Raw genomic sequence first — 121,896 nt, 5'->3', positions numbered from 1 at the left:
AAATTGTTAGAAACAGGTTAGATTTCCTTTGCAACCTAATTCACAAATTAAAACAAGAAAAGCCACATTTTTAAAACTGCTGAAAATCACATGGAATGCTGGAAGATAAGATAGCAAAAAGCAAAACAAGAATAATGCACAGCTAGGATGACTGTGCATAAAAATACAGTGGTATCTCGGGTTACATATGCTTCAGGTTACAGACTCTGCTAACCCAGAAATAGTACCATGGGTTAAGAACTTTGCTTCAGGATGAGAACAGAAATCGTGCTCCGGCGGCGCAGCAGCAGTAGGAAGCCCCATTAGCTAAAGTGGTGATCAGGTTAAGAACAGTTTCACGCTAAGAATGGACCTCTGGAACAAATTAAGTACTTAACCCACTGTACCACTGTACAGAGTCACCATTGTTGTTGACAATTTGGCCACAGTGTTACAAGACTGTTTCTCAACTCTGGGTTACTAACTTTAGAGGCTGATATTAAAACAGGTAAAATTATCCTTTGCATCTGGCCTCCCTGGTGGCAATCCTTTGGACTACTACTTCTCAGGAGGTATTAAAAGAACATGGTAAGCCCGATGTGCATGATTCAGTGTTTGCCTTTGCTATGCATGTATCACATGCATCCTTAGTATGTCAGGGACCTGTGGGCCCAGGAAGTACTCTGAAAAACTTTGTTTTTGAACGAGTCACTCCATTTTTGTCCTTGTTTCAAACTGCTTGCAAGTCCAGCCTGCTCCTGCGTGCTAGTTTTCTTCTTGTAGGGAGTTTTTAAAAAAACAACCAACACAAACTACATAAAGAGCAGTCTGTGGGAAGAACCATGTGGTAGGAACAGCCCTGATATCCTGAGGTGCAAATTATTATTACTCCCATTTGGTTGCAGTGTATATGTACTTTCAGGGTGGAGTTGCTCTTTGCCCCAGTGCAGGGAACTTGAGTTGAGAATGTAAACCATTAGCTAAAGTGGTGTCTCAGGTTAAGAACAGTTTCAGGTTAAGAATGGACCTCCGGAACGAATTAAGTACGTAACCAGAGGTACCACTGTACATATAATGTCTCTGTTTTCAGTTCAGAGTCCTTTCCACAGGTCAGTTACATTTGGTATGAGACACGACTTGGGGTTTCAATGAATATTGGGGATGAGAATCAAGAACTCCACTTTGAGCGCCTTGGATAAACGGTGGGCTATGAATGCATAAATAAAAAATATTGATTTCAGTGTAAGTGGAGGTAGGACTTTAGCTGAAGCACCTTTAGGCTGGAAACCTAAAGCCCCACTGTTATCCATATCCACTCAGCGTTATGTCCAGGGCTGGATTTAGGTTTGATGAGGCCCTAAGCTACTGCGGCGGGGTGCGCTCCCGCTGCTCGGTCCCAGCGCCTGCCAACCTAGCAGTTCGAAAGCACCTCCGGGTGCAAGTAGATAAATAGGGACCGCTTACCAGCGGGAAGGTAAACGGCGTTTCCGTGTGCGGCTCTGGCTCGCCAGAGCAGCGATGTCACGCTGGCCACGTGACCCGGAAGTGTCTCCGGACAGCGCTGGCCCCTGGCCTCTTAAGTGAGATGGGCGCACAACCCCAGAGTCTGTCAAGACTGGCCCGTACGGGCAGGGGTACCTTTACCTTTACCTTTAAGCTACTGAAGGTAATGGGGCCCTTTATATGTCCAGCTGTCCTTTGTCAACAACAAATTGTCCCTGTTTTTTGTGTTGAAGCTATATGGTAGTTTATAGACCTAATAGGTATCTAAAGCCATTTGCCACTGCTGCTGTATGTAGGCTTTATTTTATTTGTTTTTTTATCTTATATTTTGGAAATGTACATCCAGTTTTTCCCCCCCTTTAAATTTTTTTGGGGCCGACAAGAGAGTGTAGCCCTAAGCTATACATAGCTTGTTTAGCTTATGCGTGAATCCAACACTGGTATGTCCAGGCGCTTTCAAGTGGCCAAGTTCTGAGGCGGCTTCTATAACAGAATCGTCGCAGAATAACGAAGGGGGCGGAGTCGGTCGATCTTGGGATCAAGGGATGTGGGCGGAGACAGTCGGCCGACTCCGGGGAGGTTCCCTTTCTTCGGTGTCCATCACTTGCCTGCTGACTACACCAGGGAGAATGTCTGGGGAATTCACTAGGAGCTTAGGAAAAGGTGAGAGGGTTTGCTTCTTTCCCACAGCATTGCATGCTCTCTGCTTGCCTGTGCCTGTCCTTGTGGGGAGGATCGGGCCGCCTCTTTTCCTTGTGGCGCCTTTCCGACGCCCAGCAAATACAAATTTTAGTGATTTTCCTCCATATTACGGTCAGGGAAGAATTTCCCCCCTTCTCTCAGCCCGCTCGTTACCACCCCACCCGCTGATGTGTTTTAAAAATAAGAATTATAATGCAAAGCTGCGTTTATTTAACGCCACGTGATTTGCTGCGGCGCATACGTTCAGAGGCACGTATACGAAGAGAGGGCGGGGAGGATTTCCTGGGACTATTTATGAAATTATAACGTTTCAAAATGGACTCTTTCCTTGAAACTCTGTGTAAAGCAAATCTCCGAAGCAGCTCGCCACGAACTTCACTAAAAGCGACGTGCATTTTTAAAAATAAACGCTCTTCAAAGCAGTTTGCATGGCGGCGTGTCACTCCTCTAGTTTCCTCATTTAATTAAAAAAAACGACACACAACGGTCGTGAGCTCTCTCTCTCCTCTGAGCTACGTCTGATGTGATACGCGCGTTGCTGTTTGTGCACAGTCCTGCATGTGAAAAATAGGATTGGCGTTGATGACTTTAATGTGCCTCAGGTCACCTCCTCCCCCTGCACTCTGGACAATTTGCACTGATAATTGTATTGGTAACATGACTGTTTAATTTGCACACCTTTTAAAGGTCTGTTCAGATGTTGGTGTAGCTTCCTAAACTACTTGTCTAGCCGCTGCTGGTAATGAGCTAATTGAGCGTGCAGTGTAATATCAGAAGTGGATTTTGTAGTAAGTAGCTACTTTCCCAGTTGGCAAATTCTCCAGATGCATATTTTGCTAGACCCAGAAGAGTCTGTTGTGATCTTCCATGCTGTGTCCCTACACCAGACCCCAATTCATTCATGGGACACTTTTCAATTGGCACTGAAGGCAAGATGCTGATTAAATTGGTGAGGGCAGTGTTGTGCCACACACTTTTTCTCTTAATAAACCATGGATCTTTATGGGGTAGCTGCAGCTTGTTCTTGTAAGAAATACAACTGCAGAACAACTTGCACATTGTAGGAGTCCTTAAATGAGTTTTGATGATTTGTAGACCTGTTACTCCTATAAAGAAAGAGCACCCTGTTAAAATCACGAGTTGGGGTTGTAAGAGCTCATGAAACCTCAAAAAGCAGCACTCTTGTGTCCTAGAACATGATAATTTTCCCTGACTGGAAATAAATACATGTCCATCGGAAAATTTGGTAGATGCAAACAGTATTGAAAATGGGATGGCATATAACTGCCCTGATGCCATCATGGCCACAGATCATCCTGAGTGAGCTATAGTCTCTTTCCTATAGCCCAAGCCCGTGAAGTACGTCCATCCTTGGTTTGGGGAAGAGCATAAACTTAAGTGTCTTTCCCACACAACCTTCCTTCCTGGCTTGTGACTTTGTGTCTGCCTACATGCCCAAGTCTAGCAAGGAAGTTATGTGTGTGTTCCTTTGCTGCATACACAGAGAGAGATGGATGTGTTGAGACATGTTGGGACGTTCATTTTGTTTCTTCCTGGCCCTGCAGTCATGCATGAATAGCGGTGAATGGGCCCCATAAGTCCAAACCAGGTGGGGAAATGAGTACTGCAACGCTAAGCTTATGCTGCCAAATCTTTTGTTTTTGTTTTTTACAGCATATTCCTGCACATGTTTATTCAGTGATAAATCCCATTGAGTTCAATGGGGCTTACTCTCAGATAAGTGGATATAGGACTGCAGGCTTAAGATCCAAAAAGTGCAGAACAATTACAATGTACAAGCTGCTTACTTTGTTATTGCTATTCAGCTGAGTGCTGTGGAATTATTCTCAGATCGGTAGCTTGGCATCCTCAAACTCCTGTCGCCATTTACTTTCCTCTGCTAATTCATCTGAATTAAGATGTGAATCACCAGTGTGAAAAAAGCCTTTGGAATGACTGCAGGGTTATGAAAATGGAGCATATCAAATACCAGAGGAATTTATTTTTTGGAAGGCTCCCCTTTTTTCTCTCTGCTTCTTTGTTCTCTCTGCCCTAAGTCCTGGCCTGCTTATGGTTTCTGTTCAGAAAAGGCTATAATTTTGCTAGTTCTGACCAGAATGACCTGTGTAAGTCTCTTTGTATTCCAGGAAGTTCTGCTCCAGGGCCTGTGCCGGAGGGAGTGATCCGTCTTTACAGTATGCGCTACTGCCCTTTTGCACAGAGAACAAGGCTAGTCCTCAAAGCCAAAGGAATCAAGTAAGATCAGTCAATCAGTCATTTTACTTGTATGCCACCTTTCCAAAAACGAAAAACGTAACGAAAGTAGTTGTAAACAATAAACGAAACATCAAAAAGTACACAACCAAATAGAACAATTTCCACATAAATCATAAGATCAAAAATATACAGAAATTAACAGCAACGGCCACACCCAACAACTCCCCCAAACAATACTTCAGCCCCCAGATCAAATGAACCTTCTCTCTAATTTCACTTAGTCCTAATTTTATTGTAATATAATTGTTTTTAACCACCTTTGGGGCTGAAAACTGGCAGATGTTCACCGCATATCAAGCTTTATGGGAGTTGCCTTCCAATTGACACAGGGTGTAAATCTACACACCCATGCACTCCACCCAGAAAGTGTGTGCCACAGCATGAGGCAGTGGAATGTGGAGATTCCCATTTTGACCCCGTGATGTTTTTGCATCCAACAAGAGGAGGAGGTGGAGCTGCCGAAAGAACCCTTTCATGAGTGCTAGAATGGAGTCCATGGTCTGGAGCAGGCATCAGCTAACTTTTTCAGCAGGGGGCTGGTCCACTGTCCCTCAGACCTTGGGGGGGGGCGGACTATATTTTGAAGGGGAAAAAATGAACAAATTCCTATGCCCCACAAATAACCCAGAGATGCATTTTAAATAAAAGGACACATTCTACTCATGTAAAAACACGCTGCTTCCCGGACCATCCGTGGGCCGGATTTAGAAGGCGATTTGGGCTGGATCCAGCCTACAGGCCTTTGTTTGCCTACCCATGGTCTGGATCAAGCCCAGAGGCCAGTGGTTCCCCATTCGTCATCTACACCCCTTGCCTTCTAGTTCCTAATGGTTAGAGGGCTGGATCTGGAGTTCTGTAACCATGTAGCCTATATGAAACAGAACCTTAGGTGATTTCAATAACATAGCAGAAGTTGACTCTAACTGTAACAGGCAAGTTGGTAAAATAACCTTCCTGTGTTTTTCCATGTCATGCGTTTTAGTCATGAAATTGTCAATATCAACTTGAAAAACAAGCCAGACTGGTTTTTTGAGAAAAGCCCATTTGGATTGGTACCTGTGCTAGAGACCAGCAAGGGCCAGTTGATCTATGAGTCTCCAATCACTTGTGAGTATTTGGATGAAGCGTATCCAGAGAAGAAGCTGTATCCTGCAGATCCTTATGATAAAGCTTATCAGAAGATGCTCTTGGAACAGTTCTCCAAGGTGTGTACAGAGGAGTAACGGAGTAACGGGAAACTCATTTCAGTGGGTGGTATGAAAATAACACTTGATAAGGCATTGTTATGATTACAGGCAATCTGCTAGGCAGCACCACTGCCCTGTTTTAAACATGTGCCTGAAAGCAAAAAGTGAGATCTGCAAAGAAAACATTTGTGGAAGAAAGACAGTGGTTTTAAAGTTACTGGACAATGTGACCTAATGCTGGTGTTACTAGGAACTGGTTGCTACAAAGAGTTTTAGGGTGTTGACATGCCACTTATGGCATCCTGCACAGCTCCTGGTAAAAGATGACAGGACCATGCTGGTATAACTGAGAAAGTGGGATTTTGTAGACTAGGGACAAAGGAAACACTGGTGAATGTGGAAGATACAGACAGGGTAAGGTGGCTGCTATATTTTGTCCCAACATAGGACTAAAGTATAGAAGCAAAGCGGAACTGCTAATGTACTGTGTAGCTTTGCTTTTCCTTTGAGCTTACTTGGAATTCTACATTAAACCAGGGTAAGTCTGGATGCTGAGTAGAAGGGGTGTGTGTTGATATCTGGTTTGATCTTCTGGGTTGTTCCACATTCTCCTGCATTGAGAGATGCTTTCTGTGGGTTTATCTCCCTTGGTTTGTGTTTCCTCCTCTCCATCTTAAACCCATTCACTTCTATGACAACAAAATTAATTAGATTTTTTTTAATAAGGTGTCTGAGGAACACATCCAAGCTCCAACAATGGAAAGTTGCCCTGTGTTAACTAAAATGGACACGTTTCTCTCTGTAGTATGCACTTACCGTATTTTTCGCCCTATAGGACGCACCGTCCCATAAGGCGCACCTAGTTTTTTTGGGGGGAAATAAAGGGGAAAAAATTATTTCCCCCCCAGGCGCGGGGCTGGGGCGGGGGAGGCCCGCCCGAGCTTCCCCCGACCCCAGCCCCCAAACAGGCAGCTCTCTGCAAGCTGTGGGAGCCCAGCGCTGGCTCCCGCTGCTTGCTGAGAGGTCCACGAAGCCTGGACGCGCTGAGCTCAGCGCGCGCAGGCTTCAGCACGCAGGCAACTCTCCGCAAGCAGCGGGAGCGCTCCCGCTGCTTGCTGAGAGGTCCGTGAAGCCTGGACGCGCTGAGCTCAGTGCGCGCAGGCTTCAGGACGCAGGCAACTCTCCGCAAGCAGTGGGAGCGCTCCCGCTGCTTGCAGAGAGGTCCGCGAAGCCTGGAGAGCGAGAAGGGTCGGTGTGCACCAACCCCTCTCGCTCTCCAGGCTTCACCGAAAGCCTGCATTCGCCCCATAGGACGCACACACATTTCCCCTTCATTTTTGCAGGGGAAAAAGTGCGTCCTATAGGGCGAAAAATACGGTATATGTATGAAAGAGAAAGGTGTGAATCTCAATAAGTAACCAAATAGTTTAGAGGAGGAAAACAACTCGTTTAGGTATCTTTATAGCAGGGGTGGTGAGCTTGTGGCCCTCTTATTGGACTCTTAACACCCATCACATTGGCTGGAGCTGATAGGATTTGGAATCCAGTGACACCTGGAGGTCCACAGGTTCCTCATTCCTGCTTCATACTAATGGAAAGATGGTGTGGATGGATGTTCTACCAAGGTGAAAGGACTCCTCTACAGTTCAGAACAGTTGGCCAGCGGAAGCCATGCTGGGCTGCAACTTACACCCTCTTACTGACAGGGCTTTGAGGACGAGCTGTCTACTGCTGTAAATTTAGTCATGGTAGAATTACCTGTCGTTCTTAGCATGCATTTATGTTCCTTGAATTAAAATGCTAAGCACCTTTCTGCATCTTGGTAACATGGCAATCTCTGCTTTTGCTTAGCTAACTCCTCTGTGTCACAAGTATTTGCTGGCCATCAGGAGTGGAGACAATGCCTCTGCAGTGAAGAATGAGCTCCGAGAAAGGCTTCTGAAACTTGAAGAGGTGAGAGTTGGGGGTGGGGGGCATTGTTCCAAGGAAAGCTATACATTAACTTGATTGTGAAGGAGAGAGGTTCCCTGTTTCCTTTTTTTCCCCAATAGATTTTTATTAAGATTTTGAAGGTTACAAAGAGGAGGTTCCCCGTTTCCATTCCACACAAAAGGTCTCTTCGGTTTTCCAATTAAATTCAAGCATTATGTCCTTGGGCAACTCATCTACTCCGTTACTAGACTGAAGAGATCTGTTGAACCTGTGTTAGGGAACATATTGCTCTGTTCTCTGTATCTTATTTCCATAGCTGTACTTCATGCAATGAAAGTCTAATATTTTGATCCTCCGCATCCCACACAAGGGCTCATTGAAACTTGTGACTCTTCCACATAATTTAGTTTTGGGATTACGTACTCTGAGCAGACTCTAGTGCTGCCCACTAGAGGGAGCCATGTTCATATCTTTATTGATGGATTTGTTTCTGTCTGAGGAGGGATTTTCAAACAAAAAACCAAGAGTGTTTCCAGACAGAAAGCTCCTAGGGCTTTCCAGTGGTTGCAGTTTTGCTTTCTGCTGAATCTAGAATTGCAGCCAAGAAGTTCTTAAAATCCAGCTGCACAACCCACTTTGGTCTGTGATCTATTGTGCAGTCTACTCGGAACCAGTACAGGTTAAAATCTCCACACAGGTCTGCAACATAGGGGTAGAAGTTCTGAAACTACTGAGCTCTGTGTAACAAGGTCCTGTCTGTTATATATGCATCCCCTTTCCCCTTCCTCACTCTAGATTTCAGTTTCTGCAAGTTCTCTTGGTATACTGTGCTTTTTATGTAGGAATGTCATGTGTCTTTCCCTTTTAGATTCTAGTAAACCGCAAGACTAAGTATTTCGGTGGGAACACTGTTTCCATGATCGACTATCTGATCTGGCCTTGGTTTGAGCGTATGGAGCCCTACGAGTTATATGAGTAAGCCCTTTGAATCATTTGTACCTCTCACATTTGAGTACCATTCTCCAGCTACATTCCTTCCCTTGTCCCTTCGCCAATGGCCACCATTGATAGGGGAGAGCTGCTGCCATTTGTTCTGGTTCATCTGTAATCTGCAAGGCAATGGGTTGTCTGGCGGAAGTGAAGTGGGTGTGGAAGAGGAGGAGAATCATTCTTCTCACTTGAAAACGCACATTTGACTCACTTGAATATATGTTTCTGGAGTGATCCCTTCTGATCTATCTGGCAGATTCGGTTCTGTTCAATTTGAATTCGATCAAGACAATGGGTTTCTTTTCTCACTACAGATAATGGCCACACTTGGATGATCATTCCTCTAATAAGTCCAAGGTATGAACAGCCCTTTTGGCTGTATGCACAGCCCCTTTGTTGTTCCCCATGCAAGCAAAGTCTTCTGTTAACCACAGCTTCCCAGTTCAGGGAGGAAAGAAACTAAGAGCCTCAGAACAAGTTTGGATACTAAATGTACTTCAAACCATGGTTTAGAAACTTAACTTGTTCTAATGCTGTTAACTGTGGTTTCTCATTTTATCCAAACTAAGAAACTGTAGTTAACAGAAAATTACCTGGTTGTGTTTGCTGTTGCTGCAAAGGGAAAAGCGAAGAAGCTAAATGCTTGGTCAAAAGGCTTGCTCATCTCTTTCCTTGTTAAGCTGAGATGTGATATATTTGGATCCCGTGAGTAATAATACCTGCATGTTTCACAAGTCTGATGAAGCTTCTACCACAATCTGTCAGGCTCTAGTGGCAGCTTAATGGAGTTTTTGTTGTTGTTGCTTTATCTGATGCAGCCACTCCTGCACATATTTTTTTTAAAAAACACATTTTTAATGTAACCTAACAGTTTTGTGATTACTGTGGGAGGATTAAAATTCTCATTAGAAACATTGCTGAGGCTAAATGTTATCAAACTATGCCGCAAGGTGTCCAGAGGGTAATTAGAGGAGGATCAGACTCCTCTGATGATTTGCCTTTTCTCTGCTCTCCTTGAAGAGTCCAGGGTCAGGCTCGGTGCTCTGGGATTTCTGAGAAATTCCCTTTGTATTATACTTGTACAGCAAATCAGATAATAGGAGTTCAGGTTTTACTTTCTTTTCTTTGGCATAATGTCAGGTTTAGATCTGACTTCAAAGCCATCTAAGCTGCACGCAGTGTATAGGATTATCATCCTACGAAAGACATTTGTATACTTTTCCTTTAAAAAAATGGAATGATGAGTTGACTAGGGACAGGATAGGAACATAGGGAGCTGACTTATACTGAGTCAGGCAGCTGGTCCATCTTAGTATTTCCTACACTTACTGTCAGTGGCTCTCAAATGATTTCAGACTGGGGTCTGTCACAGCCCTACCTGGAGGTTACAGACGCTTCAGGTTACAGATGCTTCAGGTTAGACTCTGCTAACCCAGAAATAGTACCTCGGGTTAAGAACTTTGCTTCAGGTTGAGAACAGAAATTGTGCGGCGGCGGCAGCAGCGGGAGGCCCCATTATCTAAAGTGGTACCTCAGGTTAAGAACGGTTTCAGGTTAAGAATGGACCTCCAAAATGAATTAAGTTCTTAACCCGAGGTACCACTGTATTGGACCATCTGCATGCAGAGCATCATGCGCTACCGCAGAGCTATGGCCCTTCTACAGTTAAGCTTGTGGAGCCACCTTCAGGTAGCAGGCTTTTTCCATTTCTAGGTTGTAGACAGCAGCACTATACATCCCATACCAGTTTGGCTCTGTAGCACACAACTAGGAAGGAGATGTGGGTGTTGTTTTTTTCTGAGCCACTCTGGAGAAGACGACTATGAATAGCTTCTAGCTGTGCTGGCCAAATGGAACTTCCAGATGCTGGGAATAAAAAGGGGACCACTCCTTCCATACCCTGCTTGTGGGTATCCAGAATCCTCTGGCTGGCAAATGGAAGTAGAAACTTAATGTAGCATGGCTCTTGGTCCAGCAGTATAGTTCTTGCCATGGAAAGTGTGCTATTTCAGGCTGCATTGCCTGTGGGCTGATCTCTCGGCCAAATAGCCTGGAAAAACCCCTCTAATTCAAACTGTTGGAATCAGGAAGTGCTGAAATGACACACCTGATCTCCGAAACTAGAGCAGTGCAGCAGTGCCCCCTATCTATTTTGAAGCATTGCATCATTTCTAAGGAAGCCAAGCATAATGGATGTCAAAAACCTCTCTTCTTCCAACAGAGCTAAATGCAGACAGCTTAGCAGTTTGGAAGCTGCCTTATACAGAAGTAGACCAATGATGCATTGAGCTTAATATTGTATTCTACACTGTCTGGCAGCAGCTCTCTGGAGTTTCAGAAGTATGCCAGGGTTTGAATTTGGGACCTTCTGCATTCAAAACATGTGCTCCACCGGAGACCTTTTGCAGACAAACCACCATAGATGTAGGCTTCACAGTGTCTTTTTTTATTTTCTCTGCAGCTGTTTGGACCACACGCCAGAGCTAAAACACTGGGTTGAAGCCATGAAGCTGGATCCGGCTGTCAAGGCTACAGTAACCAACGCTCAGACATACAAAGGCTTCCTGGAGCTCTATCTGAAGAACAGCCATGAGGCCTGCGACTACGGGCTCTGAAAATTAGTGGAGGGAAGCCTTTTCAATAGTTGGAAAAGGAAGATGGAGCTACTGCCATCACATGCAGAGCTGCACTGTCCACTATTGGTTTGGTTTCTGTGTTTGATGTACAGTAGGGATATGGCTCTGCTGAAGTGACAGACCACCTGCAAAAAATAAGGCTTTCTTTTCCAAAAGGGTGATGTTCAGAATTTGTGACAGACCACCTGCAAAAAATAAGGCTTTCTTTTCCAAAAGGGTGATGTTCAGAATTTGCCTAACTTTGTTTGCCCACCAAAGTTGTAATGTCTTTTTCCTCAGGTAGACATGTGTATTGGCTCTGCTGCTGTTCTGAAATAAACACACTTTTAAAAATACAGGCGTTTCCTGTTAATTTTCCTTGCTGCTCCACAGGAGAGGCTATGTCGCTGGAGATGTTAGCGTGAAAGTAAAATATAATGCTGTGCATGCTAGGCTGAGTTTTGCTGTGCCTTTGAAAAGTTCAGGATGCACCCTAGGAAGCAAGCTGTGTTGCTGTTTTTATTTTAATTGTGGAAACAAAAAATTGATCATATAAAAAAATCCATACATTTCCCCCATACATAGGAAGCTGCTTATACAGTCAGACCACTGGTCCGTCAAGCTCAGAAGTCTACACAGATTGGCAATGACTTTCTAGATGGGTCTTTCCCAGCCCTGCCTGGAGATGTCAGGAACTGAACCTGGATCTTTTGGCATGCAAGGGATGTGCTCTACCACTGAGTGACAGCCCATCCTCTTTACTATTCAGATAACATGGCATAAGTATAGAATTTGGGCGAGCTGGCAACCTTATGCAAAGCAGCACTTGTACTTGCTAACTTAAATAGATGAGGGGTCTTGTATGAACAGCTTTACATCATGTAGGGATATTCAACCAGCCCTGAAGGCAGCCCTGTTTAGGGAAGCTTTGAATGTTTAAGAGACCATTGTATTTTAATATTTTGTTGGAAGCTGCCCAGAGTGGCTGGGGAAACCCAGACAGATGGGTGGGGTATTAATAATAATAATAATAATAATAATAATAATAATAATAATAAAAAAAAAATGTTACTTATTACTGCCTTTCCATCTGGCAGCGGTACAGCTCTTGGCTATTTTTCAGCTGTTCTACATCTGACAATTTTATGTCCACACTCTGCCCCAGTTACTTGCAATTTTCTATTTGCATGTAGAACCAGCCCACCTGGGCTTGAATCCAATTATTGAGTGAACAGAACAACTGCCAGTCATGTCAACAGAGCTTACCCTCTCTCTCCTCCTCTTCCCTGTGACCCAATCTGCTCTGGGGATTCTCCTGACCCTCTAGAGAAGATTTAGGGGCAGTGCAGTAGTTGTTCCACAAACACAATGGCTTAGATTCAACCTCTGTGCTGTACATTGCAGCTTGGTTCCATGGCTGGTTCTAGCTGCAAGTAGCCAACCAAAAACGTGTAACAATGCACAATTCTCAAGGCTGTTAGGGCAACAGCAGTGGGTGCTGCATCAGAAAAGGATATTATCCCAGAAGTCAAGTCTTCATGGATAAATACCACATGTGGGCAGCTGCTGTTGTCTTAGAAGTTTTTGGCAGTTCCACAGTAAACAGTAAATAATTAGAACAAGTGGTATATACTACTTTGTCATTTACCAGTTAGTGTCAGCCATTATCCTGGGTCCTTTACAAGAGGCAAGGAATGGCAATGGTAGAAGATGAAATAAAAGATTTTTTGAATGATTGTATGTTGTGTGGACTCTGCTTAAATTGGAATCGGCATAAAACATGCCCAATTGCAGATTTACTTACTGAACAACGCATGTTCTCTTATTCTTGGGAAGATAGTGAGCTATAGCCGAAAGGATGCAAAGTAAGAAAATGAGCAATTTCCCCTTTTTCTTTGGTTACACAATGCCTTTGCCACTGGTGGATTTCCATTAATAATACATAAAGCATAAATCTTATTCAGGTCACCTTGAGGATGAATGCATACATTACAGGCATACAGTGGAGGCTGCTTGCCTTTTCTTTTTCTTTTTTAATGATGGAATGGAAATATCACTTAACTCTTCCTGAGGCACCCCCAAGCACCTTTCCGTCAGGTTGACAGCTGCCATTTGAAATGACTTTAAACTAGTCTTTGCAGGTGGCAGCTGTCCTGTGTATTCAGCGTCAAAATCCAGTGCAGGCCGTACTGGATTCCTGCAGAGAGAGTCTCCCATTTCTGCCATGAGTTTCTCCTTCAACGGCAACCTAGGCATGTTCCAGAACATTCACAAGACTGGACATCCAGAAAGAAGAACACCCTATTAACTGGTCTGAGTAGCATACTGCTATGTACTGCTTTGTCAGAAATGTCTGACTGTTTTCCATGAGGCTTACCAAGCAAGAATGCACTCAGTCGAAATCTTAGTGTTACCCTTCCCCAAAATGTTTTTCCGCTCATGCAGAAGGTTTAGGAAGGTAAGTATAGTATGTATACTCAAATTGTTTTAACCAGTCTGGTTTGCTTGCTGAGTAAGACATTTTAAATACCTTGCGTTTTGTAGACTAAATGTAAATGTCTGTGTTTTTAAAGTCTTACTGAAGCATCAGTTTAATTAAACACCTCACGAGTGCTTGATAACGACCTAGATAAGGATAGCAACTCTTGTGGAAACGCATAACCCCAAAAAGTGTCATACTATAAACATTCAGATTTTGTGTTTCCTCAGAGAGCTTTGTTTCAAGACCAGCAAAACTGGAAATATTGCTGACTGAGAAAGAAGAAAGAGATTTTTCCACTTCAACCATGTAATTACTTAAAATAAAATAACTGAAGTCGCAATGGGTTGTTTAATAGGCCTATTAACTGGAGCCACTATTTTACAAGGAGTCAGTTATATGGCACGTTGACAAGAATGGAAGAAACATTAAAAATTTAAAAGTGCAGAAGCTGCCTAGAAAAAGAACGCTACAAGGAGGAAGGTATTGCAGTGACACCTTTTTATGGCTTCCCTGGACTTGTCATTTTTCAAAACCCATTTTCCAGACCTTTACTCTTTTTTAAAAAAAAAGGTAGAGAGGTTTTAACTGTTTCTTCCATCTTCCGCTTAAGTTTTTTACATTATATAAATGGTTTTTCTCAATCATTGATTTATGTCCTTATAGTGTGGGCCAAAAGGAGCACATTACACTTGGTTTGATATTTCAGCACTTCCACTAGGGACTGGAGTTGCTCAGCTTTCACTGTCCCTAAAGTCGGTCGGATAACAAATAAGCATTTGCACAGTCAGTGAAATAACCAGTGGGCTGATTTAAAAAGAAGTGTGTGGGCAGGGCTTTTTCCCCCCAGCCAGAACTTGTGTTCATGGTAAGTTCTGTCACCTCTTTTTCTAGAAAAATAGCACTGTGTGAGCAAGCTCTTTTCAGTAGGATGTCTGAAGCCTACCTGCTGAAATGCACTTTTTGGCCTATTATTATTATTATTATTATTATTATTATTAGCAGCCCCATCTGCACTACATATTTAAAACAGTGCCATTCCAAAAAATCATGGGAACTGTAGTTTGTCAAGGTAGTTGAGAGTTGTTAGGAGGCTCCTGTTCCCCTCATAGAGCTATAATTCCCCGAGTGGTTTAATGATCTTCCCAGGATAATCTTGAGAATTGTAGCTCCATGAAAGGAACTGGTGGAAGACAGTTTAATGAAAATACAGATGTCAGAAAGCTCTCTTTCCAGCTAGAATCATAAATGTGCATAAGAACTACATGTACATACTGGTAATGTATGCATCTATGGTTCCTTCCACCCAGAGACCCAGTTGCAAAGGCATTGGCTGGTCTATTAACAAAGCACAAATGGTATGTTGTTGTTTTCTGGGAGTGGGGCAGGGGCACAATTTGATCCCTATATTCTCCCTCCTAATAACTGATTAAATAGAGATTTGTGGTGGCAGGAACCATGTTCTCTGTGTGTCATTTGAGTGGACCTACACTGCTACATGGGCATGCAGGTAATGTACAGGAGAGCAGTGCTTTATTATGTAAGATGAAAATTCTGCCTATAATCATGTTTGAATCATAGAATCATAGAATAGAATCATAGAGTTGGAAGAGACCACAAGGGCCATCGAGTCCAACCCCCTGCCAAGCAGGAAACACCATCAGAGCACTCCTGACATATGGTTGTCAAGCCTCTGCTTAAAGACCTCCAAAGAAGGAGACTCCACCACACTCCTTGGCAGCAAATTCCACTGTCGAACAGCTCTTACTGTCAGGAAGTTCTTCCTAATGTTTAGGTGGAATCTTCTTTCTTGTAGTTTGGATCCATTGCTCCTTGTCCGCTTCTCTGGAGCAGCAGAAAACAACCTTTCTCCCTCCTCTATGTGACATCCTTTTATACATTTGGTTCTTCTATGAACCTATGTGGTGGTCGTACTTCTGTTTATTCAGCAATCAAGTTCTCCATTCAGGAGACCATTCCTAAAACAAAAACAACACCCCCCTCAGTACTGTTGGCATTTAACTATTGCTATTAGAACACAGCGTGTTCCGTCTAAGAAGCAGCAGCGTAGCAATGCAGCCTGGGCACTAGAGAATAGCAGCAGCAGCAGTAGTAAAGTCTTACTTCCTAAGTGATAACTGCCATTTCCAAAGCCCTTTTCCAGAAAAGAACAAAACCTGGCACATGTTCAGAATCACGGCAGATACAAATGCAAGGTGGAAAGCAGCAAAGGAAAAGCCAATGGCTCATCTAATCCAGCACCCTGTTTTCTCAGTGGCCAATCGGATGCCTGCGGAAAACCCACAAGGAAGACCCAAGGCCAAGAGCACTCTTGCCTCCTGTGGATTCCTGGTATTCAGAAGCATTGCTGTTTCCAAATATGGAGACAGAGCCCAGCCACTATAACTAGTAGCACCTTTGCCTTTCAAAAGGATCCTTTTTAAAAGAAAACCCATACCTGAATTTTTGTCCTTTCCCCCACATTACACCAAACAAATGGATAACAATCCAGGACGTCATCTTTGTAGAAGAACCTGAATTTCAGGAAATCTTAAAACATATGGTCATTATTTCATTTTGTTGAGAACAGCAGTTTATTGCTGTGGTCTGCCTGTGACACTTAACATGTAAAAATAAACCAGAGTGTGTGGCACCAAGGTAATGATCTGTTTAGGCCAGTGGTTAATCTAACAGTTCTGGAAAATATTCTTGCCAGTTAGGTCTGGTGCTATTGCAGAGAAGTACAAAAATGGAATTTTAGTGGTGTGTCAAGTCTTAAAAGTAATAGTAGCTGGAAATGTAGGCAAGGCATGCTCAAATACCCTGCATGATGCTTGCGTCACTGGATGGCTTTATGTAGGTATTACCATTGGTTCATAGATATGAATATATTTCACTGGAGGTGGACAGAAATTCTAGATCCTCTCCAGGGGCTCATGGTGTGAAAGTATGTAGAGGCTATCTAGATAGTTGCAGGAAGCTCTACTGAACTGGTATTTCTGCAACCTATTTCTGCATTTGCTTAATAGTTTAGGACAAAATAAAAGAATTCCCTTCACAGTGGATGATTGATCATTTGTGAAGTACAGGGCTGACCATCTATCACCAATTTTCAAACTATGTTTTCTCTTCTGCAAGGACTCCTTTTGCAGAACTGTCACCATCTCCATCTTCACATAAACAAACCACACAGACTCTACCAAATCCCAAGGTCTGTAATGTTGATATAGGAATAAATTAGATACCTCTTTTGCTTAAACTATTTACAACAATCTTTATACACAACAGTTTAAACGTTAGAAGCTGCATAAATATCAGCCAACAACATTGGGAAGAAAATGAGAGAAGTATCTCCATTCTACCAATCTTTGGAGTTATGTGAGCATATAAAGCAGTTTGCTCCCAATGGGGGAGATCTGTTCATATTGTAATTCTCAGAGATCTGGCTACAGGGGTTCTTTATGTAGTGAGGTCACTCGCCCATTGGGAACATGCATGGCATATTCATTTATTAAAGCTGCTGTGTTCTTTAGCATCTCATGAAACGTGTCCATAGTCTTTCTGTAAGCGTCTCGTTGCAATACAAAGTGGCGGAAAAGGTTTAGAGGTTCTGCCTTTTGGAACTCTATGGGGATACCCAGTTCCTCCGGCAGGTGCCTGTTCCCAATGAAAAAGTGGTAAAGCCTCTTTTCCTGCAAGCTTTTCTCTAAAAATCTGAGCATGTCTTGCAGCCTGGCTCGCAGCTGCGTAGAAGCCCAGTCTGCACAAGGAAGCGTCTGTAGTAAATGTAGCATCACTGTTTTCAAGTGGTAGTTTGTAAGGCTGCTTGCTCCTGTTAGACTGCACTGCTTTCCATGAAGGAAGGACAGAATCTGGAGGCAGCTGAGGTGGCAGGAGTTGGCAGGCAGAGTTTTGGAAATAAACTGGATGTATCTCTTCTCATATACTGCAAACGTGAGAAGCCAATGAATGCTGGAAGAGGGGCCCTCTGCCAGGCTACTGCATGGGAAATGGGAGATGAAATATACATCAGAATCAGCATATTGTACCACCGGGGTGAGGTTGAAAGTAATGGTCTTTCCAGATCGAAACTTGATTTTTAGAGCCCCAGGCGCATCCAGGACATTGAAAGTGAGGTTGAACTCATACTTGTGTGAAATTTTGTTCCATGCCTTAGTAAGTGCCAGCTGGAACCACGTCATAACCTGGTCAGAATCAAGGTATCGAGTGTCCTTGTAACAAAGGAGGTCCTCCATATGTTGGTTCTGCCTAGCTTGGTTCATTTTGCTGTGAAGAAGACACAGCAGGTCTTCCCCGAGCTTAGTCTTGTCGCAGATACATCCTGTTGAGTTCTCATCCGCCCGCAAGATCTTTATCATCCCATAACCCTGTTTGTCTGGGGAGACGGTTTCTTCCGAACACCAGCTTTCTAACTGGAAACAATATGGCTCCGGAGGGGTAAAAGGGACAATGAAGTCACAAGCTAAGGGCTTGTGAGCTCTCCAGTTCTCATACATGCTCCCGACTCCTATGGATTCTTCCACTTCCATGTCTGCATCTCGGTTACACACACTTCTCAGGGCTTCCAGCAAGTCATCTGCAAAGCCTTCCACAAGCTCTCGATTTCTGGCAATATCACCGGTCACAACCTGGAGGCATTTTTCATAGAAGTTGGCCAGTGTGGCATTGTCTGGCAGGACGACTCCCTTGAGCGCTTTCCCAAGGACACTAATTTCATCCTCCTCATTGGCATAATTCTGCCAAGTCCCTTCCTTGTAGTCCTGCCGCCAGAACTCAATCAGAAGGAAAACCACCATGGACAAAGCAGTCCAGAAATTCCAAGAGAGGGGATTGTGATTGTATTGCTCCTCTGTCTCTGCAGCCTTCACTGAAGGCTTTGTTAAGGTCTCCTGCATGGCAATCTCCTGCTCCAGTTTAAGCTGCTCCAGCCTCAGGTTCTCCTCCCGCTCTTTCATCTTCTGGATGACTTCCTGTGTGTTTTCAAGAACAGTGACATTTTCCTTTGGAAAGAGGAGCGGATGGTTGACGATAGCCGTGATAACCACCAGGCACACCCGGAAGATTCCCACTGGCATGGCAAAAACTTTCCTGTGAGGAAGAGGTAGAGAAACAGTCAGTTGTGTTTAGATCTGCACAAGCACACAAGGAAATTAGATGAATTCTCGGCTTAGTGGATAAAAACAAACAAACAGGAACACAAGAAATATCTGCGAACTTTCAGATACAGCGTTGTATTCAATGTGGTGATAGCGCTAAGATTCTGTCTGTGCAAAGATTTCTTCCCTGCCCGCCCCCTAACTCTGTGCTGGGGTTTCCGCCAACCCTCTGGAGCAGATTTGGGGATGGTGGGGGAAGGAGGGGGGGAATCTCAATTGATACAGCACTAATCCTTATTTATGTCACAATATTTATTTACTGCTTGATTGTAATAAAATCTCAAAGCACAAAACATTGCGAGAAGTAAGGTTACAGGGAACCAGACAGAAGGCCTTCTCAGTAGTGGCGCCCACCCTGTGGAACACCCTCCCTTCAGATGTGAAGGAAATAAGTAGCTATCCTATCTTTAAAAGACATCTGAAGGCAGCCCTATTCAGGGAAGTTTTTAATATTTAACGCTGTATTGTTTTTAATACTTGAATGGGAGCCGCCCAGAGTGGCTGGGGAAACTCAGCCAGATGGGCAGGGTATAAATAATAAATTATTATTATTATTATTATTATTATTATTATTATTATTATTATTGAATACTTCCCATAGAAAGTAGTTATATTTTCTTAAGAAGATATTGTTAAGGGCCAGTATACAGTAAGGCTGTGTTTTCAGGAGTATGTGGCAAAGAGAGAAATGAAATTGATTTCTTATTAGTGAAGGTTGGGTGTGTAACACATCTAATTACTTTATTATGAACACTTGTTTTGCCTGAATAATCTGTGTTCCCTTATGCACATGGCCTGTTGATCATGCCTCTAGAGGAGGCACCCCCAAACTCGGTCCTCCATATGTTTTGGGACTACAATTCCCATCACCCTGACCACTGGTCCTGTTAGCTAGGGATCATGGGAGTTGTAGTCCCAAAACATCTGGAGGGCTGAGTTTGGGGGTGCCTGCTCTAGAGTGCTGAGGTCCATAGGATGCTCTGTTCCTTGAAGTCAGACACTATCAGAAGCTGTCCCTGCAGCCACCATCATGGCGCCATAGTGATTCCTGGGATCCCATAAAAGACCTAGATACTGCTGTTGCAGGATTCTATTTAAGGAGGAGTTCTGTTCATGATGTAGCACATATCATGTCATCACTGTACGGCAATAGCACGGAGCCCAAAGTGTGTGGGGAGAGGGGATCTAAAGACCCAGCTCCATGGCAGGTATAGAAATTAGTCATGTGATGGAAGAAGTCACAGGTAAGTGGTGGCTGCCACATGCAGCCCACCCCAAATATACATCCTGCATAATGTGAACAGTGAGAGGAAGCAGGTGGTAATTCTGACTCCAAAAGGGATCCATTTAATATTTCCAGTGTGTTGATGTGCACCCATTCTGTTCCCACAGCTGCCAGTAGCCTATAATTATTCCCTTCTAGCCTGTAAATGAATGTGATTCAAAGATTTGCCCCTCTGCAGTATCCGAGCACACCAGCTTAACTAATAAGAACAATCCATGCCATGTCTACTCAGTAAGTCCTACTGAATTCAATGTAGCCTACAGGTAGATGGGGTTAGTTAGGATCCCAGCCTTTATCTTTTAGATGAAGTCTCTTTTGTTTTGCAAATTGATTTCCCATCTAGGTGTCCTTATATGTTTAGCAGCTGTGCACATCCCCCCCAAAAAACGAGAGTGAGACAAGGGTTTTGCACTTAAGGGAGACAGATGCAAAAAAATAATGAAGAATGTAGATGTAGATGCATACACAGATAAAAACTTTAGGAAAAATGTAATGAGAAAGGAGCGAGGATCAGGAAAGATTGTAGTTGCACTGTTGACATCACTGCAGGAACCCTTCTTCGCATATCCCTCTAAAGCAATGTTTCTCAGCTTTGGGTCCCCAGATGTTGTTGGACTACTACTCCCATCATCCATGACCACTGGTCCTGCTAGCTATGGATGACGGGGAGTTGTAGTCCAATAACAGCTGGGGACCCAAGGTTGAGAAAGGCCTAAAGCAGTCTTCCCCAACCTGGTGCCTATCTCACCCTATAAATCAATCAATATACAAGAATTTTTTTGCTACTTTAGCAATAAAGAAGATCAGTATTCCCACAACAGAGCACACCACAATCATGAGGAAAGAGAACATGGATGCTGTCCAGAGATTTTTAAGAGGATGGGTGTGAGAAGCCAGGTAAGGAGCCCCTCTGTCCAGTGACACATTTTCATCACTAGGTAGCATCAACTGGCTTGGTTTCACTGCGGGGCTAAGGCATAGCCACCCCTTTGTAATTCTAAGACTGGATCTTTCACTACCTTACCGGCTGCCACCTTGCCCTCAATCCTGGCAGTTAGTTACCATAGCAACCAGATTGGGTATGGCCGTAAAGCAAGGCCTTTCTTTATTTACAAGTGAATCACATACATATGACAGAGGAGTAAAAACCTTCCCAACTATAGGCTACTGCTGAAGCACCACATTCACTTTTGTCAGTTGAAAACATATCAATCTCATTGGCAATATCATCAACAACACTTCATTAATGGGGGCTTTTACACAATTAAACTGTTTGTCCATCTATCTAACATGGGCGTTGACCCTACCATGGTTGAGTATGCTTTTGATTTGTGGTAGTGGGGTGGTTAAAAACTATTACTGGAAGATGGATCAATAGTTTATTGCTGTTTCTCCCCGAGATGCTGGAGTCCGTATAGGTGATGCAGTGTAATGGTATATGCACTCCAGATTAAAAATAGGGTAGAGTGACCTTTTCAAAAGCAGAACCATCCATCTACTCTTACACGGCACAAGAGAATACATGAGATAAATGCTGCCCTTCCAATCTGTCTTGTCTACAGGCTGAGAAGAACAGTACTAGCTCAATCCCCACTGTAGTGACAATACAAATGCCATCGGATGGACAGAAGGACAATAGATTACAGCCATTTGAACACACAGGATCTTGACTTCTTTGTCAAAACTCACGATTAGCAAAACTGGATGTGCAAAGTAAGGGCAGGCGTACGAGTCCCTTGGCTCAACCTCATCTTAGCAAACATTTTAGGGTTGCTCCAGTCTTGCTGTGTAGGTAAGGACAGTGAACCATCTATCTTGTTATTTCTCTGCTTTCAATGATAGCATTAAAAAGAACACCCCTAGATCCATCACCAGAGCACACAGATATCAGCACAAATCCTGCAACTGGTTTGAGAAGAGCAAAGTGAAATGGTATTATTTCTTCCTGTCTCACCCTTTCCTAGGTGACATCCTCACATCCTTGTTACAAGTGCAGCACAATTAATTAATTTTTATCAGGTTGGATCTGCAGTAGCAGACGTTCACATGGTCGTCATTTGCTCATTATTAGAAAATTGTCATTTTCTCCAGCACACCACTCTCCAAAGGGAAAGCTAAACCTCATCAAACACAGACGCTCTAAAAGCAAGAACACAACCACAAAAACCACACAAAAATCTGCCAGATTTTTTTATTAAGTGCTGCTGGTGGACAACACCCAGCACAGTGTGGATTCAACCCACCACCCATGATTGATGATAGCCCTGGAGGGGGTAGATAAACCTGTTTCTGCAGTCCCTGATAGAGAAAAACCAGATTTACTAGCTACAAGACTGAATTCTGTTTGGTGAATAAGAAACTACAAAGGTGTAGTCACCAGCGTATGACATGATGCCTATTGAAAAAGAAGTATTCAGGCCTCTGCCTCGAGGATCTTGCAGCTTTTGATAATAATGGGGAAGAGTGATGGGAGTGCAGGAAGGGTAAAGAGAAATTGATCCGATGCAATTGCAGGTGTTTTAGACTTCATTATGGTAGTAGTGGGAATGAATTAAGCGGCCATGCTAAACTTTTCATGGAAGAGGTGGGCTTTGAGGAGAGATCTGAAGGAAGGGCACTATGCAGATGTTCTGAGAGGGAGGTTGCCAAAAAGGTGGCTTGAAAATGCAGGCAACTTTTGAGTGGATCCAAGTTGGGTAGAGGCCCAGGATTTTTATATGCCCCAAAGCCAAGCATTTAGAAACACTGGAAACACAAGGTGCTTCCTTCAGTTTCAAGAGAGTGGTGTGCAAGTTCTATTACGTACAATGGAATTTCATGAAAGTCCAACTTAAAGTCACTCCAAAAGAAGATACTGGGAGCACACTGAATCATTTGCCCAAGTACATGCACAGTACAGCTATCTGAAAGGAAACATATGGAGATCTGCACAGATCCACCTAATGCATTCCTAATTATTATTACAGTATAATTACAAGATAATGGTATAATCTTAGAAGGAGCATGGCTGTGACTGCCATGAAGGGACCCTAAACTTCTGGATTTGCCACCACACTATGGGTGGAAGAGTTGGAAGGAGTGACAATCAATGGGAAAGGGCTTATTGAGAGACAAGGGCAGAAAGATCAGGTGGGGGAAGCTGGCAGAGGATCATGAAAATGAGGACAAACAGTTTCTGCGATTCCAAGAGGGGCTTAGAAGCCAGCATAGGGGTGTTGCAAGGGGTATACGGTGAGAGAAGCAAAGGGTTATTGAGCATATAGAACCAGGTCTGCCCCAATATATTTAGTTGCCTGAAGCCAGGAAAAAAATCCCCCTCTGCTAAGACAAATACTTTAGAATGAGGGTAGCCAACCTGGTGCCCTCCAGTTGTTTTGGACGTCATCTCTAATCAGCCTCCAGTCAGCATAGCTAATGTCCACAGATGATGGACATTATAGTCCAAAACATCTAGAGGACATCAGGTTAGCTATCTCCCCTTTCAAAAGTCTTGATGCACCATTCAAACACCAAACACCTTCCTTCATATATTTCCTCGCTATACCCTGCTGCATAGCAGAAGCAGCCCTGCACAGAACGTATTTCCTACAAGGAATAGCCAAGAGTATTAGGGCTGCTTTGTTTAGAAGAGACAATGGGAGAGGACCATGAGTGGTCTAAAAACAAAAGTGTTTGTTATCTTAAACTCTTAGGTAATACTTCAATTAGAAGGCATCCATATAAAATTAAATATATCCTATTTAACTAAAATAAAGAGGAGGAAATAGTTATTTTCCAAACCCAAATACCACTGAGGTTGTTTAAAAATAAGCTACAAGGTGCCTTCATCCGTTTGCAAGAGATCTTCAGGAAGTGCCACAGAGTTCCTTTTTTGGCTCTGTATTTTTAGAGAACAGCTTGTATATTTTGAGATTCAAATATAGCATGGCGGGTTGCCAGCAACGGGGCTTTGGTCTTGAAACACTAACTACAGGCGCCTCTGACATGGAAGTGAGCAGGGAAGACGCTTGACAGCAACAAGATAAGAGGTGGTGCTCATTAGGGGCATGCCCTAGTCCCCTACTTGATCAAATGGGCATGGCTTCTTCTACAGTCAACTGGAGGCCACAGTTCATAACAAAAGGGTGATTTAAAATTGGTTCAGCAGGGCATAATACAGAGACAGAAGGGGGGGGGGACCAACAAGCAGATTTTATATGAAGTATGTGTGCATGACATCTATTTCTATGTATAAATGCTACATGGAAAACAGGCAACACCACCAACATGCTCCTTTCAAAGCAAGGGTGTGCAATCTAACAAGTTTTCTGGGAACCAGTGGGAAGAGATGCCACAAGCCAAGATCATAGCAAGACCTGCATGCCTTGAAGGTTTTTCCTTAAATGACCTGACATTTTGGTGAGAAGCAAGCTATGTTGGTTGATCTTAGTGCTCCAGCAGCATTCACCTCGGGGCTGAAAGGTGTGGCCGCGCTTCTTGCGTATGTGAGATTAGATGCATAACAACCATAATCCCGGCCCTGACAAACACACAAAGCTTTTATTAATATTTATACATGCTTTCCCACCCTAGCTGTGCACACCAGTTGGTTAGCAACATCAGATGGAACAAGGGCGTCACCAACACCACTTTGCATGTCTACTTCAATGGGTAGTGTAGAGGGAAGAAAGAAAAAAGAGCAGAGCAGCTCTGACATAAACCCTTCAGGGGGTGTTTACCTGGCTTCTGTTACCGAGTGATTAAACTGCTTCGCTTTCATTGTGTTGCCAATTATGAAAGAGGAAAATGCCTTCTGGACTTGTTTGAGCCCATAAAGATAGAAGCCAAGGTTCCCCAACTTCCCTTCTCCCAGATTTTCATTACCCCCACAAAGTTAGTAAAAAAAATATTAAAATGTATTTTTATTAAAGATTTCTTGGTTTACAAAAGTATGTGGAATGTCTCTTTTTTCAAATTACATTTTCTACAGATCAGTTTCATTTGTTGAGACATTAGTGTTACATTAGGAAGAAAAGGTGGAAAGAGGTGGAGGGGTGTGTGTGGCTAACCGGATCCAAAACAACCACCCACCCCACCACAACCAATCACAAATGAACAACCACACCCCAGGCCAACACCCAACCTCTCTCAGCACTGAAGGAACACAAGCAAATAGCAAAGAGAACCTGCACAAGCGACGCTGACACAAAACCCCTCACGTACATTAAGTAAAATAGAAACATCGCCACCCGACCACACCCACAAAGTTAGTGATGAACTCAATAGAGGCAACTCACTTTGGGAGGAGCAAGAGTTGCAGGAAACTCAAACATAGGGATAAGCTCCTTGAAAGAGGTTCTGAACACTCTTCTGTTTAGCACCAAAAATGCTATTTCCTTCTGTGACATTTCAATGCAGCAGATTCTTGTAGGAATGTGGCTCTGGTTGGGATGCTAAACAGGGTGAACGTTTATTTAATTTTTATTTTACTTACGAGAAACTGCAAACACTTCTGATCTGTGGACACTTTGGAGGTGAGGAGAAGGAGAAGGCTCATGCATGAAGCGTTAAATTATGGTTTAGCGTTACAAATGAATCAGGCCGATCTGTCTTGACAAACTGTATCTCACACACGTTTTAAAACCTCGTTAAAGGAATGGCTAAACAAGGAGAGTAAAACTTTATATATAGGCAGTTGTTTCAATTACACCTGCTGTCTCTTCAAAGCTCTTGCTATAATAATGGATCATCTATGAATTCTAGCGATACCCGCTATCATGAGACAGCTTATGTGATATGATGAAAGTTTTAAAAGATTAGGACACTCCACCTTTGAAAGATGATCAGCAAGGAAGATTGTTACACATAAGAGAGTAAAGGGTGCAGAGGCTACAGCAAAGGAAAAGCAATTTATATTTTTGTGGTCTCTAAGCATGCCTGCAACAATGGCATTCACTCTTGGTGGTGTTCAAATGCTGAGTTTAAAATTATTCAGCTAATGCTGTATGGTCTAATACAAGGTTTTACTTTAAAATCAAAGCAAAATGCCTGTGCGTACTACCAAAGGTTAACTATTTAGCTGATTCTGCCTTGAAGAGGGATTTGTGATAAGATTTTATCCCTGTATTAACTGATGATAGGGCGGGGGTGAAATGGGGAGGTCGTTTCATCACGCAAGCATAAACGCTTGTGCTGAGAGAACAATCTCCTTAGAATGATATTGAATTCCACCCACATCTTTTTAAAAGTAGCAAATATTACCTCAGTATTTCCTTGTACTCTCCTTTGTGTTTCTTACATATCCTAATTCTTAGTTTCTCTGGCCATGTTTTCTAGGGACTCAGCTATACAGTGGCAAATAAAATGTTTTAGGTGTGTTGTAAAGTACAATATACAAATGCGACACTAGATGGCGATGGTGAGCTATGGCAAATTCAATACATTTTCCCAAAACGTTTTTTAAAAAAGCATTTTCACAGCATTTTTGGTGTTCCACCAAGATTGTAGGCTATCTAGGATTGCCACTGCCACAGCATACATAGTGTTCCTATGTCTTTAACAGCAGGCCACTATGCAGAAATAAAGAAAAGGAAGCTTTTCGTATCACATTATTTATATGGCCAGGAACATCTTTGCCAATTTCATTTCTGATGTCAGCAACGGTGCCAGCGGGATTTTCAAAAATTAACTTCTATGGAGTATGATCTCAGAAGAGTCCACCACAGGAAGGTCCATCCTGGTTGCTTAGGAGAAAGGAAAAGCAAAATATGGAGATTCCAAAGAGTAGAAAAGAAGACAGAAGCCGGAAAACTGCACTCAAGAGGAGCGGAGAGCAACACCAGGGGTTCCTATCACCTGCAGTCTAAACAACTAATCAATCACAGTTCTGCCTTTATTTATTGGTTAAAAACACTAAAAGGCAGGCTCATCTCACAGAAATTTCTTAGAAGGGTAGATGCACATTTGGCTTCAAATGGAGTCTGTGGGTCCTGTTGGCTATGGGCCCAGTGCATCAGTACTTCCTCTACTAGCCTTTTGGGTGTCAGACTAGACCTGGGGATGAATCAGAAGAAAAATGTGAAATGCCCATTTCTGCCTCCCACTATGAACACTCTTTTTGATGGGTCCTGTGCTACCTATGCCAAAAATGGCAATAATGAGGTGATTGCCCTTCCCCATCAATGTGGCTTTTTAAGCTACCAATTAGGAATAGGTACACAGTAGATTGGACATCTCCAGATAGCTTTGTGGAGATTCAAAAGAAAACTTTAGTTTTGCCATGTATCTCAAAACACTGCCACTGATCACAAATACTAGGAACATCCTGCTTTTGCCAGAGAAGTCAGTCACATGGCCAGGACTGGCCACTCTTTCCAGCATACATGCTGATAACTTTTGAAAAGGACCTCCCTTTCAATTATTAAGGGTAAATAATTTTCATGGAAATCCTGACGTTTTCCTGTGTGATGTTCAAAGTGGCTCCTCCTTTACCAGAGCACAAATGCCTGGCAAGCCAAATGGAGACAAGGTCAAGTATTTGTTCCTTCAGAAAACAATAGGAGTGACATATTGTTTAACAGCCTAAGGACATTTCCTGTACAAGGCAAACAGAAGCAGTGTAGTATTCCTGAAGCGAGGATGATCCACTTTTTCTCCTGAAAAATAGCTGAACAAAATTGCACAACCAAAGTTATTCTCAACCAGTTTTATCTGAAACCTAGCATCCTGTTCTAAATTGTCTTTAAAAGTATGCTGTACTGAAGAAGATCTTAGCACCCAGCCAAATCTAATTCAGCACCTCTCGGTCGTGAGGTTTTACAGGCACAACTACCGTACATGCATCAAAAATTACATTCTTCTTTTTTCATTTATTGCTTGAGGACTGTGCTACAATATGATGAAAGTTGCTCTGGTTTCAACAAGAAGCTTAAAAGCAGCATCAGCAGCAGTTCATTTGATCACATTGCCTCATGACAATTGCTTTTAGGGACTCCCTAAAATAACAATGCCTATGAAAAGGTGCCAGGCGCAATAACAATCCTAGTCAATACAAGCACTACACATAGTTTTTGACATTCCTTCCTTCCACTGGCCAGATGTGTTCCTATCAGCAAGGGAACAATATGTAAGACCCAGGACCAGCAGATCTCACAAGATTCTCATACAACAATTTTTTTGTAGTATTTCAATAGGACTAAAAATCCCTATATATCCAATAGGAAAACTGGGCTGGGTTGCTTCTGCACACAAACAATGTACTGGGTTATTATTGTAAAATTATTGCCAGGCTTTAAGTGATTTTTCTCTTGGTCAATAAGGCAAATACCTTTATTCAAATCAGCTGCTTCTGGAACCAATCCAGTTGCTCTACTGAAATATTTGCCCAGTTACCTATTTGTCACATGAGTCATTCTTGCCACTTTTGTCATTTTTTGAAGGAAGAGAGGCAGTCCTACTCCATTTGTTTTATGGACTGAAACAAAGGTAGGGCTGAATGGGTACGCCTGTATGCCTGGATGTCCTGCTTCCAGCAGTAACTATGGTTTCCTTTATACAACCACTTGCCATTCTCCTTTCTCCTTTCAGCATTTATATCTATCTATCTATCTATCTATCTATCTATCTATCTATCTATCTATCTATCATCTATCTATCTATCTATCATCATCTATCTATCATCTCTATCTATCATCTATCCATCCATCCATCCATCCATCTATCTATATCTATCATCTATCTATCTATCATCTATATCTATCTAATCTATCATATCCCAACTTTCTTTCATCATGGAACTCAAGGCTGGACAGGTGTGTTTCCAGGGCAGTCTACCATCTAGGAATTGACCAGCCAGATCCAGACCTGATTTGCTTCAGCAAAGTAGCTGTATCATGTGCCCTCGGATCATGTCTTGGAACAGGAAGTTGTCAAAACAAAAGGAGGAAGTGGAGAAAACTTGGCAGAAAGTGGTGAGAATGTATGGTGACAAAATGCACTCCTGGACCAAAAGCTTCCCCACTTGGACACTCGCCAATTACTAAAAAAAGGACAAGAATTAGATCTAGGTATGAAAGTAAACAAGAGCTCAAATGTTTCCTCATCCTTCAGGCAACTTAAGAGAAGTCTTGTTTGTACCACTAGGGATATGCAGTCATTTACAGGCTGCGTGGTCAGAACATGGGCATTCACAGCAGCTTACAACATCTATCTCAAATCACAGATAAAAAGGGCTGAACGCTCAGGCATCTCTGTTCAATAGCAGCTCCAAAGCCAACAACATAACTGCTACAGACAGGGTTGCCATACGTCCAGACATACCCAGAATACTGTGGTCGAAGGCACCCCAAAAAAACCTTTGTATGTCCAGATTTTCACTTTTTGAAACATGGCAACCCTAAAATGATCCCTTTCCATTTATCAGATGATGAAAAAGATTTAATGCCAGGAATTCAATGGTTGATTAGGAATGTTAAGGAAAATCTCAGGGTGAAAAGATACTCAACAGCCCAGCTTACCCTGGAATTTTCCTTAACAGAAATAAACAGTGCCCATAAGAAACTCTAAAGCTATAAAGTGTGATATCATTTAAAGTGTGAAAAGATTAGCAGGCTGCATGACCATACCTTAATAACCTCATGTTTTCAACCATTTACAGCTGATTTGCTCAATTGTGTTGCTTCTAGTTTTATTTTACTTGGTCACTGGACAGTGTCAGAAGACACTGCTTTAAGCCTTTTAAAAGGTACTCCTTCTCTAGTCCTTTTGATTTATATCCAGGTAGAAGAATAAATTAAAGCTCTTGCTATAGATTTTGAAGATGAGACAGAATTTTTAGAAATGCATCAGAATGTCACCATATTTCCCTTTTTATGTCAAAGCCATTGAAGGGACGAAAAGCATACTCCAGAAACTGACCTCTTCAATTTAAATTGCCAAGGGTCTTGCCATAAATGAAAGACAGACGCCCACAAGTGACTGCAATGATGGGGAAGAGTTTGGGAAATAGTTCGTGTGAAATCAAGAGTTCACTTCTGATGGACATTTGCTTTTCCTTTCCTGTTTGTAAGAGATGAAGAAAGTGAAAGCCCCTTATGAACAATGAATTTGCCAGTAGTAAAGATGCTAAAATAAAACATGTACAGTGGTACTTCTGGTTAAGTACTTAATTCGTTCCGGAGGTCCGTTCTTAATCTGAAACTGTTCTTAACCTGAAGCACCACTTTAGCTAATGGGGCCTCCTACTGCTGCCGTGCCACCAAAGCACAATTTCTGTTCTCATCCTGAAGCAAAGTTCTTAACCTGAAGCACTATTTCTGGGTTAACGGAGTCTGTAACCTGAAGCCTATGTAACCTGAAGCATATGTAACCCGAGGTACCACTGTACTGTTAACACCACATGCAGTTTCCAGAAGGAGAGCTGAATTTCTGCATCACATACATTTAAACAGAAGCAGAGAATAAGGAGTACAAGAATAGACAGGTGTGGTGACTCACCAAAGCATTTCACCCACTTTCATCGCAAAGTGAAGAATGCCAATATAACTTTCTTGCTTTCTTTCTATAAAGATTTATATACCGCTGCATCATGAAAATATATCACAGCAGTCCACAACAATATAAAAACATAAAACCAAACAATTCCCTAATAAAAAGTTTAAAAGAAGTTAAAAGCAGTAAGAAATTATGGGAGCTGCAGTGCAACAACTGAAAAGGCACTGTGCAGAGGTGCACCTTGGGTGCCCCCATATTACCAGAAACTTTAGATCCGTCTATAATTTAAATTTAGGTAAATATCACTCACCCTCTTCTTTCTAGAAGCAGCAGAAAATATTAGAAGGGCCATGCCATGTGTCTCCATGGCAGATCCACCAAATACAAGGCAACTGGCCAACACATTACTCATCTGAGACACGTCTGTGGTGAGCAAAAATGGTTGCTTGGTTTGTAACCAGGAGGCAACAAAGATCTTCTTCTCCCATTAGAAGGCTAATTTGCAGCACCATGGAAATGATGCATCATGACTCTCACAGTGACACAGAGACTCTCTCCATGTCTATACCTTCTCTTTAGAAATGATAATACTGTTCCAGATGTCAAAAAGCAGAGTTGGACAGTTTTCCAGTTAAGAGAAGGGTGGATAAAAATCAATGACTTTAATTTAAAAAAAATCAAATTTTTAAAAATTTAAATTGGATTTTTAAAATAAAATGCTTTTGGAGGAAAAATCTTTCTAAATATAGTTTTCTATTTAAGTTACATTACAGTCCAAAGGCTATTCCTCAGGAAATAAGGATTTGTTTTAAGTTTTTCATGTGTGTTAAAACTCACGTCTAATTTTTTTTAAAACAACAACCGTTTAACCACATCAGTTAACAAACATGGATACATATGCTATAATGTTATTGTTTTAGTTAAATAAATTGTTTAAATTGTTATTAAGGAAATGATTATTTTTCTCCTATCAAAAAAGTACAGCAGAAAAGTGGCCCAAATATAAACAGTTAACTTATTAAACCTCACGATAATTTCATAATTATCTGTCTATGTATTTCTAATAGTATAACCAAATCAATAATTTTTGATACAACTGTAAAACTATTCTGACTTTTAGAAGACATCTGAAGGCAGCCCTGTTTAGAGAAGCTTTTAATGTTTAATAGACTATTGTATATTAATATTCTGTTGGAAGCTGCCCAGAGTGGCTGGGGAAACCCAGCCAGATGGGTGGGGTATAATTATTATTATTATTATTAAAAAAATGAACCTTCATCTGGTTGTAAATATTAAGATTATACCAGCAAGAATGAGTCTTACTGTTAAAAATGATTTAAATAAAGTCTTACTGACTAGTGATTTAAATTGTGATTTATATCAATTTGATTTAAATCAAATCCACCCTGGTTAAGAGTCTGAATCAAAGACCAGGAGCAGGGGGAGAACCCATCTGTAAGGATATATAACCCATCTGTAAGGACTATGGGTGGAATTCAACATAGCGCTAAGGAGCTCATGGCATATCTCCCTGCTCCCTTTCTGCCCCAAGTGCTCTTCTGGAGGTACTCCCAACCATCCTGATTTGGGGAGTGTGTGGAGAAAGGGAGGAAAGCCCCATTGCACTAGCAGGGCACTTTATGTTGGCTTTTGCTAGCACAACTTAGTTGAATTCAATGCCACACTTTAAAGGCAGGAGTGGATAACCTTTCTGGCTCCATGGGCCAGATGCTTATCAGGATTGGTATTAGGGGTCAAATCTGACAGGTGGGCATGGGCATCAACCTGCCAATCACATCTCACATGACTGAAGAAGAGGAGTCTGGATTTGATATCCCGCTTTATCACTACCCTAAGGAGTCTCAAAGCAGCTAATATTCTCCTTTCCCTTCCTCCCCCACAACAAGCACTCTGTGAGGTGAGTGGGGCTAAGAGACTTCAAAGAAGTGTGACTGGCCCAAGGTCACCCAGCAGCTGCATGCGGAGGAGCAGAGACGTGAACCCGGTTCCCCAGATTACAAGACTACCACTCTTAATCACTACACCACACTGGCTCTCAGGTGGTTCATCCCATCCACTTGTCAAAATCCCTTGTGGGGTTCCCAAGTGCCAGGCACTGCTGAGCCCACCTTAAGCTCCCAATTATTCCTGCCCTTATCTGCCCCAGATCTGACATAACGTAAAGTGTGAGGAGGATGAATGTGGCTCTCCCAAAACAGCCTCATGGGCCAAGTTTAGCCTGTGAGCCGGAGGCTCCACACCCCTCCTTTAAGGGCACTACCCATATCAAATTTAGAGGTCAGTCCCAAGCAAGAGGCAGAGCTAGAAGCCAGAGGAAGTCGCCAAAGGAAAGAAGCCCTGTTGTACACATTTATTTAATAAAACTTATTGCTTGGTACATTTGAGCTCCTCTTCACTGAACAGAGAACATCCAGGAAGCTGAGCTGCAACCTTTCACTGATTAATAGGTTGCATTATTTGATGAATGAGTGTCCCCAATTAATTGGGCGAAACATTTACAAAATCTCCCCGTGTTGCTTCATTGTAGTACAAGGGTTGGTAATAATTGCAGAGGGCAGGAAGGAGTCTTTCCCCTTTCACTCCCACACAGTATCAGATACCCACTTCTAAAATGCTGCCTTCTGTGATACATGCATACCTCATTTAAAAACAAAGAAAGCACTCCTTTTCCTCAATACTATAATTTTAATCACGTGCTAACTTGTGCAGATTTAATACATTTAATCAACAAATTAAATCAATGAAGATGTCTTTGATCAGGTGAAAGCCCTAGCAGGAAGTAATGTTATCTTACCCCTTTCATGAGGGTAGACATCTTGATAGCCAAACACTTCACATGATTAGAGCATCTGGCAGGCCTAAGGGTATTTTTGCCATCCAGATGCCCTCCAGCTGTTTTGAAGTACAGTTCCTGCCAGCCACAACCAATACATGCAGTAGGTGGCAGGAATGAACAAAGCTATATAATCATGTTCAAACCTATTCGCCTTTCAAAGCTACAATTCCCTTTAACAGTCAATCCTGTTTCCTAGGGAACTCTGGACATTGTAGCTTTTTAAGGGGAATTGGTGTTGCCTAACAACTCTCAGCACCCATAACACACTACACTTCCCAGAATTCCAGGGGGCATGGGGCAGCCATGACTGTTTAAAGTGGTATACTGTAATACAGTGGTACCTCGGGTTACAAACTGAATTTGTTCCAGAGGTCCGTTCTTAACCCGAAACCATTCTTAACCTGAGGTGCGCTTTCGCTAATGGGACCTTCTGCTGCCGCTGCACCGCCGCCGCACGATTTCCATTCTCATCCTGGGGCAAAGTTCACAACCCGAGGTAACTACTTCCAGGTTAGCAGAGTTTGTAACCCGAAGCGTTTGTAACCCGAGGTACCACTGTACAGGTTACATACACTTCAGGTTACAGACTTCGCTAACCTAGAAATATTACCTTGGGTTAAGAACTTTGCTTCAGGATGAGAACAAAAATCGTGCTCTGGCGGCAAAGCAGCAGCGGGAGGCCCCATTAGCTAAAGTGGTGCTTCAGGTTAAGAACAGTTTCAGGTTAAGAATGGACCTCCAGAGCGAATTAAGTATGTAACCAGAGGTACCACTGTATTGCTTTTAATGTATATTGCAGAAGGGGCCTAGATGAGCCATCTCTACATGTATGCAAATGTTTACATAAACTTGCAAAACAGCAGCAATCCACAACTCAAAATATTTTCTTTAAAACTGTCCATAGTGCTGAAAAAGTTGGTACAAACTGCACTAGACTACTGCCAATTGGACTGCAACATGTGCCTCAGAAAGGTGTCACACGGTTGACAGAAGTAGACATGGTTAACATGCATATTATTCAAAGTTTACACCAGTTCCACTAAGTTAATGTTGTGCAAGGTTTCAAATATGTGGTTCTTTTCCTCATGTATCTGTTGTTTGTTGCACATTGCTCCATTCTTTCCCATTTACCTCACATCCTGCTTCTCTGTGGGCCAGGGCTTTTGCTTATACAGCTGAGCTGGCACCTACTGCTTCTGGCAGCACGTGGGCCAGGGATCCTCATACACAGCTGCATCCCTGCCCATGCCACACCCAAATTGTGCCAGCTCCCAACCTAGAACTGGAATGTCTACCTTTCAGGAGCACTCCGCTATTAAAAACATAAATGGAAACTATGCAGCTGGGCATAAATTTTGTGACTTTATGGTCACACACACAGTTACAGGCAAGCATTTTGTTGCACGTACTGTATATAATACAGGCACACACCCCATCTTTTCTCAGAGTTTCTTCAGGTATATTTTTCAGTTCAGCAGTGAGTGGGTCAAGCCAAATATGCAAAATTTTGTGTAATATTTCATTGAGCCCCTTCTTTGCTTACCTTAGGGGCTAGTTTCCTCTAATTTCTGCTGCTAATGTTTCTATCAGGTGCTTCCATCAATAATCATAATGCTTTTGCAAGCACTAGTTGTGCTGCTGGCCAGCGGAAGAACTATGCTGAAAATTATATTTAAACCACCAGTAACCTTCCCCCACACCAGTGGCCAGGCAGATAATTTTGGGAAGCCCACAAGAACGGGCTAAATGCAACAGCACTCTTGCATTGTTGCTCCCTGGCAACTGGCATTGCATGGTATGCTGCCTCTGATCGCAGAGGCCACCCGTGACTAGTAGCTATTGAGACTTCATTCTCCAGTCCCTTCTAGTCAGAAGTAGCAATGTATTATCCAAAGCAGAAGAATTAAATGAGTCTGGTAGCCCATCCCTATGAATATTTACTCAGAAACAAGTGCTACTGAGCTGTGCGGCTCACTTCCAAATAAGTGTATGCAGGATTGCTGCCCAAGTCTTTCAAGTTATTAAATGCCCTCCCCAGGGAGGCTTACCTGCTGCTTTTTAAAACCATTTTCAGCACCAGGTGAAAACCATTCAATTCTCATAGGCTCTGTTACATCTGTACACTCTTAATCCTCCAAACTGTAGATCTACTTTGCTCTCTTAGTAACACAGTGCATCTTCTTATACTTTTTTTCCTTGATGTCACTGACATGTTTATGTTACTTGTTACTGTTTTATTGATTGTAATTGCATTGTAATGGTTTATTGTCATAAGTCAGCCAGAAGCCAGTTCTATTGGGCAGCTTATAATTACTGTAAATAAATTAGTTCCAAGCATTAGGTCCTTATAGTACCTACCTGATAAGAAGCTAGATTGGGTAAGAACAGTCCCTACTGCAGGTCTGATGGATAGAACAAAGTCAGTGTTATTTAACTCATACATCCTTTATTCTTTGTCCCGTGTTATCTGAAGAATGTTATATCATTTACTGCGTGATGGCAGCCCTTACTTTCTGAATAAGCAAATCAAAGGCTGCATGACTGGGAAGCCAAGAAACTAACAAGTCAATGACATGTTCAAGGCCTTGATCCTAAGCACACCCATGGGTGTATCTGCCCCCCCCCAATAAAAATCCATAGCAAACGGGGGGGGGAACCTTTTGTTTGGGGGGGGCACAGAACCGCAAACAAAAATCCTGGCTATGCCCATGAGCACATCTCTTTAATATTAAGTGAAGCAGAAGTCAGTAGGGTTTACTTTTAAGCAAATCCATTTAGTACAACCCAGGCGTGTGTGCAAAAAAAAAAAAAAAAAAGGATGCGCCAACATACAGCAGCAAGCTACAAAAACGAAGTTATTTTCGTGGGGGAAGTGCAGGGTTTGGGACAGAGACTATGTCTTTAAATGGTGCTTTTTCTCCCCTGCCCTGCTTGATGCGCCTCTTCCGCTCTCATTTCTCAAGAAACTAAGAAACATGCTGCCCTGCTCGCTCCAAGCCCAACTTCCTCTTGTTAAGGCCACATCGCGCATACCTCTCGCAGACCCTCGGAGCAGCAGCTCCGCCTTGCTCGCCCTTCTTCACGAGGAGGCGACCTCCGGGGGCTGCGCGCAGCAGAAGGGGAGGGCGGAAGCGGGCAAGGCGAGGGGGGAAGACTCGCACCCCCCGGTCGACGAAGATGGAGGTGCCTCCTCGACAAGCAACACGGGCTCAAACCTGGAACCGCGTTTTCAGACACAAAGACACACAACACACGCGCACCAAAGCAATAGATGGCATGGCCACCTTTTGGTGGCAGAATGTGCTAAAACTTCATACTTACAGCGTCCTGCAAACTTCTTGTATAACCCTAAACGGTTAACACGGATCTCTCTGCCCGCGTCCTTTCCTACGCCGGACTTTTTCACGCGGTTTTCATGCTGGATAAGTTTAGGCGGACAAAGGGCTCAGTCGGAGCTCCTTCCCGTTTCTCTCGGCATCCTCCACGCTCCTTCCTACGAAGCTGGCGTTACTACGACGATCACTTTCTAACTTGCTCATTTCCTGGCGGCCGCTGTTTTTCGTTCTGACAACCACCGCCCCCCCCCCCTCCCACGCGCACAACTTTGGGTCGAGTCCCGGGACGCCCTTAAGGTGGAAAGCAAGAGAAAACTTTAAAAAAAATAAAATCAGCGCTCTCAGCCTTTGGCGATCACAGCAGAAACTCGCGGAGGGGTGAAGAAATCGCGGACGCCCTTAAATTCTGCTTGTTGTGCAAGACGCGAGGAAAGGGGAAAAGCAACGACGCAACAACTTTCCGGAGTTTGCTCCTCGTGGCTTGCAATATATATGAAATACAGAGCGAGAACTGAAGCAACTCCCGTTGCTACCTCTATATAGGCTGTGTTTTCACACACCCTATTAAAAATTCAGAAACTCACTTTCTTTCTTTACTTTTTTGGTAAAATCGGCTTGCCAATCTCTATATTCGAGTCTGCCGGTGCCAAGAATTTGGACGTTATAAATGCAGGTTCAAATTACTACCTTGCAGCCTGCTCTTCCCTACCCTCCAGGGTGGTTGTGAGCTCCCAACACTTCAAGCTCCTTGGGAGGAGAGTGAAGAAACAAATGAGAAAAGCATTTTAAACAATTTAAAGTAGATATTAAATGTTAATATGCAACAGCGTTTGTTTGGCAGACGGTGCAGGAGGCTGGATTCAAGTGTCACGTGTGCCTGGAACTTGCTACCTGGCCTCCCTGTGGGCAGGTCATCCTTTCTCAGACTCCCCCCCCCCATCTGTGAAAGAAGACATAATAATGGACAAAAGAGATAAGGACCACACTTTGCATATGAACAGCCTGATCCTGCCTAAGGCAGGATCTCAAAGGGTTTAGGTGTGCTTCACTCTTCATAGGATTGGGCTTCTTAAGCTGTGATTGATGGCTACTTTGCCAAGATGGCTGCATTTCACCTCCACTCCCACAACTCTGAATGCCAGTTGCTGGGCTGCACAGGTTGGGCAGAGTGCTGTTGGTGTCATGTTCAGCTTGCAGGCTTCCTGGCTGGCCATGGTGAGAACAGGATGCTGGACTCTTATTCCTTATAAAGTGGTACCTCAGGTTAAGAACTTAATTCGTTCTGGAGGTCTGTTCTTAACCTGAAACTTCTTAACCTGAAACACCACTTTAGCTAATGGGGCCTCCTGCTGCCGCTGCGCAGCTGCTGCACAATTTCTGTTCTCATCCTGAAGCAAAATTCTTGACCCGAGGTACTATTTCTGGGTTAGCGGAGTCTGTAACCTGAAGCGTATGTAACCTGAAGCGTATGTAATCCGAGGTACCACTGTACATGCAGCAGGTGTAGATTGGTACCCATGTCATTTTATTTTAGATTTCAAGCCTGTGGGCTGATTGTATGTAAGCCACTCTGGGAGCTTTTTTGACTGAAGAGTGAGGTACAAATGCTCTAGATTAATAATAATAAGTTAGGCTTGAAATGAGCATTCTCTTAAAACCAATAGAATCGGTTGTAATGCATGTGTGTGGTTTTTTTCAGTTTGCAAAAAGAGGTTGCTCTAGCACCAGAGCACTTGTTCCATTGGCTTTGGTTGCCCTGATGTACAGGCTACAAGAAGGGTGGCATCTATACATCCGATTCTACATTCTACTACATTGGGGCTGGGGAATTAGAGAGAGGAGTTATACTTAACTTTCAAGGTTGCTAAAGATGCTTTGCTGCCAGGGCCGGATTTAGGTTTGATGAGGCCCTAAGCTACTGAAGGTAATGGGGCCCTTTATATGTCCAGCTGTCCTTTGTCAACAACAAATTGTTGCTGTTTTTTGTGTGTTGAATATATGCTATATGGTAATTTATGGACCTAATAGGTATCTAAAGCCATTTGCACATCACAAAATATGTATTTTATCAAAGTAATTGTTGAACTGAAATAAGTATATTAATAGTGAAATAAATACCAGTGATACTTTAGGGAGCAGGCTAGCTGGTGTGGCCCTAAGCTATAGCTTGTTTAGTTTATACATAAATCCAGCACTGTTTGCAGTCCACTTAGGAAGTTACGCGGCATAAGCTGATCTTGCATCAAATGTACTATTGGGAAGAATGGAGACTCCAGTTATCTGGACATGCCAGTTCTACTTGATGCACTCTGCCTAGTACAGTATACTCCTTGTACTACCAAACCAGTACGAAATGTTGAGAGTAGAACACACTGTTCATTTTGTATCACTGACTGACACATCAAAGAGAAGCATTTCTCCTACAGCTTGGCACAGTCATGTCCAGGGTAGAGAAGGAGATCCAACCAGAACTATATAGTCTCATAGAACCAAGCCAATCTGTTTTAATGCCTGTTGCTTTCCCCTCTGTTGCATTTGACTATTCTCACACACCTAACGGGGAGCATGATCTGTTGGAATATTAATATTGTTAACCTTTCCATCTAAAAGTCCTTCTAAAGGGCAGCACATTTGGGACATTTATTCTCAGATGGGGATTCCCCCCCTCCCAAATTTCATCCAGTCAGCATAATCATACCTTCAGTCCTGAACCCTTCTTGATGCTTCTTGTCCCCACTGGAAACCATGAAGGGCAAGCATGCAAACATTCACTTACACCTTAGGTGCACATAACTCAGCATTAGTTTAGACTGCTGATTAAGTGACTGGGTGGGACTACCCTTGAGAGAGATTATGCTAAAAGAATGGGATATAGATCGTGGCAAAACACGCCCCTCCCGCACATTCCCAGGGACTGGCTTGTGATGGTCCTTTTGATGGTGTTATGTTTTTTCAACAAGCATAATTCTGCTATATTCCCTTATAATTTTCAGCCCTCTAGCAGGTTTTACTCCTAGAAAGGTGATAATGTACATTTTACTTGAATACGCAGCCCTGGAAGGACCACAAAAAAAGTGTGTGTTGTTGTTTCTTCCCATACAGAAAGCCTGTTTGTACTTTGGCTTAATATGGATTTTATGCTGCTGGTGTGCCTATTAATTCCCCAGTGTCTAGGGCATGGGTAGGTAAACTAAGGCCCGGGGGCCAAATCCGGCCCAATCAACTTCTAAATCTGGCCTGCGGACGGTTTAGGAATCAGCATGTTTTTACATGAGTAGAATGTGTCCTTTTATTTAAAATGCATCTCTGGGTTATTTGTGGGGCATAGGAATGTGTACATTCTCCCCCCCCCAAAAAAAAACCCGCAGTCCACTCCCCCCCAAGGTCTGAGGGACAGTGAACCAGCCCCAGGGCCAAATTTAGATGAAGAGAGGCTCTAGGCTACTCCACTTGTGAGGCCCCCTCCTCCTCCCCCATCCTCACAACTAGAAAAAAATGGAAGAGTGTTGTACACAAAATTGAGTGAAGCCAAGGATGATGACGGGTATTTAAAATTCTGCAATTCACAATTTCTCCTTTAAAGGGCAGGCTGCAGGTGACTAGCGTAAGGTGTAAGTGAATGTTTGCATGCTTGCCCTTCATGGTTAAATTTAACCTTCATGGTTTCCAGTGGGGACAATGGGGATGGGCAGGCCGCAGGCAATTTACATATCTTTTCCATGTAATTTTTTTTAATTTTTTAATTTTGTTTTGACTATGGCAGACCAACACGGCTACCCATCTGTAACTTTTCCATGTGAGTTTGTGATCTCTTACGTCCCATGAAACCCCAGACAACCTTAAAATTGTTAATAAACCTATAGCCTGATAGTAATAGTTAAGATTGTTAAGATTCGGCAGACAACACACAACACGATCAGATCACAAGGTGAATATAATTGAAATGGAAAAGGAACAGAAAAAGCAATGATCAAGGAGATGGGGAATAATCATTACATAAAAAAGCTTTGGAATGAGTTTACTCTTTTAAAAAAATAGAATTTAGGCAAAAACTAAGCATCTCCTCTGTAACATTATGGTTGTATAGTGCCATCTAGTGCTTTTCTTCATTATAACAATGCATAAGCAAATGCTCTTTCCTGGGTAACCTGTCTTCCAATAGAGTTTATAGGTGAGGAGACAGTAGAGAGGTTTCATTGTATATGTATTAGAAACGGCCCCTGAAGCCCCTAAACAGTTTTCTGCTTCAATGCCACTGCAATCCAACTGAGACATTAAACTTTTGCCTTAACGTGATGATTACAAAACTGGTAAAACACATATATCCACCAAGTAATCACATAAACTGGTCTGAACTTTGTTGGCCACATCTGTGCTGTAAAATATTGCTAATATTTTTGATTGCTTACTTTGCATTGTTTATAACACATTGACATTGCATCGTCAGCTATTTCTCTCTTTTTAAAAATTGCTTTTCTGTTTAATCATATAATCAATGCATACTGTGTTACAGTCTGGCACAAGGTAATAAGAGAAAAATAACTTAAATATAACACATATGCATATTAGTAATAATCTTAACATAATTCATTCTTCTACTCTTATATGCCTTGACATCATCAGCTATTTCTCAAGAAGCCACAGCCTGCGTAGATCATTTGCTTTATGCCAGGTCACGTATCTTGGAATACTTCATGTTTGCAGTACTTTCATGTGCTTACAAACCTTGCTGGCACAAAGCAAAACATTCAGACACATATATGCACGCTGTGGTTTGTTGAGAAAGAGCAGAAGATACAGGGTCGAAAGCCATTGTCGTTTTTTATAACCGTTCTCAGTGGCTGTATCATTTCACACAGAGATAATTAATAGCACAGTAATATTATAGGAACAAAAGTAAGCCTTAATAATCTGCCTGCATGCTTGTTGCAGTGCCTTAGTCTGAAGAGGGAATCTTATTCTCTTTGGACTGGTGCAATTTAATTTTAGTGCAATAATAGAAGTGCCTACACTGATTCTCAGATATTTTCAGTTCCGGCTGAATGCTGGTTGCAATGCAGATAAGCCCTGTCACCAATATCAAATCAGCAGAGGCTGTTATGTTTATTTAAGTCAGAAGATGCAGATACATCTATCCAAGAGACAATATTGACAAACATCTGCAAATAAGGAGAGGACAGAAGAAGAGAGGGCAAAGAAAGAAAATAGGAAGAAATGGTTCTGATTAACAGACTAATCTGTTGAGTCATATGGATTTTAATGAAATTCACTTCAGTGAGTTCAGTTTCCCTGTGACTGGAATGGAAGCAAACAGTTCAGTGAAAGTGAGAGATTCTGAGATATATAAAAATAAACATAAGTTAAGATTCTGGTTATGCAGCTAATGTGTACGCAATAATCACTGGGTATGCAGCCATTTAATACATGTTAATTATAGCTTGATCCACAGTTATCCAGTTATACTTGGCTGCTTGTGTTTAAGCTGAGTTAAACTGAAATGAATTTGTTCCAGCACTGAGCTCTGGCAGAACCAGGTTCTCTGTTTACTCACTCAAATTAAGTCATGCCCCCCACCATTTATTCCAGTAGTTTCCATCACACCTTCACAATCAGCCTTTCCTGCCTGGAATAATCTTCCCTGCACCAGAGAAATCTCTTTCCATGCTCATCCAATCTTTCCCTTGCTCCAACGCTTAATTTGATCCAGGGTCAAGAAACAATGCCTCTGAAGATATGAAGTGTACATTTTTTCTTGCACATAGAGTCAAGGCCAACCCAATACATTTAGCTGCCTGAGGCAGAACAACAAATAGGGCCCTGCAACCTAGGCAGAGTGCATAGTCCTCAAGGCTGGTGAAGTTTTTTGGCACCCAAGACAAGAATATCCCACCAGTGCTTCTCCCTGGCAGAAAATATAGCAATAATATATAACTAAGAATTTGCAACCACTCTTCCTAATGACAGGGCACAGAGCAATTGCAAACAGTCCTTGTGCCTGTGGGATAATAGAGAAGGCCTCTAGAGGACACCATTTTCTGGCACAGCTGACTTTTGGGTCCTTAGTTTTTTAGAATTAAGCACAGAGGGCTCCCCCAAAGAATTCCTCTGTTAATGTGATACAATATCAGTCACATAACATAACTTTGTCCATGTTCCATTCCTCCATATACTCCATGTTGGAAGTCTGTGTGCAACTCAGCTTGCAGAGGGGTTTTGCATGGATTAAGACAGAAGAGTTAGGGTCATCCAGATTCTCATATTATTCATGTAATTTTAACCTCTTGATCCAACCTCTCTATCTCTTTGTTGTTAGACTGATATTCTTAGGTTGCATCTTGTTTTACAATCTTCTCTAGACCAGTTAGCTTAGAGCTAGACAATGTGCCATCCAAGTTATGCACTTCCTACAATAAATAACTTTATTTTTCTTACCTATAAGCATCTCTGCAACAAATAAGCCTCCTCTTTAACCATGATTCACTCGCCAAACATTGCTCACTCAGCAACCAAAAGGGTTTCAGTAGGTGACTGATCCAGCTAATCCCAATACTCCAGTTATTTTTATTTATTAGAGATGACAACCCTGGTTTTCTGGTAATTATCCTTAGTAAATCACTGTCCCTTTTTTGCTTTAGGGCAGGCTTTTTTCTTTTTATTAGCAACCATACACATGGAATTGTTTTTCTTCAGGTTTCAGCTTTTCCCCTCAGCCCACCCTAGGAATTAAATGTCAGGAGTTCTATTTGGGCATTTACTTCCCTTAACTGAGGGAGAATGAGGGTATGCTGGCAAACTCTACACCTTGTAGCATGTCACATTTCTCATCTTTACAGCCCTCCATGCATTGAATTTTGATCTCCATGATCTTTTGAAGTGGGGAGGGAGACTTCCATACATACGGATGCTTTCTACAAAATCTAGAGTTCTAGTTATGTGTTGTGAATAGGTTTGGATAGTGGATGCATCTAATCACAGTGCACACACATGTAAACGAACACATAAGGTACTGAGGAGTACACAGCCTGCCATTTCACAGGCTTGGCTAATTTGAAATGTTGGCAACATACTGCAAGAGGCTAGCTATCTTATTATAGCATAGAAGAACATTCAGAAATGCAAAATTGAGTGTTGGTGTCCCAGCTAGTGACGACTGGAGTTAGAATATGGGTGTTCCAACTATGCTAGAATGTTCCTATTGCTGCCAACTGGAATGTTGTTCCCTTTGCTATCAGTCGTTATGGACTGATTTGTTTGCACGGAGGTTAGACAATGACAACTATTTATTCAGCATTTATTCCGATCTGTTTGCAGGGAAGTTAGATGATGAGTCAAGCAAGTGTTATCCTGCACTTTCCAGTGCATTTTCCTGTCACTTTCCTTATAACAAAAAGTTTGATTTTGGGGGGAAGCAGGCTAGTTGAGCAAGACTTCTCAATCAATTAATTACCAAATTAATTCTGATGGACTCCCAATAGAAAATAGTGACAGTCTGGAGGAGGAGGTGCCTGCTGTATAAAAGCAGCTTGATATTGTGGTCATCACCCAACAACTGCATGTGTGAAACCACTATCTCAGATCAAACAGAGACATTCACATCACTTCAGTTTCACGAAACAGGATTTGTGGCTTGGAGCTTCCTTCCTCTCTCTGGCCCTCTTCTAACTGAGAGGTTCGGCTGAATTGATGCTTTACACCCATACTTTATATATAATCAATACTTTTTTTCTAAAAAAAATGTTTAGGGGTACTCTCATTTTCCTACCCATATTGAAATACTGCCCCTCAATGAACTTAGATTCACAAAATATTTAGGGGCATGTGTACCCCTGCGTTCCCCCAGAAAAAAGCACTTTATATAATGCTTTACATTGCCACTGGTTTAAAAACCGTTTCCCTCTTCATTGTTTTAGCTTGGATTCACAGGTGTGTGTTGAGTTGGGCTGTGTTTTTGTAGAGTGCAGTTCTAGTTTTATTGCACTGAGGTGGGCTTAGTCCTGAACGGCAGCACGGAAATATTCGAGAAAAAAAAAATCAAGGATTGGCAGTCATGAAGGAATGAGCAGCTTATGGGACCAAAGAAAGAGCCCATAGTAGTCACTTGCTGGGAGCTGGAAAACCCTGTTTCCCAGTGAGCTACTCAATGGGCAGCAGCAGCAGTAGCAGCAGCAGCAGCACTGAGCTGGATGTGCTGGCCTAATAATGGTCTGATTCAGCAGAAGGCGCCTTCCTGGGGTCCTGCGGGTTACGCCTGCCGCCTGCGCTACTCCGAGGCCCCTACAGACCCTCAGGGCCCTCTTCCCTCTTTGGGGCGCCCCCTTTCTCCTCAGCCCAGCCGCCTCCCGGCCGAACGCGGGGAGGGAGGGGGAGCAGTTGCTAGGAGACGAGAGCGGCGGCCCGTGTACACAGCGGCAACGCGGCAGCAAGGAGAAGGACAGGCCCTCTCGCCCGGCCTGTACGCGGGGTCCTCGCTCCCTTCTCACCTCGGGGCCTCTGCGCTTCTCCACCCGCTGCAAAAATGGCAGAGGTGAGCCCCTTCCTCACGGTGCAGCCTCTTCCGTATCTCCCCCCCTCCTCCGCCGCTCTAGGGCTCCCCCTCCCCTTTATTACCTTTCCTTAACAACACATTTTCCCCTATCCATCCATACCTAGGAATCGCCTCCTTTCTCCCCAAACGGAAACAAGGGTTACTAGGCGCCCTCTCAGGTATTTCCACGTCCCCCGCCCCAATACTGCGGAAGAAGTAGAAGACTATCTTCTTTCATTTGCCAGTCGCAGTAACATACATGATAGCGTGAGTTTTGCCAGTTTTCATAGATCTAAACTTTGCACGCTTGTACTTAGGCTCACGACAATGTCCTTTCTCACCTTATTTTATAAAGACATGTGGTGTCAAAAAACCCCTCATCCCATCCCCTTGAGTATGTACACACACCATACATTTCCTCGCCAGAACTCAAGGATGCGCTCTCACTACCTTGCCACCATTATTGTACGCAGAAGTAGTATGGGTTAAGAATGGTGAACAAGTGGGATTATAATCTGAGTTAGTGATGGAGTCAGGTAGAACTTTGTTCTGGGTTAATTGATCCAGAATAGTTTACATGTCTGATCATACACCTATTTTAAGCGTTTCGCTCTCCACACTTTCCCATGCCTTACCTCTTGCCCAGTTCTTCTTTGCTACCCATCATTGTGTCCTAGAATTCCTGTCCATGAATTTGTCTAATTTGTTTTACCCTGTTCCCTTCCTTTCCCAGAATGACTCTCTTAACTTGTTTCTCCCACGTCTGTATTCCATCCTGCCCTGTATTCTATCTCTGTCATCATTCTCCATTTCATTTTCTATTCCTTTTACTATCATTTCTTCTACTTATCACTTGATGACATCTGTCAGTGACTGGAGGAAAGTTTTTCTCCCTCCTCTCATAACACTAGAACTCACGGATGTCCAGTGAAGTTGGATGTTGGGAAATTCAGGACACCAAAAGAAAGTACTTTATGCAGCACATAGTTAAGCTATGGAGTTCCTTCTCCCAGGAGGCTGTGATGGCCACTGACATGGATGGCTTTAAAGGAGGATTAGACCAATTCATGGAGGATAATGCTATCAGTGGCACTAGCTATAATGGTTATGCCTTGCCTCCATGCTCAGAGACACTAATGCTTCTGAATGCCAGTTACTGGAAGCCACAGGAAGAGGGTAGTGGTGCTCTTGCGCTCAGGTCCTTTCTTGCTGATTTACCACAGACGTCTGCTGGCCACCATGAGAACACCATGGGCCAATTGGCCTAATCCAGCAGGGTTCTTCTTATGTTCAGTTTCCCTTTTTGTCCTCATAATGCCTTCTCTATGTATATTGGTGACTGTTCTTTAAACCTTGTTCACTGCTTTCCTGTCAACCATTTCCCCAGTGGGCCTGAGCAGACAAGAGTAACTCCAACAGACATGTGTAGTGCTGAACTTGAAATGGAGAGAAAAAACGTCAGGGGCACCAACTCTCTTTTGTACTGGTGGAACATGTGCTGATCCTATGGGTTGTCAGTTTAGTAAGAAATCAACATGTGGACTAATCTTTGTGTATTGTTGATGACCATAAAATAAAAAAGTACAGTAAAATAAAAATCCCGGAAAGCATTTAACACCACTAGTCATCCCAAGGTCCCCGCCTCTATTCCATTTTTGTAGCCCCCCCCCCAACACAAGGGCTGGATCTCTTTTCTGTCTCTTGTTTGTAGTTCCCTACCTGCTCACTTTCTCTTCCCCTCCTTATATCTTTCTTTTGCCCCTGCCTGCTTTTACTCCTTCCCTCATCCCACTACCTTCCTTCTCTCTCTGTCTCATAACAACTTTGCTAAGGCACTTGGGATGGAGTGAGAACTCAGTTTGTTGTCTATTGCTGGTTGGTTGATCTCATGTTTTAAAGGATGCTTTATGCTATTTTAGTCATTATGTATGTAAGATTATTTTAATGATTTGTCGATATTTTACTGTCAAAACTTCCTCCCTGGGGACAGTTGGTAAAGGGTGGGATAGAAAAACTCAAAATAAACAAATGACTCCTTTTTTGTTTCTCTTGTTTTGTATGTCTGTTATTATTTCAGTCCCCCTTTCTTTCATCTCTCAAGTCTTTATTTCTCCTCCCTTCACATTCTGCAAGGGTTTCTTTAAGAGAGGCCATTTTCTGCGTGTCTTCTAGTACAGTTGTCCTATGCACCTTGTAGCTAACAATCTTTTTGTCATTTCAGCTAGCCGTTGCCTTTTCCCTTAGTTTTATCCTTTATTAATTGAAATGTTCCCAGCCTGTGTTTCTTGATACTCTGGGCAAACGGGGGGCAATAAACCAAGCTTTATGGGCTGAATAACTGAGTTTGGCATGAACTCAGACAGGGAGAATAAAACAGAGGCAGCCTCACTGCTCCCCTTAGCCCACAAAACATCTTTACTTCCATTTGATTTCACACATATTTTTCTGTCAGCAAGTAGTTTATCATGAGTAGAGAATACTATTACATTTTAAGCATTGTGAATTGAAATAGTTTTATGGTGAGGTGCAATATTGTGTGCTATAGGCTCAGTGGCGGCATGGTGATACAATTGTGATATATTGGCTTCTATAGCTAAAATATATTAGTTGAAACAAATGGGATCCTGTTCTCCTCCCTCTACATCTTTCTCACTTCCTCCCAGTTGATCAGCGTTCCATGCTCACTGAGTATGCTCGGTTCTCATTGAACTGTTCTGGGGTTTCCCCCACCATTTTGGATTTTTCTTTGTGAGTTGGGGTGGACACACTTGTGCACAGTACTGGCTGGATTAAAATCTTGGATTTTTCTATTTCTGTAGGCAGTTCTCACTTCTTAGAAATTCAGTTGTTGGGGCTGTTTACAGTATTTTTACCTTTTAAATCAGTCAGTGTCATTGGACTCCTTCAGGCTCCCTTACAGATGGGGTTTCCTGTGTGGGATTTGTGTGCACCACAGCTTCCTCAAAAACCTCCCCACTAGTTACCTGTCAAGCCCCCCTGCCTGTCTCTTTTTTTAAAGAAACGAGGTTTTGTGTGCTCTTTTGTTTAGAAGGGATTGTCTTTTTAGGGATGTTTTAAAAAACTTTTTATTTGTTTTGAGATATGTATAGGTGTTTTGCTTTTTGCTTGTTTTCTTTCTTTCTTTTAAGAGTCTGAGAATCTTCAGATTTTTTTCTATGAAATGGGTATTATGTGGTGCCCACGACAGTTTCTTAAATTTCTTATATGGCCCTGAGCCCCAAAAGGTTGGGGATTCCTTATCTATTTGTTAAAATGTGATGTTTATTGATCTGTGTGATTTTATGTAAGAACAATTTAGGCTGCAGTATTATACTCAAATGGAGGTAAATTGTATTAAACTCAATGGGGCTTACTTACTTTTGAATTAAACTCAATGGGGCTTACTTACTTTTGAATACAAATAGTAATTTTTTTATTTCAGACCAACTTAGTTATTGAAAATGTAAACAACTCAAAATGACTTACTTCTGAATAAACATGCATAGGATTATACTGCAAATCAGCTTATTTTCGTCAGACCTGTGGTTTATCCAACTTAAATTCAGTATCTTGTTTCTAATAGTTGTTTCAGAGGAAGTGTACAGAAATGTAGGACAAACATTGTCAAACAAATGGCTTCCAGGCTGTGGCATTTAAACCATGCACTGTAACCTGCCAAGTCCTAGATATACTCTCTAACTTCCTGGGACTACAAATTATTGATAAGCCTAGCATTATTTTAAGGCCGAAATGGTGTTGATTCCCCCACCCCATCCCAAGTAACTGCTTAGTGAAGAATTGAAGAACAGCATACTTTGAAGTGACATCTTCAAGGAATATATGATCATGAAAACAAAGACAGCAGTTGTGATATAAACACTGGAATCTTTAAAAGTTGTGTTTTATAATTGGATACTTTGTGTAATGGTAAGTCTTTATAGATGGGCTGAAGTCATGTTTAAAAGACTCTGCTTGCCTAAAGGAATGTGCATTTAAAATAGGATGGAATGTAAGCTTCATGTGGTATGAGTTGCCATAATCACAGATGTTTTAATCAAAAGGAGGTACCTTGGAGCTATTATACCAATATCTTGGGATATGTCATTATCTTTATCAAGATGCCTTTGGTGACTGACTGATAGATTCTCTTTTTCCTTTCATCCAGGAAAAATATGACAAACCTGCAATAGAAGAAAATATCTTTGAAGCGTTGGAAAAAGACTTCCAAGAAGTCATCAATGAGCTTACAGGAGATCAAAGCCTTGAGAAATTTCGCGTGGAATATGAGAAGCTCCACACGGTGCTAAGAAAGTCCTATGAGAATGAAAAGCGTCTCATGGCAAAATGCAGGGAGCTGAATGCAGAGATTGTGGTGAATTCGGCTAAAGTGGCTACTGCCCTGAAACTCTCACAGGATGACCAGACAACAATAGCATCTCTGAAAAGGGTAAAGGAAGCAAAACATGACAAATGCATAACTGAGGCCATAGGAGGTCTTGAACCTGTAAAATGTTAGCACTTTCATGATCCTTAGTATGATGACTTAGTGTGAGTTATAGTTTGTAGTGGAAGTTGATGTCCCTTTACTGTTGATCTCAGCTCTTCTAATTCTGTTAATCATCTGTGGTGGAGAGGGAAGATCAGATTATGCAGAAAAACTCACGGCACCTATACTAAATATTTAATAATACATATTTAAACCATACATTCACATTCAGTTACATTGACTTTATTCTCATGTCACTTGAAACAGTTGTTAAACTAGAGTATAATGTAAATGTATATGTGTACTGTACGCATGCTGAAGTTGTGGGTCCTTGCTACTCCCCCTGTTCTTCTTCTGTAACATTCCTAGAAAAGTTTTTAATGAGGTCAGTGTTCACCATCAAACTGGCATTTTCGGAATGTAGGTCAAATGAACCCATGCAACGTTTGGCATGTGGTAAAGCTATTGTGTGATTGTTTCATCACATACATGCCTCCAGTTTTCAACAGTAGCCACATTTTCAGTGTAACAGCAAAAGTGCTGAAAGAGAATTTAAAATAATATGCAGGAAATGGACTACTGCGTATGTCAGACTGCTCAGAGCGACACAACCTACATTTACAATGTGCTAATTTCATAGTGTGAATTTGGTAAAAATATAATGTATTTATATATCTAATTTTAGGGGCTAGCATAAGATTAATTCTAGTTAGATCTAACAGGTTTTTGCAATCTTTTTGTTTTGTATCTTCAATCAGTCATACTTGAACTGCTTATTTTATTATCTTACCATATTAATACTTCTTTGTCCTTTTACCCTGATACAAAAAGGAACAACCTTGTGTTCCTCCATCTGAAATAAAACAAACAAACAAGAGGACACTTTCATAATGTTGTGTATAGTCATGCTCTAGCCAAAGTAAATGACAAAAACAAAAGCCCATTTGGGTATTAAGATGTCCTTCATCTGAGTGTACAGACTCCTTTGACTATGTCAATGAGAGCAGGAAGAGTATGGAGATGAGATGAGCAATTACATTATGCACCAAATTATCCAGTTGTGCCACTGTGGTCCTTTGGGAACTTTTGGGAATGTACAGTAAAGTTGCAGCTTAAGGCTAATTGATTGGACCATTTTTCACTTAGGCAGGTGAAATATGACACCTTTTACTTAGGCAGGTGACACTGATTTTAATGAAACTATTATGACAGTATTGTAAAAAATAACTGATATCATAGAACTGTAGAATCTATTTGATGGCTTGCTTTGGGGCTGCAGTGCTAAGAAAAAACATCAATGAAATTTTGTGGGGTTTTAATGGGATAAAGAGTGCCTGCCATGCTCTGGTCCATGGGGTCACGAAGAGTCGTACACGACTATACGAATAAACAACAACAATGGGATAAGGAATATTCCTGTAAAATATTATTTTCCCCTTCATCTGCTTTGTTGAACAAATTTGTTCCTTAAACAAATGTAAATGTTACATGGATATTAAATACTATTTTAAAACATGGAATTGCACCAGGATTAATTTTATGTCACCAACAAGTGGTTTTCCTTTAATACAAATAGTAGCTTTAGATGGGTTATTTCAGGACTAAAGCAGAGGAAAATCACACTGCCTGCTGTGAGCATGACAATTATCACCCCACTGCAGGGCTGTTATTTGCATTTTAAAGAAATGAATATTAAATATAAAGATGCATTTAAAACCAAATCTAGATTGGCCCTTAGATTCTAAACACAAAAATAGTTCGTCTGAGGCTAATTCTTCTGTTCTTAAACATATTGTTAGTTACGTTTATAATGCTTTATTGAACTGGACAGTAAGCTTAATATTATCACTTCAAAATCAAACAATATTTACATAATAATGAGATGTGGTATGAGAGCATAGAACATAGAAGAAATATGGTAGATGAAAACACATTTCAAAAGCTTTATGACAATCCTTTAGGGTGCTTGCCTTTTTACTCAAATTATCCTTCTGAGCTGTCCTAAAAAAGAAGAGAAGAAGCTAAGATGTGGTAGCAAGCAGCTTTCCTGACCCAAGAGCCACAGATATTAAGGGGATGACCTTCTTACTACCTGAACTCTCTCCATACTTTTATGATTTGATGGACTAGTATATGATGGTTAACAAAGAAAGGGAAAAAATCCCTGGCTATGTGCTGGAAATAATATCCCAAACAGTAGATTTTAAGTTCTATGACAAAACACATGGCTTCAGGTCATGGTTGAGTACCCTTCCTTTGACCCCCATTGTTTACAGGCTAGCTTAACCATAACTTGCTTTGCATTTTACTCATTCTCCCAAATATTCATATCACGTTTACTCATTTATGAGATCAGCAAAAAATATTAAAAAATATTAGCTAGCTTTCCCCTGAATTTCTTGTTTAAATCAAATAGAATAATAGAATCTTAAGAGTTGGAAGCTACCATAAGGGTCATCTAGTCCAACCCCCTGCAATACAGAAATCTCAGCTAAAGCATCCATGACAGATGGCCATCTAGCCTCTGCTGAAAAACCTCCAAGGAAGGAGAGCCCCCCACCTCTAGTGGGAGTCTGTTGCACTGCTGAACAGCTCTTACTGTCAGAAAGTTTCCCCCCGAATGTTTAGTTGTCATCTCCTTCTGGACTTTTAAAGAGGAAAGCTGGATTTTAAAATTATGATTATAGAAATGTTGGGCAAAATATGGATAAACTTGGCCACGGATTCCAGTGGACTTTAAGCAAGATTCATGCTGATGAAAAAAAATAACTTTGAAAATACAATATAATTAGGTTTAATGTTCCATATTAGTAAGTATGGATTGCTTAATTGAAAGTACTAATATTTACTGGCCAGGCAGAATTGGCTAATAGAACAGAACACAGATGAAGACCAAAGGTTGAAAGAAGGCTGAAAACTTTTATTCATTAACCTGGAGGAAAATTAATTAGCTAATTGTTCATTTTTAATTAAATATATGAAACTGTTTTCTTCAACCATCCACAGGAGATTGAAAAGGCCTGGAAAATGGTGGATGCAGCTTATGAGAAGGAGCAGAAAGCAAAGGAAACCATCCTGTCTCTTAAAGAGGAAATCGTGAACTTGACTAAATTAGTGGAGCAAGGATCTGGATTATCATTGGGTCAGGAGCATAAGTGAGTTACATCCGGAGAGGACTGGGAGAAATTGCCATTCATTGAGACTACATTTGATAAAGATAATGCAAATAATCTTGCAAAAACCTGCACATATTATCTTTTAGGTGGGAAAATATATTTCATGTGTGAAAAGCTGTGTGTTTGCACCCTCAGAATAGCTTGATAAATTTTATTCAAAAGCCACAGCAGTCTATCCCCTAACCAGGATGCCTTATGTGCCCCCTCCCACTGCCACTGTTTTTCTACCACTGATTTTAGCAGTGGTAAAAATAAAAGAAGCATGGCACTGGGGTGGGCAGAAAGGTTTAAACTCCTTGGCCAAGTCCAGTTCCCTGATGAGGATACAAATTGCCCCTTCCTGGTCTTCAGATCAATCATATGATGAGTGGGGGAGGGCAGTAATGGGGGGGGGCTGTGTGAAAAATGCCCCCCACATTTTTCCCAACACCTACCACTGGTATGTGGTCCCCAGAGTGTTTGCCAAAGGTGAATGTGGTCCTCAAGCCCAGAAGCACTTGCCACCCCTGATCTAGGATTTATGTTCTGGGGAATGTAAGGCCATGGGGGCATCTTCAATCTCTGCAGTGATTAGTGGTTTCTATCCTTGAAAAATGTTAAGAAATTGTCAGTGTGCAACAGTGTGATTGGTAGATGGGAAAGCAGTTGCCACAACCATTTGGTGTTGCTATATTAGCTTTAACTTGTACTGTTAATCTTGTGATGTTCGGTTTGCTGCTGGGAGCACCTGTGTAACAGTAGCATAGCAGTTGCCAGCATACTTGGAGCATAAGTTCAAGCTGCCTTCCACATGGGTTTTCAGTTGGAACCCAGTGTCTTTCATTGTTACTCAGTGTGTCTAACTTTTGCTGTTGATAATAACAATAACTGGCAGTCAGTGCACATGGCACCTTCCCTGTGGGTCCCTGCTTTGAAGAGCTTACAATCTAAATTTTAGCACTGCAGTATGTGGTTGTTTCATTTACATGTACAGTTAATAGTTAATGCAGGGCACAGAAACTAGAGAGCTTTGCCAAACGCTTCATGGAAAAGGTGGGAAGCAGGGGAGAAAGGGAAGTCTTCTTTGTTGGTCAGAAGGTCTTTGGAGGTGCTGAAGCCGGATGAGCAGATATCCTGGGCAGATTATGTTCTTGTCTGTACATCTCTTGGATCCTGGACATTTATGTGTCATGTAATGTCTCAGATTAGTTGAGACAGCCTATTCAAATCCAAAGGGAGACACCCAAAAAACAGCAAGGCAGGAGTAGAGGAGTGGGCATACAGTGAGCATGCTGCAGAGCATGACAGTTTAGAGTTCTGATCATTAGGTTGGAAGGAACTAAGTTTGAATCATGAATTCAGCTGAAGAATAAAAACTACTGGGTTGTGATTTTTGCTACTAAGTAGTAATAGGGTGTTTTTAGTAAATGTTCACAGACATGCAATTTAGTTGACAGGTTTTGTGAGCGAATAGAAGGGGAGTTTCATGTAAAGCAGTTATATCTTTACACTATCATTTCCCACAAAGCACCTTTTGCGGAGAACACGGAGAAGTTGACTTAGATCTTTTTTTTCTCCACAGCCTGCGGGAATTGCTAAAATTCAAGGAAGAAGTAACAAAGGAGCGAGACCAGCTTTTGTCAGAGGTTGTAAAGTTACGTGAAAATGTAACAAATATGTCAGATCAACAGCACGAAGCAGAAATGACAAAAACTGTGGCGGAACAAACCATTGCTGAGGTCTGTGTAAACCCTATTTGTTGTCACTTTTGTCTTTGTCTAGAAGGCTTTCAAAGCTTGCCAGTTTGTCTCTATTAACTGCTACCTGCTATTTTACTTCCTAAACCTTTTCCAGGTGGATTGGTGAGAAGTCATTTAATCTCTTTCATTGATCTCTGACATATCTTTTTCAGAACAGTTTTCCTTCTGTAGGAGACTTTATAAATACTGAGAAGACATGTTCCTACCCTGCTGAGTTTATAATCTAGATTAGATTGAGGGGAGACATCAGGGGAGACGGCAGAATGGCGGCAGGAGTAGGTTTTTAACTTTAGGTAGAGGGGGAGGGGAACAGCCTGAGAACCAGGGTTCCTTCTTCTGCTGGTTCCATCCCTTTTGCTTGCATTCCATCTGGCATCCCATCTGAGTTTTGTGATCATTTCTTTCTTGTACTTGTAAAACCCATATGGGTTTTTGGGGTAGATAGTGGGGTGTCCAGCGATCTCTAGACTTTCTTGCCCCTCACTCCTGAAACATTCCTTTCACTGTTCATCAGATCACTTCTTTGTCTTCCTTAAAGTCTCCCTAAAACATATTTTGTTTCACAAAACCATTCCTTAACCAACTGTGCTTCACCCTCACCTCCATTCTTCATGTGAAGCATTGACTTTATCTCATTAGCCCTACTTTGCCCAATACTGATTGTAAGTTCTCTGGCTGGGGTTCTGATCAATTTTACTGTGTAGCGACATGGGTAGCACTGTGGTCTAAACCATCTTGGACTTATCTATCATAAGGTCAGCAGTTTGAACCTGCACGACAGGGTGAGCTCCCATTGCTTTGTCCCAGCTCCTGCCAACCTAGCAGTTCAAAAGCGCAAGTAGATAAATAGGTACTGCTGTGGCAGGAAGGTAAACAGTGTTTCCATGCGCTCTGGCTTCCGTCACGGTGTCCCATTGCGCCATAAACAGTTTAGTTTTGCTGGCCACATAACCCAAAAAAGCTGTCTGCAGACAAATGCAGGCTCCCTCGGCCTGAAAGTGGAGATGAGCGTCACACCCCATAGTCAAATTCAACTAGACTTAACTGTCCAGTGGTCCTTTACCTTTTTACCTTTTATCTTTACCTTACTGTTCAGATGCTGTGTAAATTGTTTAAATAGCAAAAAGTAGAATGCCGAACTTATATGTGGGTAAAATATACACTTACTGATTCCCCGGATTAAAAGAAAAATATTTTTTTTGCCATTTCCTCCTCTATTGCTGTTTGCAGCTTAATCAGGAAATCCAATTGCGTCAGAATGAGGCTTCAAGGGAGGCCCGAAGAAAAGAAAAAATGGAGAGGGAACTAAAACAGCAGCAGATGGAATTAGACAGTAAATTGGCTGAAATGAAGGCAATGCAGCAGAATATGAATAGAAACAAGGAGGAACTCCTGAGAATTGAACAGCAGCTCAAGGAGCAAAAGGTAATGTAGGGTCTGACACTGAACTTCCTTAAAAACACACACACATAGACTCTTCAGATCAAGGTCAGATTTTCAGGACAAAATGAAAACACTTGGGGAAACTAAACACTTTCTTTTTCTTGGTCATATACAGCTAATATAGATTTTGACAAAAATCCCACCTGCTCCCTCACTTGCACTGAAGTAATTTGAGAATGCCTTCTAAGGATTTGTGGCAAAATAGGACAATAAAGCCACATGCACAAAATTACATCCTGGTCCCTTGGGTTTGTTAAAAGTATCTCTGAGTGTGAGCCTTTAGTTACATGACATGAGATAAATGAATGCATAACTGTGGGATCCTGTAACATGGGAAGCAAACATAGTTCCCTACTGTTGGACTCCATCTTTCAATCCAACAGCATCTGGACTGTACCCCCCGCCCCACTGTAAGATGACAGGGCACTTCCTGTTTCCTCTGAGGTCTGCCAAGGAACAAATATGAGAGAGCAGGAATCAGGAAGGATTCTAAAGATGGGACACATGTCTGGTTTGTAAAATTATCCAGCAGCACATATCACAGTTTTACATATGTGAGTCTAGCAATACCCTTTATGAGCCCATTGATAGTTCTTGAAATTATGGCCTTTCCTTTGTTGCTTTAAAAAAAAAAAGTTGCATTGAAAATGTGGCAGCTCCAGATAGCGACTAGTAGTTGCATTTATGTCTTATTAAATGGGCTACTGGCTTTCTACTGAATATTTCTATGAACTTGATTCAGATGTGTTTGAACCTTTTTAGTGGATACATTAAAATGAATATGCCATATTTTCTTGTATATAAATGAATTTTATCAGAAAACTCACCAGAATGTATTTAGCTTCTGTAGGTCTTCCAGAACTCACTTTGGAAATTTCAGTGTCTCAGGGTATATTCACACACAGTTGGTTTAAGCAGCATGGCATCTGTGGGGGAAAATCAGCTTATGCTGACTTATTATTATTTGACTTATTATTGTGTGAATGCTGCTTTTTTGTGCAAAGGGATAACCCACACCGCCACATTTGTGGTGTTGGGCCAGAAGCTGATTTTGGCTGAGAAGAGCATGTGTATGACTGTCTCGGTGTGGACTGATGCAGCTTGAGTAGCAGAAGCTGATGTTTTTCTGCAGTTGCCTCAAACTAATAAAACATAAGAATGGACTTTCACTTCTGCCTAAAACAGTGTTCATGCTCTGATGCCATGGCTCACCAGACTGTCATTTCATACTAGTATATTTCTTAACATAGAATTGTTGCTCATTTCCCTCTGAAATATTGAAGCCTGCAGATAAATAGGGAAGCATGGCAATAATATTTTCCTATCTGTCACTTGTGTTGTGAGGTTAGCTGTCAGAATGCTGGTAAAGATCTTTAGACAAAAGTTGCTGTCAGAGTGCAAAGTATTCATTTTTAAAAACCAAAATATCATTTCTTAGCATTTTTCTGGTCAGGCCTTAAAATGGTCTAGATTATTTTTTCACTCCATTTCCCCTGATGCTGCAAAGCCCTATGAGAAGCAATTTTAGTAAACAATAAAATAGGTTTGGTAATTGTAAAGCAGTTTCTTCCTGGAACAAAAGTCTTCCTGGAGTTGCTTGTGTCATGCAAATGTATAGTCCTTCCTTCCATTCCCTGAGTGTATTTGGGTAGACGTCTGTGACAGTTGTTCATTTAGATGAAGTTTTTAATAAAACCAAACACAGATTCAGTGTATATGCAGAACTGAAAAGAAATTTTTATTGTCTCTGTCAAATGCATTGGCCTTTTAAAATATGCATGTAGCCTTTTAAAATAGTGTGATGATCCATTTACATGTTATGAATGGTAATTGTGGGCCAGTCCTGGCATAGCTATTAGCAGCTGCAGAATGGAGCCAAGTTTGCTTTACTAACATGCTTCTCTGCTTCCAGAATGTATTGTGTGTATTGATTTTAATCAGTCTGTCAGATAGTGATGTCTTGCTACCCTTTTCTGTCCTTCCTATTGAGGTAACTGAATTTCACTGGAATATGCACTTCTATGGACTCAAGTAATTATGAGCATGTTGAACATATGAAGTTGCTTTATATTAAACTTTGGGGTCTATCTAGACTAGTATTGTGACAGGCACCCCTGAAGGTGCACTCTTCCATTGTCTCCCAAGACAGATGGATGCCAACTCATCTAGACCAATATTATGACAGGCAGTGGTGTATCATGGTCTTAGGGGTAGTCTTCACCAGCTTTACCAACGGCAATCCTTTGCCTTGAAATGCTTGAGATTGAGCCTGGGATCTACTGCAGTGATACAATATGTAGTCTACCATCTCATAATAGTCCCTGCTTCTTATTAATGTCTGCTAAGATTTATAATTTATTTTCATGATTGCTTATAAAAACCATTTGACTCTACTGCTCATTTGCAGTGATTACAGGAAGTATTGTACACTGCCAAATGTCAATAAGGCAGTAAAATATTTATCGGCTACCTGTGAGGGAGGCTTACAAAGATCCTACAAAAAAATTACACCCGCTGAGTTATTCTTTCAGAAGCTGCCATTCTCATTCCCAGCTGCTGAACATTTGTCATATTTCTCAAATAGGATACATTACTAATATGGTGGTAAATGGCATTTGATTTTTTAAAAAAGTCAAGGAATTCTGTTCTCCTTAGAATCCTTGTAGAAGCTGAGGGTGGTACTAGTATATTATAAATACATTTATGGCTTTGTGTCACAATTCCACAGATTCTGAATGAAAGAGCCACAAAAGAACTTGAACAGTGTACGGCAAGAAATCTCAAGCTCCAGCAAGAAAATGAACAGCATACTTTGGCCATTGATCAACTCATGCAGGAGAACCAGCAGAAAACCACAGAGCTGAGAGTAAGTTCAGTATGGCATCAGATTCTATCCCAGTTTCAAAACTGCATTGTACAAAATGGCTGCTTGGTAGGTGTGTGACTACTAGATTATATGTCTAGATGTTTGATCACTATGAGGCTTCCTTTGAAACACAAATAGCAGCTATGGAAAGACAATTCTTGTTGGGACAGAACATTCTCACCCCCAGTGAGAATTACATTACAAAACATGCACATGAATTGCACAGAGATCCAGGATTGCCCAAACTTTGGAAGTGGTGACATCATAATCTGCTCATACAATTTATTTTCTGCAAAAACCTTATTCTTCCTATTACTGTCTCTTTTCTATTCCAATTTGTTCCCCGACCATTTGTGTTTTTTACATTGTTTTTGTGGCATCTTAGAGATTCCTGCCTTTCCAAGATAGGGCAATCTCTCCTTGAGATGAAAGGCACCATATATACCTAAGATATTGCCATTGTTCATCTCTTTTGTCTAATCTCCAGTCAAGAACACATCTGCAGTTACAACATGGTTTCTGTTAAAGAAAAGGACAGAAAACCAATAGTTTATTGAGCTTTAGTAATGTACAACCTGTTCTTCTAAATAGAAGAAGTCATTTGCTGATGAAGTGTTTGCTTCCAAGGGGCCTGGTTGGTTAAAACAATGGAAGCAACTTCTAGAAGCATATAAAAATATTTATCTGGTGTAGTAAAAGGATTCCATTTCAGAGTTTCAGGCTATCAAGATTATATTCTGATCTATGTTCATGTTTATTAAAAAAGTCATTATCAAAAGCTATTATCACAGCCGATGATCTTCCTTTGGATATGAACAAAGAAACTTTTGGCACCTAAAAAGCTTAAAAAACAATTGTGGCACAAATTTCATCAGATACATGGTAGACTCAAGCCTACAAAAGCTTCTTTTGCACAGTTCTATGAGTGTCAACTTAGAAGTAAGCCTTATGAGTTTAATGGGTCTTACTTCCAGGTGCATAGGATTACACCCTAAAATGCCACAGAACCTTGTTGTTGGCATAAGTTACCAATATTCCAAACTCTTTTCAGGAGTGGGGCTACTGTTGGCTGATTAGCCAGAGCCCAGAAGAGGGAATATAATACTTTAAAATAGAGGTTGGCTTGCACCACTCTTTTTGCCTGTGTTAAGTAAGATCTGCTGAGTTGCCAGGTCATGTGACTGAACTAAAAGGTTAAGAATCAGCGTCTCTTGTTATGCTGTCCCACCCCATCCCTGCATACGTTTGCGTTCTGCAGGCTGAGTCCCAGCTGAGCCATGATCAGGGAGTTACACCAGCTGAACTAGGACAGCCCAAGATCTGCCTAGTCCAAACTCACTCATCCTGGTGAATCTTGGGTTTGGAGTGCACTGTTAGTTCTTCTGTCCAGCTGTCATTAGGCAAGTGATGACAAGCTGAGTACTTGGTACTAAAGCTCAAGAGTGCAGCGGAAGAAAAAGGATAGAGAGAAAAGAGGATGAAAAACAAAAGCTGTGCTCTGTAAAGCCTTCAGGGCTCTGAATATTTTCTTTTATTGCAAATGACAATGGCTATTATAAATTTTTTTTTACCCAACACATTGCAGTAGGAGCAAAAGTTGATATATACCTTACTAATTGTTGCCTCTCTATTCCTGTTCTTTTGCTTTCTGTAGGCGAGAGAAGATGAGGTGTCTCAGATGCGTCAAGAGATTTCAAAACTTTCTAAAGTGAGAGAGGTTATGCAGCGAAAATTACGTGCTGTAGAAGAGCAAAAGACTCATGCTGAATTCGAAAGGGATACCCTTAAAAATCAAATAAATGGGCTGGAGAGAGGTAGGAGTCAAACTTAATGCAGTGATATGGAAATTTGGTTGGGCAAAACATTTCCCCCCCAATATATGTCTTAGCTATACTTCAAGTCTTACAGAATAAGGCAAGCTCCTGAATTCCCATGATATGTCAACTGTGGGTTTATTATTGTTTTGTCGGTGGTGGCAGGTTGAGGGTATGACAGTGCGCTTCAGCATATCATAAAAAATAAATAAATCCTTGTTTATTTTTGTAATGTTTGAAGGAAGTATGGGAAAGCAAACATGCATCTGTGAAATGTGGGCAGTTGCAGTTCCCCTTGCAAGTATTTTCCATATGTTTTGTATCTCTGAGTCTTCTTTCCAACCATTTCAGAAAAGACCTGGTTGGCATGCTTGGGAAATCTGCTATTAACAGTTCCGTGCAGGTGCAGGAACTTGCAGTTTCCAATAGAAAATAGCAGAATGCAGAATTCCAAGAATTTTGATGCAGCAGGGCTGATAAATGTGCTTAGTGCTTGGCTAGGAATACAATGCAAGTTGTGGGAGCAGCTATGAATATGTAGTTATGGTCCACTTCTCTTGTCAGGAATCCACCAGAGGTTTATCTTTTGTGTCCTGAGATGAAAGAAGTCAATGGAATATTAAATACTTCATTGTATAAAGGCAAAGTTGAATCTTCATTCCCTCGGTTTTAGAAACCAAATGAGCTTTTCCAAGAGATAAACAGAGTGAAAAGAAGATAAAATCACAATATAAAAACACACAATACAGAATCAAAATAAAAAACAAAACCAACCCAATAACCCCCTAGTATTTGCCTAGTATTGTATCCTGTTGTGATACATGCTTTCATTATATAAATGAATAATTATTAAAGCAAACTTTTAATTCAGAAATAGTAATTTAAAAAATAAGAAATAGAAAGTGGGGGTTGTTGTGTATTAAATTCTTGCCATGGATTCACTTGATCTGATTAGACTTGCTTTGTGATCAAGAGTCTTCTACTTTGTATGGATTTTGAGTGTTGCCAGTGAATTAATGAATTATTATTTTTTCAGTTACTAGCTGTATGGATTAGTGTATTTCATCAGGGTTATGCTGTATTGCAAGGTTTTTACCCCACACCCTACAGCAAGCCCAACAAAATCAGACCTCCCCGCAGCTGCAGTAAGCCCTGGAAAGAAACCTCCCACTGGCATGTTCATTTAGGAGACCTTATTGCTGGAACTACTCCTGGGCCTCCATACACCTTAATTTGGCAGAGACATACTTAGAGGTTGGTTAGGTTGGCACCTGCCAAGGCCGCAGACTCGGGGGGTGGATTGACAACAATTGCACCTCTATGGGCACCTCAGCGGAACAATCCTGACATGGCATAGACTGATGCAGCAACCCTGCAGAGCCCCCTCCCCAGTCTGCAGTGGTACTGCCTGTAAGGACGCTGCTGCTTGGCCCGCTGTCCTAGCACGGCTGCTGCTCCTGCCCCCCCCCCGCTCCCTCTGTTTGTCCTTTCAGCTGATGTGGTGACAGTTGAGGCTTTTAATTCACCATAGCTGAGTCGCTTTCCCCTGTTTTTTCTCCTGCCTTGACCAATTTCCAGAGTGTGTGCCACTGCATGTTCACATCAGAGAGCAAGGGCCATTGACTTAAGCAGGGCTTACTTCTGAGTAAAGTGTGCACTGGGGCAAAACCTCCAAGTTAGTGCCTTTCTGCTGTCACCTTGTCAGAAGTAATGAATAATCATATTGACTTTTAGTTTTAAAGTAATACTGCGTTTAAAAAATAAAATCCCACAATGTTTTGTTTTGTTCAAGTTATGCAGTCTGACTCTGAACTCAAGGTTTATCAACTTTTCCTGTGTTTTAGAGTTGGAAGGTGCAAAAAAACAAGCTGAAATTGACAAAAAAGCTATAGATGAGCTGGTGAGAGAAAGGGACATATTGAACAAGGTGAGTGTGTACATCTGACTCTAGAAAATGCATCTCTCAGTCATTTGTATAAAACCAAATCCTAGTTGTGGTCATTAGTAGTCATTTGGTCAAGTATGAATATGCACACTGCTGCTGGAACATGCTTCCCCTTTCTTGGGCCCATCAATCTTCTATGAAAGGGCTGCATTTTTGGTGGCAGGGACTGGGAGAAATTCTCTTACTTTTGTGGGCGATGTGGAAATGTGGAAATAGAAATGAGGTGGCAGAGAGTTTTAGTCTTTCTTTTACTGGAAAAAAACTTTGCCGTTCCATCAGGTGACCTGATGGACAGCAGCAGCATCCTTCTCATTGAGAGTGGCCCAATGGGAAAAACACGGCAGGGGCATTATTGGTAAAACTAAAAATCAGTCTGACAGATATACATCTATTGATCATTAGCGATGACTGGATCAGCCTATTTCTGTTCCATTTCAGTTTTGCATGCACTCAGTCATACGTCTGTTTCCTTTTTGGTTTTGCGGATTGTGTTCTGATTCATGTAAGTCCAGGACTAGTTGGTTTGTGACATAATGCAGACTGAACAAATTTATCCTCCATCTCTATTGAAAAGAATTATTCTTGGATATAAATGTAACAAAGTGCTGCAGTTCTGTAGACAGTTTGTTTGGCGAAGTTTCACGGATGCCAGTTGTGCCCGGGATTGCAAACTTTGTCCACTATCTGTAGTAACATGCAAACTTTAAATGGAGTGTCTTGCATCTTGGGAACAAGCATTTTTAAAAAATGAAATACCAGGTATTAAGAGTACCACCTTGGGATATTTATGTACTTTTCTGGCAATGAGAGTCAAACTATGTTACATAGTCTCTCCACATTTCTTCTTTCATCAAAAGCAACTGTGGGAGGCTGCAGTGAGGGGTGAAGGAGGAGTCTTCTAGAAAAGGAGCTAGGAAGATTTTGAGCGGGAAAACAGCCAGAGGAGACATAATAAAGCAGTCTTCTCCCCCCACCCCAACTCCTCTGCTGTTATTTTCATTCTACTACTGCCTCCTATGGCTGCTTTTCATTAAATAAGAAAAAGTCAGGAAATTCCCATGTCATGTATCTCCCATGTAATGTCATGTTTGGACATTGAGTGCTTGGTATTATTAGGCTTTGTGAAATCACTCTTATACAATGTGTCCCCTAACCATCTTCACTGTTTGTTTGCAGAACTTGCTCAAGGCTGCTACCGTTACTCAAAAGCAGATGAACCTTGTTAAGCTCCATGAACAGTCAAAGAAGAACCTGGAAGAAGAAATTCAGAATTATAAGGATGAGGCTCAGAAACAGAGAAAGATAATCTTTCAGCTCGAAAAAGAGAGAGATCGCTATATCAATGAAGCCAGTGATCTCACACAGAAGGTACGAGAGAGTTGTTTGCAGACTTTTGCCTTTCAGAACTAACAAAATGTTCCTTTCAGTTCTTGACTTTCTATATGGATTTTGCCAAGGTCCTTTCAGTGGTCTTTAGGCTACAAGAATAAAGTTCCAGTGAGTTATACTTATTCCTCTGCATGTTCTTTACATCTTAAAAAGTCCACTTAAGCATACATTCTGGTATCTACAGTTAGTGTCCTAAAAACCCTCCTGTTGCTTCCAAACCAGCTGCTTATTGAGCAATCATGCTGATATATTCACACACAACTTGAGCAGAAATTATACAGCATTGTCTGTTTATTGAGTATTCATCCTGATATGTTTGTGTTGAAGTTTTATGATATTGCCAACTAGTGGTTATTATCCCATGCTTTCTAGTGCAATTTTACATCACCTTTCTTACCAAACATGTTGCTATTAAAAAGGTAATGGGATATTTGTGCTAGAAATTATTGTGTAACAATCAGGTTTTGTGCGAATAAACAATCCATCTGGAAGCCCCAAAATAATAGTAACTCTCAAAATCTTTAGTTCAGTATGTTGTTGTTGTTATTTAGTCATTTAGTCGTGACCGACTCTTCATGACCCCATGGATCAGAGCATGCCATGCACTCCTGTCTTCCACTGCCTCCCACAGTAAAACTATTAGTAAAACTATTTCAAATGGAACAAGTTACTTGAGTCATGGCACATTGTCCTAAGAAGACAGATATTTGTGGCAGTAAGTAAGCAGTCTGTTCCAATCCAGCGCCATGTATGTATGGCAGTTGAAAATCTGACCTTCAATGCAAAATCACTCTACTGAAGCTCATCAAGTGATACTTTGTGCATTCTTCCCAACATGCTATCTGTAAAGGAGATTATTACAGAGTTCTCAGGAAAAAAAGAAGAACTCAGCATTGTAAGGGAAATGTTTTCCTAATCTCAACTGACAACTCTTGAGTTATTCATAATAAAATATCCATTAATTCATCCAGTTCCAGTTTGAGAGTTATTGGAGAGGTGTTACTCCCACGCAACAATTTTATAAATTCTTATGAAAGCACAGTCAGCCTCAGAACCATGGATGCCAACTTGTAAAACATAGTAAAGTAGTTTATTATTGTACTTTTGTTCATCAACTCCCAAGATGCATGGTTACAATTCAGTGATCTGTTTTCTAATTTTGCTTCAGCCTATATAATCACTAAGCTAGGCTTCAGATTTGAAATACACATTATTGATTTTGAGCTCACTTTTATTGCTATTGGCAACTTGTTTTTAACAGGAAAAAGCAAAAGGTAGGAGTAGGAGTTAAATTATAAGCTGGGTCTCTGCTTTTGTTTTAAACTGTAAGCAGTTTTTAGGCATCTCTGCAGTCAGCAACAAATGCACTTGAGTACCATTGCCACTTCTGCAATAAAACTTTCTATATTTAGATGTACTTTATCTCCTGAGTTGGTTAGAGGTATCTGGTAATCAATTAATTAAGCATTCGCCCCAAAGCTTGCGCACTGATAACCCTACTATACACTAGCAAAGCTTGAATTCTTTCAGCATAGACAAATGTGCTGGTTGCAAGGTCTACTACTGAGTAGCTGTTCTGAACATTAATGTTAACTCTTCCTTTGAAGGTTCATGAACATAAATTTATGAATTTAAACAATAGGCCTCAATGCAAGGAAGCTAGGCAGGGTGGACAAATTCCAGCAATCTGTTTCATTACCATCTAATGTCAAGGTAATGAAGAAACCATTTCCAGAACCTCAAATATCTGAAATTTAAAATTTATCAGATTTCTCTGGCTTCTCCTTATGAGTTTTATTAGTGAAAATACATTTTTAAAATAGTCCCATGTCTCTCATTACTGCAAAGTTTGTACAGCTCTCCCCAGTCAGTTGGATAAATGAAGTGGAAACTACATAGCATATATGTAAATAATTATATGGGAGGGGGGATTTTGTACAAGAAAGCACAAAAAACCTCGGTACTTGGGATAGGTTTCTTCCAGTATCTTGCATGGCAGAGATGAACATGAATGCATATTTTCCAAGAGGAAGTTGTAGTAGTAAAATGTTTTTCCTGCCGGTTTCATATCTTACGAACTTCACTATTTGGAGGTTCTCTGCTCTCCTTGCTTACCGTATTTTTCGTCCAATAGGGCGCACCGGCCCATAGGACGCACCTCATTTTTTGGGGGGGGAAATGAAAAAAAAAAAAATCCCCCCCAGCCGCGGCTGCTGCTCCAAGCCTTGCGTACACCCGCCGGAAGCACGGGGAGCCCTCCGGAGGGCTCTCCCGCCAGGCGCGCGAGGCTTGTGGACACCCGCCCCAAGCACAGGGTGCCCTCTGGAGGGCTCCCCGTGCTTCGGGCTGTAGGCTGCTGCCCACAAGCCTTGTGAGCCCGCGGGAACTCCCATCGGGCTTGCAAGGCTTGCGGATAGCTTCCTGAAGCCTGGAGAGCGAGAGGGGTCGGTGCGCACCGATGCCTCTCGCTCTCCAGGCTTCAGCGAAAGCCTTCATTCACCCCATAGGACGCACACACATTTCCCCTTCATTTTTGGAGGGGGGAAAGTGCGTCCTATGGGGCGAAAAATACGGTAATTTGAGAGCCCATATGTGCCCTGCTCTTTAAGAAGGCAATTTTCCTTCTTCCCTATCAATATAGTATAGTATAAAAAATATATGCTGGAGAGGTATTAAGATTTAAGTGTTTGTGACACCTTCAATTTCTTCATGGCAAACTGTCCAGTGCATTCCAGATGATCTGCTTCCACTCATTATCTCCATGTTTTCTCCTCCAAATGCTTGTTTTCCTTAAGAAAGGTGAATTGTGATATGATTAGGCAAATAATTTTGGCCGCTTTTATCCTTGCAAAGAGGTATGGAGTACAATGGGATATCTGGATTGACTGTTATGATAAATGAGAATGACAAGAGCCCATAGTAGCTCAGATACTGAGGATTCTCATGCGCACCTGAAGTTATAACACAGAGCTGTCCAAGATTATTAAATTCCACTGACTGTATAAAGAGTATTCATTGGCTAAAATGATCCATGTAGACACCTTTTTTTAAAAAAACCTATACTTTGCTCTCCTCTATTTGAAACTAATTGCAGCTCCTTAAGACAACCATTTCACACTTTGGCAGAGGGCAAGATTCATTACTAAGGTGATGTATTGATTCCTAGGCTAGTTTTCAGCAACAAATTTGAAATCTGTCATTAGACAGTTCAAACAACCTCGTCACTACAAATGAGAGAAAGACAGCAATGTTGCATTCTTCATAACATGCGGTTTCATTTCATATAAACTATATGCACATGTGTATATACATATACACAGAGGTTGCAGGATGCGGTTGGTGCTGTGGTCTAAACCACTGAGCCTCTTGGGCTTGCCCATCAGAAGGTCAGTGGTTCGAATCCACATGATGGGGTGAGCTCCTGTTGTTCTGTCCAAGCTCCTGCCAACCTGGCAGTTTGAAAGCACGCCAGTGCAAGTATATAAATAGGTACTGCTGCAGCAGGAAGGTAAAGAGCTGGCCACATGACCCGGAAAGCTGTCTGTGGACAAATGCCGGCTCCCTCGGCCTGAAAGCGAGTTGAGCACAGCAACCCCATAGTCGCCTTTGACTGGACTTAACCATCCAGGGCTCCTTTACCTTTACCTTACCTTTACACAGAGGTTGCAATCCTCTACCCATTTACCTAGGAGCATATCCCTCTGAATGCAATGCAACTTAATTACAAGAGGATTTGTATAAGATTACACTGCAAAAATCTTTTAAATAATTGCAGAGTGGACTTGACCTCTTCCCAGCTGCTTTTATTCCTGTTGGGGGAAAGATCTTGGGAGATCCTGTTGGGGAAAAGCTGAGTAGAGACAATTTTCAGTGGGAAAATGGTGTGTGGGGAAAGGTTATGATCCTGCTTTCCCATGCTAGTCTCCTCCTTCAGATTGCAGCTGCATTCTTTTACAACACAATAAAGTCTGTAAATATAATCCAGACCTTAGCCCAAATCTGTCTGGTTGAACAGAAATCTTTGTATTTGCAGTTAAGTCTGTATATAGTGCACTGCTAGTCGTCATAGAAGGATGGTTTAATGATATTTATTTTATGCTTTCTCTGACAGGTCCTCCATCACATGGAAGATATCAAAGTGCGGGAAATGCAGATCTTTGACTATAAAAAGCAGATAGCAGAGTCTGAAACAAAATTAAAACAGCAACAGAACCTCTATGAAGCTGTGAGATCAGACAGAAACCTCTACAGTAAAAATTTGATCGAAGCCCAGGTACTAAAAAGCAGTTCTCTTACTAAGTTTGTTTCCCATTTTAGTTGAGCCATGCAGTGGTGGCTGGTAACATTTTGACATGGGAGGGCTGCAATTTTCAGATTGACAGAAATGACTCTGTAAATTAAAGACAGTATAAAATGTGTGTGGGACGGAAAAAGTGTGTGGCTTTGAGTTTTTGAGGATTATTATTATTTTTAATGGCTTGATATTTTCAGTAGGAGGGCTGTGGTCCCATAGCCCAGCCTCCACTTGAGCCACCCATTCTCAGTTAATATCTAGAAGATATAACAATGTTGGCATGATTGTTTTCATATCTTTGTCCCTCCTGTGGGAAAAGTTATATTACAAACCTCAGCCACATTGACCTGACTGTTTATGCAAACAATCATGACTCTAGAACAGAGCTTTCCAAACTGTGTGTTGCAACACATTAACGTGTCAGCTGCACTGTGTAGGTGTGTCACGTGAATGCTCCCCACGCTCCTCCCGGGGCTAGAAAGGGGTTAGTTTAACCTCTAGTTTGCTACTAAAACTCAATTACTGTGCTGCGAAAGGATGCATGTCTAAAAAGTGTGTCACCAACATGAAAAGTTTGGAAAGCTCTGCTCTAGAACATAGAGTCTAGGTGGCTGCAGGGGGACCCCATCCACGATACTATCTTCATATGTATGTCTTTGAAAGATGAAGAGATGTCAGGGGTCAAATTAGGAAAGCAACAAGTCTCTGGTGGTTCTGGATTACAGGAGAGCTTTCCATATCAGATGTCCTCCAAAGATGATCTAGAAATTTGTACCCAATGGAGAAGGGAACCATTTTTCAGATGGCCTAGCTCAAGAACATTACAAATAAATGCTCTTGAATGATATGATTATCTGAATATAGTATTGTTTTAAAGTAGATGCCTTGAAAGTGTCTGCCAAGGGGCATCCAAAGCTCCAGGGGACTAAAGGAGAGTCAAACAAGACTGTATCAGATTGATAGCTCAACCATCAATTTCCTTTTGTCTTCAGCTTTGTGTGAAGAATCAATAGACATGTATAAACCAATATTAAGCAACAAATTATTTTCTATAGTAGGGAAAAGCTGTCATTGCAGCATGAAGGAAAAAGATACAGATTTTTTTCTGAGGGAAAGTTAGCCCATCAAATTATTAAGGAAGTAGCTACAAAGGTGGCCTAGTAAGGAGAACATAATTTAAATTTGACTAGGGAATTTCTTGCACAGGCTTGTACCTGGCTAGGAATATAGCCCTTGCCCAAATGGAAGTGGGTAATTATGGCATCTATAAGGTGTTAATTTATTTCAAAAGAGTGGGGAGCAAGAGGATTCAGTTAGCATGAATTGCAAAATTCAGGAGTAGGAGAAAACATCTGTAGCTGAACATAACTTTTATAGTATAGTCAAGCTATGCTATAGCAATAAGACCATCATTCATAGTTCAGTAACAAGCCAGCCAGCCGTGAAAACAAAGATGGTCTTATCTGAAAAACTATGCAGAATTGTCATCTCTCTTGGGATATAAGCTTAATTGGTGCAAGCTTGTTTGAGAAAGCAAACCTCTTGGTAGGCATTTTCAGATTATTTAATAAGGAAAATTCCCCCATTGCCCAACCCTGTTCACACTGCTTCTGATCTCCAGGGTATCATAAGCTCAGACACAGTAAAGCCATTTGATAAAGGAGTTGTTGGCTGAATTTCAGTACTTGCTAGGATGGTTTCACATTTTTGGATCCTTCTGGTTTTGGGAATTGTTGCTTGTTAATTTAAACGAATGTAACCTCAAGCTTTGCAAAATTCATGGGAGCTTTTCCAATTTCATTACCATAGTAGTAGATTTGGAAACATATGTGCATACCAACTTTTAAAATAGCTGGCTTTCTTCATGAAGATTTGTAACATATCTAGGATTATACTCAGCTTTCTCCTGTTCTCTTTACATGAGTGATGATGTGTATATCACATGATAAGCTCTAGTTTCAAAGGATGTGTGTGTTTGTGTGTGTGATATTTCTTCTGTTGCATTTACCTAAGTGAGAACCAGAGTTCTTATTTTGTCATTGTATTATACCTTTATATCAGACAGGAGCCTGAGACCTTGCTCCTGCTTCTTGATATTTTTCTGGCTTTTGATGGCATTGTTCATGGTATCCTCCTGGACTGGCTCTGGGGTGGAGTATGGCTATGCTGAAAAAAAAATGTGGATTTTATATCTATCACTGCTTTAGAGCCATTGGTACCTGCATATAGTAAGCCCTCAATTCTGTCATGTTAGGATGAAATCAATGAAATGAGAAAGAAGCTGAAGATTATGACACACCAGGTAGACCAGCTGAAAGAAGAGATCTCTGCTAAAGAGGCAGCTCTTGTGAAAATGCACCTGGACCACCAGCGGATAGAAAAAGAGAAAGAGGCCTTAAAGGTAAGGAACTTCCATTAGGAAAAGTGTCCCAGTATTGATCAGAGGTAAAGGAATTGGTTTTAAGTTGTTGAATTGGCAGAAATGTACCTGTTTACCTTCTTGAATAGACTTTTTTATTGTCTATATAAAAGACATATTTTTTCTGTCAATAGCTGTTGAAGAGCAGTATTAAAATATATTTCGTCTTGTGTGGCTCTTCAGAGTGGACCAAGGGCAGGAGCTGCTGCACTAGTGCTGTTGTGGAACATTTATGGTTTTAGTAATGGTAGGAGTGCATTCTGCAGTCATTGCCAGTGAAAGCAGGGAGAGCTGGAAGTCTCCCATTCCATTGCCCAGAAGAGGCCCTGCCACTTGGCATATGTTGGTGTACTGCTCATTCTGCTGTGCTCCATCCATCAGCCTGAGCTGATAAAAGTGGTATCCGATTTGGTGTTGTGGATTCCTGGGGATTTCAGCATCCATGTTAAAGCTGCCAGATCCAGGTGCCTCAGGACTTAATGGCTGCAATGGCTGCAGTGGGGCTGTCCCAAAACGTCACCAAACTCAACATAGAACACACTTGATCAAGGAGCTGGATCGTGATCTGAAAGGGGTTGGTGGGATTTAACGTCTATCAACTTGTCATGGAAAACTCACTTCCTACTTAGGTTTAGGCTTGCATGAGCCTTTTCCCTCCTGCAAGGATGGGGCACATATTAAAATGGTCCCTCCTCTGGAAGCCATTGGATTCCATAGAGCTCTGGAGGATTTTCCTGCCAGGGTGCCCTGGGATGATTGGGAAATAACTGATTCTACTAACACTTGGGGTTCCTCAAAAAGACTCTGCAATTCAAGCTGAGTTCTCTGCTGGCCCATGCTGGTTATTCATCATACTTTTTGGTCTACATTTGTTGAATTAACTTCTGTTTAACAGATTTGTAGGATAGGAGTATTTTAAATTAAGATCCCTAGTCTTTAAGTGGCAGGGTAGAGTCAATATTCCATGGTTGCCCTCATTTTTCTGGCAGGGCTTGTATCCCTTTAACATTTGTGTGATTCCTGGCATGGAGATGCATAGATGGAAAATTGTCAGTTCTTGAATTTTTGCTGGCCATGCAACTATAAAAAGTTTACGATCTTGCCAGGAAAAAACATAGTAAAGAATATTATAGAGATCTAATACTTTTGCTGGAAATGGTTCCTTTTTAGCTTAACATACATAGCTGTCTGATACTAAGCCAATGAATCTTACTACTAAGTAATTATATATAGGATTGTAGTCTTAGTTCCCTTCTTGACAGGTTGTACCAATGCCATTTTAGCCAACTGCCTTCATTCATGTTTCATTAGCCACTTGTGCTTGGAATCCACTGAACTATTGGTGTCTGGATTGCTCTGTCATAACATTATTATTGTAAGTGTGGACATACCCATTAAACCCCAGTTTACTACTATTAGACTACACTGATATTTGGCACAAACCTCTAGGGTTAAATATTTGCAAATTAACTTGAGGAGTTTCTTGCTTAATCATTAGATAATTAGGCTAAGGGCCCAGTCCAAACTCCCACCTCCTGCCTCTGGCCAGTGGGGCTTTGTGGAGTGGCAGGGCCACTGCTGCATCTGCAGCCCTGTTCCTCATGGTGCCTGTGGAGGCAGGTGATGGTGGAGGATGCTCAGGCCCCATCCATACGTGATGGCTGTGCCAGCCCAAGCTGGTGCAGCGATTGGGCCCTATGCCATTGTGCTGTGGCTGTAAGACTGACTTGGGATTCAGTCAGTCCTGAGCTGGCACAGCCCCCCCTTCATCCTTTTGAATGCCCCACCCCAGGGCTTTCTGCTGGCTCCCACTGGTGAGCTTCATACCTACTTGCACAATTGGCAGCCTGTGGGAGTCTGGCTGAGTCCAAAGAGCTGGGAAGTGAGATACCACCACCAAATCTAAACCCCTCCCCAGGTGTAAGGATGGGTATGGTGAATTGTATGGTGAATGGTGGGTATGGTGAATGGTGGGTATGGTGAATGATGGGACTGAACAACCGCAGACTGATCTTTTGTAACTTTAGGGGGAAAGAAGATCAAGGATTTGAAGAGAGATAGCTGAACTGGTTGAATATGGAGAGCAGGCCGAAAGGAATAGAGAGGCAAAACCTAATATAGAGTAGAGATATCCAGGATTCTGGAGTTGTTCACTATTGGAAGCTGATGTGGAAATACTATTCTTTGCATAGTCTTATTTCTAGTATTGATGGATACTTAACAATTAACATTTGAAATGCTGTGCAAAGTTAGTAATTCCGCCTTCTCTGTAGTATATTAAGAAAGAAGAAAAGATACACACGGGGAGAGATTCTGGTTTTTCATTACCAAATAACTAGATTCCCTATGAGTGGATTTCTGGTCAGGTGGAAATTTACTTTTGAGGAGCAGCAGAAAGTCATAAATCTGTGCTAAATCAAAAAGAAAGTAGGAGAATACTGTCAGTGCTTCTTTTAGTTACAGTGAATGTAGCTGAATCTGGCTGCATGAAATGTAACTTTCTCAACTTCAGTCTCTCTTTTTTTGTCTTTTTAAGATCAAGGGAAACAGCATCCATAGCAGGTCATTTTTATTTTCACTAAAGGGGGAGATCCCTTCCTTGCTACTTTTTGCTTTGCTTTCTTTTTGTCAATTTTATGCTACGCTCCAGTGACTCTGTAGGTTTTCAGCTATTGTCAGCACATTACTGTTATGACAGAATGTCAATAGAACTCTGTAAAGGGGTGATGAATTTGGGTTCTCGGTCTGTCTGCGAGTTGTTATATCAGCTATGGAGAAAGCATTCAGAACTTTACTTCTTGTGCAAAACTGTCTCCTTTAACTAGCCTCTAATGCTGCCTTGTCACTGTGGAACCATCCACCAACAGTTTGACAGCAGCTTGATTGCTGTGCTCTTTTACCTGTTCAATTATTCAGCAGCAAAAGTGTCTGTGGCCTATCCTCACTTTAGTAACTGGCTTGAGGGCATTCTGCTCTGATGCCTACAGAATTTGTGCTAAATACCTAGAATGCTAAGAGTTTCCTCCTCCCTCTTTTACATCTTTCCCAACCCCAACCCAAATATTATGCATTCAATTCAGTGGGTGTCCTAGTATGCAACTTCTACATTTGTCTTTGGTGCTTTGGCCAGGATCCAGTGGATCAGCGGGAAAGCTTACCCATTTACTGTGTGTTTCCTGTCACATGGGAATGTGCAGATCCTATACCTGAAGGTATTTAGATCACACCTTTGTGAGATTTCTGACACCTCTAGGGCTTCTGCTTAACATGGGGCTCCTGGATTGTCTGGTAGTTGTTTGGATTTTGCTTTGCAAAATAGCTTAGATTTTCATGCACTTAATGCATCTGAACCAGAATGTTTGCTTATATCAATAGCCAACATCTAAAGCTGTATCTTGTTTACAGCTTGTATATTCTGTGACAAAAAGGATAGCGTTTTGATATTAAAAAAATGTTTCAGCAATGCTGAACTACATGAACAGTTTTACTCTTCCAAACAGTTACTTTTTACACACTGTTGCTTGCATTTAATACTAGGCAGCATCCATTTTTGCTCTGCTGATAGAGTTTGATTAGTGTCCAAAGTGGAGTAAGTGTGGTGCAAATATTGTGCATATGGGAGAATAAAAGTTTTATTAAAGAAAACAACATGGGAGCAAGGTATTTTATTAGTATAACAGAACAGTTCTATCAGTTCTCTTAAATTATTGCTTTCGCAACCAGTTTTGTTGTTGTTGCATTGCTTTTTCTCAAGAGACCAAACACACATCCCCATTTATTGGAACTGGCCCTTTTCAGAATCTGTTCTGACAGAGCAGGATCAAATGTCTCTGTCTCTGAAAAACATCCTGTCCTGAAAATATATCGCAAATGTTTCTTGCTTTTAAAGGTATTTCCCAACTAAGAAATCAATAGGAATAGCCTTTCCCTTTCTATCACTTTAACAAAGTGATTGTCCCTTTAACAATTGAAGCACCACAGAATATTTGGTGGTTCCTTTGGCATGGTATCATTATCATATTTGAAAATAGCACACCTTGAGTTGCTCCCAGTGAACTACTGTACTAGCAATGTATCTAGGAATGATACAACTTTGCTAAAGGCAAAGGCAATAAATTACAGATAAATAACAGCCCTATTATGTGCAAACTTTATCACCTCAACTCTTGACTGTGAACGTGTTGTAGCTTATAGTATTACATAATATTATCTTATGTACTATCCTTGAATCTTTGTTTCTGAGTTCTCTATGCTGTTTCAAGCACACTATAAAAATGTCAGCAGCTTGAATGAAGGTGACCTGGACTGCTTCCATGGTTATGGGCTTTGTCTGAAAGTATTCTCTGTCCACTGCAGGGGTAATGCTGTTAAGTTATCTGATTGTAGTGATTTCATGATCAATCAACCGTCTGTGTGATTGTGTCAGAATTTTCTGTGTCAGAAAATGTGTAATTTCACTTGTACCAATTCCAGACAAGTTTGATAAATTATAAAGATAGTGGTGGGTTATTACTGTAAGCAACTGAATTCTCCACTATCTACTACTGTTCATTTTTTCCCTCTGTAAGTTTAAGAAATGCCTGCAAATTACAAATTGAGCCTAAACCACACTGACATTTCTCTTGGGTATGATGTACAATACAAAGATGTTGGACATATTGTTACAACCTTTCTTTTATAAGAGTTTAGTGTACATTTGTGTGGTATTTCTCATTTGCTGTTGAGAACCAGCAAACTGAATCCAACAAAACATGAGAACCTAAGCAAGAGTACAAGATTGTCTAAATCTTAATAATCCTAAATTCCCAGGTTTATAAAGTCGGAAGCTGTTACTAAACACAATTTATTTCCTGTTTCTTTTGTTTCTGTCAGAGTGAACTGCTTAAAATGAGACAACAAGCTCTGGAGACTAAACACTTTATTGAAAAACAAGAGGAAGAAGAAAGAAAACTCTTGAAAATTATTTCTGAAGCTGATGCAGAGAGGATCAGGCAAAAAAAGGAATTAGACCAGGTAAGTAATACAAGCACTGCTTCAGTGGCACTTACTCCAATGTGACTCAGTTGAAGCAAATTGGCATCAACCCATTTAACATACCATAGTGTTATAAAACAGAAGGATGCCAACTTGTTCTAGTTGAAGATCTGGCCTACTGTCAGGACTGCTTCAGACCCTCTTCAGTAATATTTTTATTTACTGACAATGTGCAACATTTTGGTGCTATGTTTTTTTTTTGTTTTTTTTTGCTGATGAAGGCAGCGCTCCCCCTTTTGCTTTATGACTGACAATTTTCATACTTTCAGCCCATCTGTAGAATCTTGTCTTGACCTGCCTCTTTTTCTAGGTTATCAGTGAAAGAGACATTCTGGGGAGCCAGCTGGTTCGTCGCAACGATGAATTGGCTCTTCTATATGAGAAGATCAAAATCCAGCAATCAATTCTGAACAAGGGAGAAATGCAGTACCGGCAAAGAATGGAAGACATCCGACTACTCAAGCTGGAGATCAAGAAACTTCGTCGGGAGAAGGCAATACTTGGCAAGAGCGTAGCTAATGTGGAAGAACTCAGGTAGAAAGACAGAATGAATCAATTTTGCTTGTTGCTGCGGCCATGACACCGCTTTTGAGACACTGGTGAATGTTTGTTTTCATGCATGACAAAGATTTGTGTTGACATATCAGTTATTTCAAAGAATGATTTGCTTCACATGACCTCATACAATACTGGATTTAAATTCAAGCAAATAAGCTAATCAATAGCCAGGAAAAAGAAACATCATTTTAAAGGGAAGTTGCTGGTACCAAACTATCCCACTTCTAAACTTTACTTACTTCTACAATTGCTACAATGTAAAACTTGACAGGCAGCAATGGGGAAAGTGTTCAGAGTTCAGTGAATAACTTAGTGGGGCCCAGGACCCACATTAGCAGAGCTGTTTTTTATTAGGTAATTCATAGTGGAAACAGAACATTTGACATATTTATAACAAGCCCTAATATGTTCTCAGTTTTTTGTCCTTTAGATTTATCAGGTAGCTTGATCCTAGTAGAAAGATTTGCTTAAATTTTCATTCGAGATTGTGTTTACCTCCGAGCAAAGTTTTATGGGCTTGCTAGATTTATCTCCTCCTTTTTTGTGCTAATACTTTAAAAAGAAAAAGAAAAAAAGACTTTGCTATACTTGAGACATATTTTGTTCTTTTGGGAAAACATTGTTATATAGTCACTGTGGGCTTGTAAGAAAATAGACTAAAGAAAAGGACTGCTTTCAGTGAGTTACTGGTTTGGCAAAGGAGGATTTAGTTCTGTCTTCTGTTAAGTAAGATTTATGCTGTTGGCAAACTTCACAGACATTAATAAGGTTTGCTCTAGAGAGTTACTCTGCTAGTCCCAAAGAATAAGCACAATAAAATAGGTAAGGTGCTTTTTTTTTAATTAATTGGACTTATTTCTTTGGGTGAAAGAGTGTGCAAATTTCATGGAACTTTTTACTGTAGGTAATTCTCAAATGCTAAACGACTTTTAGGCAATTTAATAACAGGGTGCTTCTAAGCATTTTTCCTGAAAAGTAAATCTTATTGAAATCAGTGGATGTTGCTGTGTAGTAAGTGTATATAAAATGCTGCCTAAGATAGTTTTAAAAGATTTTGCAGGTAATGTGCCAGTGGTGGCTATAATGAACAGATTTTTTTTTCTCCTTTGGAAACTACTGTAGAGAGAGGCAATGGTCATGGGATGTTTTTATTGCGAACTTTAGATACTAGAGAACTAACAATTTCTGTTGAGCGGCTTAGTAGACTGATACCTTTTTGTGGGGTGTGTGATAATTTTTCCCCTCTAGGCCCAATTGGCTAGTGGTTTTAATATATGGGGAGAGGTGGGCAGATTTCCTAACAGAGGATTTTGTCTCAGTGCAGAACTTGAGAGAGATGATTTGAAGGTTCCTTCCCACCCTAATTTAAGATTTTATTTAGATTTAAGCATTCTAGAAAGATGTGGCATTTATTTGTTGTCTATGGTCAATGACACACTTTGGATTTTGGGCTGAAATGCATTGGGCTGGGTGCTTGATTACCATGTGGAAATGCAAGTATATGCTACTATGGCAAGGTTTACTTCTGTTAATGGCATCAGCAACTCTCTATTTTAATGAACTTCCCAATCATTGCTAGAATTGCCAGAAAATAGTCATTTCATCATTTGCAGTGCTAAGCTGCTTTAATTGGTAGTACAGTTACTTCTTTGGGTTTCGCCCATCCATCTAAGAATCGTTTCATACATTACAAATTTAAAATGTAAAATTGTTAATGCATCTTGTTTATGGCACCAGTAATTAATATTTTTATACTTGGAAATAGAAATGAAATAGAAGGTATATAACTAAAATTATAACAATAAGAACTTTGAAAATCACTTACATCATGGTGTATAAATTGCTATCAAGCTAAAGAGACTTCCACTATGTTTTTATTTAATCAGAGCATTTATACCTTGCTCCTCAGCCGAAAAGATTCCAATGATGGCTTATGTCTGATCGATGAAACAAGACCATCTACTGTATGTCTACAGGCATACAGTGTAAAAGACACTGTAAAGAAAAGGGGATAGGGGAAGAGGGGAAAAGCACACTCGGGAGGTTGTCCTCCTCAGGACTAGCTGGAATGGGAAAAGTTCAGGGGCAGGAGGCACCCGATGGAGCTGATCTTTCAGCAGAGCTGAGGGAATGAGCTATTCCCCATCTCTAAGGCAGTCTTCCGGCAGTAGCAGCTGGTGGAGCTGTGCAGGAGGGGCTGTGTTGCTCTCCTGTCTTCCCAATGCTGTATGTTGCTGTCATTTACCAAGAAGTCGAGGGGCAGGGCAGCAGGTGTTTAGCATGGCATGGTGTGTCCAATCCAATATGCCTGCATTGTGCTGAGCTTCTGTTGCCTTGTCCCCCTGCATCTTGGTGGCAGTGATGTCCAGTGTTGGGAAGACAGGAGAACAATGCAGCCCCACCCACACTGCCCTGGCTACCATTCTTGATAGTAGGCTGCCTCAGAGACACAAAGCAGAGCTCATTCCTTCAGCTCTGCTGAAAGACCAGATCCACTACCGCCTGCTGGAATGACTGTTACCAGGTGATAGTTGATGGAGAGGTCTAATGGAGCTGGCAATAATTAAATGCTGTATTTCTTGTTGCAGCCATGTAAGAAGTCATAGAGAGCCCAGTGCACTGACATCTGCATTTGTAGAAAACACATGACTGAAAATACACATTTCTCATGTGTACAGATTACATTTTTAGGCATGCCTTAATATATTTTATAGGTATATTTTTACTCTTTAGTCTGGTGAAGAGATAATGAGGATAGGTGGGAGTTTTTTCAGTTCCGATATTTAGCTGGAACACTATGAATAGAAATGTAAGTGGGACTTCCTCAAGCTGCCCAAAGGAACAATTTATTGCATGTTTCCTTAGCTACAATAAACTTCTGGAGTCTGCCTGCCTTGAAACAGCCTTCAGTTTATATCTTTCAATGAATTCTCAGTACCATGTTGTAGGGCCAGCCCCAAACATTTTGGCACCTGAGACAAACCACAAAATGGTGCCCCCCCAACTAGGGTAGAAGGGATAAGTGAAGTTCTACATTAGGAACCTGAGATGGTTGCCTCAACTTGCCTCATATATGGACAGGCCCTACCATGAAGTTCCAAATATCACAGATGGTATGTCTGGGAAATACGCAACAACAAGGTCACTTAGGTTGCTTTGGGGACATTACATTTATCTCCTTGTGGTAGTGGGCATGATGGGATATGTATGACATCTGGACAGTTTCAACTATAGTTTTGTTATCACTAGCCACTCATTACCTCATCTCAAGTCCTAAATAATTCATGCTGATGGCACCATATTTCCTTTTACCATATTTTGCTTCTTGAAACAACACTTCCAATTTTTGATCTCTTTGGTAAAAAAACTCCTTTGTGACAAGCCTAATGCTGGTATCTTGCATAGCAGACCTCTGAACGACTGCCTTGTGTAAATAGGGAAAGTTTGCCATTGCTTTTGGCAAGAGTCGAATGGGATGCCTGAAAATAGCATTACATCATGAAACTCTTCTAAAGCCAGTGCTGTAAATGTTTACTTGAGTAATTGAAATTAGTAGTAAATACTTGCGAAAGAAGAATTGTACTGAGAGATGGCTACACGTTTCTCTCTTACACCAAATAAAAGAGTTAATAAACATTTTGCCATATTCATATTAAGTTCTTTGCAGAGGTCATGGTGTTTGTACTTCTTACTTTTTGAAGGCAAGAAGTTTATCATATGCAGAAGGAGTTACTAAAGGAACGGACCCGCTGTAGAGCCTTGGAGGAAGAGCTTGAGAACCCCATGAATGTTCACAGATGGAGAAAATTAGAGGTAAAGTGTCACCTTTCAAAGACCCCATATTTTCAAATAGATAGCATGGTGCAAAGCATATTTTAATCCTGTGCAAACTGACATTAAAAAGGGCAGACAGGCTAAAATTTTCACACCATATTCTATGGTGGTTAATGGCAGACAGGCTTTATAGGCACAAGGCATTTGGGGATTATTTTTGTGTTGCTTCCATGATGTATGATTGCAGAAAGTTTTGCAGAATGAAAACTGATAAAGCCCAAAGAGAAGAGAAAGGTCTGAAGGTGAGATTGAGAGTGAAATAGTTGATTAACTTTGTCAGGGAGCTAGAGTATTAAACAATTCAAAGAGAGTCCCACCCACCTTAAAGAAGGAACGACTCTTCCATGGTCAAATGTGAAATGCTGCATTGGATGAAGTTTACAGAGAACAATTGAGTTGAAGCAGAAAGGCATGTATAAATTTGGGAAAGAAAAGAATCTTAGTAACCAGTACAACATTCTGTGTAGTCTATTATAAACACGTACACTCGTTTGCTTCACAACTGAAAGCAAAATAAATAAAGATCTCTTCTAATATAAGCTAAACCCATGAGCAGAAATGATACATTTGAACATTTCTCAAGCTGCTGAGATATCTGTTTTGCATGCATGTTGGTCTTTCATGCAATGCCAAATGTTGTTCAGCTGACCTCTCAAATTGGTTGCAGTATTCAAGTTTCTGAAGAACTCCAGCTGAATGTTTTGGTTGTATTGATTTGCCCAGCAGACAATTCTGATATTTTGATGCTTTATTTTTATCTGATAAAGTATTCTGGAATTTCTCCTTTAGAAGCAGGTAGAATATAGAATATAATTTAATTTAAATGCTTAGAAATTGCTTATATTTTAGAGATATTTACTGTAACCTGTCCATAGCCTATGGGATAAAGTCAGCTATACATCTAAATCTTTCACACAAACAACAATTTGATACTTGCAGAAAATGAAGTCTTTGAATTCTAGAATCATTTTGAAATAGAATGATCATCCAGTATATAGAATCAGTTGAAATAATTCGTAACAGTGCCTCAGTTCATCTCCAGAACAAAAAATAGAACAATTCCTGCAAATCAACACTTTGGCTGTTAAAGGCATGAATCACCTATGTTTTAGTCCTTAGGAATTTATTAATTGGACATGTTTGTGTAAACAGATGGGAGGATTCTAGAAAGCTTCTATCGGCAGCCTGGTTCACATTTTACAATAAGCCAAACAATGGCTTATCCGGTTCATGCAAACATTTGTTCAGTGGTTGCAGCTTGTTGTTAAGGAGCAGAGACCTAAACTGTGATGCCAGGTTCAGATGACATGCTGAGCCAAACCTTGGCTTAACTGCCACATTGTGCTAAAAGGACTAGGGAGGAGTAAAGTGCATGGGAGCTCTTCTTTGAGAGCCAGCATGTTTGTGCAACCCCTGTAAGACATAGTTTGGCATACGCATGCAAACAGAACCAGTGTTATGAGCCAGTGTGTTGTGTTTGTGGTTGTAGAACACAAGGAAAAGTATTTGCAGTCTATCACATTAGGAATCACTGGGTTCATTTGTTTTTCAAGTGTGAAGATAGAATAGCAATAGCATATATAAGAAAATTGTGGTTTGCTAATATCCCTCTCTCCGCTCGCCGTCCTGTGCTAGAAAACCCTATAATTGCCTGCATTGTTATAGGACTCCCTTTGCTTCTGGGACCCTGCTGTCATAGGAGATTTTTCTTGCAGCATGTTGCAATGACTAAACTTTCACACTACTGCCCTGCAGCAAAATAGCAGGTGCCCCAGGGCAAACAGCTCCAATGTTGATCACTGTTGATAAAATGTTCTGGGACGATGTGCATGTCAACACAATTTTCCATGTGAGCACCACCTCTGGAAGTAATTGATGACAGTAGTCGCTCTGTAGCATTTTGCCAATGTATTCCAAAACTACCAGAATAAGAACATAAGAGCCCTGATCAGCTCACAGACCCATGTGGACTAGCACCCTGTTTGCACTATGGTCAACCACATACTTATGGGAAGCCTGTAAGCAGGATATGAGTGCAACTGCATTTGCCTCACTTGTGTTCCTCGACAAGTGGTACTCAGATACATTCTTCCTCCAGTTCTGAAGGTGGCGCACAGCTATCATGACTAATAGCCATGGATACTGTAATCCTCCATGAATTTGTCCAAACCCATTTTAAAACTCCAATTTAGTAGCCATCATTTCATCCTGTGGCAGCAAATTCCATAGTTTAACTATGCACTGTGTAAAAAAATACTTCTGTCCTGAAACTTCCAATATTCAGCTCTCATTGGGTGGCCCTGGGTTCTAGTGTTATGAGAGAGGGAGAAGAGCATTCCCCTATCCACTTTCTCCATGCCATGTATAATTTATTCATCATTTCTATCATGTCCCCCCTTACTGAATTATTGTATTTTAATATTTTGCTGGAAGCCGCCCAGAGTGCCTGGGGAAACCCAGCCAGATGGGCGGGGTATAAATAAAATATTATTATTATTACTCCTCCTCCTCCTCCTCCTCCTCCTCCTCCTCACTCTTCCCCACCCCCAACTGAAACACCTCAAATGTTGTTTGCAACTTTCCATATAGGGAAGTTGTTACAGCGGCTTGGTAATTTTGGTTGCCCTTTTCTTCACATCTTTCAGCTCTAAAATGCGCTTTTTGATATGTGGTGACCACAACTATACACAGTATTCCAAGTGCCCCAAAAAGTACTGCAGCAATTTTAAGATTCCACTGAGCAAAGGGAGGAAATTTTATTCCAGCTGCTGTTAAACTATTTGCTGAAAAATCTATAGCACAACTATTATATGGTACACAACTCGTTCCCCTCTCTAATTTGAACTCCTATGAAAAAATACAATCAGGATTTCTTAGGTCAATTCTCTGAACCCGTAAATGTGTCCCTAATGCAGCCCTGTAACTGGAGATGGGCCTGTATGGGATTGAAGCCAAAGTGTGGCTAGTTACTCTATACACATGGCTAAGACTTAATAAGACTCCAACTGGGCTGTTCCCCTTGTTGCTAGTTGATAACTATCAAACAAAATGGTGGAAGGGCATTACAAGAAAACTGTCCTTTTATGGCCTTTCTCCTAAATAGTTTGGAAATGGGAAGGGCCAGATATATAATCAAAGAACAAATCTGGGACATAGAATTCCAAACTGATTTTATCTGATCCTCTAAAATCTATAAATATCTCCACAAATCTCAAATATTCCATCCAGCAAACACTAAACATTGTTGGACATTTTCCAGAGCCCATTTTAATGTTCTCCCTTCAGCACTACTAGAGGGCAGATATCATGACACCCCAGCTGAACAAAGATTATGTCCATGCAATTCTAATGAGATTGAATCCATTGGGCACGTTCTTCTACACTTCCTGTGGTACCTGAAGAGAGCTTTTTAAACCTTTATTAAGGAAATTTCCTGGATGCTTAGAGGAAACTTCTTGCTGATAAAAATCTAGATATCATCAGGCCTGTTGCAAAACTTTGTTTTATAGCAACAAGGACAAGACAGGCTGTGGTGACAGTGATGGCTGACGAATGAGTACTGATTTTAATCTCCGGAATTCAGATTTTAGCTGAAGGAGTGTTATTTTTAATGTAAATAAGTTTATAGGCAATTTTTAATTACATTCGCTTCTTCACGTGGATGTGGCATATATTATTATTGTTAACTTTGCAGTCTGGTCTTTGACCGCAATAAAAATTGATTGATATATCAAAAGTTCTTTGAAAGCCCAATAATACAAAGTGTAGCATGAATGTTACAATTCAGAAGATGGTACTACTGGCCAGAAGACAACAATCATGTGACTACATTCTATTGTGTTCAGGATATGTACTTGCAACATGTTCTGTTGATCAATAAAACTGATGCTTCCTCAAATCCTAAATGAGGTGCATAGGCAGCTCTCCATGACTGCTCTGTGTGGAAGCAATTTGAACTTGCTACCGTCTAGATTGGTAGCCTGGGCTGTTCATATTGCTAGGGGAATACAGTGGTGCCCCGCAAGACGAATGCCTCGCAAGACGGAAAACCCGCTAGACGAAAGGGTTTTCCGTTTTGGAGGTGCTTCGCAAAACGAATTTCCTATGGGCTTGCTTCGCAAGACGAAAATGTCTTGCGAGTTCCTGCGGGGGTTTTTTCCTCCCCCCCCTTTTCTAAGCCGCTAAGCCACTTATCAGCTGATCCGCTAAGCCACTAAGCCGCTTAACAGCTGATCCGCTAAGCCGCTTATCAGCTGATCCGCTAAGCTGCTAAGCCGCTAAACAGCGGATCCGCTAAGCCGCTTATCAGCTGATCCGCTAAGCCGCTAAGCCACTTAACAGCTGATCCGCTAAGCCGCTGATCAGCTGATCCGCTAAGCCGCTAAGCCGCTTATCAGCTGATCCGCTAAGCCCCTAAGCCGCTAATAGCGCTAATCCGCTAAGCCGCTAATGGGCTTGCTTCGCAAGACGAAAAAACCGCAAGACGAAGAGACTCGCGGAACGGATTCTTTTCGTCTTGCGAGGCACCACTGTAAATAACAGCTTTAAAGTTTAAGTTTTATTATGTAAGGCCATATTTAGTGTGGAAGGTATTCATTTAAGTTTTGAGCAATTAGGCATACTACAAGGCACAGAACTTGCAATTAAAAATTTGTATTCCTATCATGCAGGCCAGCGACCCAAATACCTATGAGTTGATACAAAAGATACATGCATTGCAGAAACGACTTATTAGCAAGACGGAAGAAGTGGTTGAAAAAGAGTTGCTCCTCCAGGTACAGTTGGCATGTTGGATGTATCCTGCTTACATACATGTGTTTCTCTTGGGTCATTTCCATATTATTGGGTTCATTTTTGCACAGGTGTTATTTTTATTTGCTTTGAGTGATCCATATATTATCCCCTAAGGCGGTGCTTCTGTTGCAGGAATACTGTACTCCCCAAGCAATCAAAAAGTATCTTGTGTTGCTGGGAAAATGCAAACTTCCTTCAGCTAGTGCAGTCAGTGGTGATGGGATCATGTGGAATGTGGATGTATGAATGACTGGTGTGATGAATAGTGCATGTGATGTGAATGGTTGCATGGAACAGAGATCTATTTGTCTTCAGAGCTCCTTGCTGGCTAATTTCTTTTTCTAATGAGCACACTCCTTAGAAGACTTGTCTAAATCAAAAAGGCTTCCTGCTGCCTTCTGACACATTGTTATACATAATTTTGCTAGATTAACACAATTTTGCTTCACATCACCAGTGCAGAACCACTCAGCTGTAGTATGCTAGATGGAAGGGAATAGTCTTAGTTGAGGCATCTCAGCTTCCTATATTCCTCCAGCTGAGCAATTCTCTGGGGTACAGAGCCGTGCTGTTCTTTGTTTAAAAATGGCTCTACAGCAAAACTATAGAGCAGGGCCATGGTACCGTCACTGCACAAATCAAATCTGACTAGAAATGATCTCTGAGAAAGCTAATAGAATAAAGGAAGAAATGTGATGGATTGTATGCAAAAGCCTTGAGTGCTGTTCAGATATTCTGGTATTCAGTTTATGGAATTAAACACAGTGCATGTCCAGTAACTAGCTTTAGATGGCAGCACTTATTCACATATAAACTTTGTTTACATGAAACTTTGTTGCTGCAACCCACATTTCAGAATAAAAAATGTAGTGAAAAGTCCACCCCTCTACTTCCACTTATAGCAACAACAACAATCAAAACACCAATTTTGCCAGCTTTAAAGGCAGCATTATTTCCTTGGTGAGGTCGTTCTGAATCATTTTGATCATGCCACTAATTACCAGGTCAGTAGAGAATAATGCCTGTTGGATTTCCTACTTTGCTTATTATGCCTTTTGGTAGAAGATTTCAGTGGGTTTTTTATGACTTAAGAGTAAGACATGTTTTCTACATCACTGGTTTTTCTTGCAGTGGATGCTAAGTATTTCCTCCTTTTGCACATTATTTCTGTAGTTCATTTTTTTGTGGTACATACATATTGATGTGTTTGGGAATGCCACTAAAATCTGAAGGGAAGGTTGCACAGCTTTAAGATGTACCTCTACTTTGTATTACATTTCACACAGTATGCAAGTCCATTAAGTGCTCTGTGTCCCAAAAGGCAGTCTGTATTTTCCCAACACAGAAAATACAGGTAGAGATGCAGGATGATGCTTTGACCTGGTGGAATGACACCGCTTGTGTTCATACATGTTCTCCCTCTAAGTAGAATTGTCTAAGCCTTGTGTTTTTATGTCTCTACACTGTAAATGCATCAGGTAAGCAGAAATTTTTAATTGCCTGAATAATCTTATGTTGCTAAAATGCAAGCATACAGGATGCAAATTGGAAACAGGAGTTTTCCTCTTATTTAAGTAGCATGAGGTATTTTTTGGAATTTCCTGTTCAATATTTTATCACTTGATGAGCACAAGGAACATACTATTAATGAAGAAAGAGATCATTTTAGAAATTTCCTTAGGAAGTTCAGCATGTGTATATGGGTAAAACATAGCAGTTAGTATATGGTCAGAAGAGTTAATTGGATTTCAGTTTACACTAAGATGTAACCTCTTCCTTCCTCCTCTTATCATCAGCTTGTTGATCATTTATAGGGTTTTGTTTTGACTCCTCTTGAGCCACTCCCTTGCTGCTAGTTTAGCATAAATCAGCATGAGATTTAAATTTAACAGGTTTTGACTTGCCTTGTCTGCATTGTGGCTCATTTTTGAAGACCAGCTTAGCACATTGTTCTTTAAATCAGTTAGTGTGTAAAGTCAAGTTTGCTTCCTTCTGCTGGAGGTCAGTGTCTCTCTCCTCCCCTCTTCACTTTCCTCCTCTTTACCCTCAAATTTCTGGCATATATATGATTGATAGTTCAGAATGGGATGGTGGGTGTGTTAATCAAAAGCCCTGGTTTTGGTACCTCCCGACATACAAAATTATAAGATGTATGATTTTCAACACAGTATGTTTAAATAAATGGCAACCTTTCCTACAATCATGAATCCGTACCCTGAGGTCTTCATCTCATCTAGAGACTAATATGAACCAAGCTGGACCTTGCTGTCATCATCTGAGGCCATTCTTCCTCTGTCTCCTCCATGAGGTTGGTAACATGAGAATGGGTATTTTCTATGGTGGCTTCCCATTTGTAGAATGCTCTCCCCAGGGAGGCTCGCCTGGTGCCATCATGATATGTTCTTAGGCACCAAGCAAAAACTTTCATCTGTAACCATGCATTTGGCCTTTAACTATCTGTGGCATTTTAGAAGTGGGTAGGATGTTTTTAATGTACCGTATTTTTCGCTCTATAACACGCACCCGACCATAACACGCATGTAGTTTTTAGAGGAGGAAAATCCGTAGGCATGCCACCCATAGGCATTTCCTCCATAACACGCACAGACATTTCCCCTTACTTTCTAGGAGGAAAAAAGTGAGTGTTATGGTGCAAAAAATACGGTATTTCCCCTCCTCTTGGCTTTAATGTATCTTTGTGGGGTGTTTTGTTTGGCTTTGGGTTGTCCTGGGCAAAATAATAATAGTAAGTAAGTAAGTAAGTAAGTAAGTAAATAAAACTTTTCCCTAGTTTGTTTGTTTATACATTTAATCTCACCTGATGTACACACTTTCTCTCTCCCTCCCTCCCTCTCTCTCTCTCTCCATTTTATCTTGAGGTAGGTTAGTCTGAGAGACAGTGACTGCGCTAAGTCATCTAGTGGGCTTCATGACCACTACTGCACACTAGGAATAAGGGAACTGAGCAGAAGATCTGAATGCCCCATACACCATGGCAATTTTATTCCTGTTTTATTCTGGACATCGTTTGTTGATGAAGCTGAACTGAAATGTTGAACTGTAATCAGTGCTAGTGTTGTCCAGGTAGTAGATGCTGTGCATAACAGCATAGCTCAGAAGCTCCCATATATGATTGTAAATAATCTGGATAAAGGCCCTTGTGTTCACAGATAGTTGACATTTTCCCACCTTCAGCTACTGTTCCAAATTGCCCAGCTCTCCCAGGAGCTGCTCTGCCATTGCAGGAAGAAATGAGGTCTTTTGTTGATTCCTGTCAGTCTCTGAGCCTTTCTTTTATGTTGCTGTGGGTGGAAGGTGATAACCTGGAAATAAATGGGTCCCTATACACCACAGCTGTAAATGCTACAGGAAGATTTGCCACTTCCAACAGGAGATGAATTTTTATGGGTCTTTCATTGCATTCAGGTCAGTTTGGTTTCCAAAGCCTGGGGAGATTGGGTCAGAGTGAGAGCCTACCTAGTGTGGTACTTTTATTCTCTAGAATACTCTGAATTTGAGGCTGCAGTATTTTGGAGAAAGCGTTTTTGTTGAAAGAGCTATTGTAACTTTTTGAAAACTGGAAAGATACAGTGAATGTGTGTGTGTGTGTGTGTGTGTGTGTGTGTGTGTATTTGTTTGTTCGTTTGTGTGTGTGTGTGTGTGTAAACTTTTGTCTGCTGTTATAGTATAGTATTTCGGGTGTATCATTAGATGTAATGCTAAATAAACTTTGGGGATTTTATTTTATTCATAATAAAAATGACTATTAGAGAAAGCCCCCTTATGCTTACTCCATTAATTATGATTATGTACAAAGTCTGGAGACTTTCAATTGTGCAGCATCCTCACAGCAGCAATAAACTGCTTCCACAGGAAAAAAAAAGAGAAATCTCATAATTAATAAAGCATCTGTGTCCCTTAACCCCTATTTATTTGATTCACCTCTTCATCCCTAAAAATCATCATTTGATTTATCTCGTATGTGCAGTCTGTATTACTGTTTATATTGAATGGTTGTTGTCAGCCTGTGTGTCTGTGGGAGAAGGGAGTGTCAAAGGAACCATGCCTGACTCTCAGATAGATGCTTTGCTGTGCTTTTAGCACAAGCCAAAGGATAGAGCCAGCACCTTTATTGCTTGATGCTTTGTGACTACTGTGGAGAGCAGAAACACAGAAGATCTTTCAGTGTCTTAACAAACTCTTCTTTCATTTTTCTTCTTCAGCAGTTCAGTACTTCAGCTGGTCTAGTTTAGTAAGTTGTGGGATGGGGAAGATAAAATAAAAGTAAGAGCAGTTCCCATTTGTTTCCTTACCCCTTATTTTTTTCATTGGAACATAGGAATCTAAAACACGCAATAATCATGCCAGAGTACGAATGGTTGAAGCCTTGGAACTGTACTAATTTGTGGGGTGGAGGAGGAGTAGAAAATAATGACCCCTTATGGAATAAAGGTGCATTAGTCTGGTTAAAGGAACAAAAGTTTGATGTCTTAAGTTTCCTTTTGCCACCATTTTACACTTCCTTCTACACCTTCACAACAGCCATGTGAGGTAGGCTAGGCTAAGTTGATTACAGGCCCAATGCAGGAAATGAGCAAAAGCAATGATGAGTTAAGTGCATATGCTTAGAGTGTTTTCTTTTTGTTCATCAAGGTTTGCCCCCCACCCCAAAAGTTCTTAATTTGCTAAAAGTTGTGAACTACATGTGCTCAGGGTCCTCCCCATCATGGCATAACGAATATATTGTGTTACTCTTTAAGATACCACTAGATTTTTTGTGGTACCTTATTGCATGTATGCATTTTTGGGGGAAGGGTGGCCTATTTTGGGAATTGCACAAGGGCCCCCAACCACCTTAATCTGCCCTTGCTTGCCTGAGTTTTCTCTGGACCCAACTTTGCCTTATTGTCTAGAATTTGAGGCCTCTTGTCTCATAGTAAAAGCCTGTTATCCTGTACTACACAGCTCCATCCAGATTTTGTTCCATGCCTCTCTGGCTTTCAGCTCAATTGCCATATGACATTTCCTAAGAAGAGTGTAAGGTATTTGGATTCCTGTAAAAAAAGAGAAGTTGACCAGTAAGCTTACATGTCCAGCAGAAGCAGTAGAATAAATGACAGAGAATCTAAGTGTTCTGTACAGAAATTTAAGACTGGGTTTTTGCATTTTTCCACTAGTACAGGAGCCATAGCAGTTGATTCATTCTCATATAATGTGAGAATCATGGGAAACCCCTGCCCCCATAAACAAATGTTATTTTGTATAGATGCTTGCATGGGTTCCTGCTGTATCCTATGTTACTGCAGTGGAGCTGGAAGGTGTTGTGCAGCTGTGGCTCCTATGCTGATAAGAATGTGAGCACTGGATCTAAGCCGGGGGAAAGGAGCTTTCAACACATTCCAGAAACTCTTGGTATATTAATGGCTATTCTAAAGATAATTTGCAGCTTTAGGCAGGGGCTGATAATTGGGTAATTCCAGTAAACAGACTGAAGAAAGCTCTGACCCTACATTAAAAGACATCAACAAAACCAAGAACAAAGGGATACTAGTAATCCAAAGCTTGTAACTGTGGAGGAATTATAAAGAGAAAGTTCCAAGGAGAAAGTGAGTGTTCGTCTATTTAGCTGTTTCATTTGTTTTGTCTATAAGCTGCTTTGAGTCCCTTTCAGGGAAAAGGGTGGCGTATATTATTGGCATTCGTCTATCTTAAGAGACAATGGAGTGTCCCCGCATGAGGAAAGTCAGACTCCTGTGTTAGCAACACCAAAGTGACCTTCCCAGGGTTCAAGCCTGGGCAGTGTGCATGGAGGTTCTGGGCTGCCCAGACGACATGATCCCCTTCTTGGCCTTGCTGTTGTGGTCCAAAAAAAAAAGCAGAGCAATATGTTTGGCACCAGCTTGGCTGCAGGAGTTGCCAGAAGGAGGCATATATAACCATCTTAGGGACTCCACTCCATATTTGTATAAGTTTTACTCCTTAGCCTTTTCTTCTCCTGAAGATATCCTGCAAGGCAGCAGAGGATCAGTTTCCCTTTTCTAGATGGACTACCTTCTCAGGTTGACAAGTCCCATCTGCCCCTCACTTTCCTCTACAGCACATGCAGAAGCCACCTTCTTGACCGTTGGACCCACTATTGGTCTCGTCCACTCAATTTGCCATCGCCTTCTTTGCATGCAGGGGAAGTCCCTAACTCACCGAGGGTTTGAGACCCATCAGCTATCCTCACCTGGTATAACTAGCCAGTTGAAGCCATCCCGGGGTGTGGCCACTGTCACATGCTGTGTGACAGCTTCTAGGAACTACAGGTGAGAACTGAGTTCAGGGTAGGGACCAAATGTGGACCAACTACCCCAGGAGGAGCACAAGTGTCCCCCACCAGAGGTACTACCCATCCCCTAGTACAGTGGTACCTTGGGGTACATACGCTTCAGGTTACAGACTCCGCTAACCCAGAAATCGTACCTCGAGTTAAGAACTTTGCTTCAGGATGAGAACAGAAATCGCGCGGCGGTGGTGCGGCAGCAGCGGGAGGCCCCATTAGCTTCACCTGAAGTGGTGCTTCAGGTTAAGAACAGTTTCAGGTTAAGAACGGACCTCTGGAATGAATTAAGTACTTAACCCGAGGTACCACAGTATATAAATCAATATATATTAATGCTAATAATAATTACGAGGGCTTGAACAAGTTGGAAAACTCCAATCCTTCCTTGGATGATACTGTGGAATGTGCTGTTCAAAAGTGGATTCTCTGTTCAGACACATGAATCACTGCACTAGAAATGTCAGAAGGATGCCTCTGGGTGAACACATGGTTTTTCCCATGTAATGTTTTGTTAATGCATATATTTTTACAAGTTTGCAGTCTAGGATGGTTTTGAATCAAATTGTGCAACTTTACTGGCTGTGCAACTAAATGGAATCTTCCTTACTTTGAACTTTGGGAGAGGCAGACTTTTCTAGAATGTTCTGCTTCATGATATGCTCAGCTACAATTCTTATATTTCACAGAATCATGTCAGGAACCTCAAAAGTCTAGTCTAATCTCTTGATAGTGCAGGAAACCTACTACTGCAGCATCCATGCTATGTGGCCAGCCACTGCTTACAAATCTCAAATGAAGAAGTATGTACTATTACTATATAAGGGAGCAAATAACAAATAGTAAATGAACAAAGTAATAGTAATTACCTTGTAGATATAGCTAGCATAGCTTGAGGAAAAAGTGAATTATGCATGTCTTTATTTGTTTAAAAATCTAGCCGTCTCCCTTTAAAGCAAACCCCCTTTCTAAATTTGATTTTCTGTCTAACTGCCTAACAGTCTGGTTTACTTATCTGCACATTCAAACCAGATAACAGTGCAATGACATCATATTACCTGCTGGTTGTCAGTCATCTTCTCTAAAGACTTGTCATGATCATAAAGAAGGTATATGCGGGAAAAAAGAATGGTTTTAGCTGAGAGACAGTGCAAAAAGAACTCTCTGTATTCCAGAATACATTGTGAAATCCTCAACATATTAGAGATTTCACATAGGTCTGGTAGCATCCCACTCCCAAAGTCTGATTCTAAAATCTACATAGCGAATTTTGAAGTCCTGAACCCCTAAACTTGTACCCTTAATCAAACAAATATTTATGATGGGATTTCTATTCAAGAATGTAAATATATTTCTGAGCAGTGTTTTCAGCCTAAAGTTGGTACTTCACCTTGATATCTGATTTAGCCTGAACCTAAAAAATGGCTATGGAGCATGTGCTGTATTATTTCAGTTTGATGGATTGTATCCAGTGAAGTCCTGTTGGTTTCAAGGACTTTTGTCTGTGCCCGAAATCTTTCCAGATGCCTAGGGTACCCCCAGAACAGATTTGGCAAGGGGTGCATGGAGGGAATAAGCCCTGTTTAGCTTCACTGATATAGGCCTGTTGCACTTCACATTCTTGCTTTTAAATCTTGGCGTTTGTTATTCCCTAAATCATTCAGGGATCTCAAATTGTTTGACATGCTTCTTCTCTGATCCCTTGTTAAAGTTTTCTAAAACCTTTGCAAAACCCCATTTGAGGATTGGGCAGCCTCCTTGGTCCTTGGGAAGCAATCTGGGATGGAGAGTCAGTTCTAGCTGGGCTGGGAGCTGTTGCTTGAATTTGGCCCTCCCTTCCCCCTTTTCCAGTTGCCCCCCCCCCCGCAGTGTTGGTAGCCCCTTGATGATAATCATTTTGTGCAGGAGGTGGACAGGTGAGCTATACCACATAGAGCAAGAGATGGTACACAAACATGATATAGTGCAGAAGAGTCTAAAGGGTGTGTTCACATTGCCACCTTAGTATTTCTAATTCCAATTCATATTGAAATAGTGTGTGAAATAAGGGGGGGGGGGGAGAGAATCATCATGGTTTTTAAGTTGAGAAGCATGCTGATGTTGGCACTAACTTTTCTTTCCTGCCCAGAGAACAAAACCTTCAGGGGGAGGCAACACTTTTAAATCTGTGCTTTTTAAAAAAGGAATGGCAAGCATCAGTTTAACTTCATCTATTAGAGGTAATCAGCTGAATTTAACAAAAGGAAAATTGTTTTCCAATAAAAACCAGTTATGTTAATCTAGCATCAAGAGATGGAGAAAATAAAGCAGATCACTTAGCACCCAAATGAAGAATTTGTGATAAAAAAACTTCCTCACTTCAGGTCTTACTGAATCTTTGTACCTTTTCTTTAAGAGCACAAAGAGAGAAGAGGGTTTTTTGTGTGATGAATGTTCTTTTGGACAACAGCAAGATGCAAATTTGACAGAAGAATTAGACAAAATTGGATCAAAATTACAACTCTGGGGAATCCTCACCATTTTTAGCTATTTTGATGGGATCTCAGTATGAGATATTTTCAGACTAAAGGTGCCAGTTACAAAGAAGACAAAGTTGCAGCCGGAAGAGAAATTAGTTTGAGTTTATTGTTAGGAAAGCTCCATGAATATTTAATCTCCTTTATGTTTTAAGGGAATTTAAAAGATTCATTGGAGCTAAAAGGCAATTCTACTGGGTCATAAAATTGCACCCATTGCATCACATGGGATTTATATAATTTCTTCTTACCTATTCTTGATAGATGGGTGCCAAGGAAAGCTTTTGTTCTCTGCATTTTAATGGGTGTGCTCCGTTTTGCATGCATCTTAAAAATGAGAATAAAACCGTCTAAAATACATAAATAAATTTATATATTTATCTATCACCAGGCTCTCTGTCCAGTTCAGTGGGGGTCCAGAGTGTTTGTTCCTGGTGTTACGTAATCGGGACAGATTAGGGATTCTGCTGGTTACCTCCCACTTTGCTGCCCAGCAGTCTTGCTGCCTGAGCTGATCTCGGAGGTGGTGTTGAGGACTTCCAGACTGCTAGTGTTGGGGGACTTCATCATCCATACCAAAGCAGTTCACTCTGGGGTGGCTCACAACTTCATGGCTGCCATGGCTGTGATGGAGACAGGGGGTCTGGAGGCTGACCCAGGAGAGGGGGGCAGAGATTTATGGGGTTTGATGCCACCCACAAGGCAGCAACCAGGACAGAGGGAAGGGGAAGGGTCAGTCAAAGGTGGAGATGGGGGCAGGATGTGTCAGAAGCAGAGAAAGAGGCTCTTCATGTGATGGGTGAACTGGTCAGATCCCCATCATCCCCTGTCCTGCTGTCTCCTAGAACCAGGAGGGTCTTGAAGAGGGAAGTGGAGGGACAACCTCTGTGCAGGAGAAGTTAGTCTCAGGTTACAGGCATGCACACCATCAGACGAGGATACATAAGCCCAGGGGAGGGCATGGTCTTACTGTTGCTTCAACTGCTCCACCAGGCGTGAACTTGGAAAAGTTAATGCCAGCTATGTAGGTGCAAGAAGTGTGTGCAGGTGTGCATCTGGTGCACCTTAGGAAGTACTGTGAGTGTTGCTTTCGTCATTAAAGAATTAGCTATCAGCCATTTGCCTTCCATGGGTGTGTTTGTGTGGGAGAGCATTGGAGGTATTGATTTGTTGTCCTAGTAAATGGAAAACTCCTACTTCCCATAACAAAAGAAGATGGCAAGCCAACAAAAATGCAGAAAAGAACTGCTGTGTTACTTCGTTTTTTAGAAAACATGCTGAGTATAGTGATAGTACGTTCAACTCGTGTCATTGGAAGACAAGGTGAGGGTGAACATCTTCTAAGAGGCTGTAAGGTATCTTCTTCTCTCATTAAGTTGTTTTGAAAATGTTAGTCATTTTGGTGCAATCTGCTCCATACTGTAGGGGACAAACTTACTACTTAAAAGCACTCGGAGAGACAGAGAGGCATGTCAGGGATGTAGCAGAATACAGACTACAATGCATTCCATCCGATGCAAAGAAACCACCCCAATCTCCCCTTGCTTGGCTGCAGCTTATTTAACTAGGAGTTCCTTAAACCCTTGTTATTGTGCATCTCTATCTCCTATCATAGGTCAATAATGGCTACTAATCTTAGTGGCTATATTACCTCCAGTACCAGGCTTAATGTCCCTGAATATTATTTGCTGGGACTCATGAGTGAAAGAGTGCTGTTAGTATTTCCAGAGATATCAGGCACGCCACGAGAAGAACAGAAAGTAACACCAGATGGCCTTTGATCTGATCTAGCAGCACTCTTATTGTGTTCTTACTCACTGGGGGAACCAGAGTAGCCACAAGCCCAAGCCTAAAACCATATTGAATTGGCTTCAGATCCTATGGATATACTCTTAGAGGAATTGTTATTATGGAAATATGGCTCTAGGGTCTGACTGTCTTTCATCTTGAAATTGCTTTGAGTGAATAAGTAGCTTCTTTTCAAAAGAGTTTGTCATATTGCCAAACTAAAATTTGTTGGCTATATGCCCCTCACTAGAAAGCAATAGTGAAGTTCATGAATCCAGCTGCAAGAAAATGTTTCCTTCAAGTTGCTTCAAGTTGGGTCTCACCATTTGGATTAACTTCTCAGATATCCATGCTATGACATCAATTCAGCATGGGGTAACTGAGGGCTAATTTCTCAACTGTTAAAACAGAAAACCTAGCAAAGGATGATGCTTGCATGTCATGAACACACCAGCTCCAAGTGTAATCTCGCAGCCGGCTGCAGAATGCAGTCAGGAACAGGGAGGCTGGGCTTTCAAGCCAGCACAGGAGAGCCCGCAGCTGCCAGCATCGACTCCCCCTGACCTTAGACGGCTGGCTGATAAGGAAGGAACGGAGAGCAGGCTGGAACACAGCCAAAGCTCTCCGGAAGCCCAAACAGGCACGGAAAGTCATAGAGACAGCTTTTTGGAACAGGAAGGGGCTGCAGCTGACCAAATAAGTCCAAGGTGTAGGCGTATAGGAAGGCTTCTAGATAGGAAGCAAAATAAGAAACATAAAGGTTGAAGGTTCAGTCTCTTTTCTCAAAGAGTCTTTTCTCTTCTGTAGAATATGATTTTTCAATGCTGATCAAGGAAGGTGGGATAGCTTTCAAAAAGGAAGCCAAATATGGCACACACATGACAATGAGTGAAGCTCATGGACTTCTTGATTTATATGAACAGAAACATTGCAGCTTTCAGAAGTGTTTGCTGAAATTTATCACAAGTGAAAGACCTTTTAAGAAGAGTTTATTGAGAACATCCATATTGGAATCTATCTTGGAAAGCTTAAGGCAACTTTTCCCCATTGTTGTAAAAGAAAAGAAAAAAGTGAAGGTTACTGTATGCTAATTTTTCATATGCCTCATAAAACATTTCATCATAGGCATCCTGAGCTGAAAATGTTCTTATTATGCAAAAACTTTAAAAAGAAGAAAACAACCTCACTGTGCTCATAGAAGTAAACTGAACAGGGCTATACATTGTTGCATTTAAACTAGTATCAGCTTCCTATGTAACATCTTGCAGAAGGGTTCTTAGCCCACTTGGAATTTTCACTGCTTCATTACATCATGAACAAATAGTTCTGGAGTTCAGTGTAGTTGACATTTTGGTTATAATGCCAATAAACATGAAACCCTCAAAGCAGAGGGTTTTGTTTTCCTCATCAATGCAATGTCAAACCTCACTGTAATTCTTCCACTAATTGCAATTAAAGTCTTTGTAAGATTAAATGTTTTAGGACTCTTTTTAGAACAATAAGCAGCACAGCTTTTAAAATATTTTAAACTTTCTGTTAAAATTCTGCTCTTAATGCTGGAACCTTAATTATGACATTAGTCTCAGTCTCTGATGAATAGCAGCAGTTCTGGCTCTTTCTGTTTGCTATAAATTCTTTTCTTGGAATACCCAGAATCACTCTAGAAGTTGTATCTACCACCAGGCAGAGTGTGCTGAAATATTAGTTTAGGATGGTAGTTGCTAAAGAAAAATGTGAGAAGCAGTTTTGGGTTCTAATGTGATCTGAAATGATGACGAGAATTCTGGGGAGGCTGATGTTGGACTGATAGGGGAAGAAGAAGAATGCTTGATAGCACCCACAATAATGTTTGTGCAGTCTGTACATTTGTTAATAGCTGATATTCTACAAATGCTTTATTGAATGTCCCACCATATAGATAAAAGAAAGCATAAAAGATTACTTTCGTTTTCAGTGACCTGCAGTTGTCCAAGAACAACAAGTAAAACAAAAAATGCATTTTACAAAGATATGTAGTGCACATTTCTGCATGCAAAGCAGAAGAAATATATAGCAGGGATTTGCAAAATGTAGTGAGAGGTTCTTGGTGTTTAACAAGGATCTAGTTATTTCTGAAATATGTAACCAAGGCAGCAGCATTGGAGGACTAGAATTGTAATGTGACTTCTTGGACGGTGAATAAATCTTCATTAGGAGTGAGACTGTTGATCATCTCTAGTTACACTGACAGACTGGGCTTCCTAATGACAGAGTTAGCACTTGTGCCATTTTCTAGACTAGTGCAACAGCCTGACTCAGAAAAAAACCCCATCAAAGTGAACACCCTTGTGTGTTCAGAATTGTTAGCTGCTGCATTGGTGTTTCCCTGGGCAGCATTCTGTTATCTGTAAGAAGAGGACTACAAGAGCATGCAGTTCATAAGGCTTGAGATACTGGCCTTTGATAATCAACTTGGCTTGGGAAGAGTGATCAAAGTGAGCAAGCAGCAAATGTAGTGTTCCTCTGCAAATGAATGATATATTTAGTGTAAGACTTCTAGCCTTTTCTCTCTCACCTTTTCTGCTTGCAATAGAATTGTAGTCTGGATTGTGGAGAGAACTATTCGTGCTGGCCTGTGGGTGTGTTGCTAGGTGCTAGTGGACAGGTAAACATATGCTGTAGTACGGAGCATTTTTCTGGAAATTCTGTTCCTTTGCTGAAAGGTTCTACTCTGGATCCTACCCAATATTATATTTATTTATTTATCCCAAGAACTGACACTATTTGTGGGTCACAAGTTGTGCAGGCTTGCGTTGTACAGCAGAGATCGATGACCTGAGTTACATTAGCCTCCATCAACCAGCATGTGTGCAACTTAGTAGCTGAAATTCTGTATCCTGAATTTGTTTCATGCAAGGCACTAGTAGGACCAAAATCTGATTAAGACAGCAGCTAGTTCACATTCAGAAGAAGGAAACACAAAATATTAAAATAAATGGAGTGACAGGTTCAGAAATATGTTGTCATGGTTTAGCCTAGAGGCAGATCCATGGGCTTCTTCGAGCACTACTGGAAAAACAAATCTTACAGGCTGGCAGGATTTGCTAAAAATAATCCTAAGGTTTATTTATACAAATAATATACAGTGGCAGAAATGTTGAAAAGCCTCAAACCCTCAGTCTGAGTCCCCTCCTTGATGTTCAGTTCTCATAAGCATTATTTACTATGGGAATGGTGTAGGAGTCTATCAAGGATATAGGGTCTCTGCTGTGGCCTTTCTCTATGTATTGTTTCATTTATCTTTGCTCTGTCCTTATTGTTAACAGCAGTCTGCATTTCTCCTGGTATTTTATGGTGATCCACTTTGTTATGTCCCCCTTTTCATAGTTCATCATTAATTTATTCAATTGTGCATACAGCCCATCCTTTTTCAAAGGAATAGGGCAGACATCAACATATAAAGCAATCTGAGTACAGTGGTACCTCGGGTTACATACGCTTCAGGTTACAGACTCCGCTAACCCAGAAATAGTGCTTCAGGTTAAGAACTTTGCTTCAGGATGAGAACAGAATTTGTGCTCCGGTGGCGCAGCAGCAGCAGGAGTCCCCATTAGCTAAAGTGGTGCTTCAGGTTCAGAACAGTTTCAGGTTAAGAACGGACCTCCGGAACGAATTAAGTACTTAACCCGAGGTACCACTGTACTTGGCTATTACATTTTTTGTATTTTATATTAAGCCCCCAGATGAGAATACTGTTACTCTGTTTTAATTTAATTTTTATGTGGTGTACAATGCTCTGCAATGATTCTCTAATAATAGGCTTTGCTTTACTTTAGTAAACAACTAGTTTTAAAGATGAGCTGCATTTGGCTTGGGACAGACCATCTTATGATCAGAGGGCATGTTATGTTTACTTAAATCTGAATAAGAACTTTCACTCAGGGATGATTGGCATTTTAATTTGGAACAACCTATATTATTTTTTCTCATAAATGTCGAGCAGCAGTAAGTCAGGCTTTAGAGAAGCAAAGTGGCATAAAACATCCAAATAATGAAAATATTTAATAGAAGCTTGTGAATGAATGTCCAAGCTATGGGCAGTCTGAAGCCAGAAGGGAACACAAGATTTATGGGGGAAGAGCTCTCCATGTTAGCTGTGTAGACATGTCAAATTCTCAAAGCCTCAAGCATGCTCTGGGGTAGGGGGCAGCAAACTTTTTCAGACCTTGTGGGGGGCTGGACTATATTTTGAAGAAGTAAAAAGTGAACGAATTCCTATGCCCCACAAATGACCCAGAGATGCATTTTAAATAAAAGGACACATTCTACTCATGTAAAAACATGCTGATTCCCGGAATGTCTGCGGACCATATTTAGAAGGCGATTGGGCCATATCCAGCCCCTGGGCCTTAGTTTGCCTACCCATGCTCTGGTGTATCGTTTCAAATACGGAATGGAGTTAATGAGCCTTTTTTGCCACTTTTGTAAAAAATAAATAAAAATGGGGTGGTTTGCCTTTGAAGCAGGGAGGGCAAGAGTTGGGGATTGGAGGCAAACCCCTCTTCAAGCTATATCCAAGCTAGAATGGGTATGGGACTCGTTTGATTTGGTGCTTCTTTTTTTGAGAGGAGGAGATTTGCCTTTCAGCCTGCACACAGAGAGACACCAAAATTCTTTAGTATCTATAATTTTGGTTGCATTTGCTTTTAATTGGAAAGATAAACTCTGTCAAATGGGATTCAGGAGTCCTGTCCGCCTTGTTCCGTGCAACTTCTGGCTTATAGGAATACAGTAACAGAATGTAGGAAAATGACCACTGTTAACACACATTTTGTTTCTTCTTTGAAGAAGAAAGAATTAAGTATAATGGGCTTCCTTTTGATGTTTCCCTGACATTTGGTGATCTTAACTCAGTGACAAATTAAATGACAAGACTTAAAAGAAATAGATACTGTTTAGTGATAATAATAATGGGTGTAATACAAGACATGTGGTTCTGCTGCTGCTAGATGATGGCAGTAATACATATTGGAGAGGAAACCAGTTTCAGCTGCATAGGATAGATTTCACTTTCTAATAGAAATGTATGCATTGTCTCTAAATGGGGTTATTATCCACTCCATTGCACAATGTTCAGAGGACTTGGTTGGCCCTTGTTGAGGGTTACGAGAGAAATAAATTGGAAACCAATTGCAAATAAGACCAGCGGTCAATCAGCTGCTCCTTATTTATCCATATTACCAGGACCCTATTACAAAATACAAACATGTACAACATTCGAGGCTGGGACATGTTTGATTGTGAAAACAGTTGCCATCTTATATAGTCACAATTAATGGAAAAGCCAACAGCATGAAAAACAGTTCAATCCTATTTTGAATTGCATAATGGAATTCCACCTATGAGTAAACTAGTGGTTTTTGTTGTGGGATAATTTCAAAACAGTGATCTCTGTAATAATTATGAGGTTGTATTGTGAAAGAAAATGTATCTTGTAAATGATATTGATATTTTTCATTTTATTTTGGTATCTTTGTTCATGGATACCAAAAAGTCTAAAACTAGGTAAGTTTTATTCATAACAAGTGCAGCCTCTCTGGCTCCGGGCTTCAAGATCATGAATTGCTTTTGAAAATATTGGCCACATTCCATGCAATTGAGTGATTAACTAGAAGTATGTGTACTGTAGATAGATGTTTTTTCTACAATTCTTTTTATTCACACCCAGGAGTCTGACAGGAAGACTTATAGTGCTACATAGTAGCAAGAAAAGCAGGCAAAGAGGATGATCAGCAAAGGCAGCTTAAATGTGAAGCAAAATATCCATGTGGGTTCAATCTTTTTTCTTCTTCTACATCTCTGTTTAAAATATTTTTCTTTCTTTCTGGTTGAAGTCTCATGATGCAAAGCTTTCTACAGAAATGCCGGTCTGAAACTCATTACTAGTTAAATACATCGAGCAAAAAATAAAAAATTGGTCAAGGATGTCCCTTTTAACATTACCATCCTTTTCTCTTGTTTTTCTGAGTCATTTATGGTACTGACAGATTCCCAACATATTTGTCTGTTTATTGTGCAGTACTTAATTTTTAAGGTAATCCAGAAACAAGTAGTTTAGGGTTTCATTTCTAACAGACAATTGCATTAGAACAGAAATCTTCTGATGAAGTGCTAAACCTGTATTAAGACAGATTCTGGGATTCTAGGTTGACTAAGTCATATTTGGAGTAGACCCACTGAAATTAACAGACTTACGGTAGGTTCTTTAAATCCATTGACTTCCATGGTTCTTCTTTGAGTATGACTAACAATGGATATCACCCCTTATCTTAATAGAAGGGCAAGATATCTCTACTGATTTCTTAAAAGAATAACACCAATGGAAAAGCAGAGGACGTTTTTTGTTTAAGTATTTGTTCGGTTGAAATGCTATCTAGCAACCATTTTCAGCACACACACACACAGGAGACCCACAAAGTTTCCCAAAAGGCAACCCTCAAGCTTATATTTTTCAGACCTGTTGCCTTTATTGGAAGCCCCAATTGACTGTCACTTCAGCACCATTCATATGATTTAAAAATCAGCTTTCTCTATAATACAGTGAAAGTTAATTCAGAATGGCTTAATGCCTTTTAGGACTTTGTTTACTGTCAGTAGTGTAGTCATGTATTGAAATCTTACAAGATTTGTGATTAGGTCACTCTTGCTAGGAAGAATAAGGTGTATTTGAAGGAAAAAAATATTAAGCTGCAGCCAGTTGGGGCTTTGAAGTGGCTCACAATGGAGTGCATTGAAATATGAGGTTCAGTGGTGTGCTGTTGTTGCGTAGTCGTTTAGTCATGTCCGACTCTTCGTGACCCCATGGACCAGAGCATGCCAGGCACTCCTGTTTTCCACTGCCTCCTGCAGTTTGGTCAAACTCATGCTGGTAGCTTTGAGAACACTGTCCAACCATCTCGTCCTCTGTCATCCCCTTCTCCTTGTGCCCTCCATCTTTCCCAACATCAGGGTCTTTTCCAGGGAGTCTTCTCTTCTCATGAGGTGGCCAAAGTACTGGAGCCTCAGCTTCAGGATCTGTCCTTCCAGTGAGCACTCAGGGCTAATTTCCTTAAGAATGGATGCGTTTGATCTTCTTGCAGTCCATGGGACTCTCAAGAGTCTCCTCCGGACCATAATTCAAAAGCATCAGTTCTTCGGCGATCAGCCTTCTTTATGGTCCAGCTCTCACTTCCATACATCACTACTGGGAAAACCATAGCTTTTACTATATGGACCTTTGTTGGCAAGGTGATGTCTCTGCCTTCCCCCCCCCTCTTCTTTTTAAGTGGTGTAGACTTCTGAATTCGCAAACAAATGACAACGAATTACTTTGCCCTAGAAAAAAGGGGAAATGCTTTTTATGGTGGAAGGAAAAAAGTGATTATTCTCCATTTTCAGTTCAGCTTCTAAAGGACTAATTGAATAAATACTAGATTTTTAAATATACTCCATTGCTGTGCTCTTTCACAGCATAATCCGACATTGGCCACAGTTCCAAGAAAAAAACACTGGGTTTGACAGACCGCTGGTCTGATCCAATATAGCAGTTGGATGCCGATGATAACCCATCTGTCATAAAAGTACACTTGGGTTTAGCAGGTAACATCTGGGGACCATGTTTGTTTTTTTCTGCTCCATGAAGAAATTGTAACTGGAAGGAAGCCATATGAAGAGGCATTCTGAAGCCACTGAGACCATTCTGTTTCTTTGTTTTCTAGCACCTAAGCCATTTCTAAGCTGTGCCATGTATTTGCTATTTAATTTCCCAAGACCTTTTGATTTTACTGATTAACATACACCGGCTCTTGCTAGTTGTGTCTGTTTGGCCCTCTACTGGCTTTAAAGACATGCCAGAGCTTCATTTGAAAAATCTGTGCTGTCTTCATAATAACCTTTTCAAGGGTCAATAAACCCTTTCCACTAGGTTTTAGCTATATTCTTTAAATTGCAGAATCTTAGAATTGGAGGGGATCACATATGCCCCTAGAGCAGGCATAGGCAAACTCGGCCCTCCAGATGTTTTGAGACTACAATTCCCATCATCCGTGACAACTGGTCCTGTTAGCTAGGGATGATGGGAGTTGTAGTCCCAAAACATCTGGAGGGCCAAGTTTGCCTATGCCTGCTCTGGAGAATAACATATGCCAAAAGAATTCCTAATGGATGACTGCCCAATCTCTTAAAAATTTCAGGAGAAGAAATTTTCACAGCTTCTCTAGACTGTTCCTAAGCTGCTATTGTCTTTACCCATTCCAATGTTAACTGAAAGCTGTATTCTGGTAGTCCAAGTCCATTGCTTTATCCTTATAGAAAATGTTGAGCAACTGTTAATCTTCTTTAATAACATTTTAAATTCCACAGAAGTCAACTTAACCCCCTTTCCCAGCTCCATTCAAAGCACAACTTTCCTCATAATTCTATGGCTTGCATTTTAGACTGTTTATAAGCTTTGGTGTCTTTTGAATCTTTTCTAGTTTATCAACATCCTCCTTTAACTGTTATGCTGCAAATCCAACACAGTACTCCAAGTGAGGTCTGAGCAGAGCTATATTTACTCCTGATTTTTGCACATATCATCCAGAGATTTTTGCCTTCATCCAGAGATAACAGGGTAGTTCACAACATACCACTTATTTCATTTATTAATCACTTCCTATGAAGCATCTAGTGGCAACTTCACAAAACCTATATAAAAATATATATTAAAACATATTTATATAAAAACAGCTGAAAGTTACATATATGAAAACTATTTAAAATCCAATACAGATTCCCAGATTCCCAACACTAGGGCTCTCCCAGTTTCTTTCGGGCCCCACACATCAAGCAGGCCACACACCTGATTTGGCGTCGGTATAGATGTGATCATGTTTCCTTCGATGAAGGTGCCATGGTCTGATCACTACGCTCTGAAAGCCAGGATTGACGTTCCACCCCCACCCTGCTTAGGTGGCGAGCCGATTTGGGCTCGCCAGCAGAGGCTGATGGACCCTGATAGATTCCGTCAAGCCTTGTGGGACCTTTCTCCCCCTGGCGACTCATTGACTGAGCTTGTTGAGGGCTGGAATACCCAGCTACTGGCAGCCATCAATGAGATCGCACCTAAGCGCCCTCTGCGACCCCGCAGAAACCGGACTCCCTGGTTTACCGAGGAGCTCCGGAAAATGAAGCGGGACCTCAGACGGCTAGAGTGAGTATGGCGGGGTGCCCGTGACGGAGCTTCAAGAACATCTTATAGGGTTTTTATGAAAACCTACGAGATGGCAGTGAAGGCCGCTAAGAAGTCCTACTTCTCGGCCTCCATTGCATCCGCTAGCTCTCGCCCGGCACAATTATTTAGTATAATTTGGTCTTTAACGTCCCTCGAAGGACAGCCAAATTTAAATAACAATTTGACACACAGCTGTGAGGCATTTGCGAGCTTTTTTGCGGAGAAGGTCCTGTTGCTCCGCCATGACCTCCCTGCCAAATTGGATACAATAAAGGAACTGGAGGCCCCTCGACTGTCCTCGGGTCCAGTATTGGACCACTTTGACCGGATATCCCCAGCTGATGTGGACAGACTCCTCCGAGCTGGAAAGCCCACCACTTGTCCTCTCGACCCGTGCCCGTCTTGGCTGATTAGAGCGTGTCCAGACAAGGTGCGCCCCCCCCCCGGGGATATCATCAATTTGTCCCTTGGCACCGGGACATTCCCAGGGGAATTGAAGGAGGCAGTGGTGCGCCCACTCTTAAAGAAAACATCATTAGATCCCTTAAAAGGTACCCCTGCCCGTACGGGCCAGTCGTGTCCGACTCTAGGGTTGTGTGCTCATCTCGCTCTAGAGGCCGTGAGCCGTCGCCGTCTGAAGACACTTCCGGGTCACGTGGCCAGCGTGACGAAGCTGCAGCTGGCGAGCCAGCACCAATGCAGCACACGGAAACGCCGTTTACCTTCCCGCTATAAAGCGGTCCCTATTTATCTACTTGCACTTAAGAGTGCTTTCGAACTGCTAGGTGGGCAGGAGCTGGGACCGAACGACGGGAGCTCACCCCGCCGCGGGGATTCGAACCGCCGACCATACGATCGGCAAGTCCTAGGCACTGTGTACCAGCTCCATCTGGTACGCAGGCGGAGACCCTATCTGCCTGCGGACTGCCTCGCCAGAGTGGTGCATGCTCTGGTTATCTCCCGCTTGGACTACTGCAATGCGCTCTACGTGGGGCTACCTTTGAAGGTGACCCGGAAACTACAACTAATCCAGAATGCAGCAGCCAGACTGGTGACAGGGAGCGGCCGCTGAGACCATATAACACCGGTCTTGAAAGACCTACATTGGCTCCCAGTACGTTTCCGAGCACAATTCAAAGTGTTGGTGCTGACCTTTAAAGCCCTAAACGGCCTCGGTCCAGTATACCTGAAGGAGCGTCTCCACCCCCATCGTTCTACCCAGACACTGAGGTCCAGCACCGAGGGCCTTCTGGCGGTTCCCTCACTGCGAGAAGCCACGTTACAGGGAACCAGGCAGAGGGCCTTCTCGGTAGTGGCGCCCTCCCTGTGGAACGCCCTCCCACCAGATGTCAAAGAGAACAACAACTACCAGACTTTTAGAAGACATCTGAAGGCAGCCCTGTTTAGGGAAGCTTTTAATGTTTGATGTATCACAGTATTTTAATATTCTTTTGGAAGCTGCCCAGAGTGGCTGGGGAAACCCAGCCAGATGGGCGGGGTATAAATAATAAATTATTATTATTATTATTATTATTATTATTATTATTATTAATAATAATAAACAAGCCGTCTTCACCATTTTTCCAGACAGTCAATCTAGAAACTCATTTCCTCCCTTCCACTGATTTATGACCATTTAACCTTATCTCAAACACATTCCTTTATGGATAATGGAGATTAGGGAGGATTTTGCTCTATATTTTCAAAGCATAGCATTTCTCTCCCCCCCCCACCTCAGTTCCTTTCGCTCACATAACCATTTCCAATTTTGTTAAATTCCATATTCTATCCCAATTTATTCCATCCTCACTTGTGCTGATATTTTAAAATAAAACTTGCATTCTAGGTTGGGGGTTGCTGTATCATAAATGTAGAGAAAAACCTTGAGTAAGCAAACCATGGGCTCCTCTCCCCCCACCGTCTCTTTCACTAAATGAAATCTGCTCTCAATCCAAACCTTTCACATCCTTGTAGCTGTGTTGTTTTTGCAGCTTCTTATCTCATTGTCTCTGGCATGTGACTGTAGTTTACTCCAATTAAAGCCCAATTAACAGGATAACCTGTGCTTCCAGGGACAGGATGGGGGGGGGTCACAGCAGCCCAGTGGCGTAGCGTGGGGGGTGCAGGGGGGGCCGGCCGCACCGGGCGCAACATCTGGGGGTTAGGGAAATCCACGGGTTAGGGGGTGCAAATCCACGGGTGAGGGGGCGCAAATTACTTGCCTTGCTCCGGGTGCTGATAACCCACGCTACGCCACTGCAGCAGCCGGAGTGCTCCATGCACCCGGTGCCTTTGCCTGCCATCACATTCATGGGGAAGCGAGTGCCAGACTGCCAAGCAAATGGCAGATGAGAGCCTGGTTCCTCTTCCAGCCGAAGAGGAAGGTAGATAATGAAGTTCCTCCATCATTATCTGATTATCTCTGTCTGTCTGTCTCCCGCTGTGTTGAGAGAAACTCCATTCCTGGTGCACCGGAAACAGGAAGCCCGAAACTAAAAGAACTTTGTGTAGGATGAAAGGGAGACCACATTTGGTGACTTTTGGTGAATAATTGCTGGCACTTTTTTTGATTGTTGTAAAAAAAAGTCTAAGTAAACTGGGATACAACAGTAGCCAAACTCAAAGGTTTTGCAGGTGTATGGATTCCTACCCATACAAGTATTCTCTACATTATTATTATTATTCTACCACGCTTTCACTCTAAGATCTGAGGGTGAGTCACAACAATTTAAAATACAGCGCAAAGAGTTTAAAACATATTGCAATTACAAATATAGTGTGGGTCCCAAAGCATAGTGTCAATGGCCAGGGTAAAGTGGTGTGTCTTCAACATCTGTCAAAAACTGTATAGTGAGGGCATGTTTTACAGTACTAACATATTCACCTCTCTTTCAAACCATTGCCTAGATTCCTTGAAGAAAGGGCAGGATCAAGATCAAATTAGGGAAGACTAAATCAGTTTTGTTAGTACATCATTGCATATTTCAAGCATTATGTTGTTTCAACAGGATATTAATTTTGAGCAGGTGATTGTAACTAAGTGTAGAATACTGGTACATTAGGAGTGGATTTGGTAATGCAAATCTTAAGCATGTTGCAAGATGAACTCTGCATGTAAAAAATGCCAGTGGCTAGGATTATTATTTATTTTATAGAATTTACACACAGCTTGATCGTTTAAAAACCCCCTCAAAGATAATAAAATCAATTTAAAAATTACAACAAAGGATTGAATTTGAATTTATCTTCAGCAGTGTATGCTTCAATATGATATGTTAAACACTCTGGGGTTTTAAGCCCAATTATATAGCCTAGGGAAAAGGATGAAAGTGCAACTGCAATCAGCGAACTCAAGCCTTGAGTTCTGCAATAGCCACCTCAATAAACATGAATACTTGCAAAAGTAGAACCATATGGTTTGAGATGCATTTACCATACTTCGTTAAAGAGACGCAAAACTATAGTGAAAGAGACGCAAAATTCAGCTCAAATTAACAGTGAAAAGATGCAAAACTTTTCTATTTTGCTTGAATCAGCATTATAGGCCAGCATGTTTATATTTTCGCATATGCTCTTGATAAAAGTTCTGTGTTGTGCCTATGAGTAATCCATATAATTATGTATTTGTATGGTGGTTGTTAAATCTGTGCTGCCCTGTTCTAATTATGTTGTTAGCTTTCTTGGGTTTTTGGATATTAGTGCTTGGCTAATTGTTATATATGTTATATATGATTATTCTTGCAGGCTGGCTTAAAAGCACTATGATACTGAGTGGCAGAGCAAATGTTTTAAGATAAAAATATAAATAAAATAATATCTTAGTATGATCAGTTTTTAAACTGTAAAACCTTGTGAAAATTAGAAAGGATTACCTCATTACTGTCTTACAGCGTGATTTACAGTTTTCATTAATATACTGTGCAACATTTTCATATGCTTGCTGGTAGCCACTTGGTGTAGTACAGGTGCAAAATAGATTCATCGGTAGAAGTGGACTCACTTGTTGGAGGAATTGACTCAGTATAAACCATATTTACTAAGATAGCAGATATGATTTTTTGTTTGAGAAGAAGTAAAGCACCACAGCTAAACCAAAACAGTTAGCTTATGAAAATCTTTATGGTTTGGATTGTTTTTATATTTCTGTTCTCATGTCTTTGCATTCCCTCTCCTTACATACATTCTAAGGTGGCAAGTGAACAATCGTAACTTCCAAATTGGTTTCATCTCACCTTGTCTCCTAGGAGAAGGAGAAACTGTATGTAGAGCTGAAGCACCTCTTGGCCCGTCAGCCTGGACCAGAAGCAGCAGAACAGTTGCAGTTGTATCGGCACACTCTGCGGGAGAAGACCAAGCAGCTTAAAGTAAGAGTCATTTCCAATAATTCATTATATAAATAGTGAGTGTAGAAATAGATAGCTTGTATTCCGCAGCCCCAGGAAGTAGGAAATCATTATTGTCAGGAACATAAGGACTTGTGTTCTGAAAAATCTTTTGAACCTGGAGGTATACTTCTTAATTCATGGATAAGTACTTTAAGAATAGAACTTTCACCCCAGAAAGGTAAATGGGACTTCCAAATTCAGAGGCAGAATTCTTCTGAGTAACATATCGAAGCAGAAGCAGCATGCTTTTGGTAAAGTCTTTTTCAGAGGCAGTTTGCCTCTGAATACCAGCTGTTGGGTAGAGAGAATGCAGCTGCACTGCTTGTGGGCTTTCCCTGGGCTCGTTGGCCACTCGGACTACAGAGTGCTGGACTATATGGGACTTTTACCTGATCCTGCAGTCTGTTCTTATGTTCTTGTACCCCTAACCTCTTAGAGTTCTTTGAGAGTGTCAGCAAACGTATTGGTAGAGGTGAACCTGTATATTGTATACTTTTGAAACAATACCTCACCAAAGGCTCCTGAGTAAGCTTAGCAGTTATGGAATGACTAAAGGTTCTGTTACTAATCAGTAACTGGGTAAGAAACAGGAAGCAGAGTGTAGGAGTAAATGGACCGTTCTCCCAACAGAGGGATGTAGAAAGTGGAGCTCCCACAATGATAGGCATTAGGACCTGTGCTTAGGAATGAGCAGTGAAGCAGCCCAATTTCCCGATTGCACCAAATTGTTCAAGGTGGTTAAAATGGAAATGCACTGTGAAGAGCTTCAAAAGGATCTCTCTAAACTGGTTGAATGGGCAATAAAAAGGGAATGCAGTTCAATGTAAGCAAGAGTAAAGTGATGCACAATAGGGGGGAAATGATTAATTTCACATATATGCTAATGGGATCTGAACTGATGGTGACTGTCTAGGAATGGGACTCAGGGTCATAGTGGATAACTTGATAAAGATGTGTGTGGCAGCTTTGAAAAAAGCAAATTCCATGTTGGGATCATTAGGAAATAGAACAGAAAAAAACCTGCCACTACCATAAAGTTTGGTGATCCATAATTTAGCATGACTATTCTTATGAATCAGGGACGCAGGTGGCGCTGTGGGTTAAAGCCTCAGCGCCTAGGACTTGCCGATCGAAAGGTCGGCGGTTCGAATCCCTGCGGCGGGGTGCGCTCCCGCTGCTCGGTCCCAGCACCTGCCAACCTAGCAGTTCGAAAGCACCTCCGGGTGCAAGTAGATAAATAGGGACCGCTTATCAGCGGGAAGGTAAATGGCGTTTCCGTGTGCGGCTCTGGCTCTGGCTCTGGCCAGAGCAGCGATGTCACGCTGGCCACGTGACCCGGAAGTGTCTCCGGACAGCGCTGGCCCCTGGCCTCTTAAGTGAGATGGGCGCACAACCCCAGAGTCTGTCAAGACTGGCCCGTACGGGCAGGGGTACCTTTACCTTTACCTATTCTTATGAATCACATGAACTGTGCTTTTTGGGAAATGCCCACGAGTTCTTTACACATACAGTTCTGAAGAAAGCTATTGTATGAATTTCCTAACATTGTTGTTTGCATTTCATGGTATAATATTTGTTTATAAAATTAAGAAATTAAAATCTAATTAGAGCATAAATTTACAGCCTATTACCATAAATGTGCATCCCACTTGGGTCTTTGGAGATGCTGCCAGATTTTTATACGAGACTTAATTTCCTTTTTAAATGAGTTTTTTTTTAAACATCCCCGTCAAAACAGTTTTCCTTCTGTCCTTAACAAGCTAGCAGAAACGGATTGAGAAAACATTGCTAAATCCTTCATTTTTCTCTAACGGTGCATTGACTTATATTAGTCTCGCATCTTATTAGAGGGCTGACAAGAGTAATCTTTCTTAACCCCTTGTCACTGTAAGACAGGATTTCTTGGGTGAGAAAAGCTTGTTTATGCCTCCTGGAACCGCTTGATGCACCATGTTAAGCAGCAACAGCTAATATGTAATGTAGTGCTCTTCCTTCATTTTCATTGCATGAAAATACAATAGACTACATTCTTTCCCCTCCTCCCATCCCTGTTTACGCATTCCAAGGAAAGCAGCGTGAAAAGTAATACCCATTTGCCATAGGTGGTAATAACTAAGGCTGCAGCTTATACCTTGGATAGGAGATTACTGTTAAGGTTTTTGTGCTGGCTTTTGCACTCAACATATTACGGAGACATTGGATAAAACACAGCAATTAGTTGTCTGGGTTGTTTTAAAGTTTGTGGGCCCATAGAGTAATGTTTGAAACTAAAATAGCAGTCTATGCTTATGGTCAAAGAGTTGTAGCCAACAAAGGTAGAGCAGATCCATTGAAATTAATGGACCTAAGTTAGTCATAAAAATAAATAAATGTGTAGTGGCACCTTAGAGACCAACTAAGTTTGTTCTGGATATAAGCTTTCGTGTGCATGCACACTTCTTCAGATACGATAAAACAATCATTTAGTTTCATTGATACCAATATTGATAGCAGTTATTACATACAGACTACTTCCATTTGCACAGCACATGAATAGATATACTATACTTACTGCGACATTCTGATAGTATGAAAAATCTTTTGAGATAGCCAAGAACAATATTCAATATTCAATACTGGTATCTGAAGAAATGTACATTCACACGAAAGCTTATACCCAGAACAAACTTAGTTGGTTTATAAGGTGCTAGTGGATTATTTTTTATTTATTTCAACTGTGTCAGACCAACACAGCTACCTACTTGAATCTAAGTTAGTCGTGTGCATTAATTTCAGGGGGTTTACTCTGTAACTTAGTCTGATTCAACTCAGAGAAACAAAAACACAAGTACAAAACATTAAATTTGTTCTTTTCTAAGCCTTATGATTTTTAAGCCACTTGAATATTGTTCTTGAATTTCTCAAAAGATCAGAATGTCACAGTAAGTATAGTATATCTATTCATGTACTGTGCAAATGGAAATAGTTTGTATATAATAACTGCTATCAATATTGGTATCAATGAAACTAAATGATTGTTTTATTGTGTATTTTAAGCTGTTCATTGTGTATTTTAATTATAGCATGCTTTTAATGATTCTGGATTTTAACCATGTTGTGAAACTGGTTTTTATGCTTTGTAAACTGCTTACAAACATCCAGACACTAAGCAGTATATAAATTAATGCATCATGATGATGCAGAATGAGAGAATTGTTACCCAGTGCAGGGACAGATTTAAATAACAATTATTTATAAAAGCCATATAGGTACAAGAAGACAACAAAGCACCCATGGCATTTGTTTGTTCTTGGTTTTTTTTAAGGTTTTGTCTTCTGAATTGAACATGTATGAATCACAGAGTCAAGAATACAAATATGAAATTGAAAGACTTGCCAATGAGCTTCTAAATGTAAAGAAGAAATACCTCACCCAAAAACGCAAGGAACATGAAAACAAGTAAGTGATAGTATCAGTGGTGGTAATAATTACATTATTTAATAATAAATTACTGCCCAGCTGAGATCGGATTATGACAGCAATCTCATGTGTGTGGATACATGTCCCCCTGGTGAGATATGTGAAATTGCCAAATATTGAGTACTTCCTGTAAGTCACTTGTGTGAAAATTCCCCCAAGTGTAGTTTTATCTCTTTTCCCATGTTAGTGCCCAGCTTTCTTAATCCCTTAATTGCAACTCTTTTTTTCAGCCACATCCTGCCCTCCTCCCCCCTGCATTTAATTTCTGTTCTGGGCTTTTTATGTTGGTCCAGACTCAAGTAAACAGTTGCACTAGCAGGAGACAGTGCAATGAGTCCTGCTAGTGCAACAGAGCTCCCCCCTTCTCCCCTGTACATACCTTGTGCACCCACTTCCACCCCCAAATTGGCTGTAGGGGAAGGAAAGGGGAGATCATTTCATCTTCCAAGAAAAAATGCTTGCACTGATGTAATGATCATAATAGCTTGATGCTGAATTGCTCTCTGAGTTTGCTATTTCCAGACTTATTTGAATTGCATCCCATCACTGCTTTGTTTGGTGTATGGGGTGTTAGCAGTTTGACTTCACCCCAGAAGGTACACTCCATTGTCTTTCGAGACAGATGGATGCCAATAACTGCTTTGCTGTTTCTCATTGATGAGGGCTTTGTTCCTTCACATTGGAATTTGAAAAGAGTATATAGTCAGTCTTCCAAAATCAGCTACATATTACAAAACCCTAGACCAGGGGTCAGCAAACTTTTTCAGCAGGGGGCTGGTCCACGGTCCCTCATAACGTGGGGGGGGGGGCCTGGACTATATTTTGAAAAAAAAAATGAACGAATTCCTATGGCCCACAAATAACCCAGAGATGCTTTTTTTTTAAAAAAAAATTATTATTATTATTATTATTATTATTATTATTATTATTATATTAAAAGCACACATTCTACTCATGTAAAAACACCAGGCAGGCCCCACAAATAACCCAGAGATGCATTTTAAATAAAAGGACACACTCTACTCATGTAAAAACACGCTGATTCCCAGACCATCTGCTGGCCGGATTTAGAAGGTGATTGGGCCAGATCCGGCCCCTGGGCCTTAGTTTGCCTACCCATGCACTGGACCATCCCTGCTTCTGGAAATTCTCAATATCACACCTGTCAATTCAAAACCATTCAAACATCGCAATTTGCTTATGCAGAAACCACTTAACATGAGAGAAACCCCATGTTTAGAACTTCATGTGATCACACACATGCCTATTTAGCTGCATGTACATGTTGTTTACCTGATCTAATAGTCTCTTGATTCTGTTCTCAGTCACCAGTTTTGATTAGATGTGCATTGGGCAGTTCAAATAATTTAATATATTCCTGTTTCGCTCCTTCCTGTGCTAGAACGTGATTTTTAGAACCTGCACTAGTACCCATTTAGAAATACAGAATTTGATTTCAAACCAGTTACTTCCTTTACCACCCGAACTTCATGTTTTTAGATAGCAAACAGTTCTGATGACTGAATTAGCAAAACAGTCAGCAATCAAAGGCGACCTCTTCCCATCTGCAAATGGCATAATGTTGCCTTGATGTTTGGAATTAGCAACAGTTGTTCGTGGCTAATGGCCTTCCTGGGGCTTTATGATCAATACACAAAGCTACCATAATGTCTAGCGATCCATTTCCAACAGCTAAGTGTCCTTTTGAAAACAGCTATAATCTTTAGAATTTGAACCCTGGGCTTAGCTTTTCCATTTCAGCATTACAGGGGAAGAAATTCACTCTGCCGTATTTTATTTCTAGAATTTCATTTCCTGCTACTATTATATTTTTAAAGGGCAATGGACCATCTATAAGGAATAGAGTTACGCCTAGATATATATGAGTATTACATACAGTACTATGAGGTTTTCATTTTTGTCAGTTTTATGCCACTTCCATAGTAAATTATGTTTATAAGTCCAGAAAGGAGAATTAAGCTATCTCTTTTCTTCTTTTTTATTTTTATTTTTTTCTTACTATTTCCTTCTCCTTCCTTCTGCCTTCAAAATAGTCATGTAGTCAAGGGGACCTGCACATGTTTAGCTACTTCTTTCTAGTGTAGTATATAGTCCAGGGTCTATTACAGCTTGAATAAATTTGCAGTGTAGGGCATGATTGTGGGACTGCTACAGAAAATCATCATAAGCTCTCTTTTGCTTCTTGCTCTCTGTTGCATGTTTGGATCACAGCACATTAGTCATTATTTAGGAGAGTTTGGTGCACAGTTGCATACATGCTTGCAACAATCTCACCCTTTCTCTTTTCCTCAGTGCCACAATCCTTGAATTACTTTTTAAAAGAAAACATTTACTAGGAAGCAAATTTAAAATGTTCTCCAGGAAACTATTTAGTTTTTTGAACCATAGGGTTGTATCCAACTAAGTTCTACTCAAAATATATGCAGTGGAAGTAATGGACCTTAGGTGAGACGTGCCCATTAATTTTAGTGGGTATGCTTTGGGGATAACTAGCACTGGATACATACAACCTATTGTTAGCTTCAGACATTTTTGAGGCTTTGATCTGTACCATAAAAAGTCCAAAGATTTTTTAAAAATTGTTAGAAAAAATATAATACAGCATTTTTGTGCTTTAGTACCACCAGTTTACAGTGATCTGATAAATTTGTTTGAATATTTTGCTCCATTTATGTAGTTGTCCATCTCAGTTCAGGAAAATGTGTCTTTCACATTGCTCTCCTGGCTCCCTCCCCCCCTTTCCACATTAAATATCTGAGTGGATAGTTAAACTATGCTGCTTTCTCTTAAGGCTGCTAAATTCAAGTTGTGATTGTTCTTCCTATGGCTTTAAGACTAATGGTCACACCTATCAGTTCAAAGTTATATAGGCAGTGTTGGCTTTGTGTAAAAAGAACTGGATAATTATCTCTATAAATCTGTTAAATGGTGAAAATGTCTAACGCAATTTCTTCATTAAAATTCAACAAAGGGGGGGGGGAAATCCCTTTTTTGCCTTTGATGATTTCAGCTTTTTATTTGAAAAACAAATAATCATTTGGAGGAACAGTGCCAAGATTAGAAATTCCAAGTCTTACATTTATTATTCTTTTAATGAGAAACTGTGACCATTTTGAGGAGGTAACATTAGGAGAGCTCATTTAGTTCTAATTTTTAATAATTCTGCGTACCGTAAGCAGTCACCTAATTAGATCCAAACAGGCATCTAATTGTGGTTGTTTAGCTAAACAAGCTTTCATCAACTTATTTTTAATGATCTCCTGATAGAGCTATTGCTGCTATTAAAACTTTTGGAACTTTTCAAAATGATACTGAGATAAAAAATGTAATAATATGCCCTCTTTCTTTCTTTCTTTCTTTCTTTCTTTCTTTCTTTCTTTCTTTCTTTTCTACTTCCATCCCTAAGGGAAAAGGAGAGAGCCTTGAGTAACATAGAGCATGACTACCAAGGAACGAGAGCCAGAGCTTCACGCTTCACTGGAGGTGGTTTCCCGCTTAGCAACCCACCTCCCAAAATTGTAGCCTAACACTATTGCATCATTAAACCTCATCCACTAGAATGGAAAAGAGACATTGGCATGTCCAGCTGAACTAAAATGTTTTTGAATACAGATTAGATAATATTATGGTTTTTAAAATAATTTGTAGCAAAATATTTCTTCGAGGTTACTGTGTTCTTTCATTAAAGGTAGCATTCTGGCATAGGCAATGCTATTTTTTATGCCCATTTAGTTGAATGCTGCGCATAATGAAGTCACTCCCCATCCTATAGATATATTTGGAGCAGATATTTCGATTTTACAGTTTTTGTTGTACTTCAAAGTACTCAAGACTAGAAGTAAGTTCAGTTGAAATCAGTGATACATGCTTCCAAGTAAATATATTGCATATAAAATTGTAATCAACTGTAAAATATCCATATCTATATTGGCTTAAACTACCTCTTCTTCAGCATGAAAAAACATGAAAAATAACTAGAATGCTAATAATTTAGCTTAAGAAAATATAAAGCTTAGAATTCATCACTTTATCGGAACAACATTAATCTGTGAAAGTTTAAAGTCATTCTCAAAACTGATTAGGAACATTGGGAAGGTATGCGATAACATTAAGCCCATACTGGTGAATGTATTTCCTTTTTATGCTAGCTAGCTAGTATGATGGCAACATCTTTGACTGTACATCTCAGTCTATACATTTAGATTATGCCTATCTTTCATTAATTTGTTTCTCAATCTAGAGTCTAAATATAACCAACCTTACATTTTCGAACCTGTTAAAAGGAAGACACTGATTTAGTTCTGCAACATTTAAAGATTGTTTACATTTTACATCATATATACCTCCCCACACCAAAACCTTTTCAACCAAAGAGATTTAATTAACATTCATTAGCAAGCCATTTAATAATGTCAATATGTGAGGTGCTGAAGAATGGGGATAAGAGTTTAAAATAAAATGTCTTTGATGTATTCTTGCCTCAGGGATGAAAAACTCCCAGGAGAGAGCCTGATAAATATTTCATTAAAAAAAACTTTTGCAAAGATTTGATCTTTTGTTTGGTGGAATACAGAATTGTATATTAAAGCCCCTTTGGAAAACTATTAATGTTAAGTGTTTATTTCATAGAAATCAAGTAATCTGTGATGGGGAATCATTTTGCTTTTATATAAAGGACAAAGATACTTAGTTATTGGAGGAATTGCCATTGTCTTTAATTTCTGAAGCAATTATTATTCTTGTTAGGGTCTCTGTCTTTCGTGTCTTGTTTCCTGAAGATACCAGTGAATACTTAAAATTATATTTCTTACCATTTTCTTACCATCATAACAATCAACCCACTATAAACAAAATATGCAATGTACAACTCCTAGTATATTTGCTGCATCAGCTGCATGGACCAGCAGAGACTGATTTAGGTTGGAGCATCCATCTTACCAGTACTGCATTGGTGAATTAAATGCAATCAGAAAAAGAACATCTGAACCAGCTTTGTGGGTAAGCCCTTAGACATGTTGGTCTTTTATATTCTTTCCCAAAACATCTTCACAACTTTCTTAAAATGCTATTATATGCATATGTGTTTATTTTGTTTTCTTTATAATGAAATTTGTCTCCATTCAGGACAAATTGGAACAATACATAGTTGAAGGTGTAGCTGCTTTACCCTGGCACCATGCCACCAGAGTCAACAAAGCTAAGTTTATTAATACCAGCAGGTAATCTGGCATGTTTCTGTATAGACAGGTGGCTCCTCGTAGGATAAAAGGATGTATGCTGACTTTAGCAGAATCATTGCTCTCATTTCCCCCTACACCTTGACCCTTTTGCTAATGAAAGCAGCAAAAGCATAACTGAAACGTCATCTCAGGTTCCTAGTGAGCTCATATTTTCCAAGGATATTTGAGTCATTGTCCTGTATAATGTCAGCATGATCCAGCTAAAGAAAAGCACTTTTAACCTCTGTTGATTTCAACTGAGATAGGCAATCATGTGCTAAGTCAGTGGAAATTGTAAGGCTACAGTTCCTAATAAAACTTACCAGGAAGGAAATTATTTTCAACTCAAGAGGATTAAACTTCAGAGGAAGCATATGTATGAGCAAGCTGAAAAGTGCTTTACTTCAACTGGATCATTCCCAGCAGATTTTAAGGTTGGGTGAATATGAATATTTTTTTTTTGTTACGGTCAAGCTGTGTTTGCTGATGTTCTGCAAAAAAGGAAAGAGGTTTGTGATGTGTGGCTGCAGCCCACTTGAATAAGTGCTCAATTAGAAAGACGGGGGTTCAGATTTCAATCATTCCACAGTAAGAATGGTTTGTCTTGGTCAAATTCCTTTTTTTATTTGGCAGTTCATATCTACGAAATGCAAGCTGTCAAATTGCCTCCACACCAGCAATGAGCATGTGAGGCTGGTTTTGAGGTTAAAGGTCACAATTTAATTAAGGACCTGCAAGGGAAAAAAACTAGAAAAAAGTGTGGGTCATCTACCTTGGTGAAGAGTAACATCTTTTTCCTTTACCATCCATGTTCAGCACCTCTAATCTGTCTGGTAACTGATCAGTGATTAGTGCCCTGATTGCCTGTTCACTTAAAACTGCAAGCTAAGGAGCAGAACCATCTCCCCCTGCTGTCTAACATTCAGAGGGATGGCCTCATCAGCACCATATCCACTCTCCACAAGGTTGGTCAGCTTTAATGATGGGAGTGGGTAAACATCCCTTCACCAAATTTGTGCTGTTTCAGTGCTCACCACTGAAGTGAAGTGAAGATTCCACCTAAACATTAGGAAGAACTTCCTGACAGTAAGAGCTGTTTGACAGTGGAATTTGCTGCCAAGGAATGTGGTGGAGTCTCCTTCTTTGGAGGTCTTTAAGCAGAGGCTTGACAACCATATGTCAGGAGTGCTCTGATGTTGTTTCCTGCTTGGCAGGGGGTTGGACTCGATGGCCCTTGTGGTCTCTTCCAACTCTATGATTCTATGAGTGAAGCAAAGTCCCCTCCATGGCTGTACCACATACCTGTTATGCTGAAAAAGCCAATTGAATTGATCAACAGCTCTTCAGATTTGCAGTATGGAGTAGGTGAAAAAAGGTGGTTTCAGCAGTCACCCCAAAATTTCCTACTTTGCTCCAAATGGCAACTGGCTAATCTCATATGGCAAAAAGGGATGGATGATGCAGGACAGCTTATACAGGCAGCCTGATTTTGTCACACAGATGTTGTTAGGGCTGCCAAACATCCGCATTACCAGGATTTCAAAGGCAAGTCAATTTGGCATTTTTGTATATAAAAGAAACTCCAACAATTTCGGGGTCTTCTTAAAAAGCTCAACAACTTTCCGTGTGTCCTGGCTTTTACTTTTTGAAATATGGTGTGAGACTTTCACAGTGCCATTTCCAAAGGGTGTTAGGGGCAAAAGTGGGAGTAAAAAGTGTCGGGTATCTTTTTAAAAACAAACAAGACACATTTGTTGAGCTCATTTCTTGGAAAATTGCTATAAAGCAGTTTCTGCTCAGAAAAGTACCTCATTCATTAGACTATAATTAAAGGTGAAACGTTAGGGAATGGACATAACGGTGAAGAGGGGGATGAAGCTGTCAGGTTTGGAGTCTGGTTTGGGGCCATGTGGGCAGCAGGTAAGTGCCAGCATCTCAACACTGCTTGCTTTATAAAGGAACAGATGCACATTTCTAGGGCTGTCAACCCAGTGCCCTTTACAAAACTGAAAATTCAAATCAAGGAGTATCAAGGGGAAATGCATGCCAGTGTTGTTTCTCTGATCAAGAGCTTCACCTCATGTCTTCTCAGGGGATCTCTCTCGTAATTTACTTCAGTGCTTCAGGGTAAGTGATTTTCCATCTGCCTTTATCATCTGCCAGCAAGCCAACCTTACTGTGAGCAGTGTGTGCTTTCGGCACCTTTCACCTTTTCACATTGGTATCCCTTGAACTCAGCTCCAGGCCCAGAATGCAATTCTAATATTCTTTGTCTGTTTTATTTACCTCTGTGACATTTTCTCAGCATGTGGCAAAGTGTGATTTGGATTAGATGAATATGCTGAGGTCTGTAGTAAATACCTTCAACTCTGTGATTAGATCCCCTTCAGAATACACTATTCCAAACTATCCAGTGAGCTCTTAATAGCTAACTAATTTATCTTGGCACGAGTTTTTGTAGACAAGATGAACACTTTTGCCACATTAAATGTGTTGATCCTTAAGGGGGCACCTGGGGCCAGTTGAGGGTATTTTTATTCAGGAGACAGAACAGCAAATTGTGCTGCTGCTTCCCTAAGTCAAGGTGCAGGTTGGCAAGTTATGGTGGCACCTGAGAGAGAAAACCCCACAAGCACCCCTCTCTGGAAAGAAAAATGCAAATTGGTGCCATTTCATGACACCCACATCAATTCTGTCTAATAATAGGGCTACCCTTAGAGGCACAGGACTATTTTAATGCTTTACTGCAACATGCTAGCACAACTTAGAAGCTCGCTCTCTCCCTTTCTTTCTGCCCAAAGTACATTGAACAATCAGTTTCATTGATAGCAAACCCAGTTGTCACCTGACCAGTTTTAAAACAGTTTTGGTTTTGCCCCTCCTTACTAGAAAGTTTGGAATGCAGGTGGCGCTGTGGGTTAAACCACAGAGCCTAGGGCTTGCTGATCATAAGATTGGTGATTTGAATCCCCGCGATGGGGTGAACTCTCGTTGCTTGGTCCCTGCTCCTGCCAACCTAGCAGTTCAAAAGCATGAAATGCAAATAGATAAATAGGTACTGCTCTGGCGTGAAGGTAAACGGCGTTTCCGTGCGCTGCTCTGGTTCGTCAGAAGTGGCTTAGTTATGCTGGCCACATGGCCCAGAAGCTGTACGCCGGCTCCCTCAGCCAATAAAGCGAGATGAGCGCCGCAAACCCAGAGTCGTCCGCAACTGGACCTAATGGTCAGGGGTCCCTTTACCTTTACTTGAAAGTTTATTTCACTAGTAAGTGGTGATTCAGAATGTGCATGCATTTAAATGAACAGTATTATGCCAATCAAGAACCACTGTCCTGGCAGGAAATAGTTTCCAAAGCAGGTCAGGAGATACCCACCAAAGATGCAACACATGCAGGGTAACCTGAGTACCAAATTGGAATTCCAGGCTAACCACACAACATTTTGTCACTACCATGTCTGCTTTCAGGTGAGTTTGTGTACTGTTTCAGTGAGGTGATTGTCAAGGTAGTTGTGCACGCGTCCACTGTTTATAGCCTGAAGAATGTACTCTGATGGTTTGTTTTTCCTATGGCAGTTGATGAGGTCGGATTTGTAGGTCACCACCTGGAACCTGATTAACATACCTGTAAAATGGAATGCTAGACCTGACTACTAGCCAACTATCAGGAACAAAAAGATAATTGACCTCAGGAAACTGCCTTTGGCAGTCTCTTTATTATTTTTATTAGGGTGTCCCACAAACCAATTACTTTTCACAATGGGCCTTTTATGAAGCTATTTAGTTTAAAATGGATTTTAGAAAGACTAGTTGTAAGGGAGACAGGAATCCCAAAACAAGCTCAGTAGAGTGGTTT

The 121,896-nt window shown here is 41.1% G+C and overlaps 3 protein-coding genes and 1 long non-coding RNA gene across 4 annotated transcripts; 3 read left to right on the top strand and 1 right to left on the bottom strand.

The window, feature by feature from the left end:
- The first annotated feature begins 1,992 nt into the window (after positions 1 to 1,992).
- Positions 1,993 to 11,538, top strand: GSTO1 (glutathione S-transferase omega 1). Its single transcript, XM_079976122.1, has 6 exons — positions 1,993 to 2,145; positions 4,332 to 4,440; positions 5,444 to 5,666; positions 7,500 to 7,601; positions 8,449 to 8,555; positions 11,032 to 11,538. Exons 1-6 carry the CDS (start codon positions 2,028 to 2,030, stop codon positions 11,183 to 11,185), a joined length of 813 nt encoding a protein of 270 aa, XP_079832248.1. The 5' UTR covers positions 1,993 to 2,027; the 3' UTR covers positions 11,186 to 11,538.
- Positions 11,539 to 16,861: 5,323 nt separating this feature from the next.
- On the bottom strand, positions 16,862 to 37,035 carry ITPRIP (inositol 1,4,5-trisphosphate receptor interacting protein). The gene is made up of 2 exons (XM_079976096.1): positions 36,775 to 37,035; positions 16,862 to 18,773 (listed from the first exon to the last, which is right to left on the bottom strand). The coding sequence occupies exon 2, from the start codon at positions 18,758 to 18,760 to the stop codon at positions 17,111 to 17,113; it is 1,650 nt and encodes a 549-aa protein (XP_079832222.1). The 5' UTR covers positions 18,761 to 18,773; positions 36,775 to 37,035; the 3' UTR covers positions 16,862 to 17,110.
- An 8,127-nt stretch (positions 37,036 to 45,162) lies between these two features.
- On the top strand, positions 45,163 to 117,427 carry CFAP58 (cilia and flagella associated protein 58). The gene is made up of 18 exons (XM_079976084.1): positions 45,163 to 45,312; positions 49,478 to 49,759; positions 52,805 to 52,953; positions 54,536 to 54,692; positions 55,944 to 56,138; positions 58,885 to 59,022; positions 60,677 to 60,836; positions 62,681 to 62,763; positions 63,958 to 64,149; positions 68,282 to 68,443; positions 70,719 to 70,865; positions 75,756 to 75,896; positions 76,228 to 76,451; positions 80,177 to 80,288; positions 84,980 to 85,084; positions 109,203 to 109,322; positions 112,648 to 112,781; positions 116,230 to 117,427. The coding sequence occupies exons 1-18, from the start codon at positions 45,304 to 45,306 to the stop codon at positions 116,348 to 116,350; spliced, it is 2,631 nt and encodes an 876-aa protein (XP_079832210.1). The 5' UTR covers positions 45,163 to 45,303; the 3' UTR covers positions 116,351 to 117,427.
- Positions 89,812 to 95,274, top strand: LOC307216159. Its single transcript, XR_013838960.1, has 3 exons — positions 89,812 to 91,411; positions 93,554 to 93,644; positions 95,211 to 95,274. It is a non-coding gene; the product is annotated as an uncharacterized lncRNA (long non-coding RNA).
- Positions 117,428 to 121,896: the final 4,469 nt, after the last annotated feature.

Source organism: Podarcis cretensis (assembly GCF_951804945.1).
Source record: "Podarcis cretensis genome assembly, chromosome: 5".
Taxonomy (NCBI): Eukaryota; Metazoa; Chordata; class Lepidosauria; order Squamata; family Lacertidae; genus Podarcis; species Podarcis cretensis.
Note: the sequence above shows the minus strand (reverse complement) of the source record. Positions and strands in the feature narration are given on the sequence as shown.

What these genes read in the sequence shown, in the direction of transcription:
- CFAP58 (XM_079976084.1), top strand. An exon ending in AAAGGGACATATTGAACAAG is followed by an intron (nt 62,764 to 63,957) that starts GTGAGTGTGTAC and finishes GTTTGTTTGCAG; the next exon opens with AACTTGCTCAAGGCTGCTAC. An exon ending in GCTAATGTGGAAGAACTCAG is followed by an intron (nt 76,452 to 80,176) that starts GTAGAAAGACAG and finishes TACTTTTTGAAG; the next exon opens with GCAAGAAGTTTATCATATGC.
- ITPRIP (XM_079976096.1), bottom strand. Translation starts at nt 18,760, where the DNA reads ATGCCAGTGGGAATCTTCCGGGTGTGCCTGGTGGTTATCACGGCTATC.
- GSTO1 (XM_079976122.1), top strand. Translation starts at nt 2,028, where the DNA reads ATGTGGGCGGAGACAGTCGGCCGACTCCGGGGAGGTTCCCTTTCTTCG. An exon ending in CTCAAAGCCAAAGGAATCAA is followed by an intron (nt 4,441 to 5,443) that starts GTAAGATCAGTC and finishes CATGCGTTTTAG; the next exon opens with TCATGAAATTGTCAATATCA. An exon ending in TCTTGGAACAGTTCTCCAAG is followed by an intron (nt 5,667 to 7,499) that starts GTGTGTACAGAG and finishes GCTTTTGCTTAG; the next exon opens with CTAACTCCTCTGTGTCACAA.